Genomic DNA, 144,179 nt, shown 5'->3' on the forward strand with positions numbered 1-144,179 from the left:
CAAAGCCCCGGGAGCTGCGGCGGCGGCGCCGGCGCCGTGAGGAGCAGCCCGGGAGGCAGCTGCGGCTCATCGGTGAGTATCTGAGAAGCGCCACCATGGCTTTTCGTAAGAAGAGCACCAAGAACCCCCCAGTCCTGAGCCACGAATTCATCCTGCAGAATCATGCGGACCTCGTCGCCTGCGTGGGGATGTTCTTCGTGCTGGGGCTTATGTTCGAGGGAACAGCAGAAGCCTCTATCGTTTTTATTACCCTCCAGCACGGTGTTACCTTTCCTGCAGCAGACGAACAAGCCACGGAATCAAAGTTCCTTTATTATTATGGCATCAAAGATTTGGCCACGGTTTTCTTCTACATGCTAGTGGCAATAATCATTCACGCCACAATTCAGGAGTATGTGTTGGATAAAATTAACAGGCGAATGCAGTTCCCTAAAGCGAAACAAAGCAAATTCAATGAATCTGGTCAGTTTAGTGTATTCTACCTCGTTTCTTGTATCTGGGGCACATTCATTCTAATCTCTGAAAACTGCCTGTCAGACCCAACTCTCTTATGGAGGACTCATCCCCATAATATGATGACATTTCAAATGAAGTTTTTCTACATATCACAGTTGGCTTACTGGTTTCATGCCTTTCCTGAACTCTACTTCCAGAGGACCAAAAAACAAGATATCCCTCGTCAACTTGTCTACATGGGATTGCACCTCTTTCACATTGCTGGCGCTTATCTCTTGTACTTGAATCACCTGGGACTTCTTCTTTTGATGATGCATTACTTTGTTGAATTACTTTCCCACATTTGCGACCTGTTTTATTTTAGTGATGAGAAGTACCAGAAAGAAATTTCTCTGTGGGCAGTTGTTTTTATTTTGGGTAGACTTGTGACTTTAATTGTTTCAGTGCTCACTGTTGGCTTTCACCTGGCCGGAGGGCAGAATCGGAATCCGGATGCCATTACTGGAAATGTCAACGTGTTGGCAGCTAAAATTGCTGTTCTGTCATCCAGTTGCACTATCCAAGCATACATCACATGGAATTTATTTAATGTCCAGCTTCAGAGATGGATGGAAGAAGATGCTACTCTTCAGGCTCCAAGTGTGAAAAAGAAAAGGACTAAAGGCAGATCTTCTAGAAAAGGAACAGAAAATGGTGTGGCAACTTCAAATAGAGTAGACTCTCCCTATAAGAGGAAAGAGAAGTCTTCATAACAACGAATTGCGAACTAATTGGTTTATGTTCACGAAGAAGTCTGCTCTCTGCTATAAGACACTTTCTGTGCTAGAGAATTCTCTGTTCTAGAAAATAGTTTGTGCTGTCTTTGATTTTTGCTATTGTACTGTGTAACATTTCTTTCAAAGACATTTGCAGGGAGGATGATGATTATGAGTGGAAAAAATTTGGTTTAGACTAAGCTACTCCTCATCAAAATGGTTTAGGGATCACCACCATATTTTGTTTTGATTTTTAACTTTGAACATTTTCCCAATGATCTGTAGAGATGATTACAAAATTCCACATATCAGTGACATAATTTCTTGCCCCCACCAATCTTTTACAATATTAACAAGTTGGTCTATTAGAGCAGTCATAGTTTTCATGTTGTCCTTCAGGGATAAAATGGAAATATAAAGGTAAAAGTCAACTTCATTAAGTTTCCAGTATCCTCTAATTCTTAGATTTTTTGGGGGGTGGGGGAAGGGATTTACAACTGGAGAAAAGATTTGTAAAACCACCAAAATAATGATGTGTTTTATAGGCAGTCATTGTTGCTGTTAACATCTCTATTAAAAAAACAAAATAGTAATGGATAACATGTGATTTATTGCCATTTAGTGAATCAAAATATCTCGAATTAATAAAAACATAGTACTGAAGAGGTAAAATTATTCTTGTCCATTTAAACACTTGTAAACTGGAAATCAGAAAATTAAATATTTACTGAAAAAGAAAATCAGACTTAGCTTTTTTTTGATATGTTTATTAAGAATTATCCTTAATGAGACTTTTAATTTTGGTATACACAGCATCTTAGAAAAGTATTGTTAAACTTGATAATGCTTACTTGATCTGTATCTATGAAAGGAATATCTGCTCATATCTGGAAAGCATTTAATACACTAACCTTAAGTAGTTTTGAAAATTAGGTGGATAAATAGTCTTTTGAAAAAATTATGTTGTAGCATCTTTAATTGGGAAAATTTATCCTTATGAGACATATTTTAGAGATATATATTTTTTTATTTATTTACTATATGTATATATAAATTATATCTTTACAGAAGCCAAGAGAAACAATGGGCTGTAGTGGGTGAGTATTTATTATATTTATCTTCTCTCAACTTCCATTTTGATTCCATTTCCATAAGGTGAGTGTTTATGTTTTTTTCAGGTGACTGTCCTTTAAAAATATGCTAAGAGAAGGCTATATATTTCCTGTTCCTCTTTTCTCCTATGTCTCTCATCTCTCTGTCTTTGATAGTCTTCTGTTTGTTTGTCGTGGATAATTCAAATTTTCATATCATGGTTGGGGTTGGAGAGGAGACCCTGAAAATTAAACTTGGTATTCTTGTAGTGCCGAAGACAGAGAGCTAGCCTTGGCAAAGCGGTCTTTTCTATCCTGTCCACTTTAAGAAGTATCTAATTAAGCAAGATTATTTCTTTTAGGCTGTAGAGTCCATAATCCTACTGTTTTTTAAAATTTTTTTCTCTTTTGCCTTCTACTGTAGTCTCAGTAGTACATGCTCTGAGGCCCAAAATACAATTGCTCCACTTTAACTAACCATTGTGCAATTGTAAAATAAAGATTTTCAGTTTTTCATAGGAGAGAGTGTCTCTTCTCACTTTTCTTGCTTTTAAAGAATTCCACATTGTTACGTGTAACCCCACTCCTAGTAACATCTTTCTTACCTATTTGCAAATAAATGCAGGCATGATTCAAACTGACAAGTGATTGCAAGAAAATTATCTCAAGTGACTAACAGGGCCAAGAGTTAACTTGGGCTTGATGTTAAATATAATTAGGGTACAGATTGATTTCTCTAGGATTTTCTTGCCCCCACCAATCTTTACAACATTAACAAGTTGGTCTATTAGAGCAGTCATAGTTTTCATGTTGTCCTTCAGGGATAAAATGGAAATATAAAGGTAAAAGTCAACTTCATTAAGTTTCCAGTATCCTCTAATTCTTAGATTTTCTAAGAATCTTCAGAATAACTTCAGAATAACTTTCCGACTGGCAGCAGATGACTACAGTTGTACTAGATTTAATATCTGCATACCACATGGTAGAGAAGAAGAGAGAAAACCAGATTTCTAGAATTTCTAAAACACTGAGAGTTACTTTTAGTGAACTCATTTGATAAAAAGATGTACTACTGGGTTGATAGGTTAAGTTAGGTTATATGCTTCATCTGTAGAAAAAGGCAAAGTCTTTATTTTGTAAAACATAGGTTCACAAGATGTAGCAAGGTTATTAAAAAGGAAGAAATGGGGGAAGGATGCTGGGTACAACTATTCAGGAAAGTTCAATAAATGCTGCTGGAAAACAAATGTTTGCCAAATACCTTATGAGAGTAATGCTATAAATGAAATTCAGTGCAATACAAATTGCTAAGTTTCTCTGCCTTTAAAATTACCTCCTAACAGAGCTCATGCTGTAGTTCTTTTAGTGTGATGTTGGTTTGGTTTCTGTCAAAATGGAATCATTTTGGAAACAAAAATTTCCATATGATTATTCAAGATATTTTTAAAGCAGGCATTTGTTAAGCCAATGAAAGCTCAAATTACTGATTGATCACCACAAGTTGCAAGAGTCCTAAAGATATGCCTGATATTAGGATTTAAAGGTTTTGCTCTGATTTATTCGCTTCAGTTGGCCTGCCAAACTTTTTTCCTTAAATAAGTCTACAGGTGCAGATTTCCTAGGATGGATTCAAAATGAATTTTTTTTAAAAAAATTATTCTACTAGCATATACTTAAAAGCATGTTCCTTTTTTCTTAAATAGTATAAATGTGTTTTTCAGCCTACCTATTTCTTAAAGGACAATAAAGTTTAACACCCTCTTATTTTCCTAGAGTTCAGTATAATTCTCTATTTCATTTCAGTAGGAAAACAATAACCTTATAAATATTTCTTCACTTATCTCTCATCAATATTTGTTTATCTGTGGAGTAAAAATGTATAGCCAATAGTGTATTAACTTGGAATAGATTCAAGAAGATTAGAGTTCAAACATTAATGATTTAAAGCTTTCTTGAGGACAGAATCATCTGATATTATTTTAATTCAGAGTATCACAAGGGTATTTAGAAAGATATTGAAGGTATTGGAAGGGTATTTAATTTGAAAAAATAAGGGTAAAGTTTTAAGTTTTGATTCAATTTAAGTAAATTTGAATTATTTATTAAAAGTTAAAAAAAATAATTATTACTGATGCTTTATACAGTAATGAAAAATTGGAGCAGTTCATGAGAGGAAGTTCTGGAGGGGAAAGTATGCTTGAGAATGTGGCATGTGGAGCAGACTAGGACTTCGCTACTTATATTATGGCAGGCAAAAATAACCTATGTTAAATAAAAGGAAAGTGAATCCCCCAATTAAAAGCAAAAAATACTTTATTTCAACACCACCACCACCATTCAGCAAATCAAGTCATGTCAATGCAGAGAATTTCATGGCTTGAGGAAAATTTGAGAAAACAGATAACTTTTCCTCTTGCCCAATTGTGCTTTCACCTAAGCCATCATAACACTGAAAGTATTTACATCCCAACATAGACTTAAGGTTCCCACCTCTGCAGCCCTTACTGTTTAATTAAATTTTGAAAAGCTGTCCCTCATGAATAAAGTGATAAATACCAAGTTGCCAAAAAATATTAAAATATAATTTATAAACTTTAATATGTTGTTTTTTTAAAAAGATGTTCTGAGTTGTATTGATATAAATTACAATTTACATCAACAGTTTACATACCTTACAGCAAAAGAAGGTAATAATATGATCATGAATAATGGTTAACAGAATAAGTTAGAGTTAAGCCATTAGCTCTTAGAACTGTGTGAACTTTGTAAGACATCTAAACGTTGCATTTCTTGGATTGCATGTCTTTAAGTGAGAAAGATATTTATTTCAAAAAGCTGCTATGAAGATTAAAAATCTATGTATGTATAGTGTTACAGTTTCTTTGTGTGTAGATACTTGCTCATGTATTGCCTATAGCTATTATGTATACAGTCTAATTAAACATACATATGTATGTGTATTTATGTATATATATATGCACATATGTATACACATAAATAAATTTTTCCCTATACATTTAATTATTTTTTTATAAGTTTTACGGAAGTTTTTTGTAGAGAAGTTTTTATGTTTTGTGTTTTAGACAAGTTTTAGGTTCACAGGAAAACTGAGCAGAAAGTATAGGAAGTCCCTTATATACCCTGAATCCATTCCCACAATCCCAGCCTTCCCCTTTATGAACATCCAGTATCAGAGTGGTACATTGTTACAGTCAATAAACCTACATTCATACATCTTGATCTCCCAAAGTCCACAGTTTACATTAGAGTTCACTCTTGGGGTCAAACATTCTATGGGTTTTGACAAACACATAATGACATAGATCTACTATTATAATATCATACAGAATAGTTTCACTGCCTAAAAATCCTCTGTGCTTCACCTATTCATCCTTCCCTCCCCTATACATTTATAAGTGCTGCACAAATGGCACCATTGAGTATTCCCTTATGTCTGAGTAGGAGGCAATAGAAAGGTATAGCAATCAAGTATAGCAATAGTTCCGCCTATGTATCTGGTTGATATTTTATACTAGTATGAATGACTATTGAGTAATGTACATTACAAATACATGTATATAAAATGTATAGAAATTCTCTTCTGAGTAAATGCACACTCATTTTCAAGTTATTAAATTAAGAGTAATTATAGACTATATTTTACATAAATGACAGAAAATACAAGTGATATCATGTGAAAACCTCTAATATATGCTATTTTGAATATGGGCCCTTATACTGTAAGGTTAAATTATGTTAAGAATAAAAATTCAGTTCTTAACATATTCAAAATTAAATTTCAGACTAAGTAAATGAACTGTGCATTTATTTAGGAAAAGCAAAGAGCACCAACAAACCTCATTAGTAGATATGAGTACTAGAGAGCAAAGTCCTTGGTATTCTGTAATATACATTTTTCATCATTGCCGTCTCACTAACATAGGGTCTCCTAGATAGAAATTTCTCAGAATTTGTTGAATTCAGCTGAATTAACCTTTTATTTTATTATTAAAATAAATAAACAAAATTTAGTATAACTTTCCTTTGCTACCTTTTCTAATATTTGACTTCCTCTACTTTTTATACCCTTTTCTAGTTTTAAGTGTTAATTATTGATTTATTGCCTGTCTCATATACCAGTCTGAGGTCTAGGATCATGAATCTTAAAATCACTAAAGTAACCTTAGCATATAGCACAATGTCTAGTATAGTGGAAAAGTACACACTAGAAATATGTTGACTGACAATGAATTTGATTTGGGGGCAGAATATACATTATGTATGAGCCCACACATACCTTACGAAAACAAAGATAGGTGAACCTTAATAATTTGTTCTTAAGCCACTTCAGCGAAAATCTTGGTTCCAAACATTAGGCTTTTGTTTGGAAATGGCTTCATGTCACATATCATCCTAACAGCATTTGTGATTTGCCATACTTTGAAACTTGAGAGCCTTTTCTGTTATCGTGTCTTCTAACAGGAAGCTACTGTAAGAATCCTCAGCATATGAGTCAGAATGCCATTTCCAAAGTGCATATGAATATAAGATGCTTCACATCCTGAACAGTATACTCTGTAATGCTGAAGAAGAAGATAAGTGCTCTTTGAAAAGATGAATATTACTAAGGCAGGGACCCATTGCAGGACCAAAAATTGAGTGATAACTGTTGAGATAGGGAAAAAACAAGGGTAAAGGGTTTCCTAACCCAAAAGAAAAGTGTAGTAAGAGGAAGTAGATAGCAATTCCATCCAATACTATTGAGAATTCAAGTTCCTTAAGATTAGAAATAAAGAAAAGCCTACACTTGGCAACGTTAGGTAAGTGGAGACATTGACCAGGTGAGTTTCAGTAGAGTTGGGAGGATGACAGACAGCACTACTGGAACGGACAGAGGAGAGATGGGCGGTGAGGATTGTGATATGGTATTACAGACACTTTTCCAATAAATGTCTCTGTGAAGAGAAACGGACAAGAGGAGTACATCCCCTCATGAGACACATGAAGAAGGACATGAACAGAACAACAATGGTTCTGTTGTTATTGGTGTAACTGTGTTGAGCATAGGAGATAGTAAGAATATTTGTGTATTTGTATACTGAAATAGATGAGGTGGCAGAGGGGAGAAGGATGACATGCACAAGCAGTCAAATTATGAGTCCACTGAAGAAATGCATATACAACATGGATTCCTGATTTTAAAGAGCACATTTAAAGTAAGTCTCCAGTTTGCATATTCTGGGACAACCTTTGGAACATCTGCATATAATAGATACATACAAGGAGATACATATACACATATATGTCTATTACATCTATATACATATATAGATGTAATATACATACCATATATAATATATATACCTTATATAATATATAACCAATATATACTTACATATGTTACATATATTTTAAATATACACAAACCTTACCTTTATTCTATGTTATTACATTATAGTAGGTTTAATTAGACTTATTGCTGCCATTAAATCCAAGCAGAAAAATAGTATAAAATATTTGAAAGGATGGCATTATCTGATTCTTGTTCTTTATTCCCCAATATGTGCTATTCTAACTTAAGCAATTTTTTTTCCTCTCAGAAAAGAAAAATAAAAAATAAAACGTTTCAGACAGGAAAGATACTGAACTAAGCATTTACCGTTGTCCTCTCTTAGGCTAACATGTTGACAAACAGTTCATATACTCTTGTAGGAGGTGGGTGGATAGTCTATCTCGGTCGGTCAGTTAAAGAGCTTGTCAGCCCCAACAGAGAGTGATTGTTTCAAAAGAACATCAAGTCGCCATCAGAAAGGTTGAAAAATGTGTGGAAATGTAATGTGTTCAATTAAGCAAAACTTACTACTTCTAGTAGCATATATTCTACACTTCTCAAATCCTAGGAGCACTTTAGTTGCTTTGGAGTTTGTTTAAATTCTCTCAAATAATGCATCACACAATCATTACTCATAACAGTACATATGTGTCACATTATACAATTTTAAAGTTTTATTTTTTTAAAATATAATTCTAGGATTCACCAGGTTCAACCATCTTACCTTGTCATTAATTAGATAGGCCATTTAATCAGAGAAATTCTTAAAACCAACCATCAAAAATCTTTAAATTCTTACCAGAAAATAACTCAAGAAAGCATGCCTTATTGAAAACCCACATCAAGAAAACAAAAGCCTGCTGATGTTTTTAATCAACTTAATTATAATGTCAATGCTAATTCATAATAAAACGCCCAAACAATTCTAGATTCATTAGCATGACCTAAATGTTAGTTTACTACATTTTGGACACTGAATTTTTAATATTATTATGTGTTAACAAAAATAAAATAATTTGGATGTGATTTCTCCCATTTTAAAATAACTCACAAGTAACTCTGTCACACACATACATACATATGTATTAATAAAATAAGAACACAAACTTTATGAGTAGCTAAGCTTTGGATTTACCCAGCAAGTCTGATAAAATCATGTGATTGGGTGGATAGCAATAGAAAGAGGCCTGAAAGATGACAAGAAAATAGTCATCAAGGAAAGGCTTTAGTGCACTTTGGGAAGGTCGAGTAACAGCACACAGGTGTCACAGGAAACAGTCACTCAGGTAGAACGGCATGGCTGTTTTGAGCCAACTTTGGCTATACCTTTTTAGGCCTAAATTCTGTTGTCTCTGTAAAAGAGTGGAGACAATCCAATAAAGATTGGGAAATGATTTCCTCAACTTCAGAAAAAAAGTGAGTGTCAATAAATAACCAATTCATTAAATGGTCAGTAGTAAGTAATTAAGTTCCATTCCTCAAATATTTATTGAATGCTTAGTATATTCCAGACTTGGTGGTCATCAGTGGGGATGCAATGATAAATAATATGCCCCCGGGGCATGTTGTAGTCAAGCAGCATTAGCACTTGAGAATCAGCAATAGTGTGATATCTGGAAGCTGTCTAGAAGAGCAGTGTCAAGTGACCTCGGAAAGAAAAATACGGTGGTGGAGTGTGCATTGGGCTCATATGGCTGTGCAGAGGTGAGTGGCCCTAGTGTCAGGAACAGGCATCCTGACTCCAGCAGAACTGTGCCTGGTTGTTCAGAAAAATGAAGCCTGTTGCTCAGCATTGCCACCACGTGAGTCCCCAGCAGCAGTATGGACAAGAGGGGAGGTGCTGAGGGGAGTGGGACAGCTGGTGAAAGGGTAGCAGTGGAGAAAGCACAGATCCCTGCTCCAGGGCTTGTCATGTTCTGACCTGTAGCAAAGTGAATGGCGGAGGACAGGACAACTGGAATTGACTTGGGAGGGTTGGTGAAATTAGATACTAGAGAGAGGAGGGCAACCTCAAAGGAATCAGTAACTTCTGAAGTTACGGTTGTTGGAGTTAAGTCACTAATGAAATCCCTGTGAGGATGATGAGGTTGGTGAGGCTTAGAGAAAGCAACAAGCCTGCTAAAATATGTCATCATAAAGACAATTCCATGTGATGTATCACATAGAAACTATTTTGAAAAATACGAAAAGCAAATTTAATTTACCAAAATGTGCAGACCTACAGCTTAATGTGTGCTAGTGTGAGAATAGTTAACGTGAGAGTATTTGTAAATTAGAAATGGAGTCACGATATCCACTTCATACTTTGTATGAAATTCTGTGACAGCTGTTTGAATAAATCCTTGGTGCCCTGATGGGAATATATCTTTATTATATTACTTACTATTTTCCTGAGTGATGGTCGTGATGTAAGTAACTAAGCCCTCAATAGTCCCCTCATTGGAGTCACTCTTTTGAGTGTGACATTATTAAAGAAATGTACTAGACCCCAGTTTTCAACCTTGGAGAGAAGAAACCAAGCCCTGGGTCAAATGAAATGTCAAACAGGAATAGGCTCTGGCAGGGAAATCTATAGTGAAGTGCCAGCGCATTCTCCATGGACGCAGTGTTATCGGAATGACCTCTAACTCATCCAGCAGCCTTTTAAATGTGCAGCGCTGCTGGCCAGCAATGTGTATCTTGTGAAGTTCTCAGAAGCTGATTTTGCTTCCTGGGGAAATGCTATTTATTCGCATCTGTTTTCAAGGTTGTTAAGAAGAAAAGCACTTGCCTTCCCACCGGCTACAGGCAGGCTTGGAGAATAACATTACATTACCATGCCTTTTTAAAATATTGACATTAGTTGTGTGATAATGTTTTCTTTTGAGTTATTCTAAAAGAAAGATAGTTACCATGTATTGGGGAATGTTTCCATAAAAAAGCAAATTCAGGATTGACTGAAATAATTTAAACCAGTTCTAGTTTCAAACAAATTCTAAGGAGGCATAAAAACTTTGTCTTTTTAGCTATTCCCATGCATTTGCTTATGAAATACTTTACCAAATTTGAAAATTTGTAAGAAAGAATCCTTAAAAATACTGAGCAGCATTCCTAGGAATGGACAGATAGTGGTCAATGCTTAAGTAAAGCAATAAAACAAACAGAATCTCTTCCTCGGTGCTCTTTTTTTTCTGTGCTTCAACAAAATACACATCCTGAGATCAGAACTGGAGACATTAAATTGGTTAAATTATTTAGTGAAAAGAACTTTCATTTGGTTTTCCAGAAAATTGTTTAGATCTCTGCCAAAAATTATTTTACAAAGAAGTAAACATCTCACAGAAAATCAAATAATAATTAAGCACACAAAAAGCAAGACATCATGAACATATGATAAGTGGCAGAAAAAGACTTCTATATAGCAATGTTAACAGACTTCTTGTACTAAATGTAATACCAGAGATTGAAAAATTAGTATGCTAAAAGAACACAAGGTTAAACATATTTCCAGAAAACAGAGAACTCTAAAATAATGTAAGTGACTTAGATACAAAATAGAAGTTTATGAAAAATGTGTATTAAGGAAAATTTAAAACTTACTGAAATCGTTAAAAAATTAGAAACATTTGAAGCTTAGGAGATGTCAGAAAGACTTATGCCAAAATGGAACAAAGAAATAGGGATCATGAAGACTAGAATGACAAGGTCCAATATGTGTTTTACTGGAGTTCCAGAAATAGAGACAAGAGAGGGGAATATTTTAAATGGTTATAGCTGGAAAATTTTCAAAACTGTTAATACCAATCCTCACATCCAACAAGCCTAATAAATCTCAAACACAATGAAAACACATCTGGACTCTGATGGGCATACACCCAATGCCCTACAGATCTGCAAGCCTATCAGTCAGTGTGAAACTAAGGAAGGGTCAGAAAGGAAACCCTCAAGCCAAGGGCCAGGGGAGGAGCCACAGCTGACTAAGAGTGGTCTAAGAGTAGTACTATTTCTCCATGAAATTATTTTCACTGGATATAGACTCCTAGCTTAACAATTTCTCTCAGAAGCGATTTATATTACACAGCCTTGTTACCACATCATCCCTGTGGAAAATCAGTTCTCTCACTGTTCATCTTCCATTAATTTCCTTTTGTTCTAGCAAGTTTTAAGACCATCTCTCTGCATTTAGTTTTCTGAAGTGACACGATGATATTGCTAGGTGCACGCATGCATGCGTGAGTCCAGATCCTGCTTCCTTCTGAATTATGTTCCATGGATCTAGAATTCCAGACTTCTGTGTTGCAATAGCCTCGTTACTTTTTTTTTAGATTGAGATGCATACTATAAAATGCATATATCTTACTGTACTGCTCAGTGAATTTTGACATGTGTACACAATCATGTAACCATCACCCGTCAAGACATTAAACATTCTCACTAATTTTTCCCTCTTCACCTATTTCATTTGTCTCCTCAATCCACTCCCCTGGTAATCATCAGTCTTTTTTATGTTATCTATGAGTCTATTTCTGTTTTTTTTGTTGTTGTTATTCATTTGGTTTGTTATTTAGATTTGACATGAAAGTGAAATTTTGGTATTTGTCTTTTCTCTGTCTGACTTATTTCACTTGGCATACTACTCTCTAAGTCCATCTCTATTGAACCATATGGCAAGATTTCATTCTTTATTATGGCTGAGTAATTTCCCATTGTATATATGTACCACTTCTTTATCCATTCATCTATTGATGGACATTTAGGTTGCTTTCATATTTTGGCTATTGTCAATAATGGTAAACATAAGAGTGCTATCTTTTCAAATTAGTAATTTTGTTTTCTTCAGGTAAATTTCCAGAAGTGGAATTGCTGGGTCATATCGTATTTATATTTAGTTTTATGACAAACCTCTATACTGCTTTCCATAGTGGCTACACCATATTATAATCCCACCAGCAGTGTATAAAGGTTTCCTTTTCTCGACATCTTTCTCAACCCTTTTCACTAGCAGTTATTTCTTGTCTTATTAATATTAGCACTCTCACTGGAATGAGGTGATATCTCGTGGTTTTGATGTTCATTTCCCTGACCATTAGCGATGTGGAGTATCTTTTCATATGTCTGTTGGCCATCTGTTTTCTTCTTTGGAAAAATGTGTATTCAGTTACTCTGCCCATTTTGTTAATCACATTATTTGTTTTCTTGGTGTTGAGTTATATGAGTTCTTTATATATTTTAGATATTAGCTCCTTATTGGGCTATTGGGCTATTGATACATCATTTACATATATATTCTTCCATTTGGTAGATCATGTTTTCATTTTGATGATTGTTTCCTTTGCTGTGCAGAAGTTTTTGGTTTGATGGAATCCCACTTGTTTACTTTTACTTTTGTCCTCTTTGCCTGGAGAGATATCTAGAAAAAAAATACTAATGGTGCTGTTCAAGAGTATACTGCCCATGTTTACTTCTCAGAGTTTTATGGTTTCAGGTCTTATGTTTAGGTCTTTAATCCATTTTTAGCTTTTTTTGTGTATGGTGTAAGAAAGTGGTACAGTTTTATTCTTTTGCATTAGCTGTCCAGTTTTCCCAATACCACTTATTGAAGAGACTGTCTTTTATCCATTGTATATTCTTGACTCCTTTGTCATATATTAATTGATCATATAGGCATGGGTTAAGTTACTTTTTAAGCATGTGCAGGACACTTCCCCAGGCTTATCTGCCATGGGCTGCACAAAAACTTTACTAACTCCTGTTGTTCTCTCAGGCTTGAGGTGTAGTCAGAGGGTGACTGTGTGAAGAGAAGGGTGGGATTTTGGACAGAGCATGATCATGTGAATTAGTTGTCTATACTCAGGTACTCAGGAGCCCAGGAGGTCAGAAGTGTAGGTGGGAAGAGAAGTGCTGAGTATCTCAAGATATACTCTTGCTCTGGGCTTTAAAAATTTAAAGGAGACTTTCACAGAACTTGTTAACAGTAGAACTTTCCTAATTAATTCTAAAGGCAGTGTTTCACTCAGAAAGAAAATAAAAGAGGAATTAAAAATATTCAAATATTCAAAAAGAACAATAGAAAAATAGAAATAAGACCAATAAAAAAATTAAATAGGGCTATAAATAAAAAATAATCAGTGATCAGCTAAAATCTAAATGGTGTTAATCATCCAGCCAAAGATAAAGATTATAAGACTAGATAGAAAAAAGTACCTACCTTTACATTGTTTAAAAGAAACAAATGTAAAATATAAGGAAGGAAAAATGTTGAAATCCAGGAAAACACATACACATACATAGAAACCCTTATGTCTGCTCAGGCTTAAAAAGTAAATTGAGGCCTTTGCATATATCCATATATGTGTGTGTAGTGGAAAGCTTCAAACACTTAGGTAATTGCCTTTGTTTTCTGTGCTACTAAGTATTATGTGATTTCCTAAGAAATATGTGACCACCTAGAATGAGTTTGTGTCTGTATGTGTTTGTTTTTTTTTTAACAATGGAAAGTGAAAAAGCATCCTGACTACCAATTCCTTTCTGTTCTGGCTACATGAACACCTACTCCCTCACCTTAACTAGCCATGGGATTAAGTACAAATAAACTGAAACAAAATGAAAAACTAAGACATGCTAAGATAGACTATTGCCCTTGCAAATAGCAAAATAAAAGCTCCACTGAAAACTATAGCCTAAGGTTCAAAGATTCAATTTTTCATGGAAATTACTACTCAGAAGAAATTCAGCTTGCTTTTTCATGCCTAACTCTGAGTGGAATTTCTTAAGTATTGATTCATCTACAAGAAATTTTCGTAAAATAACTTTAATAATTAAGAGGATGAAATTCAGTTTCTCAGCAGAAAATAGCTTGTCTCACATCCACTGCATGTACATACACACGCACACACATGTGCATGCAAACACACACACACATACACACACAGGCCATATACAGCACTCTGTGTATGGAGCTCACCTACTCAATCACATGGCCTCCACTGGTCCTGAAGAAACAGCTGGTGGTTTGACAGGGAGAGGCAAGTTGACAGCCTCTCATCAAATTTCCAGCACTGCTATGTTTTCAATGTCCATCTGGATTTGACACAATATGAAAAGTATTCTAACATAGGTATACACACAATAAAACAGGCAGCAGCTACAAACTGATTTTGTCTTATTTAATGCTGAAAAAGCCTGATACCCAGAAGGAATAATTTTAAGAAAAGCATCGCTGCTCTACCTCTGGGAATATTGATAATACTAAGAATAAAGCATTTTCAGTAGTTCAAGGAATTGAATTTGGCTCAGAAAGAGAAGATAATGTTGTTTAATAAGGAAATTGGGTTGCTGGGAACATAGGATTTCTATTGATATGTTTAGGTACCAACTTGGATAAAAGTGTACTCAAGCAGTGAGTGTGTGTGGGTATATGAGCACTCATGCATATACATGTGTATTCCTAACCATAAACATATAAGCATTGGCTTTGCATTATATAGATTGTTTCATCTTTTGAAAAACAGGGCTTTAATCAGCTAATGAAAAATACTTAGAGAATAGAAATGGCAATGTATTTTGATTTCACAGAAAAACAAGTACATTCTTTTTTTTTTTTTTTTAGGAGAGCCAGGGAGACTTTTATTGAGAGATACAATGAGAGGACAGACAGAGCTCCTGGCGTGAGCCAGGAGGGGACAAGAGAACCAAACAGAACATAATTAGTGATAGAATCAGTATTTTTTCACCACATTATCAACCTAATGAACAATGTTTTGACACTATTTAAGTGTGACAAACTGATGAAAAACAGATTTTTGTAAATAATGGATTTCAGTATACTATGTTCAGTATATTAGATTGTATAAGGAAATGAAAGCTTAATATCCTTCATTATCTCTTAAATTTCAAATTAATCAGATTATAAACCACTATACTAAATTTAGCATAATCAAAATTATAATCAAATCACTTATTTATTACCATAAAAAACTTGGGGTAGCAATGTCTTCGGGTAGCAAATATAAAGTCCTGTTTAAAATACTAGATCCTTCCTGGGCTAATAGCAAATACTGCATTACTACAATGTCAAGTGCTACATTTCTTAGAACCCCCTTCTCTTTGGCTCCGGACTAGTATGTCCTCATGAATGGTCCTCACATTGGACATGAAAAACAGAAGAAAGGAGTAGTCATATTCTCAGGACATACTGATGGCCAAATACAGTGGCTACTAGATTTCTCTGCAATTTCTAGCTTTTCTGTTGCAAGTTGAGGTAATAGGTAGGGTCATATCCAGATAATTGAGAGCTGTGGTATTTTTCCTACTAACTTCTTTTTTTAATTGTAGTTGGCATATAATATTATATTGGTTTTGAGTATATAACACAGTGATTCAGCAGTTAATTACACATTATTAAATCCTTACCCCAACTAGTACAGTTAGTGTCTGTCAACAAAAGATGTTACAGAACCATTGGCTGTGTTCTCCATGCTGCACTTCCATCTCCATGACCAACTTATATTGTGATTGAGATTGTTGTGCCTGTCTATCTCCCTCACCTACCCCAGCCACCCACCCAACACCTCCTTCATGGTAGTAAACACCAGGCACTTTTGAAAACCATTTTCTTCGGTTGTCCAGGCTGATGTCTTTTGTGATTGTTTCCCTGACCTTCCAGCAGCAGCCTCATGATATGTGCAGCCAATGCTCTTTCTACCTGTGTGGAACCCTAACACCTTTACTAAACCCTTTTATTTCATAATACTTAGTGTGGCTCTGCTTACTTTACAAAATCCTGAATGAAGATATTTGCTAAAAGATATAATGCTTAAACCTATTAAAGATCTATAACTATGATGGGAAAAGGAGCTGCATAGCTTGTAGGTACTACCTTTCTTTATATATCATCTCAGTGGGCTGGCCCATTATCCAAGTAAACAGCAATCAAAAATATCAAAAAACAATTACCAAACACCAAGAAACCCTCCTTCCAAGTGAAGGTTAATGACATAAATTTTATTCCTTTGTAGCACTTCTCAATAAGTTTTTATTTCCTCTTACATAGGAAAGCTTGAAGTGATATACCCTAAATGGCAGAATTCATATATATATATCTTAGTGTGTGAATAACAAATACAGGGCTGCATTCTCTTAACAAACCATGCCATTCTAATGTGCTTTATTATATTCACTTCTATCTGGTTTCAACTACTCTCGTCAAGCAGAGAATGATTATCATCTTTTGGCTGAGATAAGACAAGTAGTCTTTAAAAAAAACATCAGTGTTCCTTTTTTGAAAAAGACAAATACAGGAATTCTGTTTCACATCTAGTAGCTGTCCTTTCCTTCTTGGTGTAAACTGCTTTGTGGGCAAAGACCAAGCTTTGGCTATCAATATACACACCTTTTGCCTCCTCAACTACAGCACATAGGACAGTACCTTGTGCTTAAGTAAGGTGCTTTCTAAATGTTTGTAATTACAATAATAAAGTTAAAGTTGTGAGAGACAGGGAGGTTGGGTGAGCTATACTGGGTGAACCAGAAAAACTATGATCAGATTATACTTAACTGGATAAATGTAGTAGGACCAGCCCATGGTGTGGTAAGAACGGAATGACAAAGACATTCCATCTTTGATTACATCTACACAACTGTATAGAAAAAAAGGGGCCATTATATTTTCCTTTCTTGAGCTTGTCAAAGTGACTCTATAAGTTTCATAAACTTTGCTGCTGCAATGATCTTATATATAGGAAAGAAAGCCACTACTTATGTAGTCAAATTCAAATTGCTCATATATCATTCTCTCTAAGCAGCTTTTATTTTCCATCTCAAATCGAATTATTCACTCCACTCTTTGTGACCCCATTTTATATTACACCAAATTTTATTATTGTGATTCAGCATTTTATTGTGCTTATTTCTCTACTAGACTGCTGCACCCCTATGTTGTAACTACCCTGGAGACAGAAAGGGAGTATTACAAACATTTGCTTCTACATCAACCAATATAGTACCAAGAAAATTACTTGTTTAATGAATGGACAAATGTTTCTTGAATGAATTATGGAGAAAACTATTTTTTCTTACACGTTTGTACATCAAAAATTCTGTTTTGAAGCCTTGACTAGAATGTTCTTCATTCATAAATCAGTCAAGGAAAAGGAGAGCACAGGTGAGGATAGTAAAGTGTATTTGGTCCATTACTCACCAAGCAAATTAGGCAGCATCTACCTCTGCACATCCCATATCTGTTTGGTCACATTGTCTGTTTTCTGTCTAGTAGCAGAGATATTTTCATTGGAGAAAGAGCTGGAGGGGAAAAGAGAATACAGGGTAGAGGATGATGTGTCTGTTTCTTTATGATACCAGGAAAGAGACGTGACCAACATGATTAAGGGATGGAGGCCAGATGTTCTCAGGAAACTGTGCAAGTCTCTGCCAAGAGCCCAGCTGCTTTGGTGTTCAGGTGATCGCAAGTGATATTAGGGTGAAAAGAAATTTTTTGTCTGCAGCCAGGCTAAATTCTGCATCACTCTGACTCTCCAAGGGAGAGCGGTACTGAGAACACTGCAGTGACGCTGGCATCTCAGATTTGATGGCAGTGCGAGGCTTCCACGGTGGCTGTGTGCAAGGCAGGTGGGGGTGCACAGAAGCTGGGGTAGGAGCGCAAGACTGGGATAACACAGTGCAGGGACTACAGTTCGTAAAGTCACAAATGGGTGTGTGCGGACAACTCCTCTGAGATGCCCAGGAGTAAGTACAAGGCACTGTGACCGGGAGCACTGTGCTCACACCATCACAGGGGTCAGGGCTGTCAAACTCAAAGATTTTTGAGTGAAAAGATTTGAGGTAAAGGATTTTGAGGGTTCAACTGAAATTGGAAACTATAAATCTGCCCCACCTGACAGTTATTTGATTTTCTCAAGGAAAGCTCAGCATCTTAGAAGATGGAAAATGTTTGTGATTAGAGACCCAGGTTCAGAGCATGTTTAGATGGAAGTAGAAAAAAGGCAGTATAACCAGGGGATTTAAGATAAGAGACAGTAATAGACAAACATGATAATGAAGCTCATTAGGAATATAAAGCCAAGAAGAATGATATGGAGAAAAAAACATATCTATATTGAGAGATTTAAAGGCCTAAGTGAATGCATAAATATACTTAATGAGGACAAGCATTTGTTATCAGAGAGAGGGATTTAAGATGTAGTTCAATTTAGGGGATTATAAATCTTTCCTTTGGCCCTACGAGTAATTTACTGAAGAAAAGTGACATGGTATTATTTTCATATAAATGTTAAGAGATTCAGCATGCAATGAAGTTACTCAGGATAATAAAAATTGTGGAAATGGAAAGACACAAATGAATAGGATATAACATTCTTCTTGGAATGAAAGGCTACAGCTTGATATTTAGAAGAGATGTATTAAGAAAATTAACAATGGTTATTCTTAAGTCCTCAAATTTCATTCATTAAAACAAGAAAACTCTTTTTCATCCACAGTGTCATATTGAAGAGTGTGTGGCAAGGTGATACAGGCACCCGGGTTTCTTCCATGTCCTCGGGCCTTTGGCAGGATTTACTTCATCTGGTTGGGAGATGAGGGAAGGAAGAGAGTGAGGAAGCCCCAGGGAGGTGTCTTAGAGGTCAGCCGTGGAGGCGGTACCCTTCAGGTCCACTTACCTTCCCTTGGCTGGAGCTCAGAAGGTACCATATAATTGCAAGAGGCCAGAGAAATATGTTTGGCTGTGTGCATAGAAAAAAAAGGAGAGATATGAATATTGGTAAACCTCAGTATTCTGTGCCACAGCAGGTGATGGTGAAAACATTGCTATGGAATTGATTTTGCAATGAAGAGCTTAGGCTGTAGTCTGGAAGGATAACATAGATCTAGTAAATTTATTAGCATGTTCCCAGACAAGGATTTTGTGAAAAAATAAGCCACTGTGAGAATGTTGTTCAAGACCAAAAATTATTGAACCTGAGGGTTCCAAATATAATCTGCAAAAGCAATGGGAATAGACTCGGGTTTTATAGGTCCTAGTGTCAGAGTAAGGATTTGTGCAAAGTGACTAGGGATCACGTCTTATGAAGGCAACTAGATAAAAAACCGGCATCAACATTCCCGGCAATATATTTTTGTGTCAAGAGAATAAAATAATACTTTACTTATTTCCAGGAAATATGTAGCTATGACATACTGTGATAAACCTTCAGTTATTAAATTTTTAAAATTCTCTATAGTTTTGCTCATCCTTTCAAACAATACATGTTTATGGTCTCTTGCTGTATGCTTGACCCTGCTGGAGAAAAAACAAAGGGACAGTTGGCCCTCAGAGTGCTTAAAATGTAGTGTAAATAATCATGGTTATGTAGGTGAAATGAAAAAAGTACACACAAAGAAATACTCATAGAAATGTGACTAAAATAAGAGAAATGCAACTTAGGTGGATAACACATACACACATACACATGCATATACACATTAGGGAGCTTGTTTTGCTATCCAAGAAATACGTACGTAGTTGTGAAATAGACAATAGAGGAAAGAGCAGTGCAGAATAACATGCTTCCCTAGTAGCAGTCCTTCCCAGGGAAGTATGCATTTCATGTAGATAAGGAAGAAGGAATACCTAAGGAGTTGGCAGGAGACAAAACTATAGAAAATAGAGAAATGAGTTTACTAAGGAGTGTTATGGGAAGACCGCCCTGGTGTTGTGTGGAGAGTGGAGAGGAAAATAGGAATGAATGTGTAGTTTAATAGGAAGTTACTCCAGTTGTTCATTTGGTAAATCCTAAACTAGAGCAACGACAGATGAAAATGAGAAAAGAGAATGGATATAAGAGATATTAAGATGATAGATTCTGTAACCCTTCATGGCTGACTGGAAGTGGAGGACTGAGATCAGAGAGATTAGGAGTGGTGCTTGTCTGAGTGCTTGTCTGAGACACCTCCCTGGGGCTTCCTCACTCTCTTCCTTCCCTCATCTCCCAACCAGATGAAGTAAATCCTGTCTGAGTTCAGGACAGGAGTGGTGCCTGTCCTGAGTAAACAGGAGGAATATATTATAAATATCTGGCTATGTGATAGCTGTGTGAAGATGCTTGTATGTGATTTGAACTATAGGCATGGCACTCAACAAAGAAAATTTGGTTGTAGATCTTACTCTGAGATTTGTCAGCATCTACATGGCACTGAAAGTCTTATTGTGTGTGGGATCATTAAGGAAGATGCATTTAACAAGAACAAATACCTAGGGCAAGGACTTGGGAACAGAAACTGTAAGGGGTGATTGGAGGAAGAAAGTAGTGAGAAGGAATGAAATAAATGTAGGAGGAAATTCAGACATCATAAACTTAATAGAAATAAGGAGAAGAGAGTTTCAGGAAAAAGAGAATGTTCAACATTGCAAGTAATACAGAAAGCATCAAGAGGCAGGAATTTGTTGAATCAACTTTATGAGCCGAGTGACAAAAATATTATCTTAATAATACAAATTGCAGAGACATTACAGAGGTTACAGTGATGAATTTTTAAAAGGAATGCTTCCCTTTGGCAATCCCTTGCTTTAGTAATACATAAAACATTAGTGTCCAAAATTCAATCTCATATTTCTTTTGTAAAAGTCATTTGAACTTGCTCCACATGTATGTATATTTACTGCATAAAGAGCAAAAATAACGCTCAGGCTCCTTGTTAAAAAATATTATCAGCAACAATAAAACAGATACAATTGAAGGTGTGATTGGAGCAGTAGAGTATATCAAGGAGCTACTCAGTTTAAATTAAATCTAGAACCCAAGAGTGAAATACAGTAAAGAGTATTGGAGTTCCATGTGAGGGTAATTTTATTTATGTCATCTGCCTCACATTACCTCCCATAGTTGTTTTAATGTTTAGAGTTGATTCAGTGAAGAGATCAAAGTAAGTGATTGTATTGTGGATATAGATTTTAAACAACTGAACCTTAAAGAGGATATGGCTAATACTTAACTAGATGACAAACCTGACTCCAAGGCAAGCCACTGTGTTTATGAGGAAACTTTATCCACCCAGAAATTGCTTGAGAGGTCCTATTTTGCTAAAACTAGATCATCTAATTTTTTATATTGCTATAAGTTTTATTTTTCTGAGTAGCAAATATGACTACAACAGTATTCCAAACCCTGAAAAATAGCACAAAGCTCATCCAAGTAGTATTGAAAGTGATTTATTTTAAATTTTAACTTGCTTAATAACAGTCATACATTTTCTGAAGATTAAGACAAGGTCATGCAATCTATTATTTTACTGTGTAAGAGAAAATATTGAAACTCATCGATTCTAATGCAGAAACTAGAATGTGTCTTTTGGTGAAAAGATTTTTCAAGTAATCTCAAGGAATAAACAAGAAGGAAATAATTGGTTAAGAAGGAATAGATGGTAACTTGGGGAGAGAGTAATAATCATGCTATCTTCATATTTATGGTAGTCATGTAAATGAAAACAGATCATAATTGCCCATGGACCCTAGAGTTTAGAAAAAACAGGCTTTTAAATTTAGATTTAAATAAATTCAAATACATATATTTATTTCATCTCTCTGAGATGGACAAAATTTCAAGAAGTCTTGAAAGTACTAAAATAAAAAAAACTCTCTCTCTATGCAACTATATATGACCTTACTGTGGAAAATGAAATGGGAGTGTATCTTAAAAGTTAGTACAGCTGCACCTGAGCTCCAAGGAAATTAAAGGGTGAGAGAATATTTACCTAAAATGGAAATAAGGAACATAAAGCATATGAGGAATTTAAGAGTACCACAGAATTTTAAGAAGAATAGCAGGTCTATAGCTTCAATAGAGTTGATTTTATTATATTACCTTTAATAACTGCTAATAATTGTAATGATTGCTTTATTAATGCATTCAGGACTAAGTGATGAAAGAATAGTTGGATAACTGCTTAAAACTGATTGCATAATGCTTATGAATAATATTGCAGTAGTAGAATCTATCAGTTTCTATTTGCTTCAAGTTTATTTTAGGAAAAAAAAAAAGAGTCTTTGAAGTGACAAGGATATAGGAAGAATTTATAAGAATGAATTGAAGTCTAAGATGAAATAAGTGATCCTAAGATCACCCGAGCTTCTTTATATAAGTTCAAATCTCATTACACTGAAAGTAGCCACAAATTAATTGCCTGACCATGGCAAATATTCACTGAGTAATGATGAACAAAGTAAAAGTTACCAGAACACTGAGAACAAGCAAATGTGATTATTTTAATCTACTGATATTTATGTTGCTTTAGACATATGATTAATGAATACATTAATAAAAGGTAACATAACCACTGTCAGTCTAGATAGATTCATATTTTTAAAATATCCTATATTTTATTCTTAATCTTGCTCTATTAAACAACTGTGGCAGTGATATCATCAGAGAAACAGGAAGCAAGATTAACAATTATTTTGTACAAGTCTATGTATAGGTTAAGAATATCTCAAGAGAAAGGAAAACAAAAAGAAGGTAATTTAAATCTTAAGATTTTATTCAGTGGCACTTAATAATCTTCTTTAATCTAACACTCAAATCAACCCTAAGCTAGATAATGTTGTGCATAGTGTCATGGTTAATTATGTGTTAATTTGATTGGGCCACGGAGACCCAATATTTAAACATTATTCTGGGCATGTCTGTGATGGTGTTTTTAGATGATTTTAATATTTGAATCAATAGATAGACTAAAGAAGATTGTTCTTCCCAATGCAGATGGGCCTCATTCATTGATTGAAAGCCTGAATGGTTGAATTTCTCCCAATACAAGGGGATTCCTTCTACTTAACCATCTTCAAGCTGGGTCATTGATTTTTTCCTGGCTTCAGACTCTACTAAAGCATTTGCTCTCTCTGGATCTTGAGCCTGCCAGCTTTCAGACTGGAATCATACCACCAGCTCTCTTGGGTCTCCAATCTACCACTTGTATATCTTGGTATCTTGAGCCAATTCTTTATCATTTCTCTCTCTTTCTCTCTGCTCTCTCTCTTTTTCTCTGTCTCTCTATATAATTTATAATTATTAAATCATGTATAAATCATATGTGTGAATATATATCCATATGTATATATCCTATTGGTTTTGTTATTGAGAGAACCCTAATACTGTATTTACAGTTGAGGTAACAGAGTTCCAGAGGAAATTACTAAAGTAACTGTAACTCACACAACTGCATCAGTCAACTGAGATTCAGATCTGTTATCTTAGTGATTCTAAAACCTCAACTCACTTAACTAATGACCATGTAGTACAGTCTAGAAGATAAACTTACATTCTCAGAAAATGTAGATGAATGGGTAAAATAAAAATGCATGTCCTCTAGGACACATATGAAGTGATCTGACTGAATAGAGATGATGGCAGTACATAGAAAAATTATATAAAAGGTTCATTCATTTATTTATTTAATAAATATCCATTGACAGTACTTTCTCAGTGTCAGGCTTTTTTTTTAAGAACTGGGGTTGCAAAAGTTGAAAAAAAATCTCTCATTTTATAGAGGTAGACACATTGTACCTGTACTATTTCTAGTAGAGGAAGATAGTCAATAAAGAGATAAATAAAAATAATACATTAGTTGTGATAAATGCTATGGGGAAAAATAAAACCAGGAAGAAAGATGAGAAGTATTAATTGGAGGGTGGCAATTTCAGATAGATTACTTAGGGAAAACCTCATTTCTATAATGAGTTGATGGAGGTGAGGAAAATAGCAATGAAAATATCCGGTGGATAAGACTTTAAGAAGTCTTCATTTAAATTTTTCTTTTCTTTTTATTTTATGGGATAAAATTCAAATAATATAAAAGTAACCTACTTATAGTGTACAGTGCAGTGACATTTAGTATATTCATAGTTTGTGCAAGCATTGTTTCTATTAGGTTTCAAAAAATGTCATTATCCCTGAAGGAAGCGCTGTATACACGAAGCAGTCACTCCGCATTCCTCCAGCCTCTAACAACCACTGATCTGCTTTCTGTCTCTCTGGATTGACCCATTCTTGATACTTCGTATAATGGAATCATATTAAGTCTGACCTTCCGTGTCTAGCTTGTTTCACTGAGCTTAGTGTTTTCAAAGTTTATGCTTGTAAGAGAGAATAGCCAGTGAAAATGCCTATGCAAAATGGTTCATTAGATGTTTGAGAAAAGCAAGATGATCGGTGTGACTGTAATGAAAACAGGAGTGGTGGAGAAAGTAACAGAAGATGCATTCTGACAAGTAATGGGCTGGTTATGCAGGAGATTGGGTATTAAGTATGAACAATGTGCAGGGAAATTTAATCCCAGCAACAGTATTAGGTGAAGGAGGATTGAGAGATAAAGGACTGCCCTATACTTGGAGGAGAAAGAGGTTTTTTCACTAAGGTCATGGAAAATGTTTCCTACAGAAACGTGAGCATCCTTGTCTGAAAGACCAGGAAGGGCTAATGCATGTTTTACAACATGATGAAGTCCAGAATGAAGTATTGAAGCTCCAGTAAAAAGCCCATAATCCAGGGCCAGAGTCAGCAAAACATGACTTTTTTTGCAATGGACTAAGGGATAAATTTCAATACAATTAGCAAGATAATCATGTCTGTGGCCTGCTTATGAGCCAGAGTATGGTTTATACCTTGATCAGGGCAATAAAGATCAAAAGACAACTTACATCATCTCCCTTCCCTTTACATCTCTCCACTTCGGGGTCTGTTGAAGTTGAGGCTCAGGCTTTACCACGGTGGAAAGTTCAGAGAAGTTGTTTTAACACGGAAGATGGCTTCCTATGGTCAGTTTCCAGTCGAGGAGTGTCTCTGACCTTGGATAGTCCCAGGGAGATATTCTCTGGTTTGGGGTATGGTCAGGAGGATTGTGTGTTTATGACAGGAGAGGGACCAGATAGCATCTCACAGAATATCTCCCACAGTGCCCAGACATGGCTGGCACAGGCTCCAAACTGCTACTAACTACTCCAAACAAGCTACTAACAGAGAGGAGCTTGAAATATCTGTAGCTTTACTGAGCTTTGCAGAACATAACCCATAGGTTTGGAACTGGCGAAGAGTCTGGCCTGAGTTCAGAACTGCTCTCATTGTTTTATTTCTACCTAAACATTCAGTCATTTTCAGCGAGACTCTGGAGCACCACACAGGAAGCTAAGGATAATTTATTTATTCATTTTTTTGTTATTAAACAGATACTTGGTGGACCTGTGAAACAAGGAAAAGATTTTTAAAAATCATTATGTAAACATAGTTCAGAGTAAGAAAGAAATCTTTTTCTCATATTCAGGGCTTTGCATTGATTAAATGTAAACCTTAGAGGAATTAAGAATTTTATCAATAAATTCTTTAAGCATGGCCAAAAATCTTTGGTAGGAAAGATGTATAAGGATTAAAATGGTATTATTTGGTCCACTTCACTTATGTAACAATATCCCCAAGTTAAATAATGACTCAAGCTCCCCAATGCCTGCCCATATGCCTTCTTAATCTCTAAGAGCACATGCTTCACGTTGGCAGATGACTGTCCTCAAAGGGGTGGTTTAGACACAGGCTACATCCGTGATGTGGTTCTGCAATTCCTTCCCAGAGCTAAAGGAGAGAATAGGACATACTCACTTCTTGAAAGATTTGGCTCCTATATAGCAGACATCAGTTCTATTCATGTTTCCCAGGTTAGATCTCAGTTATCTGGCATTGTTTAACCTGCAAGGTACATTGTAAAATGAGGTTAGTTATAGTTAAGAAGAAGGGGAAGCATATATTTTGGTAAATAGTAGCATCTGCCACACCAACCACAGATCATTCATTGCCTGGGTGACCATAGAAATTACCTTATTTGAGTCCATGTGCCATATTTAATTCAATGATTATAAGTCCATTGGCCTTCAGTTATTGATAGGTTATAATTATAGATTTATTATGAATAAGGATTAGTCCTGTGAAATTGATCTTTTACTGCAGAAAAGCAATAATAAAAGGATCTAAGTACTTTTTATAATAAAGTTTTAGATTAGCTTAATGGGTAGCATCATGTAAATATTGTAAATCCATTTTTCGCAGAGGTTTGGCAAAGTTTCTCAAGTAATTACTTTGGCTATGAAGTGGATTTTAGCTGAATTAGCTAAATTAACACCTGTTAGAATAACCATTATCGAAAGTATGCCAATAAATACACCAATGTTGGCTTCTTGGAGCATCTCCAGTGATATGGCTTAGGACTGAGACTTGATCCTATATTTAATGAGTATGTATATAAAAATATAAAAACATTTTAAAGGCCAAAATATTTGTTTTATCATTCTTTTCCACAAAGTAAAGCAAAGAGTATGGTTATTGAAGCATTAGTTTTAAAAGTTCTGTTCACTCTATAACCTGGTGCATCACAAAATAATGGTACTGTGTATGTACAACTAGAAACTGCTATCCTAGTCCATTTGCACAGCAACTGAAGAGAACTGTCCTTGAGGAAACTGGTGTAATTTTAGATCATGTAGAAAATAAATAAGTTCAATAAATCATCAGTATTTCATAACTGAAAAAAAAAAGGAAAGAGTTCCCTTGGAATTCTGTTCATATATGTCAGGACATATTTGGAGTGACTTTTCTTCTGGACACCACATTTTAAGAGATAGTGGCAGATATCTTGTGTCTGGAAAATAAACAGGTAGGAAAATAAATATTATAAAGAAAAATGGAATAAACAGAAGTTTTATTCATAGGGGAAAAAAAGATAATGAAATGAATGTCAGAAATCTTTTCAAGTGACAGAGGGATTGGGTATAGGATATCTGACCAGGGACTAGTGAGTGAATGTTATTTTAGAATAATTGTATACAAACAACAATTGCTAATAGGGATTTTTGTAATCCTGACATTGTGCTTAAGGCTGGAGGTGGGGTATCCCAGTTGAAAGGGGATGAATACAAGACACTTCATTCACAAGTTTCTCTCAATTCTGAAATCTCACTGGGCAAATGTCAGATCCCCCTATCTGCAGGTGCTAAGTCTTCATTAGGATTCAGTTCTGCTGTCTGGAGTTGTACCGAAGTTCGTTTCATTCTCCATAGTTGTGCTGATCATTGCTAGATTACACTGGCCTCAGGTCAACTTTCTTCCTGTGGTTTGGCCTGGTGAGTGTGGCCTGGTTGGAATGACATGGCTTAGCTTTCCATGGTCTCCCATCATCTGGGCCAGGTCTGTTCACATGGTGGTGACCATGCCTTTTGATGGCTGGATGACAAATTAGGATCCTATCACTTCCTCAATCTTCTGTAGGCCAAGCCAGTAAAAAGGTCAGTTCAGATTCAAGAAAAGTGACATTGTAAAATACATAATAACAGGGAAGGGGGGAGAATGAATACATTTTACAATGTATATGCAACAAGAAGTATAAGAAAATTACTATAGCTAAGAGAAATATATTTTAATTGTCATATGCTACTGAATTATTTTGTGGCCTGAATGTCCAAATGTAGGTTTCAGTATTTCTTATTAATTTGGAAAGCTGATAAAACTAAAATAGTTTAATCTCTAAAATGAGCACTTCTTATGAGAAACATTTTTGAAAAATCAGTGGTTACTAGGGGGCCACATGAACCTTAATGAAAGGGAAGAAAGAGTTTAGAGATATTGAATAAAAGGGACTAAAAGGAGGTTTTCATACAAAGTATTTTAGTAGTAATGAATTGTATAAAATCTATGGTATATTTCGTATGGGTAAAACTTAAAACATTCTCTCTTTCTGACCTATGAAAAATCCAACTTCAAGATAAATCTTATACAGTTTAAAAGGAAATAGCTTGTACCAGGCAGTAAATTACCAATGTCAAACTTGTTGTACATAAAATGACTTTTGTATAAATTCAGAGGTGGCTGATTTAACTAGTCTGTCTGGGTGATGTTGTCAGATGAATAGCATAAGCCAAGACTTAGAGACTAAATGTGCATGTCATGGTCAGAGGTTACTGAGAAATGTAGTTGCAGTGTAGGAAGACTGCAGAAAAGCAATGAAGATTAGCTGAAATTTAGATTAGTCACATTTGAGAGACTCAAAATGAGAGTTAGAATTGTTAGGCATTTATATTACCAAAATGTGAAACAAAAACAATTTTCAGGAAAATTACATAATAAAAATATGTATTTTAAGAATGTTTAAGTGGGGTTGTCTTGCCAATGGGGTTGAGACCTGGGCAAGTTCACTATGGATTCAGTGAGACTGAGAAATGATAATGGAACATTCTTGGGGTGAAAGGGTTTATTACCCTGCTGTTCTCCTGGTGATAGGTCGAGCACTAAAAATGCATCCACATCTAATAGTCTGCAGGTCTGTAATCCTCCTTCATCTCTGCCTCCTCCCAGAGCACTGGGCAGAGCTCTTTATATGGTGACTAAGTCAATGATAGCTTATTGCCTACAGGTATGGAAGCAGTAGCCTAGCAGCAGGCCAATTACATCACTGAGTAGTTTAGGTTCAGGTGAGGATCCTGGCCATAGGAACCTTCATTTTCCCCACTCCTCCACCCCTCCAGGATTTTTGCCTCACAATCTACATGCTCTCAATATTCCACTCTGGTCCCTGTGTGAGAAAGCTAGAGCATTATAAACAGATTCCACAACAGCAACAGAGGATAACAACAACAGAGATAATAACAAAAATTAAGATACAACAGAATTTTAGTACAGGTAACAAAAATTCAAGCCTGAGAAGGTTATTTCAGCTATAATCAAAATCAGTTCTAATCAGATGAGTTCATGATTTACACTTAGTAGTGGTATGGATAGGGAGCTCCATGCATCCCAGTGAGTAGAATTTTTTTACTAAAGTATGTGCTCAATCCACAAAGACCTGAAAGGCCATAAGACACATGTTTTAATGCATAGGCAAATCTTGTCCATCAGGTAGAATACATGAATGAGAGTGATCTTGTGATAGGACTGTAGCAGGAAGGGGGTCCCATCCAGGTTTAGTATATCATACCTTGACCCCTCTCCCTGTAGGGGTTACTGAGGGTTTTATATATAGTGCTACTTGAGGTGCATGCACTGGCAATAATAATAAAACAAAACTCCCCAGTAAGATGCTCCTACCTTCTGGCTATTCAGGATAAGCTTCTTTGATCTTTGGGGGCCACTCTGCTGTTACTCCAGGAATACATTGGAGACCAGCTTCCAGGCCTTGTCCCCAAGGTGCCAGGAGGGCCAGCCATTGTTGGTCCATTTGTCAAAATGCCTAAGGCCACATCCACTCAATGGAGTCTCCAGGATTTAGTGCAGTTGATGCTGGCAGCAAGATATTCTGGTGGCCAAACCTCAGCTTCAACAATTCTTCCTTGGTTTGTACTTGTATAGGGGAAGTAGCCATATGCATTAGCATGTCTGCAGGGCTCAGTGCTCCCTTTTGGGGTTTCTCATTCAAAAACCATAGCACTGTCCATAAGTGGACTGACCATCCCCACAGACTATTGGTGTCTGACTTCAGTCTGGATTTTAACAAGCCATTGTACCTCTTTATCATGCCTGCTGTGGTAGGATTGTATGGCACATGAAACTTCCATTTGATTCCCAACTACTGCACCCATTCTTGTAGTGCCTGTCCAGTAAAATGGGTGCCTTCATTACTATGAATCACCTGTGGTTGGCCATAGGCTACAAAGAGACAATCCAGGCCTCTTCTGGTCATCTGCTGGACTGCACACTGAGTAGGAAAAGCAACCAGAAGTCCAGTAGCTGTGTCCATACAAGTCATGACATACTGATATCCTTCTGACACAGGAAGAGGCCCAATACAGTCTATCTGCCACCTGACAAGGGGTATAGGCCCCTTAGCTATTGTCCCATGTTGCTGTGGAACTCGGTGTTAAGTCCCTTTTGGAGCAAGTGACATACTCCTGCTGGGCTCTATTAACTTCTTTTTTTTTTGAAAGGGCATCTCTCATATTTATTGATCATATGGTTGTTAACAACAATAAAATTCTGTAGAGGGGACTCAATGCACAATCATTAATCAACCGCAAGCCTAATTCTCAACAGTCTCCAATCTTCTGAAGCATAACAAACAAGTTCTTACATGGTGAACAAATTCTTACATAGTGAATAAGTTCTTACATGGTGAACAGTGCAAGGGCAGTCATTACAGAAACTTTCGGTTTTAATCATGCATCATGAACTATAAACAATCAGGTCAAATATGAATATTTGATTTTTATACTTGATTTATATGTGGATTTCACATTTCTCCCTTTATTATTATTATTATTTTTTTAAATAAAATACTAAAGTGGTAGGTATATGCAAGATAAAGGTAGAAAACATAGTTTAGTGTTGTAAGAGAGCAATTGTAGATGATCAGGTGTGTGCCTGTAGACTATGTGTTGATCCAAGCTAAACAAGGGCAATAAAACATCCACAGATGCAGAAAATTTCTCTCAAAGCAGGGGGGTGAGGTTCTAAGGCTAACCTCTGTTCATCCCCAATTTCTCACCTGATGGCCCCCCTGTGACTGTGCCTGTCTTAGGTTGTTACTCCCTTGAGGAATCTTACCTGTCTTTGGCTAAACAGTCATCTTCTGGGGCCATACAGGGAAATGTAAAATTGGTAAGTGAGAGAGAAGCCATATTGTTTGAAAAGGTTAACTTTTTACTTCTTTGCAGATGTATGCCCTGTGGCTTCTATGCCCAGTATTTGTCTTTAAGTATCTTTACCACTTGGAAGAATTATGATACTTGGTAATTTCGATATGAGGCACAAATTCTACTTAAGGGTTGTAATTAGGAAGGAAGAAGAAAAGCTATAGAAGTAGCAGACAGAAGAAAACATGGGAAGATTGATTATTTCTTTGACATATCTTCTTGTAGTGTAACAAACTACTAATTAAATTGCGTGCACACATTAACATAATAGGAATACAGCTACATAACCAAAGCAGACCTACAATTACCAGCCATATCCAGTGAAACCAAGAAAACCAGTTAGGCACCCTAGGCATTTGTGAAAACTTATCAATGATATGATGGATATTGTCTAACTGAATTTGAATAGTTTGAGAAAAATCAGACAAATTTAAACAACACATTCCTGGCAACTGTTCACGTCCCATATGTTCTTTTAACAGTAGATAGTCTATAGTTGCAACATTTTGGAGCACTGCAACTTGTACTTCTCCTAATTCTTCATTGAGTCCCAACTGTATAGATCCAGTCAAATTTGTTGTTTTACTGTATGCACAGGCCAGCTTAGATATCTCCTTCTTCATTCCAATGGCAAGTCAAGGAACCGGTGGGATGAATGCAGCTACAACTGCAACAGCAGCAGGATCTTTGTTGAAGTTTTTTGATGATCATCTTCTGGAGTGAATCTTCCAGAGAATGTTGATGTTGGAAGTTCTTCTTCATATCGTATCTAAATTCTTCTTGTATGTAGTCAAATTAGGCTTTGATCTTCTGTATAAACACAAACAAACCCTTTGCCCACACTTTGATATGCTCTTTATACCATTGTGAAGAACTTATCGGAGATCACCACACAGGAACTGCTTTTTTTTTTTTTAAGACAAAGGAATATTATCAGAAAAATGTACTTCAATAGCTGATCATCTGACACCCTTTAACTGATCAAAATTAAGGATTTTTAAAGCATGCATTAATCGGTGATTTGCAGTTAGTTTTATCCTATAAGGGTGTAATCTCCCTTTACGTTCTCTCTTTTTTTTGTTGTCATTAATCTATAATTACATAAAGAATATTATGTTTACTAGGCTCTCCCCTATACCAGGACCCCCTCACAAGCCCTTTTACAGTCACTGTCCATCAGCATACCAAAATGTTGTAGAATCACTACTTGTCTTCTCTGTGTTGTACAGACCTCCACTTTCTCCCACCCCCTCATAATGCATGCTAATCATAATACCCTCTTTCTTCTTCCCCCGATTATCCCTCCCTACCCACCCATCCTCCCCAGACCCTTTCCCTTTCGTACCTGTTAGTCAATTCTTGGGTTCTGTGATTCTGCTGCTGTTTTGTTCCTTCATTTTTTCCTTTGTTCTTATACTCCACAGATGAGTGAGATCATTTGGTATATCTCTTTCTCTACTTGGCTTATTTCACTGAGCATAATACCCTCTAGGTCCATCCATGTTGTTGCAAGTAGCAGGATTTGTTTTCTTCTTATGGCTGAATAATATTCCATTGTGTATGTGAACCACATCTTCTTTATCCATTCATCTACTGATGGACACTTAGGTTGCTTCCAATTCTTGGCTATTGTAAATAGTGCAGCGATAAACATAGGGGTGCATCTGTCTTTTTCAAACTTGATTGCTGCATTCTTAGGGTAAATTCCTAGGAGTGGAATTCCTGGGTCAACTGGTAAGTCTGTTTTGAGCATTTTGAAGAACCTCCATACTGCTTTCCACAATGGTTGAACTAATTTAAATTTCCACCAGCAGTGTAGAAGGGTTCCCCTTTCTCTACAGTCTTGCCAACATTTGTTGTTGTTTGTCTTTTGGGTGGTAGCCATCCTTTCTGGTGTGAGGTGATACCACAGTGTAGTTTTAATTTGCATTTCTCTGATAATTAGAGATGTGGAGCATCTTTTCATGTGTCTGTTGGCCATCTGTATTTCTTTTTTGGAGAACTGTCTGTTCAGTTCCTCTGCCCATTTTTTAATTGAATTATTTGTTTTTTGTTTGTTGAGGTGGGTGAGCCCTTTATATATTTTGGACATCAAGCCTTTATCGGATCGGTCATTTACAAATATATTCTCCCATACTATAGGGTACCTTTTTGTTCTATTGATGGTGTCTTTTGCTGTACAGAAGATATTCAGCTTAATATAGTCCAACTTGTTCGTTATTGCTCTTTTTTTCCTTGCCCAGGGAGATATGTTCAAGAAGAGGTCACTCATGTTTATGTCTAAGAGGTTTTTGCCTATGTTTTTTTCTAAGAGTTTTATAGTTTCATGACTTACATTCAGGTCTTTGATCCATTTTGAATTTACTTTTGTGTATGGGGTTAGACAATGGTCCATTTTCATTCTCCTACATGTAGCTGTCCAGTTTTGCCAGCACCATCTGTTGAAGAGACTGTCATTTCGCCATTGTATGTCCATGGCTCCTTTATCAAATATTAATTGACTATATATGTTTGGGTTAATGTCTGGAGTCTCTAAACTGTTCCACTGGTCTGTTGCTCTGTTCTTGTGCCAGTACCAAATTGTCTTGATTACTGTGGCTTTGTAGTACAGCTTGAAGTTGGTGAGTGAGATTCCCCCTAGTTTATTCTTCTTTCTCAGGATTGCTTTGGCTATTTGGGGTCTTTGGTGCTTCCATATGTATTTTTGAACTATTTGTTCCAGTTCATTGAAGAATGTTGCTGGTATTTTGATAGGGATTGCATCAAATCTGTATATTGCTTTGGGCAGGATCACCCTTTTTGATGATATTAATTCTTCCTAGACAAGAGCATAGGATGAGTTCCCATTTCTTAGTGTCCCCTTTAATTTCTCTTAAGAGTGACTTGTAGTTTTCAGGGTATAGGTCTTTCACTTCTTTGGTTAGGTTTATTCCTAGGTATTTTATTCTTTTTGATACAATTGTGAATGGAGTTGTTTTCCTGATTTCTCTTTCTATTGGTTCATTATTAGTGTATAGGGAAGCCACAGATTTCTGTGTGTAAATTTTTTTATCCTGCAACTTTGCTGTATTCCAGTATCAGTTCTAGTAGTTTTGAAGTGGAGTCTTTATGATTTTTTATGTACAATATCATGTCATCTGCAAATAGTGACAGTTTAACTTCTTTAACAATCTGAATTCCTTGTTTTTCTTTGTTTTGTCTGATTGCCGTGGGTAGGACCTCCAGTACTATGTTAAATAACAGTGGTGAGAGTGGGCATCCCTGTCCAGTACCCGATCTCAGAGGAAAAGCTTTCAGTTTCTCGCTGTTTAGTATGATGTTGACTGTGGGTTTATCATATATGGCCTTTATTATGTTGAGGTACTTTCACTCTATACCCATTTTGCTGAAAGTTTTTATCATGGATGGATGTTGAATTTTGTCAAATGCTTTTCCAGCATCTATGGAGATGATCATGTGGTTTTTGTCTTTCTTTTTGTTGATGTGTTGATGGATTTTCAAATGTTGTACCTTCCTTGCATCCCTGGCATGGGTCCCCCTTGGTCATGGTGTATGATCGTCTTAATGTAGTTTGAATTCGGTTTGCTAATATTTTGTTGAGTATTTTTACATCTACATTCATCAGGGATATTGGTCTGTAGTTTTGTTTTTTGGTGGGTTCTTTGCCTGGTTTTGGTATTAGGGTGATGTTGGCTTCATAGAATGAGTTTGGGAGTATTCCCTCCTCTTCTACTTTTGGGAATACTTTAAGGATATTAGGTATTATGTCTTCTCTGTATGTCTGATAAAATTACGAGGTAAATCCGTTTGGCCCGGGGTTTTTATTCTTGGGTAGTTTTTTGATTACCATTTCAACTTCTTTGCTCGTAATTGGTTTGTTTAACTTTTGTGTTTCTTCCTTGGTCAGTCTTGGAAGGTTGTATTTTTCTAGGAAGTTGTCCATTTCTTCTAGGTTTTCCAGCTTCTTAGCATATAGGTTTTCATAGTAGTTTCTAATAATTCTTTGTATTTCTGTGGAGTCTGTCATGATTTTTCCATTCTCATTTCTGATTCTGTTGATTTGGGTTGGGTTTTTTTTTTCTTAATAAGTTTGGCCAGAGGCTTATCTATTTTGTTTATTTTCTCAAAGAACCAGATCTTGGTTTCATTGATTTTTGCTATTTTTTTATTCTTCTCAATTTTGTTTATTTCTTCTCTGATCTTTATTATGTCTCTCCTTCTGCTGACTTTAGCCCTCATTTGTTCTTCCTTTTCCAGTTCCGATAGTTGTGATGTTAGACTATTCATTTGGGATTGTTCTTCCTTCTTCAGGTGTGCCTGGATCGCTATACACTTTCCTCTTACGACTGCTTTCACTACATCCCACAGAAGTTGAGGCTTTGTGTAGTTGTCATTTGTTTCCATATATTCCTTGATCTCTATTTTAGTTTGTTTGTTGATCCATTGATTATTCAGGAGCATTTTCTTTAGCCTCCTTGTGTTTGTTAGCCTTTTTGTTTTCTTTGTAGAATTTATTTAGTTTTATACCTTTGTGGCCTGAAAATTTGGTTCGTAGAATTTCAATATTTTGGAATATACTGAGGCTCTTTTTGTGAGCTAGTATGTGGTCTATTCTGGAGAATGTTCCATTTGTACTTGAGAAGAATGTATATCCTGTTGCTTTTGGATGTAGAGTTTTAGAGATGTCTATTTATTCCATCTGTTCTAGTGTGTTGTTCAGTGCCTCCGTGTCCTTACTTATTTTCTGTGCAGTGGATCTATTCTTCGGGGTGAGTGGCATATTGAAGTCTCCTAAAATGAATCCATTTCATTCTATTTCCCCCTTTAGTTCTGTTAGTATTTGTTTCACATATGCTGGTGCTCCTGTGTTGGGTGCATATATATTTAGAATGGTTATATCCTCTTGTTGGACTGAGCCCTTTATCGTTATGTAATGTCCTTCTTAATCTCTTGTTACTTTCTTTGTTTTGAAGTCTATTTTGTCTGATATTAGTACTGCAACCCCTGCTTTCTTCTCACTGTTGTTTGCCTGAAATATGTTTTTCCTTCCCTTTACTTTTAGTCTGTGCATATGTTTGGGTTTGAGGTGAGTTTCTTGTAAGCAGCATATAGATGGGTTTCGCTTTTTTATCTATTCTATTACTCTGTGTCTTTTGATTGATGCATTCAGTCCATTTACATTTAGTGTGACTATTGAAAGATATGTACTTATTGCCATTGCAGGCTTTAAATTCGTGGTTACCAAAGGTTCAAGTTTAGCCTCTTTAGTAACTTACTACCTAACTTAGCTCGCTTATTGAGCTGTTATATACACTGTCTGGAGATTCTTTTATTCTCTCCCTTCTTATTCCTCCTCCTCCATTCTTTATATGTTGGTTGTTTTATTCTGTGCTCTTTCTAGTGGGTAGTTGATTTTATATTTTGCCTTTAGTTAGTATTTGGTTGGTCTGCTTTCTTTGCTGTGATTTTATTTTCTCTGGTGACATCTGTTTATTTTTAGGAGTGCTCCCTTCTAGAACAGTCCCTCTAAAATACCCTGTAGAGGTGGTTTGTGGGAGGTAAATTCCCTCAACTTTTGCTTGTCTTGGAATTGTTTAATCCCTCCATCATATTTAAATGATAATCATGCTGGATACAGTATCCTTGGTTCAAGGCCCTTCTATTTCATTGCATTAAATATATCATGCCATTCTCTTCTTGCCTGTAAGGTTTCTGTTGAGAAGTCTGATGATAGCCTGATGGGTTTTCCTTTATAGGTGACCTTTTTCTCTCTAGCTACCTTTAAAACTCTTTCCTTGTCCTTGATCTTTGTCATTTTAAGTATTATGTGTCTTGGTGTTGTCCTCCTTGGGTCCTTTCTGTTGGGAGGTCTGTGTATTTCCGAGGTCTGTTCAATTATTTCCTCCACCAGTTTGGGGAAGTTCTCAGCATTATTTCTTCAAAAACACTTTCTATCCCTTTTTCTCTCTCTTCTTCTTCTGGTACCCCTATAATATGGATATTGTTCCTTTTGGATTGGTCACACAGTTCTCTTAGTATTGTTTCATTACTGGAGAACCTTTTATCTCTCTCTGCATCAGCTTCTATGCATTCCTGTTCTGTTTTTTCTGTTCCATCAATGGCCTCTTGCATCTTATCCATTCTGCTCATAAATCTTTCCAGAGTTTGTTTCACTTCTGAAATCTTCCGGGCATCTGTGATCTCCCTCCAGACTTCATTCCTTAGCTCTTGTATATTTCTCTGCATCTCTGTCAGCATGTTTATGATTTTTATTTTGAATTCTTTTTCAGGAAGACTGGTTAGGTCTGTCTACTTCTCAGGTGTTGACTCTGTTATCTTTGTCTGCCTGTAATTTTGCCTTTTCATGGTGATAGAGATAGTTTGCAGAGCTGGAAGCAGTGAAGGCTGGAAGAACTTTCCTTGTTGTTGGTTTGTGGCCTTCCTCTCCTGGTAGAACAGTGACCTCTAGTGGCTTGTGCTGGGCAGCTGCACGCAGACAGGGCTTCTGATTTCTGCCTGGCTGCTATGGAGTTTATCTCTGCTGTTGCTGTGAGTGTGGCTTGCCTCTGGCCGCTGCTCCGACATGGTGGAGCCATGTTGGAGGGGGAGCGGCCGGGAGGCTATTTATCTCTGTGAGGGGCCTCCATGCTCTGTGCTGCCCAGGGATTAGAGTGCCCAGAGATCCCCAGATTCCCTGCTGCTGGACTAAGTGTCCCAGGATGCTTCTGTCTGGTTTTGGGGTCCCTGTCCCTTTAAGACTTCCAAAAAGCACTCCGAAAAAAAAAATTGAAATAAATAAATACAATTTTTAAAAAAGCCACTTGCTTTTCTTTGTCCCCGATCGCTGGCCTCAGAGACCCGCTCACAGGTCTTGTTCTCCTGTTTCCCTAGTATCCAGGACCCCACCCATGCACTGTGTCTGTGCTCTGGTCCGGATGGCTGTGGCTGGGTGTTTAGCAGTACTGGGCTCCCTTTCTCTCCCTGCTCCCACTCCTCTCCTCCCACCAGGAGCTGGGTGAGGGACACTCAGGTCCCGCTGGTTTGGGGCTTGTATCTTACCCCCTTCGTGAGGCGCTGGGTTCTCGCTGGTGTGGATGTGGTCTGGATGTTTTCCTGTGTCCTCTGGTCTCTATTCTAGGAAGAGTTATCTTTGTTATATTTTCATAAATATATGTGGCTTTGGGAGGAGATTTCTGCTGCTCTACCCATGCCGCCATCTTGGCTCCACCTCTACTAACTTCTTAAAAGGTCAAAGGCAAGCCCCACTGATGGGCTACAGCCCATATTGTCTTTTGCCCTGTGTGCAATAAAAGCTATTGTAACCATTGTGCTACATTAGAGGCAGGCTTTCCTTCTAACCAGCGTATCTGGGCCAGTTTATCTGCTTCATCATTTTCTGGGGATGCCAGTGGCAAATGACCTGTCATATGATATACTGTAATTACTTTAGTCTGACCACAGGCCCATAAGTCTTGCCACAATTCTTGCCCCCAAAGGGGTCAGTGACCAACCACCCAGTTGGCATGGTACCATGTTGGTATCCACAGTGTCAAGCCGTAATAGATAGACCATCTCTCAGTGAAGACAATTATTGGGTAGGGCTCCTGGCTGATCACAAGCCACACTGCCCACAACTCTGCCCACTGACTTCTCTTCCCCTCACCATCTTCCATCCATATGATCTCAGTCTAAGGGTAGTAAGCTACAGCCCTCCATTTTGGGGGCTGCCCACACTGGAGCCGTCTATGTACCATGCGTCTTTTGGTATAGCGTCTCTTCCCTCCTGATAAGGACTCTCTGCTATTAATGGTTCTAATGTAAATTCTTCCTGCTTTTCACTAGTATATGTCACTGGCCTCAATAAGCATTGGAGTTCTTCCCTCTAGGGGCTACTAGCGAGGGCACTATGCTACTGTAGGTATGCACCCCACTTGGCTAGTGTGGGTGTTTGTGCCACACCACTTCTTAGCTTTTGGGTCCAGTCTCATACCCACCCCAAGATGGGATAGTTGGTTATTACCTTTATTGGGAGTATTCCAGTGATGGGTTCTGTAGCCAGCAAGGTGTGATACATGGTAGCCAATTTTTTTTTCTATCAGTGTGTATCATACCTCTGCCCCTTCCCAGGGTTGTGACCATAATCCAATAGGTTGGTGAGTTCATTCAAACCACTGCCAGAGACCCAGCCATAACCGTCTTCAGTCACATGAGCATCCAGCTCACAGGGCCTTGATTGGTCTATCACACTCAAGGCCTTGCATGGCCTCAAATGCCTGTTTTGCTGTAGTAAAGGCAGATGCACATGTCTCATCCCAGTCCCACCTGACACCCTTTTGTATCAATCTGTATAAGGGCTTCAGAATTTTTGCCAAGTGCAGGGTAAACACTCTGCAGTAGCCTAGAGGACCCCAAAACTCCTGTAACAATGCTACAGTTGTAAGGGTAGAAAAGGTTTGGACTTTATCTATAACTGCTTCTGGTTTGACTTCAGTCTTACCCACCCAGATGACCCCCAAGAATTTGACAAACCTGGTCCCTGAATCTTGGTGTTGTTCACAGCCTATCCTTCCTCCTGTAGATGTTTTAGCATTCTAGGTGCTGTACCTTCTAGATCTGAAAGAGAATCAAACATGAGCATGACATCATAAAAAGAGAATAGGTAAATACTGGTAGGTACTATAATCAGAGTTACTCCCCCACCTGTGTTTGACGGATGCACACCTGCTGAGAAGGCAGGAGGAGGAGAGCTGTGCAGGTGTGACCTGTCCAGGGTGGATGCCCCAGCAGGAAGGCATCAGGCTAGTCGCCTTCACAGAGAGCTAGAAATATTGTCTATTCTTCTGATTTGAAACCATACATTATATTGAGAAAACCCCAGAGAATTAAAACTAATTTCCCTGATAAATCTGTCGACCTGCTGAAGAGCAAACTGCCTTTCTTGCAGCTTTCAGCCAATTCTTCCAGAAACAAAATATAAGACTCCCTTCTCCACTGACTCAATATTGCCTTTATAAATATTACATTTGCCTATGTTTACAGATACAAACTATAAGTGATTGATATCGTTGGTATGTGAGAATATGCGGCCGAGTTCTAACTTACCATCTTTGAATTACTCTTTGATGTTGCTGATTTAAATATGGCCAGTTAAGGTTTCCATGTGAGATACTACCTAGTGTTACTTTTATTCTCAAATCCCAGTTAACTTTTTGTACTAGGGTTAATTCACATTTCCATATAGAAATTCAGATTCTGAGTGGCTGGGTGGCAGTGGAGATTTTTCAAAATAGAATTCACTACATGAAGACAGGTACCAGTTATATTCAAATTATACACAGTATATCCCCAAATAAGTATTCCCAGGGATGGTGAAATATTTATCTATCAATGATACTTTTATTGCATTTATAAGTGTTATTCAAGCTATATCTAACTATGTATTAAACCGTTTAACACCGACATTTTCTCTCTTCTTTGTTATAACTAGAACAGTAAAATACTGATTACGAGGGTGTTTAAATATTTAATATTTTTATAGCATTAAAAATAATTTTACTAAGTAGAAAAAGTCAGGTACTATTCTAAGTGATGTGGCCATAAAGATGACAAAGCTCCTTCCTGTAAGCCCTGGTGGTAATCCTACACCAAAGACCTGCTGGGACTTTCCTGAGTGGAAATTAGGGGAGTAGGCACATACTATGCATGCACAGGGAAGAGAGGCTTCCCAGAAAAAGTGACGTTTCAGTTGAGTTTTAAAGAATAACTACTTTCTCTAAGCAACACTAGGAAAATAATCCTGGATGGAGGGAATATCATACTGTATATTCCATAAAGCAAGCAATATTCTTTTTGGAGATAATGTGGATGTTCGGTCAAATCTGGCAGTGGGAAATTATTAACTGGCTTGGTAGAAGAGTATGTGCATTAAGAGAGGGAACATAGGTTTTAGGTGTGTGTTGGAGAAAAGGGAAGGAATAGATTACTATGGTGAGTTTATAGAAACAGTGTGCAGAAGTTTTCCAGATATTTAAACCTCAGAACATATCTTTTTTTTAATGGCCTATAAAAATGAGAATATCGAAACTTTCTTGTATGAACTAATGTATGTTTTTCATGGTAAACCTAAGTATAGATACATTAAGTTTAAATGAACTGATCGTTCAATTGCCAAATATCCCTTTATTAATCATGTTTCTTTTCATTTAAGCTCTTTTTATATAAAATACCATACATTTGAGAGCTTCTTATTGATTTCCTTTTCTTATTGGAGATTTAAAGCACATAAAAACAATTTAGGGCATACGTGAAATCTCTACACCAGCCCCTCATTTTAGTTTTAAATTTAGGAATTCCTGACCCAGAAAATGGCAGCTATGAGAAATGTCTACATGATCTACTTTTAAAGTAGTAAACCAGCAATTCAGAAGTTTAAATTTATTTTTTTATAAATTTCATTGAAATGCTTAGATTTATAAAATGTAAGTATGAACAGTATTACTTGATTTGTCTCCATGTTTTAAAAAATATATTTGATTGATCTCTTACTAAATAAATTTATTTTACCACTTCTGGATTGCTGTTAGATTTTAGAAAGCACACAGTTAATTCTTGGAGTTTTCTATAATAAAACAGATTCAATCACAAATAAGAATATCTACTAAAATGTTACAAACATAATAAAGAATACCTCAAACTTTCTGATATGTCAAGAAAAAAATAAAACAAATAGCGTCAATAGCATTTATTATTTTATAAAATTTACCAAGATTTCTGTATTTCCTAAGTATATGAATAATATATTAAAATCATTGTGTTTACCTTAGACTAAGGAAAATTAAAACTGACCCAAAAAACTCCACTGGGAATTTTTATTTCATAGAAAAACTCTTTATTCCTAAATTTTATTATTCCCAACCTAACAACTAATTTTTGGTCCTTACTTTGTAAATTTATACTGGTAATTATACGTGCCTAAACAATCCAATATAATACATATCAAAGTAATAGGTACAACCAAATTGTGTCGTATAAATGAAATGTATTCTGTGTATCATTACCATATTACCAATAATATTCCTTTTTATTTTTTAGTGGCCCTCTTAAAATGAAAATGTTTCCTAATTATACCCTAATGTTTTTTCATCCTAGTAATTCCTTTGTTAAGGCATGGCTAAAAATGACAGGGGAGACATTGCAAATCTCATTAGTTTTTATATCACTGAAATTGTTTCATAAGAGAACTCCTGTGTTTTGGGATGCATCCTTAAGTTTATTTCCTTAGCTGATTTTAAATATATAATCACTCATTTGGGAGAATAAATATTTACAGTTTGAGTCTAGAATCTCTTTACCTTTTGGTGTATTTTCAGTCTGCAGAGATTAAAGTAGAGTGATGGTAATGTGAATTTTTAGAAGGTAATTGGAATAGTTAATGAAAAAAATTTACTTCAATACTGGGACAATAGTAATGAAGTGGTGAAGTCGCATGATTTTTAAGGTTTGTTTTCATTGCTGAATTATTCTGTGCCTATTGCACACCAGGAACTGTTGTTTAGGTCTAGTAAAAGATTAATCATTTTAATAAATTGTTAATTTTATTTATGTGGTCAGAGCTATGGAGAGGGGAACCACATTTTGCAAAACATAGCTCTCATAAACTTGGGAAAGGTTTCTTGGTCATCAGTTATGAGCTGGGCAATCTGAAACCTCTGGGGAGTCCAGCAAAGATGAATCATCCAGAGTTTCTTCACTTTGAGAAGCTGAGTTACCAGATAGTGATGATTTTTTTCCCCATGGGCATTTTCTATACAGTGAAAGTATCAGGTTCTATCTAAATAGGGCAATGATTAATTCTGATGTGGAGAAAACTTCAGTACTATACAGGCCAACTGTGTGTAGCACACATCTCTGCTTGCTGTTTCAACCTACTCACCCTTTACTTAATTAACAGAGGCTGTGACATTGAGTGTTTTAGCGAGGAATGAAAACAATAAAATTAACAATAAAGCAAGAGTTTTTGTTTATGTATAGATGTATAGGAATCTCCACAGTAGAACAGAGGTCAATAGTTCACCTAGTCAGATATATTTTTTCTAAGTATTTATTTTCCAAAATAACTAAGACTAGATATTTTAGAGAAAAGCATAGCATTGACATAATATAACCTAATTTATAATACTCTCCTACAGGGAAAATCTCTTCTTTCTTATTCTAAAGAAAAGTGATATACTCAAAGTCATGGTAAAAATTGTTATTCTAGCTGAACGATGAACAAAAATACTTTTTTAATTCAAAATATACAGTCCTTTTAATCAACTCTTGAAGAATAAAAACATTTGTCATTAGGCATGTGAATATACCTGATAGAATTTAAAAGTTTAAGCAGTGCAGAAATTATTCAAAAGCAGACCTGTATATATTTATTAAAGTAATAAACCTGAAGCTTCCAACCATATGCTGTATGATTTAAGTATGTAATAGAAATCCTCTGAGCATTATTTTGTTCCTTTGTTATTTATGTATGCTGAAGTTTTTCTTAGAAAAAGTAGGTAGAGGCACTTTCAAACTAAAGAATAAAATTTAAATAAAAATTAAATAAAATTTAAATTTAAAATTTAAAATTTAAATTGAAAAATAACTATATACTATGTAAAATAGAACAAATCTATCTTTTTCATTTCCTCAATAAGAAATGAATAGTGTCCTAATGCTAACAGAAGCTGGATTCTGAAGAAGAAAAAAAATTTAAATTTGAATATGCTTTTGTATAGTGGAAATAGATTTAGTTTTCCAAAGCCATAGATATTTGGGATAAATACAGTGTATCCTGTGAGTCTGAACCCCAGTCTTTCAATGTGTCATGTAACAGAAATATAATAGGCAGTGGATGAAGTCAAGGTTCCTATGGCCAGGATTATCACCTGGTCCTGGTTGGCTAGCTCATTACCCACGTGTGGGCAATACTTTGTTACTGACTCTATATAAAGAGCTCTGCCCAGTGCTTTGGGTGACATGGTGGCACAGCTGTAGGGCTGCAGAGCTGCAGCTGAAGACAGAGACTGAGACGGCTGTGGGGCAGAGAGGCCCAGAGGCAGAGACCAGCTTGCTGCATGCAGACTTCTTCTGAGTGGATGGGATTCTAGTGACTGACCTGCCACCATGGAAATAAAGTTGGGTATAAACCCTTTCACCCCAAGAAAGTCCTACTGTCATTTCTTTGGTAACATTGAATCCATAGTGAACTTGTTTGGGGCTGAAACCCATTGGCAAGACAATTGGCGGTAGTTGGCAGGATTTATTGTTGACCAAGGAAAAGAACAGGCTGCCCTCATAGAAGGAGTGTTTCAGCGGGCTGCACCTATGGATGGGGAGACATTCGAGTGCCTCACTGTGGACATGTGGTACTGGGAAGCAGTGGAGGACTGCACTTCACACCAAGAGAAAGAAAATTTGTTGCTGACTGAAATGGCGTCACTACAAGGTGCTGTGGAAATGGTAAAGGATGTTGTCATATCCTGAGAGGAAGCAGCATAAGAGTGCAGACTGCCAGATGCCATGGGGCAAGTGAAGGATGTAGTGGAGCCCTCAGCCCCAGAAACGGAGGAGCAGAGGTTTGACGAACAGGTGGGGGTGGAGGTCCTGCCCGTGCTGGAGGTATCAGTCCCTCCTCGATTGAGACCCCGCCTGTTTGAAAGCTGGTGTAAAGCCCAAAGAACTCGGCAACTGCGGGTCCTTCCAGGAGACGTGCAGCCTCCTCCCCAAGTCATGCAGCATTGCATGCTCTGCTTCCATCCTCAGCCTCAAGCGCAAAAGGAAATATGGCCTGCTTCTCAAAGGAAGAATTTAAAGGGCCCTGTGAAGGTCACGAGGACCCAGGTGTGGGTTGATTTGAAAAGGCAGAAGCAGACAGAAAGAATTTGGATGACTGGAGCTGTGGCATCAACTGAGATCAGAGCAGCCGTTTCAGCCACTGAGGAAGAAGCAGAAGTCAGTGATAAAGCAACAAGATTGGCCTGTGTGTCTGCAAGACTTTCTGCTGGAGGAGCTGGAGAAGGTGGGTATTGTAAGGCCCACCCATGGTTCTTTTACAGTGTTCCAGCTTCCTTGCACAGGGGCCACTGCAGAACTTGAGGGCACATAGGTGGAGAAGCAAGAAACCTGGAGTCATGGGGTGTGGATAAAGTGTAGGTTCCTATGACCAGGATTCTTACCTGGCCCTGGTTGGCTAGCTCTCTACACACATCTGGGCAATACATTCTTATTGTTTCTATATAAAGTACTCTGGGTGACATGGTGGCATGGCTGCAAGGCTGTAGGAGAGCAGAGACTGGAGTGGTGGCAGCTCCAAGGACAGCTGTGTGGGCTGAGAGGCCCAAAGGCAGAGACCAGCTTGCTGCATGTAGACTTGCTCTGAGTAGACAGGATTCTGGTGATTGACCTGCCACTGTGGGAATAAAGTTGGGTATAAGCCCTTTCACCCCAAGAATGTTCTGCTGTCATTTCTTTGGTAACATTGAATCCATAGTGAACTTGTCTGGGGTTGAAACCCATTGGCATGATATAGGCCATGTCACCATTTCAAGCCAGCTATTTCTTGGTGGAGAATATGTGGCTCTACTGGTGAATTCTGTGAGATTAAGACCATTACCTGAATGTTGATGCAAACTAACTTTCTCTTTCAGAAGCATTTCTTAATCAGAATCAGTGTTGGTTAACATGATAATCAAAAATTAGGTCCATGGGTAGAGGCACTAGGAGAAGCATTATGACAGGAAAGGGAAATATATACTTAAGTGGTATGTGATCAGCTCTTACAAAATAAATACACTCTAGCCTTCCTACCTACCTAGGCCTTTGTATTCCTTCTATAGTACAACAAGGAAGTTCTGTCATACTAACTTATTTTGGTAAAAGTCCCTTTTTGAGACATATGCACCCCTATGTTTATCGCAGCACTTTTTACAATAGCCAAGATATGGAAGCAACTTAAGTGTCCATCAGTAGATGAATGGATAAAGAAGATGTGGTACATATACACAATGGGATACTATTCATCCATAAGAAAGAAACAAATCCTCCCATTTGCAACAACATGGAAGGACCAGGAGGACCTTATGCTCAGTGAAATAAGCCAGGCAGAGAAAGACAAATGCCAAATGATTTCTGTCATTTGTGGAGTATAACAATGAAGCAAAGCTGACAGAACAAAATGGCAGCAGACTCAGAGACTCCAAGAAGGAACTAGTGGTTACCAAAGGGGAGGGGTGTGGGAGGGCATGTGGGGAGGGAGGGAGAAGGGGATTGAAGGGTATTATGTTTCGTACACATGGTGTGTTGGATCACGGGGAAAACAGTGTAGCATAGAGAAGGCATGTAGCGGATCAGTGGCATCTTCCTGCACTGATGGACAATGACTGCATAGGGGTATGGGTGGAGACTTGATAATATGGGTAAATGTAGTAGCTACATTGTTTTTTCATGTGAAACCTTCATAAGAGTGTATATCAATCACACCTTAATAATAAAAAAAAAGGCCCTTTTTGGTCCCAGGATTCAGTCAACCAACCAGTCAAAGTGACATAGGCATTTCTGATTCTAATACATGGAATACACAACTTCTTTTTAGAACAAGATGTCAGCAAATTTAGATTGATCCAAGGTTATATTTTTTTCACCTTGACTCAATGTGCTAGGAATCCATCCCATACGTGCCTAATAATTTTCAGCATTATTTTGCTAACTCTTAAAATTATTTTGATGGGTACAGTCCTTCTGGGTGAATCAGTCTTTGTACATGAATTGCTTGGGCCTGACTAGTCCAGAAGGGTTGAATCAGCTGGCTTGTGTCTGAAAACTACCTCAGAGGAAGCTATTACCCTTTGTTAAGGCAAGAGTAAACTAAAAACCTTAGACAAGGGTGGAAAAGCTGCCTCAAATGGCAAAGAAACCTTGGTAGAACTGAAAGATTCAGGTCTTTAGCTTCATCAGAATCTATGCATATGTAGCAATCTTAATTTTTAGACTCTTTCTTCTTCTCAATCTATGTCTTCACAGTAGTGACATATTAGTGCTCAGCACTTTTCTATCTTGCTAATTACTAATAACTGGTGTTAGTCAGATCAAACTAGTTGAAAGGGAGCCCATGTTGTTGAACCCATGCATGATCTTCACTTTCTAATATCACAGTCTTTTTGATTGGGAGCCCAGTAAGTAATTTGAGATGGCTCAGGGAAGAGGCTGGTGGATATCCATAGTTTAGGTTACCATATCTACCTGGTTTTTGATAGCCTTCTGTCCTTTGGTGAGCATTCATATGCAACAGACTCAAAGTTTATTCTAAGAGGTTCATGTGTGTAACATTCCTTCATTTATTATTATCAATTTTCTATTCTTATTAAATCTGTAAATATCTGTGCAACCCAATAGTCTGAACTAAGAATACGTATATTGGATTCAGGCTATATATTTTCTCAAAGGCAGAAAAAAACAAACAAACAGATATGCCATCCCATGTTCTGCCCCCTGAAGAGTTTTCTTTCCTAACATCTGTTGAGGATACCCCAAATGGGGCTATAGCAGTTTATTTCAAAGAGGTTTCATTGCATCATGAAACACATCTATAAAACCATTAAAAACTGTCATATTGAAGTCTCTTTAAAGATTCATGAGGTCTAGGAAAGAGTTAATGGCATAGAAGAAAAACCCTGAGAGTATATATCATTTATTAAGCAACTTATTTGTGCTTCTAGGACTTACTTGAATTTATATTGGGTGTGGTTGGCTTTAGGTGCCAAGTAGGACATCAACTATTTTCCCAGCCTGGATCAGCCATAAGCACTTTTTCTTTCTCTGTGTACCACTCAAAGATGTTGATAAATACGTCATAAAACACTATTTATATTCTCTCCTCCCTCATTTAGTAGCATCAAAGTCTGTTCCCCATGCCAGGATCACCAGTATAAATAAGCACAATCTTATAATCCCTTTGTCATGTAATCCTTTTGTTCTTAGATTGAATTTACTAATTGACTTGCTGAGGCATAATTAGTTGTAATTCTAGTTAGTGGCCAAGAGTCATAAAGAAAATTGGTATTATATTGCAAAGACACTACCTCATGTAATATGACAGTGAGATCCTTACCGAAGAAAGGACCAGCCTCATGGGGCAGGGAAGTAACACTGCTTCTGCTAGCCAGGAGCATCCCACTTTCCCTATCCAACTCCCTTACTTCCCCATAATGGATCTGGCAAGGCTAGGAATTCAATCTATTTTGTGACTGAGCAATCTACAAGATTAAATCCTGTATCTGATTTTGGTATGTCAGTTACGTGACTTCAATGAACTATTTTTGAAGTAGTCATATCCACCATGCTCTGAAGCAGGCAGATGTTGTTCTTTGTAAAGGCTCCACTGTGCTTAGAGAAAACATTTAACCACATAGTATTCTTATTTTGCTATTTGCTATCATACAGTGTACTAAATCCATCCCTTAAAAGGCACTTTCTCCACATGAACATAGGTAATGATTTAAGTAAGGTTTTCTCACCTATTATTCACTCTCTGGGCATCACTTACTAATGATAACTACATAGCTTCACTACTTCCAAATTTTACTTGAATATGTAAATTCTAATGTCAGATAAAGGCCCATTGCCCAAACCCCTTCTGATAGCAGATATTGTGTTAAAATATAGTTGGTAGTAAATTAGTAAAAATCCTTTATAGGTATTTTAAAGGGAATATTTTTGAACAAATAATTTCGTATTTGGGCAGTCAGGAAGGCACTGGCTCGAAGAGTAACTCCAAGAATACAATAGCTGTGAAACAGAGACCAGCACATTTCCTTGAGAAGTGTTGTCTCCAATTTTCTGAGAGAATTCTGATTAGAGATTTTAATAGCCAATATAAATTGAAATCATAAGTTTATTTTCTCTTCATCTCTTTACAACAGATTTTTGTAATTTGTGGAGTAAGATTAGAGAATTTGTGTGTGAATCTATTTTTTAACAATAATGGAATGTTAAATTAGGAAAACTCAGAAACTGTAGAATAAAACACTGGTCTCACTGGACTATGTATAAATCTATAAGGAGCTGCAAGTTAAAAACTGAGTACAGATACACTATTTTTATGTGATGGGGAACAACGACCTTGCTTAAAGCTAAAGAAAAAATATGTTCAAATGCAAAGGTCCAGTTTCATGAGATGCCTAAGTTCAAATACAGAAGTACTGTGTCAACAGGGAAGATGTTGATCAACACATACAGTGAAAATCATGGAGAAGCTTGGGATATTGAGACAAGGTTCAATCCTTACTTTTTATTTTATAACTTACTTCTTTTGATTCCAGTAAGATATTATATAGCAATATTTGTCCAAGAGGATTGCTAATCTTGAAACATTGTATTTCTTACAAGAAAAGAAAGGAACAAAACCAGCTATCAGAATCATATATTGTTCTTTCAAAGAAAATAGCAGTAAGTGATTAATCGTATAATCCTACTTTTAGATTATTTCTTACATTTATGGAATTAAGAAAGAACATAAAGAGGAAAAAAGAGGAGGAGGTGAAAAAGGAGGAAGAGAGAAGGGAAAGGGGAGAGGGAGTGAGAGAAGGTGAAGAGAGGAAAAACAGGAGAGGAATGTACCCTCTGTGGCTGTTCGGAAGAGGCTATATTTTTGGAAGTAGAATGTGTTTTTTATCTGAATATGTTAAACACAATCTTATAAACACAGTCTTACTCTTATGGAAGGTGAGAAGATTGCCTCTGTCTCACATGGCTGATAACTATAGCTTCATGTTCTCTCGGGGTGATTTTTCATTGGAATTCCCACCATCCTGAATTGTCCAGGCAACATTTTGAGGTCACCTTTGCCAGAGTCTGAAGGTTTCATTTGTCCTGGACTGACATTATGTTAATTTCTTGAATTCCTGTTCTAACGTGATGTTGGTAGAGGTTTATTAGTGTCCTCCAAAAGATACGCCCAAGTCCTCACTCCTGGTACTTGTGAATGTCACCTTAGTTGAAAATAGGGTCTTTGCAAGTGTAATGAAATATCTTAAAATGATGTCATCTTGGATTTCAGGTGGACCCTAGATCTTAGACAGATTCCAGATACAGAGAAGATGATGTGAGGACAGAGACAGATTGGAGCAATGTGTCTACAAGCCAAGAATTGTCAGGCAGCCACCAGAAACTGGGAGAAAGGCATGGAATAGATTCTCCCTCAGAAACTGCAGAAGTAACAAAACCGGTCAACACCCTCATTTCAGATTTCTGGTTTCCAGAACTGTGTAAGAATAAATTTCCGTTGTAAGCTACCAAATGTGTAGTATTGTATTACCACAGCCCTAAGAAACTGATATAGTAACATTATTTAATATCTTATAAGATATATGGGGCAAGCTTAAATTTTAGATGGTTCCTCTGTAATTATTCATCTACACCCGTTAGACTGTTATCTCTCTGTCACTTCACAGTGATGAGAGTTAGAATTTATCTAATTCTGTGTTGTCATTAAAACTGGTTTTTGTGGCCTATGTTTGGTTTTTAGAATAATACGTTTCAACTTCAACTCTTTGACATCCTTTGGTTTTCTGAGTTTTTATTTTGTTTAAGTTGTAAATTACCTTACCTTATTTTAAAGCTCAGCAGTGAAGTTTTTTAAGTTACTCTTTTTCATATATATGTTTGTGTATATATATGTATGTATATGTAACTATGTGAAAATACATATAGAAAATATAGTACATGTGTGTGTATATGTGTATATGTAGGTATATGTGTATACATACAGAGAGAGAAAGAGGCAAAAGAGAGAGACCGACTTGTGTGTCTGTTGGGATTTTTTTCACATTAGTTTTGCTTACCATGCAGAAAATCCTTTAAAAACTGAAATTAGTTAAAATGGATTCATATTTTATAGAGGAAACTGGACTGACTTATGAAAGTTATCATTACTTAGCCAAATATAATTTGAGTTCTATATAAGCATGAAAAAAATTATGAAAACTTTGGGAATAGTCCTAGGAATATTTAAAGAGTTACCCTTGTAACCCATTTTGTAGTCTGTATAGAATATGTTAAAAATTCTGGATACTTTGGCTATTTTTATGGCTGTGTTAATATTGCTAAAATATTCGTTCTACCCAAACAATTCACAGATTTAGTGTAATCCCTATAAAACTTCCAATGGAGTTTCTTTACAGAAATAGAAAAAAAACCCTAAAATTCATATGGAATTTCAAGGGACTCCATACAGCCAAAAAAAAAAATCTTGAAAAAGAAGAACAAAGTTGGAGACCTCACATTTCCTATTCTAATACATATTATAAAGCTATCTTAGTCAAAACATGTGGTACTTGGATAAGACAGACACATAAACCAATGGAACAGAATAGAGAGGCTAGAAATAAACCCTCATATATATATATATGGTCAAAAGATCTTTTGCAAGGGTCCCAAGGCCACACAATGGGGAAAGGACCCTCTCCTCAACAAACGGTGCTGGGGCAGAAACAAGGAAACACACATGGAAAAGAAGGAAGTTGCACCCTTTCCTTACACCATAATAAAAAATAACTAAGAAATGGATTAAAGACCACAATATAAGACCTAAAACTATAAAACTCCTAGAAGAAAACATAGGAGAAAGTCTTCATGACATTGGATTTGGCAATGATTTCTTCTCTGTGACATCAAAGCACAAGCAACAAAAGCAAAAATAGGCAAATGGGACACTGAACTAAAAAATGTCTGTGATTAAAAAAAAAGGCAAGAGAATGAAGAGGCAATCTACAGAATGGGAGAAAATATTTGCAAATTATTTTTAGGAGTTAATATCCAGAATATGTAAGTAACTTCTGCAACTCAACATCAAAAACTAAATAATCCAATTAAAAAATGGTCAAAGGACTTGAATAGATATTTCACGAAAGCAGACATGAAATAGCTGAGAAGTGTATGAAAAGATATTCAGTATCACTAATCATTAGAGAAACACAAGTAAAAATCACAGTGTGACGTCATTGCAATCCATTAGAATGGCCACTATCAGAAACAAAAACAAAAACATAAAATAAAAAGTACTGATGAGGATGTGGAGAAATTGGAACCCTTGTGTACTTCAGGTGGGAATGTAAAATGGTGCAGCAGCTAAGGAAAACATTACAGAAGTTACTCAAAAACTTAAAAATAGAATTACCATATTACCTAGCAATCACACTTCTGGGTGCATATCTAAAAGAATTGAAAACAGTATCTCAAACAGATATTTGCACACACATGTTCATTGCAGTATTTTTCACTATGGCCAAAGGGTAGAGGCAATCCAAAGGTCCGTTGATGTATGAATGAGTGAAGAAAATGTGGAACATACATACAGTGGGATATTACACATCCTTATGAAAAAGTAAAGACCGTCACATGCTATAACATAGGAAAGTTTGAAGACATTATGCTAAGTGAAATAAGCCAGTCATAAAAGGTGAAATAACATATGGTTCCAGTATGTGAATCAAACTCATAAAAGCAGAAAGTAGATTATTGATTGCCAGGGGAGTAAGGGGTGAAGGATGGGAAAGAAATGGAGAGTTGTTCAACAGATATAGGGTTTCAGTTTTGCAAGATGAAAAGTTTTAGAGATCTGTTGCATGACAATGTAAACAGAACTAACACTACTAAACTGTACAATTAAAAATGTCAAATAGATAGAAAGATAGATAGATATAGAGGTCCTATAAGGACTCTAATACAAACAGAGCAAGAAAAAGAAAGAATTCTGGATACTTTGGACAGTGTATTAGTTAAATCCAACTAAATTACTTGTAATTGTACAGGTCATTAGCTAATCTAAAGAAAACTAAGGGCATACACTGAAGCAACACAAACAGGTTGATTTAAAACCTTTCATTTCTTCTATCAGTACTTGATAACTTCACTAGATGTAGAAGCAGAATCTATTTACTCTGCAGCCAGCCCATAAACTCAGCATCTGCTGCAATATTTTATAAGAACTATGGCCGCCTACTGCCACATCCAGCCTTCTTCCTCTGAGGTGTGCCAGCATCAGTGCCCTGAGCTGCCTCTGCAGAGCTGTGCTCTTCTGACAGGTCTCTAAGTCACAACACTCCGCCATGCAGCCAAGCTTACTGCTTATGCATCATGCAGTGTATGCTGGCAGCTTGCCCAACACATGCCCTATCATTGCTCTTTTTTACGACATAACACAGAAAAGCATATCCTTTTCCTGATAAACATCACTCATGGTATTCTATGTATCTCTTCTCTCCCAACCTTGTAAAGTTTATCTGCCATAATAACAGGGAACCTCTGATTAGGATTACGATCATGCCATCCTCTGATGGCAGACGGTGGCAGTGCAAAAATAATGACTAGAATTCAACCCTAGTTAAAATTCAGAACAGAATTTTGGGCTCAGGGAGGCATTTCACTGGCCAGGGTCTGTGGGCACAGAGTGTGAGGCTCTGAACAAGTATTGCTGTCACCTTCCTCAGAATGAACAGGAATCCAGAATGTGCATTTCTTACATTTTGCTGACTCCACTGGCCAGAGTGTTCTGCCAGCGTGTGATGAACAGCATTTATGTGAGAAATGGCTGCTCCAGTTCCTGTAATAACTGGTTTAATATATTTTTTAAGGATTTTTATACTGGTCAAATTTGTTTCAGAAACATTTTAAAAGTGAAAGACTTTATTATTCATTACATGTAAAAGGTAATACTGCAGCATATCATTTAGAGCATCTTAAATGTTATCATTTTGATAAAAAGCAATTTTATATATGGCAGTATTGTCTCTATCAAGGGATAGGTCTAATTTTTAGTATCTGTTTATGTTGCTACTGAGAATTATATAGATGAGATTTTCACAATTTATTGTCAATGAGAAATCATCATATATGTTCTTGGATTCCACACATAAACCAGAATACAGCACACTCCCCCTAACTCCCAATCTGGCCCCGGCCTACCCCTAATTCTCTATTTTACCTGACTTCAAGTGAGATTGAACATTTCAGAACATATGAAGCCCAGAAAGAAGGACAACTTACATCTTCAGTAGGCCTCAGGGAAGCTATTTTAAACAGCTTCAGTTTCCAAAGTTAAGGACATGTTTAATTATTAAACAACAGCTTTTGAGAATGGTTTTCTACTTTCTGGTATTGTCTAAGTTGGCTTTTATCAGAATCCTAACCTAATACAAAATGCAGTATTAGGAGGAGCAAAACATCCCAGGAAAAAGCAGATTTCAAACAGCGAATGCTTCCAGGGCCGGCAGCATCATTTGTGGGGCTCAGTGAGAAATGGAAACGTGGGGTGCCTTGTTCAAGTGCGAGACAAAGGGGATGTTAAAGGTACTAACAAGGAGAAGGTTTCCCATTTTTTTCAGCAGTTTCTTTCTGACTTCTTGTGGTGTTTTTATTTGCCATTTAATATTCATCTAAGTAAAGAAAAGTTAATATTTTGCATTAGTAACATGAATTTTACTATTCATTTTTATCTTGTATAATGGAAATTTTAAATGCAAATATAAGAACATTTTACTCAAATGCAGAACCACCAGAATTATACATCCTGTATTTCCTAGCTTAGATGTGCATATGTATTCCATTCTTACAGGAAGAGTAGAAACACTGTACAAAACTAGCTCACATGTTTTTATTTTAGTTCTTTATACATGCACAGTCAGCCAGTACCTGCAAACTTTGGCTTACTGATGAGTCCAGAACAACTGAAAGGAAAAGGAGTTATGGGTTACCCTATCTTTTCCTTTCCTTCTGTACCATCATTTCAGGGCAAATGGTTGGTAAATACAGGGAAGTAATAGATGAGTAAGAACACTATAGGGTTCCTGGGTTGTTGGCATTTGCTAGAACACCATTGCCTTCTTCATGTGTTCAAATCAATCAAGTTCTGCTTCAGGAGGAAGGCTTGGCCTCTGTGTGCTGTCAGTACCCACACTCACTCTGTCGGAGACCTCACACACTTACCTTGGGCTCACTTGGAGTCTTGCTGACCTTCTTCCCTCTGTATTACTGGTTCATTGAAATCCTGTGCTCATAGGGCCTCCTGAGCACACATATAAATGACATGGCGAGGAATGTCTGACACATGCATGGTCCAAGCCATTCTACCTTTCTGCAGCCACTACATTTTGGCACTGGGTATTTTTCAAGGTTCTTCTCTTTCAGAGTTCCAACTAGGAAGCAGATTCTTCCTCATTATAATTCTCCTGAAGGCTGTCAAACTTTCTCAATTTTGGCAGAAAAGTGGGGAGCTCATTCAAAGGGAAAGACCTTTCTAGTTGTATCCCTGGAATACTTAATTTCTCCTTGGAAGTCTACTTCCTGAAAAGAGGAAGGACTTTTAACTCTTTATATGAGAAAAAGAATACTATGGTATTTTGGTCATTTATCTTATTTTATGGCATTTAAGAAAAACATGAAGTTAAGAAAAAAACCCTTTCTCCTCCCAAGTGAATATTTGCAATGGAAAACCATAGTATGGTGCCTGAAGTTTTTTTTATAAGATTCTATTTTGAAAGACAAATAAAAAAAAAACATCTCTTTTGTTAGGTTCTCCCATCTCCATAAGGAATTTGATGCCTCTGGTTTTGAACTGTAAGGAACTAAAAATAATGAACTCCTTTTACAAGTGTGAATTCATTACACTTTTTGAGCATTGATCAAGACAGCCTTAATTTCCTCAGCTAAATTAAACTTTAGACAGGTTTGTTCTTAACTATAGACTTCCCTTTTTGTAGAGCATTTACCTTTATAAATTCTTTTTCTTTTGTAATTGTTAATTCTTTTGATTGTTGACACTTTGGATTGTTATGACCAGGAGAGATAAGGTTACTGGTATCAGTGAATACAGTCAGGTATGCAGTTCAACATTCTACACCTGCGCAGGACCCTCTCACACTAAAGAATTACCCGGTGCAAAATGTCAGTAATAACAAGGTTGAGAAACTCTGGCTTCGAAAGTAGAAATGGCTTGATTTTTGTCAACACTTAACACATCTTAATGAAATGAGTAAATTAGTTATTTTACCAGGCACATTAATGCTTTGAAACCAGTATAAGATTAGTGGCTTTCTTTAGAGGATTTGCATATTAATGGAAAGTTCCATTATAACCATTTAGATTGCAGTTTGCATGTTGAGCTAGGTCAGGGTTATGAAGTTTCTGATAGCTGTCAAGTGGGCTCTATATATGGTAAGTGGAAAGGCTAACATAAACTCTGCACCAATTTTATCCAAATATTCGTATGTTGTTTTCTGTGAACAGAAATATTTCACCAGCAGTGGAGCTCAGGATCACCCAGTAAAAAAAAAAAAAAAAAAATTAATAGTAAATTCAAATATAAAATTATCCCATTCCTTTTTTTATTGAAAAAATTCTTTCACATTGATATAAGTTTTAAATAGACATAAATCTCCCAAGAAAAAGTTTTCAGCATTGAACATTCCATACACTACTAGATTTATCCTATGATAATGTCATATTTTAACTTAACTTCCATAATTTCAGTTTCCATTTCATAAAAGAGACTTTTCTCTATTGGAAATCTCCTTTTTCATCCCACAAGAAAGTCACAGTGTTACATTGCCTTTAAAAGATATTTTCCTCAGTAGATTGAGGATTTATTAACACCTGAGAGTTGAATGTAATAGTAGGTGAATAGGGGAAAAAGTTGGAATTTAAGAGGTAAACAAACATATTTTATTACTAACATGGGACCACTACTCTAAGATTCACTGGCCAAGTGCATTCAATTTCCCTTAAGCTTTCTGTAGTTTGTAGGTTATTTCTGAATGTCAGTTTGGCTTATTGGAGTAAAAGGACCATTATTAGGGAGCTCTGCCTTTCTGTGTTTATCTACCTTGAGTGGAAAAGTTTGAATAAAGTGGATGATTTAGTTAAAAGTAAAGAAGAATATGTGTTTATTTTTTATATCTGGGGTGTTCTAAGTAATATATTTTTTGAGGAGATGATATTTACTATTGATGAATGCCTAATATTTGCATTCCATTTATTAGAAAGATTTCAAAATAATATTTAAAGTAGACTCTTTTTCCTAAAGTTCTCTAATGTTTTAAGAAAAAACTTCATTTTCCCTAAAATTGAAAGGTTTATAACTTTTGTGAACTAACATTCTTGGAATTATACTGTGCCTTAATGGCAATACCAGTCACAGTAGTTCTATTGTTTGTCTTAATGTCAGCAATCAGACATCAGAAAGAATAATAAGCACAAAGGTAGATAATAGGAGCTTCTGCAGCAGCAAGTTCTCAGAAATAGAGAAGACATGTACAATTAGCCTGTTTATTGGGGTTTGAAGTCATGATAAATTTCAAAGGCTTAAATTTAACCTATCTATCCATGAGTAAAATGTATTTAAAGTTATTGTATAAGCCCTGTCTGTTAAAAAAGATTTGTTTTCATTTTTGCATTATGGTCAGATATGAAAAGATGGCAAAGTTATCCTGGGGACATTTGAATTTAGTCATTTTTATGGATATGGTGAGGACCCAAATATTGTGAGAAAATAACCAAAGAGAGTTAAAATATTTATATTTGGTCACTGCAGGGTCAAAAAAACTTCACTGAAATTACAAATGCATTTTCCGTCACTAATTGTTTTCATTTGTATGAGTTATCTGCATCTTGGGGACGGTTTTATAACATTTTGATTTTTTGTTTCTTTTTCTGATATTTTTCTATTTAATTTTCAGTGAGTTATTTTTGCTCTACCAGTTTTTATGCATGTGAAATTTTGTCCTTACTCTGAGAGAATTGTCTGAAAGCAAAAATCCATTAATGATTATTTTGAAATTGTTCAAAAAAATATTTTAATGAAAATGGATTATTAAGAAATTTAAAAACCATTTGAAAAAATTTTTATATTTTCTCAAGTGTTTTTATTTTAAAAATATAATTTATAGTTCATCAATGTTGGCTATATTGCCTAATTATGTTTTCAGCATTTTTCTTGCATTTTTAATTCTATTAAAGGATTTTCAGTAACATTTAAATACAGTTTCTACCATTCAATGTAGTTATATTTCTCTAATGTGAAGCAATTTCTCCTTTCAAGGTTAAAGCTTTAGAAGGAATCATGTACAGTCTCAATCACATTCAGTGACATGTTTAGACAGAAAATTAGACTAAGATACTAAGGATCATGTATAAGGTTTCCAAACCATGTCAGAGCTTGCAAAAATTTCCCCCAGATTTAGATAAAAGAATGAAAATTCTTAAAGGTGCAATGAAATTACAAAACACATCCAAGATTATAAACTACTGAAAATAAATGGCTGGAAATAATCATTATTGACAAATCAGTATTTGTCTTTTTGAACAGTGTGTCATTATGATCAATTTTTTAATAAACCAGTTCTTTTTTACCTGTTTCATTTTTAGTTGAATAAAATACATCTATGTTTGCCAGTGTCAGCCCTGGAATTCCAGAGCCACTAGGAGAGAAAATTCTGTCTGAGGTGACTAGTAAAAAAAAAAAATTCTCCCAAGGGAGTTACCTTTTATGTATAGACAAATGATGTAACATAACTTAGAGCTCAGAAGGAAGCCCATGTGTATATAGCTAATCTTACCTTCCACAAGAGGGTCAAGACTACACTATGCAGAAAGGAGAATGTCTCCAACAAATGGTGCTGAGAAAAGTGGATATACACATGCAAATGAATAATAACAGACCCTTATCTTACACAATATAGAAAAGTCAACTTAAAATGAACAAATTAAAAAGGTTTTAATTGAATAAATTAGTATTAGATAATTAAATATAAAAATTGCTGAAATAATTTTGTGGCAGTAGTTTTGAAGATCTGCTTTTGTTGAATAAGAAAACCCTGGTCACTCAAAATAGAAAGAATGTGGTGTAAGATAACACCACTTGCCTCTTGTCTAGGAAGAAAGAGGGGAGTCCTTCCAGATGGCAGGACTGGGACTGGAGTGTGCAGAGAATTGATCCAGAAGGAGGCATGAGCAAGGACCTAGCACAGCCTACCTAGGAGTGGTATGGGGATAGAGACAGGGAGGAGGTAACAGAGGCTAAGGAATACCTGCACAACTTCCCTCCCTTCCTGCTGACTGCAGTGTGGTGTAGGAAAGGGTAACAGAAAGTGGAGGGAAGTGTCTACTCAGATGGCCAGGACATGTCTCTTTAGTTTCTCTTGCTCACTAGTGGCAGAAAGTCTGCAGAAGTCCCATATGCTGTGAGGAACCTCATAGAAGCCAGCTGACTCAACTGGTGAGATGCCAGGAGGTCCTGTCATCAAAGGGCTGAAGAGTACTTCGATTAAATCCTTTAAGTAGGCTTTTCAAACCAGGGGTCTGTAGTCATGGTAGCCAGATCTTGGGGGATCTTCAGGCCAGAGAGAGGCTGAGTGGTGCCAACGCAGGAAGGGGCAAAAGCTCAGGTCCCTGGAAGCTCTCACTCAGCCCAGAGAACAGAGTTGCTTTTACTGTAAGCTCCCAGGCTCTGCTTCAGAACAGAGGGCTTGACCCACACAGGAGCTTACAGAGGCCAAACACACTGGGCGGTCAGTGGCAACTTACATCAAGTGGTTGGGCCCTCTTTTTGAAAAAAAGTAAGTGTTAATCTGTCCTCATATACATAAGGAAATGAGGAGGGTGTGGGAGTATTTCCAGGGACAGACTGAAGAGGGAGTTTAAACATTGAATTGACTGAATAAATTGTCCAAAAATAACTCATTTAGATGGGAAAAATGGTAGTGGTGGGGGGAATAATAATGTATTTAATCCTCTGGGTTTTTTTTTCTCTTCCATCAGTGGAAATCAGAAATTGTGAGCAAGATGATATTTATGATAGAAAATAAGCTCCCCTACAGTTATTTTGCATGTATGGATTCTGCTGTGTAAATATTAATCTCATTAAAATTTATCAGTGAATTTTTATTACTTTTATTTGACATTTTACCATGTGTGGAATCTGAATGAAAACTATTAGAAATCAAAGATATATAAAGGCATCTTACATATCAAATATGATTTTTAGTCCTAATCATACTCAATGTGCAAAATTTAATGACAAAATGTATTTGTTTATTTGTTAATTTCTAGTTTTATAGCAACTGTCAAATGTATGCCATCATTTTAAATGAGAAATATGTAAGAAAGGAAGAAAAATAAATATTACATATTAGAAGGAAAGAAAAATTTTGGTTTTCAGTGAAATTTTAAAAATGATTGAAAGTCATACAGAAAATCTTTGTCAAATTTATTGGATACTTTCTGCACTTTTGCTCTTTTCTTGGTCCTTTATATTGCACCCTCTTCAATATTTGTGTCTGTATGTGTGCGATAGAGGTGGGGGGATCATCTTGTCATTCTTTCTGTTACTTTTATGTTTTTTTATTTCTGATTGGTCCTTACATGTTATTATTCCTAGAGGCCCCTATAAATTGAAAAATGTAGTTAGAAAAAGGCAAAGCTTGGATGGGTCATTTGATGTTGTAAGATAGCAGGCTTGAAAATATTTGTTTGCTCATGTAGACAGTAGTATGCAAATAATTGAAAAATCATACAAGAAGAGATGAGTTGGAAAAATAAAAAACAAAACACATCATAAGAAAGATATGGAAGTACATGGGTCCCAAACCCTGGGTGAGAGGAATCTGGAGGAGAGATTGCTCACATCTTTCTCTAACCTGAGGAAGGAAAGAAATGGAACTTCTATTAGGTAGTGTGCTGATGACAATTATGTGCTTGACTCACATTTAGCAAATACCTAGAGACAGCATTAAAAATGACCTGATGACTTATATTTTAGCTAAAATCTAGACCCTTTAATGTGCCATAATAAAGAATTTGTGTATTTCATATAATTAAATAAAGAGATAATTTTGAACAAGAGAACAAAAGTAGATAAATAGCAGCTCCTAAAATATTTAGTGTCTGAGGTTCCTGAACCATTACCTAATCTTGAAATAAGTTACTCAAGGATCTAGGCCCATAATATCTATATTCTGAAAAAAAATCTATTTCAAGTCCTAAACACAAATTTGAAAAAGAAGCCCATTATTTGCCAAATCCCTATTTCTTTGTTGATTTATTTATTGCTCACACAAATTCTGCAGGGTAAAAATCATCATCTGGTTTTACACATCATAAATTTGAGGACCAGAGCATTTAATAAGCTATCCAAGGTCACACATCTAGTATTTAATAGAAAAGGAATTAGGTGTCTATGATTTTCCTAGGTCACAGTGTGCTTTGGGATATAAACTTTACTCTTTAAAGAAATAATATATCACTTATAATTCAGAAAAAGACTTTGCATGTTAAGTTAATGATTTCTTGATATACTCAAAGTTAGATTTTCTTTGATATTTTAATTCCGCACTTTAAAAATTATACTAAATGTATTTACTATTTTCACAATTTACCAAGTGTTTGAATAATAATAAACGAACAATACTTAATAAATAATTACTTAGCTTCCCCAAATAAGTTGGTTAATTTGTATTTAAGATACCTGAAATATTGGTTCTACTTATTGGCATTTATTAACATTTTTTCCTAACCAGCTCCTTTATTTCTTTCACTTTCATGTTTGGCTATAGAGTGCTAGTCAGGGGAGAAATTACCCTGCTGTAATTGAAGCCTTGCTGTCCATCCTGTCCTTCCCTTCTTGGTACAATAGATACAGTTTTGGAGAATCACCTCAGATATTGGAGTGGGCTCTGATTAGTTTAGACAAATTCCCTTGTCAGTATTTGGTTCCCTGGTCAAAAAAAAGGGTTAATTCAGCAGACCTGGGTTGCTCACACCCTGCACATTGCAGAGAAAGGCCTTTGTGGAGCTCCTCGGAGACAACCTCTGAGCCTTTGGATTATTCTGCCTCTGATGTTTGCCTGAGGTCCTGAGCCATGCTGTAAGAATAGATAAGTACACCCTGAGGTGTGATAGACCCTGAATGCCTATGCTGGTGAGTGGGGGATGGAGTCTGGTAGCTGAGGTTAGTCATGTGGGTGTGACAGCTGTTAACACCAGCTTGGGTGACCTTCCCAGTTTGGCAGCATTCTGCTTGTGTTACACATTGTTGCTGGGAGAATTAAGCACATCCCCATGTAACTTCAACGGTAGGTAGTAACTGGAAGCTTTTGCCTGATTTTTCCTGGGCTGTGACCCATGAACCCTCTTCCTTTGCTGATTTTGAATGGCATCCTTTTGCTGTAATAAATCTTAATCATGAGGAAAAAACACCTTTTGAGTTCTGTGAGTCCTATTGAATCATCAAACCTGAGGGTGGTCATATGGACTTCCAACACATACAGGAAGCTAAATTAAGCTAATCATTGCAGTACTTTCTCCTTAGAAATAAATAGACATGTAAATTTCTGGCCCAGTTAGAAAAAACTAAACTTAAATATCAGATTACTGCTGTATTTTTATTTCCAGAACAAAGCCTGTAAGTTTCAGTTTGTTGTTTGTTATTTCTTATAGCCAGAAAATATTTTGAGTAAACACAAGATGTTATGTCCATACAAAAAGTGGTTCCTTTTGGTCTCAATCTTATTTCAGATGAAGGATCTGTGTAACCTTTACTATGAAAGCTTCTACCAGATTTTAAGAGGCTATTGGGATATTTAAAAAATACCGTGCTGATAATTGGACTGTTTCTCTAATTAGGGATTAACATTCTGCAGCTATTATGGAGAGTATCAAAATTATACATGAACATATATATAGGCGGAGCCAAGATGGCAGCATGAGTAGGACAGTGGGAATCTGCTCCCAAAACATATATATTTTTGAAAATACAACAAATACAACTATCCCTAAAAGAGAGACAAGAAGACACAGGACAACAGCAAGACTACATCCACACCTGCGAGAACCCAGCACCTGGTGAAAGGGGTAAGATACAAGCTGCAGCCCAGTGGGACCCAAGGCCCCTCACCCCAGCTCCCGGCGGGAGGAGACGACATGGAGCAGGGAGGGAGAGGGAGCCCAGGACTGCTAAACACCCAGCCCTAGCCATCCGCACCAGAGCGCAGACACAGGGCATGCGTGGGGTGCTGGAAACTAGGGAAGCAGGACAGTAAGACATGTGAGCAGGTCCCACAGCCGGCGCCGCTGGGACAAAGAAAAGCGAGTGCTTTTTGAAAGTCTTAAAGGGACAGGGACCCCACAGCTGGATGGAAGCATCCCGGGTTACAGTCCAGCAGCTGGAAATTCCAGGGAACTCCGGATGCACTAACCCCCTGAGCAACAGCTCTGAGACCTCTATTCGAGGTAAACAGCCAAACAGTCCCCCGTCCATTACCCCTCCAGGGCCCCGACATAGCAGAGCAGCAGCCTGAGGCTGGCCATGCCCACAGCAAGGGAGCTTCCTCCATACCAGCCAGGCAAGATACAGAGACCCAGTCTACACGCAATTGCCCAACAGAAGCTACTATGGGTCGCAGTTGTCCCAGTAAAGTAAGGCCAGGAGCAAGTGGAAAGAGTCTTGACTCTCCCAGCTGACAGAAGAGTCAATAGCACACCACTGCACCTATCAACATGAAAAGGCAAAACAATTTGATCCAGACAAGATTAACCCAGACATCTTTGACATCTTCTACATCTTCCCCTGAGAAGGAACCTAGGGAGATAGATTTAACCAATCTTCCTGAAAAAGAATTCAAAACAAAACTCATAACCATGCTGAAGGACTTGCAGAGACATATGCAAGAAATAAGGAAGGAGAATAAAGAAATAAAACAATTTCTGGAAGGACTTCAAAGCAGAATGGACGAGATGCAAGAGACCACTAATGCACTAGAAAGCAGAGAACAGGAACACAGAGAAGCTGATGCAGAGAGAGATAAAAGGAACTCCAGGAATGAAAGAATATTAAGAGAACTGTGTGACCAATCAAAATGGAACAATGTCTGCATTATAAGGGTACCAGAAGAAGAAGAGAGAGAAAAAAGGATAGAAAGTGTCTTTGAAGAAATAATTGCTGAAAACTTCCCCAAACTAGGGGAGGAAATGGCCTCTCAGACCACAGAGGTACACAGAACTCCCATGAGAAGGGATCCAAGGAGGGCAACACCAAGACACATCATAATTAAAATGGCAACGATCAAAGACAAGGACAGAGTATTAAAGGCAGCCAGAGAGAAAAAAAAGGTCACCTACAAAGGAAAACCCATCAGGCTATCATCAGACTTCTCAACAGAAACCTTACAGGCCAGAAGAGAATGGCAGATATACTTAATGCAATGAAACAGAAGGGCCTTGAACAAAGGATACTGTATCCAGAACGATTATCATTTAAATATGAAGGAGGGATTAAACAATTCCCAGACAAGCAAAAGTTGAGGGAATTTGCCTCCCACAAACCACCTCTACAGGGCATCTTACAGGGACTGCTCTAGATAGGAGCCTCCAAAAAGAACACAGAACAAAACACCCAATATATGAAGAAGGGAGGAGGAGGAATAAGAAGGGAGAGAAATAAAGAATCATCATACCATGTTTATAATAGCTCAGCATGCGAGTTAAGTTAGACAGTACAATAGTAAAGAAGCTAACCTTGAACCTTTGGTAACCACAAACTGAAGCCTGCAATGGCAATAAGTACATATCTTTCAATAGTCACCCTAAATGTATATGGACTGAATGCACCAATCAAAAGACACAGAGTAATAGAATGGATAAAAAAGCAAGACCCATCCATATGCTGCTTACAAGAGACTCACCTCAAACCCGCAGACATGCACAGACTTAAACTCAAGGGATGGAAAAACGTATTTCATGCAAACAACAGAGAGAAAAAAGCAGGTGTTGCAATACTAGTATCAGGCAAAATAGACTTCAAAATAAAGAAAGTAACAAAAGATAAAGAACGACATTACATAATGATAAAGGGCTGAGTACAACACAAGGATATAACCATTATAAATATATATGCACCCAATACAGGTGCACAACATAAGTGAAACAAATACTAACAGAATTAAAGGAGAAAATAGAATGCAATGCATTCATTTTGGGAGACTTCAACACACCACTCACTCAAAAGGACAGATCCACCAGACAGAAAATAAGTAAGGACACAGAGGTACTGAACAACACATGAGAACAGATGGAACTAATAGACATCTACAGAACTCTACATCCAAAAGCAACAGGATACACATTCTTCTAAAGTGCACATGGAACATCCTCCAGAATAGACCACATACAAGGCCACAAAAAGAGCCTCAGTAAATTCCAAAAGATTGAAATCCTTCCAACCAACTTTTCAGACCACAAAGGCATAAAGCTAGAAATAAATAGTACAAAGAAAGCAAAAAGGCTCACAAACACATGGAGGCTTAACAACATGCTCCTAAATAATCAATGGATCAATGACCAAATCAAAATGGAGATCCAGTAATATATGGAAACAAACGACAACAACAACACAAAACCCCAACTTCTGTGGGACACAGTGAAAGCAGTCTTAAGAGGAAAGTATATAGCAATCCAGGCATATTTAAAGAAGGAAGAACAATCCCAAATGAATGGTCTAATGTCACAACTATCAAAATTGGAAAAAGAAGAACAAATGAGGCTTAAGGTCAGCAGAAGGAGGGACATAATAAAGATCAGAGAAGAAATAAATAAACTTGAGAAGAATAAACAATAGCAAAAATCAATGAAACCAAGAGCTGGTTCTTCAAGAAAATTAACAAAATAGATAAGCCTCTAGCCAGACTTATTAAGAGGAAAAGAGAGTCAACACACATCAACAGAATCAGAAATGGAAAGGAAAAACCATGATGGACCCCACAGAAATACAAAGAATTATTAGAGTACTATGAAAAACTATATGCTAATAAGCTAGGAAACCTAGGAGAAATGGACAACTTCCTAGAAAAATACAACCTTCCAAGACTGACCCAGAAAGAAACAGAATATCTAAACAGACCAATTAACAGCAACGAAATGGAAGTGATAATCATAAAACTACCAAAGAACAAAACCCCCGGGCCAGATGGATTTACCTCGGAATTTTATCAGACATACAGAGAAGACATAATACCCATTCTCCTTAAAGTTTTCCAAAAAGTAGAAGAGGAGGGAATACTCCCAAATGCATTGTATGAAGCCAAATTCACCCTAATACCAAAACCAGGCAAAGACCCCACCAGAAAAGAAAACTACAGACCAATATACCTGGTGAACGTAGATGCAAAAATACACAACAAAATATTAGCAAACTGAATTCAAATATACATCAAAAGGATCATATACCATGACCAAGCTGGCTTCATCCCAGGATTGCAAGGATGGTACAACATTCGAAAATCCATCAACATCATCCACCACATCAACAAAAAGAAGGACAAAAACCACATGATCATCTCCATAGATGCTGAAAAAGCATTTGACAAAATTCAACATCCATTCATGATAAAAACTCTCAATGAAATGGGTATAGAGGGCAAGTACCTCAACATAATAAAGGCCATATATGACAAACCCACAGCCAACATCATACTGAACAGTAGGAAGAGGAAAGCTTTTCCTCTGAGATCAGGAACTAGACAGGGATGCCCACTCTCCCCACTGTTATTCAACATAGTACTGGAGGCCCTAGCCATGGCAATCAGACAAAACAAAGAAATACAAGGAATCCAGATTGGTAAAGATGTCAAACTGTCACTAATTGCAGTTGACATGATACTGTACATAAAAAACCCTAAAGACTCCATTCCAAAACTACTAGAACTAATGCTGGAATTCAGTAAAGTTGCAGGATACAAAATTAACACACAGAACTCTGTGATTTTCCTATACACTAACAGTGAACTAATAGAAAGAGAAATCAGGAAAGCAATTCCATTCACAATAGCATCAAAAAGAATAAAATACCTAGAAATAAACCTAACCAAGGAAGTGAAAGACCTATACCCTGACACTCTTAAGAGAAATTAAAGAGGTCACTAACAAATGGAAACTCATACCATGCTCCAGGCTAGGAAGAATTAATATCATCAAAACGGCCATCCTTCCCAAAGCAATATACAGATTCGATGCAATCCCTATCAAATCACCAACAGCATTCTTCAATGAACTGAAACAAATAGTTCAAAAATTCATATGGAAACAGCAAAGACCCCGAGCAGCTAAAGCAATCCTGAGAAGGAAGAATAAAGTGGGGGGGATCTCACTCCCCAACTTCAGGCTCTACTACAAAGCCACAGTAATCAAGACAATTTTGTACTGGCACAAGAACAGAGCCACAGACCAATGGAACAGAATAGAGACTCCAAACATTAACCTAAACATATATGGTCAACTAATATTTGATAAAGGGGCCATGGACATAAAATGGGGAAACGACAGTCTCTTCAACAGATGGTGCTGGCAAACCTGGACAGCTAAATGTAAGAGAATGAAACTGGATTACTATCTTACCCCATACTCAAAAGTAAATTCAAAATGGATCAAAGACTTGAATGTAAGTCATGAAACCATAAAGCTCTTAGAAAAAAACATAGGCAAAAATCTCTTAGACATAAACATGAGTGACCTCTTCTTGAACATATCTCCCCAGGCAAGGGAAACAAATGCAAAAATGAACAAATGGGACTATATCAAGCTAAAAAGCTTCTGTACAGCAAAGGACACCATCAATAGAACAAAAAGGTATCCTACAGTATGGAAGAATATACTCGAAAATGACAGATCCGATAAAGGCTTGACGTCCAAAATATATAAAGAGCTCACCCACCTCAACAAACAAAAAACAAATAATCCAATTAAAAAATGGGCAGAGGAACTGAACAGACAGTTCTCCAAAAAAGAAATGCAGATGGCCAATAGACACATGAAAAGATGCTCCACATTGGTAATTATCAGAGAAATGCAAATTAAAACCACAATGAGATATCATCTCACACCAGTAAGAATGGCTACCATCCAAAAGACAAACAACAACAAATGTTGGTGAGGTTGTGGAGAAAGGGGAACCCTCCTACACTGCTGGTGGGAATGTAAATTAGTTCAACCATTGTGGAAAGCAGTATGGAGGTTCCTCAAATTACTCAAAATAAACTTATCATTTGACCCAGGAATTCCAGTTCTAGGAATTTACCCTAATAATGCAGCACTCCAGTTTGAAAAAGACAGATGCTCCCCTATGTTTATCGCTGCACTATTTACTATAGCCAAGATATGGAAGCAACCTAAATGTCCATCAGTGGATGAATGGCTAAAGAAGATGTGGTACATATACACAATGGAATATTACTCAGCTATAAGAAAAAAACAGATCCTACCGTTTGCACCAACATGGACGGAGCTAGAGGCTATTATGCTCAGTGAAATAAGCCAAGCGTAGATAGACAAGTACCAAATGATTTCACTCATCTGTGGAGTATAAGAACAAAAGAAAACTGAAGGACAAAACAGCAGCAGAAGCACAGAACCCAAGAATGGACTAACAGTTACCAAAGGGAAAGGGACTGGGGAGGACGGGTGGGAAGGGAGGGATAAGGGTGGGAAAAAAGAAAGGGGGCATTATGATTCACATGTATAGTGTGGTGGGGGGCACAGGAGGGCTGTGCAACACAGAGAAGAAAAGTAGTGATTTTACAGCATCTAACTATATTGATGGACAGTGACTGTGAACGGGTATGTTGGGGGGACTTGGTGAAGGGGAGGGCCTATTGAACATAATGTCCTTCATGTAATTGTAGATTAATGATACCAAAATAAAATTTAAAAAAACATATATATATATATATACACACACTCATACAAATATATATAAATATATATAAATATATAAATATGTATATATTGTAATAAATAAATATGTATGTATATATCCCAAATGGGGAGTTGTAGCATAGAGAAGCTATCTTCTATATACTGAAAATCTTCAAATCCCTGTTTCAGCTATAATACTTTAGAGAATAAAAATAGTTATTGCTTATTAATGAAATTACTCTGTCATTTGCATTCCCACTGCCAAAAAAAACAACAAATGTTTTATATCAACCAACAGTTCTTTATGGCATTCAATTTTAATAAACAAACTGAAGAGAAACAATTCTGTGGGCAAACTTACAAGAAGAATGTAAGGAATATTTTACAAGAATACAATGTATTTAATATTTTGTAGAAAATACACATTTTATCATTTGTAAAAGGTTAGTTTCCTTTTGTGAGGAAGGATAGAATGATTCAAGTTTTCTTTCCCCTGTACCAGCACAGGAAATAATCCAATATATGTTAACTGAAATATTCTTTTATGTTAAACTATTTTGTCCTTTGATCTTTAATACTGAATTTTTAAAAACAACCCCAAAGGACATGTATTAACTTGCTGGTAATTATTTGTATGTTACATCATATAACACATAATGCATTGTGACCCTTGTAAAGTGTTGTATTGGATAGTAAATTAAAATGGACATATTTCAAAGAATATTTTATTAAATTTTCTTGCTAACTTACATCACTTTGACAGGAAGTATTTAAAGATAATGGAGTTTGGTGTGTACAGAATCCAACTAAAAGACCAAAATTTTTGCCTCTATTGTATATTCTTCTTTCTCCTCACCATTTTCCTTCTTTTTCTTCCTCTTTCTTTGCTTATATTTAAATAAACTGTGTGCCCTAACAGCATAGCTACAAAGCCAAAGAAAAATCTTAGTTACAAGATTTTTATCTTAATTTCTAAGAGTTCCCAAATGTTCTTTTAATACCAACTTCAGTACTTCACATTCAGTCAATGGTTTCTTGATATCATTTTGAGGTTGAAGGAAGTGATGTCGGGGTTCTTGTTCACGCAGCCAAAGAATGAGCTTTGCAAACACTCATGGTAGGAGAGCCAGGGAGAGGTTTTTATTTAGAGATACCATGAGAGGACAGAGCTCCTGGCTCATGCCAGGAAGAGACAAGAGAGCCCAGAGTGGTGCGTTTGTCTAGGGGATTTACAGGCAGCTGAGGATTTGGGGGAACTGATAAAGGGCTTAGTGTGTGGATTTCTTAAAAGTGGTCTTAGGATGTTTGTCCTTGATGAGACATTAAGTCCCTTTTAGCATGCTAAAGTGAATCTTACACATGATTACAAACAACTAGCATAATAAAAACCTGGGCTGCTTTCCTTTATCTGGGGAGTATCAACTGATCTCACTGAAGAATAACTCTAGAGCTGAAAGTTTAACACAGAGTTTTAGGAAGGGGTTTCCTTGTATGTAATGACATTGCTCTGACTAAATATCCTGCCTTGCTGTTTCTAGAGTCCCTCGACCTACTCTGACTACACCCATGGTCCCTGTCTCAGAAGTATTGTTTCATTACTGCCTGGTAGAATAAACACTATTAAAATATACCCCTGTAACTCTAGGGGGTCAAATCCTGGGGCAAAATACCTTTGAAACCAAAATCAGTCAAAGGAAGAAATAAAGTTTAAGAAACCCATTTATTTCTTACAAGCACTCATCCTGTCTCTCTCTGGACCCTGCTGCAGCAGAAAAGTGCTCCATCCAACCTCTCCAGACCAGATAAACGCTCACTCACCCATGTAATTACCTACTGATATGGAGATGGACTACTTTTTTCCACCCCTTGGAAACACCTATTGATATACAGATACACTAAAGCCAGGTGAGAGATTCTGGAAATATTGCAGATTTACCCACAACCCGTATTGAAAAAGGAAAGTTTATGCTATTCGAAAAATAACAGTATCTACACATCAGAAAAACAGAAAACATTTATAAAGCAAACTCACTAGAACATGTGAATATAGTATCAAGTACAGGAACTTAATTCTACTCTGGGGTTTATTAAGAAGTTGTTAGTGTAGTTATATGCTTAAGTCTATAAAAAGAAGATATTGACTACAAGGCTTTTCTACATGTGAAGTTTCATACAGATATGGTTACATTATTCTGATACTATATAAATATAATAAAAGTATACTAACACTTACATAGAAGAGAGTGGTGACAAAGATTTTCCTTGACCAAACTTTAGTCAAAGTCCTTAGAACACTCTTTTTCTCTGGGCTTTGACCTCAGCTCCCTGTCCCGTCTTTGGGCTGTGCATCTCAGTGTCAGCAAAGAACTCTGCTAAGTCATCCCCTCACCCTTGATATCTCATGAAGTTCCTTATCTCCCACCTTTGATGTATAAATCCTTGGTCTGCCTTTAGCAGGACTCCTAATTAGCTAATTTAGTAAGAATCCCCTTTCCTTGATTTTCCTCTTAGTAACTACTTTCCATCCACTGACTCCCCTCCCTCTGTTCACTGAATATAAATCTCCAGCTGTTTTTGTTGTATTTAGAGTTAAGCAAAATACCTTTCCCCTATTTCAGTAGTCATGATCCCCATTGAAATTATCTTAAGTAAAGTCCTCCTTACCATCTAACAAGTACCAGAATAATTTTTTTTCTTTAACTGTAGGTAGTGTTGAGATGGGTCAGTGAGAGGGTAACAAGTAAGAATTTCTGATATTTATGCCAAGTGTTTTCCATATTCTAAAATTCACATTCTTCTCCTAACACTTACTTTAATATCTTCAATATATATCATTGGATTTTCTTCATTGGTTTCTTTATAAAATGGAAAATCCAATGTCACATCACATTTTGTCTATAAAGTATCTCAAATTAAATTTTCCATTGCCTTAATATTTTCTAAAATGTTGCCTTTAAAATATTTCAGGTAACTTTAGTAATAATTATAGTTTAACCACTGGATAGGCTAAGATTTTCAATACTTATGTAATCTGGCTGGTCACCTTCTGGATCTGAGCTTCCATTTGTCATCAGTGAAATGATAAAGTAAAGGGCTTAGATTAAATTATCCCTATAATTTCTTTGACCTTGAAACTTAGTGACTTTATAAACAAATAAGCAAATACTACTAAAAAGGATGTTTCCTCTAGGGAGAGGTATGGAGGCAGGAGATATAAAATCCTTGTTCAGCTTAACCTATGAGTTGGCAGAGAAAAAGGAGTATATATTTTTATAAGTGAATTTTTTTTTATAAACAAATGGGACTATGTTCAAAGTAACTGAGTTTTTTTCACAGATCACTTGAAAATTGGGAAAATTTTGAGCTAATTGAGCAATCAGCTTATGACTAGATTTTTTTTCTGACTTCATAAAAATAAGAGGGCCCTGGAAGTAGGGGTGGATTAGTAGGTGAGACAAAATGTTAATTGTGCCTCTGGAACTCAAAGCTAATTCCTTCTAGGTTCTAGGTGAATCACTATCTAGAAAGGGGCCATTTGTCTTGTCATAAAATATCAAAGTAGTACAAGAAGTAAAATCAAGGAAGAATATAATTTTTTACATGCTAATAGGGTTATATTATTTATTCTACTTAAAATAATAGCATGTTATTGAAAGTACAATTACAAGTGACATGTAGTCAGTAATAAGAATGACAATTTGACATTTATCTGAAGTTATACAGCTTCTGCTTATTGTACACTTCCTAGCAGTCGGTTTTCAGGTCTGCTATTTTATCCATAAGGTATGTAATTGAGATACTTTTAGGCTGTGAGTAATGGTATCTATACCAACAGTAGTACCTTACTATACCTTTTTTTAGTTGTTGTTGAACAAAAAAGGACATTGACCAGCATGATCAACTGCCTAATCCTCTAACATGACTTCCAGTGACTTTTGCTTATTAAATACACATAGGCACATGGATACAGACAGACACAGGCATGCAACACACACCCCCCTCAAACCTAGTGTCAAAGAATTGGTGACATTAATAAGGGCATGCAGAAAATGCATTATGGTTTTTGAGTGGAATGCAAAAAAAGCATGAAGCAATTTCAAGCATTTAAGTCATGTTGAAAAAAATTTAAAACTCACTAGATATCTGTTTCAAAATAATCTACATTTATTTGAATAAATAACAGATAATTATCTAACAAAGATGATACATGATATACTTTTGGGAATAATGAACACAAAATTTTCATTTAATGTATATTCCTTCTTAAGAATATATGTTCAATTCTAAAGGTTAAGTTTTTCATTTTTTAAGATTTGTCTTTATGTAAAATAATTCAGATATTTAGACAATGGAGCTTGGTTATTTCCTACAAGACAGCGCAAAAAGACAAGTTTGCATGTATGATGCTATTAACATAAATACTTGATGTCTTAGACCTTTTGGGATGCAATAACAGAATACCATAGACTGGGTGGCTTATAAACCACCAGAGATTTATTTCTCATGGTTCTGGGGGCTGGAAGGCCAAGATCAGGGCACCAACAGATTCAGTGGCTGGGGAGATCCGTCTTCCTAGTTCATAGGTGGCTGCTTCTGGCTGTGCCCTTACATAACTGAGGCTGGAGGAGCTCCCTGGGATCTCTTTTATAAGGGTACTAATCTTATTCATGAGTGTTTGGTTTCACAAGGCACAAGATTTTAATGAGATCATCCTAAATTTGAACAACTATTGCCTTTGTTACACATGCTCCTGACATAATCAGATATTTGAAAGTACTTACTGTTTTTAGATTGAAGTTCCTCAAACAGTACAGTCCCTCTGATCCTAGGTAACAAAAAACATAGTCTACAAAACAATTCCTAAACTGAACAGTTTAGGGAAAGAGTATGGCTGAAGCTCAGCAACAGTGACTACTGTTACCAAATCCACCCATTGAAAAAAAGAAAATAAAATATATTTCTCATGATAATTTCACTCCTTTTTCTCTCTTAAAGTTTGTATCTGAGATTTTGTAGTTGGTCTGTTGTTGTATAATATAAGGCATTCCTGTTTCACTGCTCTCACAGCACTTTAAAAACTGAATTATTTCATTGAGTATTATAGTTCAAATGTATGAGTTTATTTAGTCTAAAAATTTTGTAGTTTTCCTCAGTTGCACTTTATGTTATTTAAATCCAAATTACATTTAAATAATGACTTTCTCTGGAAAGTTGAAATTCCTATGAATTTCTGAATATTAGAAATTACTTAAAAATACTGAGGCATTCCCATAATTGATTTTGCAATTTGAAAGACCATAAAAAATCCTAGAGTAACTGCTGACTAATATGTTTTATCCTATGTTTTCATTAATTTATGTATTCAAATTTTTATTATGTAATTTTTGGCATTCAAATTCTTGAAATGGAGTCATTCATATAAAGTCTGTATGTTAAATTATTAAGTCTTTGTATTAGTTAAGAAAGATAATTATTTTCTAACAATATTACAAATTGATAGCTTATACAAACAGTCTCAGGCTTATTGTCAATCAGTGATATCAATGTCATAAATCCAGTTCTGAATCCAGCAGAAAGTATTTTCATCTTTACACCATGTACTCTAAATATTAGAGTCCAGTGAATAACCAACTACTTGGTTAAAGATCTCTTTCTATATAAGACAATATGAAGTAATTCAAAATATTGTTCATCAGGTTTATAATTTCTTGATAATTATTATTAACATGTCTTCTATTCCTATTCAACATAAGGATTCTAAGGCCAGTTGTCTTATCTGTCTTGACATTCTTTCAGACTTTCCTTTAACACCCTTCTAACACATGTCACCATGAATTGAACTGATACTACAAAATGATTTCTCACCAGCTATTAAAAAGCCTTCAAAGGGCAGCAATTGCTAGTCACTATCAAACTTGGCAGATTTGGAGTGGCATACTAGTAATAACAGTGAAAAACATACCCATATTCCATTATTTGCCCTTGATGGTAACTATGGCTCTACTCTGAATACAAGTTCCACACAAATATCTCATTTTCTTTTATGCTTTTTATTGATATCAGTGGGTTAACCACTAATACAAAATTAAAATCTGTGACAGTTTCTTCAACTGTGACATCATTGTGCACACATCTGTAAGACATGCCACTGTTCTGCAGTTTACTGCAAATGTTGTCAGCTGGAGTCTCTGAATGTGAAATGGTATGAAAATGTTTGCTATCTCTGGTTTTTATTATTATTCTAAATCACTTTTCTGATTACAAATATATACTTTTAAATGCTTTGCAAGACCTAACTTTACATGGAAAGAGAGAAAAAGAGAGCAAAAAAAAAAAGAAACTATAAGAATTTATCCAATCACTTATTTAATTACCTCCAGCCCCCTTCACTGTCCAGAAGAAAGGTTATCTTGAAGGTATTTTTATGTTGCAGTCATTTTACTGACAGTGTCATTAAATACGCTGAAGGTGTAATGCATGAAAAGTCAAGTAGGTGATCTATGCACAATATATGTGTCTGTAAAATGGTCAGAGTTCTCCATTTCATTTTGATTGTCTTTTATTACCACATAAATTGAAAGTTTATTTATTTGTGTAATATATAAGATAGTTGTGTTATTTTCCTTCAACAAAATCTGTTTCCCAGCAATTAATTTTTACATCATTATCCAAACACTATATTTTCTCAACAGATATATGTTTTCATATAATGACTTGATGTAGGTATCATGATTTATATAATAAAAATTGTGACAGGAAAGAAAATTTCTCTGAAGGAAAGATAATGAAAAAGGGTCTGGGGGAGTTATTGTCTTTAGCATCATTCTATGGAGTCACATTCTAACAGCCACTTAGAGAGGAAATAAAATTTATTAACATTTCATACCATCTCTTGGAGTGAAAATAATTTTGTTCTGTTTTCAAGAAGCTTTTACTTTTACTTTGACTTAGAAGAACAAAGTTCTTCCTATTTTATGTGAATTAATTTTAATTGAAGAACAATCTATGGTTCAGATTTCTAGTGTATTGCTCTAATGTACATAATATTATTAAATCAGTACAAATTTTTTTTTAGTGGTTTAAAACTGTCTTGGTATTGCAACATAGATTTAACATTTTTATTTTTAGTCTGGAAAGAAATTTTTCTATCAACAAATTTAGATTCATTTGAAATAATCCCCAAATCTACAAAATTGTGGACAATTATTTAGTGCTATAATACCCCTAGTTCACAAAACAGAGGTCATAAAACAATTTTCAAGCTGTGTTACTATTCCATCATAAGTATTTATTGGTAATTTTAAAAAAGTTACATTTTATTAGTGCTAGATTTTAAATTAGTATACAGATATCCTTTTCTTAAACTCAGTTGGGAGTCTTAAAAGATATAATTCATAAGACTGTCCTATAACAGAATTGCAAAAACTGAAACAACAAATAAATGAAGACCGAAGTTTGATCAGAAAATCTTTTGTGAAGTAAAATCTTTCTACACTATGTTGGAAAACAAAGGTTCTAAAATAGACTTTGATTTTTCTTTAATCACACCAGAAATCTAGGGACCCTATGTCTAAATCAGGGAATGCCTTGTACTTCTCCAGGCAAAGAATAAATTGAGCCCTGCATTAGGTCCTTAACAGATAGATGAGGACTAGCACACATTACAACAGAATCAATGCCATTCGGCTCTGGCACTTTCCAGGCAAATATTTCTTTTGCAAGTGGTGTTTGTTTTATCTAGGATATTTTATTCTTTCACTTACAAGTGGATACCAACCTATTAAATACTTCTTTTATAAGTTACAAAATAGGTTGTTTGAAAGTGCTAATGTAAAAGAAACAAACAAACAAATAAAAAACCTGGCCTTCCAAGCAACAATATATTCACATTTTATTTTATTTCACTCAGAAATAAGAAAACATCCTTGCTCAGGTTCCTCAGGGATTCAACCTAGATTGCTGCAGGAAAGTTCCTAATAAAGTATCTATGTAATGACAACTAAAAATGCTCCAGACAAAATCTCTTCTAATAAGCAATCCATCTGGTACTTGCCTAGAAGGAAATTATAAAAATGAGAAACAGAATATAGCCCCAGTGTTCTCTGAAGTCACATCTAAAGGGTTTTGCAAACTCATTTGCTCTATCTGTGTTTGAGTGAACCTTTTATTTAGGTTGGTATCTGTTGGAATGAGATTTTTCTTTCTTTTAGATAATATGTTCTATTTATGGTATTTTAGCCTATAATCTCATCTATTTTTCCATTAAATTTTAGCTTCTGTTCTTCACTGGACGATAATAATTTATTTCTTTGCAGTAAACACACAAGGGAGAAATGTTTGCCGTAGGCAAAGAGGAGGATTCATACAGCGTTTTTTCAAGACTTTAATTCTGTCATGTACCTGTTTCGAGATGATGCAGCTGTCACTGGAGAGCCCCTGCTGCCTTGCCGTTCCACTCCCTTGGCCACCTAACTTTGAATCATTGTAGGAATGGGATATGGTGGTATTGGGAAACTTTGTTTCTTCTTCCTATTTCCTAAAGCCATGAAACGAATCGCATGCTTAGGGGAATACAAAAGACTTTTAACCAACTTACACTTTACTGGATTTAATTGTCAATCTAAAACTTGTATAATTTGGAAGCTTAGACCTGAAAATCTTACATCACAAAGACTGCTTAAAAGTAAAGCAGAATCACACCATCTGGGCTTCTGACAATCACAAATTGCAAATTGTGAATTTATATAAAGTATTGTCACCATGCTGAGAGTCATAAATACGACAATACATTTCACTTTATAATAAGTCACTTATTGAGCACTAATGAGGCTTTTTCTAAACTCCTTATATGGATTCTTTCCTTAATTATATCAAAACAACTTGAAACCAGTACTGTTATTCTCAATGTATATATAGTGAAATGGAAGCACTAGGGTTTTATAATCTGCCCAAGTCCATATTCATATAATTTGGAAGTTGTAGAATTGATATCCAATCTGAAGAGTCAGTTACATAGTCATGAGTCATGAAAACCATCCTCTAGGATTAAAAATTCTCTCTCCAAATTATTCATATGAATGTGAAATAATCACATCATTAATATCTTAGACTGAAAAAGATTTTATGAAGTACATACTTTGATGTTGAAATCCCCTCAATAATTGTTTTTGCATTTTATGCTGTTTATTTCCACAAAGTTCATATTCATACATTCTCCTTTAACCTATATCTATTTATCTTTCTAAATATTTATACCTTAATACCATTTCAATTTGAAACTACTAAACTACTCGATTTTTACTTTTGTTATGGAGAGATATATTCCAGAGACAGAGCACAGTAACACCTGCCTTTGAAATCATTAATTTCTGTGATGACAGAGGGCACTTAATGTGCCCAGAAGAAAATGTCAAGTCCCACTTTGAGTTAAAGAGAAATATTTTTCCAGCCATGATTTTACAGACACACATACACACATCGAGGGGTGGGGAGGGTAGTCCCTGTTATAAAGAGTGCAGTTACTCCCACTAGAGGGAGAAAACCTAATAGATTTCTGAATGCATTGGGCAGGTATTACTGAACAAAATATTATGACTGATCAAATCTAGGACTCAAAAATCTCTGTCCAAAAAACAAAAAATAGATTAAATATGTCTGGGTGCTTTAAATGTGGTCGATACCTCTCTCTTTAAAGAGAATTTCTTTTTGGATTCTGTCATTCTGTAATTTAGGGCAATTTACAATCAGGTAACCAGGATGAGACTTGTTTGTTCCAATCATGATAAGGATCCTGAACTCAACTGTTTGTTTGGAGGGCTAACAGGATCTTGGTAGCAATACTAAATAAAATGAACTTGACTTTTAATGTTAGCTAGCTAAGGTGGCATCTTCCAGTTAGCTTACACTAACACAGTATAGAGTTATTTTTTACAAGATGTTTTTTTTCCTTTGGATGCCCTTAATTCATTCATTGTTTCTCAATATTTTCAAATAAGCATTTGTAATATTTTATTACCTTGCATGTTCTTAAAAAGCTGTTTGTAAGACACCAGGAAACTTTGAGTAAATATCATTACTTTTAAAGTGTGGAAAAGAGACTGGGTTAGAAGCAATGATATTACTTATTGATGTGGATCCAAAGAACATTTCAGCTTATTCATATTTACACAGGTTACATCAGTGAGTTCAAATTTAAGGTTTACTGTCTGGGCACACACACTCACATACACACAGGCATGCACACATGTGCTGGTAGAAGTTGGAAATTTTGACATCCCTCTCTGTCTCCATCCATAGTTTCATCCTTTGGTAGATGTGAGGCTCTGTTTAAATTTGCCTGTATGGGGGTCAGGTATGTTTCTAGATTTATAGCAAAAATCTGGAGATTTCAAAGGACACATTGAAAATCCAGTATTAAGGAGGTTTTGAGGCTAAGAAAAAAAAGTAAAAAGTAATAATGGCTGCAGTTGTATTGTATATACCTAGAACAACTGAGAAAATATGGTAGATTCTACAGAAGAACCTGGAAAATATCTTCACTGGTCACACCCAGGTTTACTCACGGGCAATATGCAACTGCTTTCAAATTGGAACTTATCTGGAATGCTATGTAAGATTGGGAACAGAAGTGTTGATGGATCTGGAAAAGTGTTCAATCTTGAACTTATCAAGAGGAAGATAAAAGATTTGAAAAATGTGTTGAGGAATCTGAACTTTTAATACCAAAAAGGAAACAATTTAGTGGGCACATGACATTAGGAATGAACATTTTCATTCAGAAGAATACACTAGTAAATGAAAATGATTCAAATGGGCTACACTGTAAGAAAAAAATGTGCCAATTGTTATAATTCTTTATAGTTTCAATGTCTTTTTACATTAACTGTTTCATTGCACACTTAGAATTTTATTGAACTAATGCAATCAGACATTTTTTATTTCACAGATGAGGAAATTGAGAATAGGAAAGATCAGAAAGTTCTGATCAAATTTGATATATTTGATATATATCATATATCATAAATGATATATTTGATAACGGGTTAAAATCTAAAATACATAAAGAACTCACACAATTCAACACCAAAAAAATAAATAAAACCCAATTAAAAAATCAGCAGAAGACCTGAATAGGCATTTTTAGAAAAGATACAGATGGCCCATAGTTACATGAAAAGATGCTCAATGTCACTAATCATCGGGGAAATGAAAATCAAAACCGCAATGATCTATCATCTCTTACCAGTCAGAATGGCTAGTAATCAAATAGAGGAGACACAGGCATTAGTGAGAATGAAGAAAAAGGGAACCCTTATGAGTTGGTGGTGAGAATGTAAAATGGTGCTGCCACGATGGAAAACAGTAAGAAGCTTCCTCAAAAAATTAAAGATAGAAATAGCATACCCTCCATAATACCCTTCAGCAGTTCTACTCTGGATATTCACCTGAAGAAAATGAAAACACTATTGAAAAGACATATGCACCCCTATGATCACTGCAGCATTATTAACAGTAACCAAGATATGGAGGCAACCTAAAGGTCCATCGACAGATGTACGGATAAAGAAGATGTACATATACACAATGGAATATTACTCAGCCATAAAAAAGAAAGAAATCTTGCCATTTGCAACAACATAGACAGACCTAGAGGGTATTTTGCTATGTGAAATAAACCAGGTGCAGAAAGACAAATACTGTATGATTTCATTTTTATGTGGAATCTAAGTAACAAAACAAATGAAAAACAAACCAAAACCCGGAATCAAACTTTTAAATACAGAGAACAAATTGGTATTGCCAGAGGGCAGGGGGAGGGGAGGATGCCTGAAATAATGAAGAGGATTAAGAGGTACAAATTTCTAGTTATAAAGGAAATAAGTCATGGGAATATAAAGTGTAGCATAGGAAATACAGATAATACTATTGTAATAAGTTTGTATGGTGACAGATAGCAATAAACTTGCCATGGTGATCATTTTATAGGAAAAAAAAAGGTAAATTGTGGTGTATTCCAACACAGAATGTAATATGCACAGTTATGAGAGTGAATGGACTAAAACTACACAACAGTATGGCTGAATCTCACCAAAAAATTATTGAACAAAAGAAACAAAACAGTATATACTGTATGATTCCCTCTATTAAAAAAAAAACAAAAAACAGTTGTTGCTATTAAGGATCAAAAGAATGGTTATTGTTAAGGAAACTGTTGATGGGGAAGAACACAAGGGTGGCTTTGGGCATGCTGGTTGTGTTTTGTTTCTTGATTTGGGTGTTGGTTACACAAATTCATTCCATTTTTGAAAATTTACCCAGATTTTTAGTTTTTATTTGTGCACTTCTCTGTATATATATTATATACCTATTTTTTTAAATGTGGTAAAAAACACATACTGTACATCAATTGTAAACAAGCAGTACGGTACTAGAACATGAATAGAGAAGAGATCAATTGGAACATGAAAAATTCAGAAATAGATCCAAATGTGTAAGCCATTTGGGCCTTATGAAGGTAGCACTCAAAAACAACAAAACAAAGCAAACCAAACCAAAAAGCTAGTACACGCTCATATCTCAAATACTGATTTTATTATTCTAATATTCATGTTTTCTATTCCCTATAACACGGTGGGCTCTAGTGAGTCCAATGCATTTTTTTCCTACAGATGGTGGAGCAAAGGTAAGCTGTGAAATAATCACAACTCAAATTAAAAGGGAATGTCAGTCTGTTAGGATGTTATGAATTGTGAACTGATGCATACACTATATGTGTAATGACATCTTTGTTTTTCAAATGTGTGAATTCTCTGATAGCTCCTTAGTTTCATCTATGCTACAAATTTATCTCAATATTACCAGGAAATGGTTAGACTGAATAGAATACTTCCATTCAATGTAAGTTATCACCCAATGTCCATTTCAATATTTGTATTTGAACTGTGTCTGTAGTTCTGTTGAACAAAGAAGGTGATGTTTTATCTAACACAGAAAAAAAAATCCTTTTGAAATAATGATAATAAATGGATATGTAGTACCCAGTATGGGCCCTTCTCTTAGAGAAATGGAAGTCCACTAATATGAATGGACAAAAAAAAATTCCATGTAAAAAACTGATAGGATGGTACAGAGACTTCAGTGGAAAAATAAAAGTAAAGAAGACTGATTTAATAATCACTATTGTTGGGGAGTTAACATTTTTCCTCTGCCCTCTTAGCTTCTCTGGCAGGGACTGACATAAGACAGATTAAGAGAAGAAAAGCAGACCAATTTTTGGTAATTTTATATGTATACAAGAGCCCCCAGAAGAAAAATAAAGACCTCTACAGAAGCAGTTAAAGCTGAACATTTATACACTAAGTTGCACAAAGAGTAGTAAATTGTGAAAACATGGCAAGACAAGGGGTTTTAGGCAGGGAAGTCAATGGAGGAAAAATGACCAGGAAGGATGAGGGCTAGTTTAAAAGTTTGTACAGATTTGCTCAGCCTCGACTCCCTTTCTCTGGTTCTAAGAATATCTTCCTTCCTCCTGGCACAGCGAGGGCACCTTTCACGTTGGAATTTATCTCCTGCTTTCAGGAAGAAAAAGTTGGAGTGCCCTTCTTCCATCTGCTGTGTATCAAGTGCTTTTTGCACAAAATATTCAATCTGTTAAAATGGTGTCTTTTGGGGGTACGTGCTCTGAACGTGTATACTTTCAACAGAAAACAATAAAAGTGCTATCCAGGGTGAGACCTGTCATTTTAATAATAATAATCGAATTAAAAAACAGCAAGAATAATGGTAAAGTGATAAAATGGTGTACTTTTCAAATAAAAATACATTTTCATAAGTTCACTGTAAATAATATTTTAGTTAACTACTCAGACTACAATAAGGGTGCAAAGTAAAATTAGACTTGCTTTATATGAGAATTAAAACTTCTGCTAATTTTATGGTTTTCATTCAGTTTGCTACCAGTAAATTGTGATAATACATCAGATGATTAAGTATCCAGTGATAAGTTCTAGAAGAAAAGTGATGGTCTAAAAATATTGACATGGCATACTATTCTCACATTTGGCATCTGGATGGCTGTTTAGTTTTTCACTATTCACTCAGGTGTGTATAAAGTATTGGTAGGAATTTTTTCATTATAAAAATTAGAGTTTACTTATGTGGTAGTGCTTCATTTTTCTGATGGTGGAAAATTTAAACCAAATCTTTAAAAATGGTACATTGTGGATATGAATTTGTCAGTTTTGCCTGCATTTTAAAAATAATGTAATTTACATTTAACTCCTGTGCCAAGGGAACTTTGGAAACAGAAGTAACAGAAGTGAGCTAGTTAGGCAGAAAAATAGGTATGAGCGGCTGGAGGGAGAATAGGCCAGTAAAACCCACTAAAAGGGATTCAAAAAGTTAACCAGATAAAACTAGAGAGCCAGGAAAGACTCACAGAGTTAATGATTTAATCAGCTGAAGTTCCAAAGGCCAAGAGTAACTTGGAATGTCTGGATATTCCCCAGATAAAGAAAAGTATCTGAGCACAGTCCATGTCTTCATTTTATCAATTAGATCATGCCATTGTAAAATATACTTTAGCCTGCTAAAAGGCCCAGCTTATTCTTCGACTTAACCTATATGCTGTTTTTCTCTCTTTGTCCAGCCCCTTAATCAAGTAACTTTGTAAGCAGGGCAGGAGACAGACCTTGAAAGTGTAAATAAACCTAATGTGGACAAAGAATGCTAAAATCCCAAACCAGCAGTCACCTAAATAACCCTATTGTTAAGACAGAACTTCAAAGGAATTATGAATCACCTGTATATATCATGCCTTATGCTGACCCTAACCCAAAAAGGCCCTGTAACTCCAGATCCCAAATCCTTAAGCGCCTCCTCTCTGAGGTTGCCCACACTGGCCTTTCTTTGAGTGTGTCACTGTAGTTAAGTGGAAACACACAGGACATTAAACTTCATAGACCAGTGATGGAGAAACCATTTAAAAGGCATGCATCTGGTCCACAGTAGTTTTCTCTAAGAAGGCAGTTAATGGATTCTTTTCTTTCTAAATACATTTTCAAGCAGTCCTATTTAAATAAGTAGTACATTAAGAAAATACACATGTTCAACAGAATGATTAAAATATATATAAAAATGTTTAACAAAATTCAGGTTAGTGTTTTTTCCCTCTGGGGAGAGAGGTGGGGAAACAGGATAAGAAAGGAATGGCCCAGGTTACATGCAAAAGTATTGGTAATGCTTAGTGGCCAGGTGAAGTTCTGGATTCAGGCCATCTGTTTTAATTGTTGAATTTCATTACACACAGATATTCTTTTTTTTGAGCAAACATTACTAAAATTTTTAAAAGAAAATGTCTGATTCAGTAAATAAGAAGTAATACTATCAAAATCCCAATTTTAGAGAAAAAGGTATTTTATATAGATATTCTCATAAATCTTAAATTGATAATCTGTTGTGATCTTTTATTATGTCCTTGCTCCCTATTTCTTAACCCTTACTTGTTATTATTTTATGAGTAATGTATTAGTGTAGTAATAGTATTTTGTTGGTATTATTATTTTTCAATGAACTATCACTGAATTTTCTCACAAATTACCCTAAACAGACTTTTCTATTCTTAGAAATGCCTACACAAGGGGATTCTACAATCTTCTAACATACATATCCATGAAGATTTTTTGCATTCATGAGCTTCTTCCTTATATCAAACCTGAATTGCTTCTGTTACAAATTATACCCACTTCCTGTGTCACTGAAGATAGATGCAATAGATGATTGACATTTTCCATGTATTGACATTAAGGATGAAACTTGTTAGGGATCCATGTAGTGTGACAAATGGAGCAGAATCTGAAAAAAAGATGAAGTTCATTGATATTTTTCAGCTCAATATCAAATCACTTCAAAATAATTCACAGGAATTTTCAGGAATGATACCCTCAAACTTCAGCAATTTATTACAACTCTTATTAGAAAATTATGATAAACTTAATAGAATAGAGAATGTAATAGTTCATTACACTATCTAGGCATCTTATGTTTTAAAGGATTAGCATTTTAATTTATTCATCTGTCTATTCACTGACTTGGTAACATTTTCCCTATACAAAACATAACTCAGAAACAAATCACTTAGAATGTTATTTACAATTACTCCATATTTTTGAATGACATGCCTTATGTAGAAGTATATGAAGTGACTGGAATTAATTGAAACCATCTTTAGTTTATTTAATAAACAGATACAGTATTTGCCAAATTTCTGTGCTCAGTTTAATTAGTGAGGTAATATTAATAGCATTTTTGAAACTACACATATTTCATAATAAAAATATTTTTTTAGCCAAAAGATGCAGTAATGGCAGAACTGATAAATAATCAAATATTTGGAATTCCATAATATTTAGTAAAATTTGATAATGCTACCACATATTCTTTTTTTAAAATAAACACCATTTTTGTCTTTGTTAGCTGAATTTGTCCAGGTGTAATTGTAATCCAGTAATAATAGCCATACCTTGTGTTTGAATTGTAGTATCTAAATTCTATTCCAGGCTGAGGATGAAAAACATGGAAGATTGAGGGATCCAGAAAACAATGAAAATATCAGAAAATGATGAACATTAATGGACTTGTGCCAAAGGAAACAGGGACCTGCACTGATGTCCCCAGTGCCAAAGATAAGTCAGTTAAGCAGCAAAAAGAATCATGAATGTAATGAATAGAAATACATTGCATACATAAAAATCTGGGAGTTTACATGGATAGTCACATATAAAAAGAGGCAGTCATTTTATTTATTAGTTTTATTTTGGTATCATTAATCTACAATTACATGAAGGACATTATGTTTACTAGGCGCCCCCCTTCACCAAGTCCCCCACACATCCCCGTTCACAGACACTGTCTCTCAACATAGTAAGATGCTGCAAAATCACAACTTGTCTTCTCTGTGTTGCACAGCCCTCCCCGTGCCCTGCCCCACACCATACATGCTAATTGTAATGCCCCCTTTCTTTTTTTCCCGCCCTTATCCCTCCCTTCCCACCCCTCCTCCCCAGTCCCTTTCCCTTTGGTAACTATTAGTCCATTCTTCGGTTCTGTGCTTCTGCTGCTGTTTTGTTCCTTCAGTTTTTTCTTTGTTCTTATATTCCACCTATGAGTGAAATTATTTGGTACTTGTCATTCTCTGCCTGGCTTATTTCACTGAGCATAATACCCTCCAGCTCCATCCACGTTGTTGCAAATGGTAGGATTTCTTTTCTTCTTATGGCTGAGTAATATTCCATTGTGTATATGTACCACATCTTCTTTATCCATTCATCTACTGATGGACATTTAGGTTGCTTCCATATCTTGGTTATTGTAAATAGTGCAGCGATAAACATAGGGGTGCATCTGTCTTTTTCAAACTGGAGTGCTGCATTATTGGGGTAAATTCCTAGAAGTGGAATTCCTGGGTCAAATGGTAAGTCTCTTTTGAGCATTTTGAGGAACCTCCATACTGCTTTCCACAATGGTTGAACTAATTTACATTCCCACCAGCAGTGTAGGAGGGTTCCCCTTTCTCCACAACCTCACCAACATTTGTTGTTGTTTGTCTTTTGGATGGTAGCCATCCTTACTGGTGTGAGATGATATCTCATTGTGGTTTTAATTTGCACTGCTCTGATGACAAACGATGTAGAGCATCTTTTCATGTGTCTGTTGGCCATCTGAATTTCTTCTTTAGAGAACTGTCTATTCAGCTCCTCTGCCCATTTTTTAATTGGATTATTTGCTTTTTGTTTGTTGAGGTGTGTGAGCTCTTTATATATTTTGGATGTCAACCCTTTATCGGATCTGTCATTTTCGAGTATATTCTCCCATACTGTAGGATATCTTTTTGTTCTATTGATGGTGTCTTTTGCTGTACAGAAGCTTTTCAGCTTGATATAGTCCCATTTGTTCATTTTTGCATTTGTTTCCCTTGCCTGGGTAGATATGTTCAAGAAGAGGTCATTCATGTTTATGTCTAAGAGATTTTTGCCTATGTTTTTTTCTAAGAGTTTTATGGTTTCATGACTTACATTCAAGTCTTTGATCCATTTCGAATTTACTTTTGTGTATGGCGTTAAACAGTGATCCTGTTTCATTCTCTTACATGTAGCTGTCCAGTTTTGCCAGCACCATCTGTTGAAGAGACTGTAATTTCCCCATTGTATGTCCATGGCTCCTCTATTGAATGTTGGTTGACCACATATGCTTGGGTTAATGTTTGGAGTGTCTATTCTGTTCCATTGGTTGTGGCTCTGTTCTTGTGCCAGTACCAAATTGTCTTGATTACTGTGGCTTTGTAGTAGAGCTTGAAGTTGGGGAGTGAGATCCCCCCCCACTTTATTCTTCCTTCTCAGGATTGCTTTAGCTGTTCGGGGTCTTTGGTGTTTCCATATGAATTTTTGAACAATTTGTTCCAGTTCATTGAAGAATGCTGTTGGTCATTTGATAGGGATTGCATCGAATCTGTATATTGCTTTGGGCAGGATGGCCATTTTGATTATATTAATTCTTCCTAGCCAGGCGCATGGTATGAGTTTCCATTTATTAGTGACCTCTTTAACATCTCATAAGAGTGTCTTGTAGTTTTCAGGGTATAGGTCTTTCACTTCTTTAGTTAGGTTTATTCCAAGGTATTTTATTCTTTTTGATGCTATTGTAAATGGAATTGTCTTCCTGATTTCTCTTTCTATTAGTTTATTGTTAGTGTACAGGAAAGCCACAGATTTCTGTGTGTTAATTTTGTATCCTGCAACTTTGCTGTATTCCGATATCAGTTCTAGTAGTTTTGGAGTGGAGTCCTTAGGGATTTTTATGTACAATATCATGTCATCTGCAAATAGTGACAGTTTAACTTCTTTACCAATCTGGATTCCTTGTATTTCTTTGTTTTGTCTAATTGCCATGGCTAGGACCTCCAGTACTATGTTGAGTAACAGTGGGGAGAGTGGGCATCCCTGTCTAGTTCCCAATCTCAGAGGAAAAGCTTTCAGCTTCTCGCTGTTCAGTATAATGTTGGCTGTGCGTTTATCATTTATGGCCTTTATTATGTTGAGGTACTTGCCCTCTATACCCATTTTGTTGAGAGTTTTAATCATGAATTGATGTTGAATTTTATCGAATGCTTTTTCAGCATCTATGGAGATGATCATGTGGTTTTTGTCTTTCTTTTTGTTGATGTGGTGGATGATGTTGATGGATTTTCAAATGTTGTACCATCCTTGCATCCCTGGGATGAATCCCACTTGGTCATGGTGTATGATCCTTTTGATGTATATTTGAATTCAGTTTGCTAATATTTTGTTGAGTATTTTTGCATCTACGTTCACCAGGGATATTGGTCTGTAGTTTTCTTTTTTGGTGGTGTCTTTGCCTGGTTTTGGTATTAGGGTGATGTTGGCTTCATAGAATGAGTTTGGGAGTATTCCCTCCTCTCTATTTTTTGGAAAACTTTAAGGAGAATGGGTATTACTTCTTCTCTGTATGTCTGATAAAATTTTGAGGTAAATCCATCTGTCCCGGGGGTTTTGTACTTTGGTAGTTTTTTCATTACCGCTTCCATTTTGTTGCTGGTAAATGGTCTGTTTAGATTTTTTGTTTCTTTCTGGGTCAGTCTTGGAAGGTTGTATTTTTAAAGGAAGTTGTCCATTTTTCCTAGGTTTCCCAGCTTGTTAGCATATAGGTTTTTATAGTATTCTCTAATAATTCTTTGTATTTCTGTGGGGTCCGTCGTAATTTTTCCTTTCTCGTTTCTGATTCTGTTGATGTGTGTTGACTCTCTTTTCCTCTTAGTAAGTCTGGCTAGAGGCTTGTCTATTTTTTTCATTTTCTCAAAGTACCAGCTCTTGGTTTCATTAATTTTTTCTATTGTTTTATGCTTCTCAATTTTATTTATTTCTTCTCTGATCTTTATTGTGTCCCTCCTTCTGCTGACCTTAGGCCTCATTTGTTCTTCTTTTTCCAATTTCAATAGTTGTGACATTAGACCATTCATTTGGGATTGTTCTTCCTTCTTTAAATATGTCTGGATTGCTATATACTTTCCTCTTAAGACTGCAATTGCTGTATCCACAGTATTTGGGGCTTTGGGTGTTGTTGTCGTTTGTTTCCATGTATTGCTGGATCTCCATTTTAATTTGGTCATTGATCCATTGATTATTTAGGAGCATGTTGTTAAGCCTCCATGTGTTTGTGAGCCTTTTGCTTTCTTTGTACAATTTATTTCTAGTTTTATGCCTTTGTGGTCTGAAAAGTTGGTTGGTAGGATTTGGAATTTACTGAGGCTCTTTTCGTGAGCTAGTATGTGGTCTATTCTGGACAATATTTCATGTGCACTTGAGAAGAATGTGTATCCTGTTGCTTTTGGATATAGAGTTCTGTAGATGTCTATTAGGTCCATCTGTTCTAGTGTGTTGTTCAGTGCCTCTGTGTCCTTACTTATTTTCTGTCCGGTAGATCTGTGCTTTGGAGTGAGTGGTGTGTTGAAGTCTCCCAAAATGAATGCATTGCATTGTATTTCCTCATTTAATTCTGTTAGTATTTGTTTCACATATGTTGGTGCTCCTGTATTGGGTGCATATATTTATAATGGTTATATCCTCTTGTTGGACTGAGCCTTTTATCATTATGTAATGTCCTTCTTTATCTTTTGTTACTTTCTTTATTTTGAGGTCTATTTTGCCTGATACTAGTATTGCAACACCTGCTTTTTTCTCTCTGTTGTTTTCATGAAATATCTTTTTCCATCTGTTGACGTTAAGGCTGTGCATGTCTTTGGGTTTCAGGTGATTCCCTTGTAAGCAGCATATGGATGGGTCTTGCTTTTTTATCATTCTATTACTCTGTGTCTTTTGATCGGTGCATTCAGTCCATTTACATTTAGGGTGATTATGGAAAGTTATGTACTTATTGCCATTGCAGGCTTTAAGTTTGTGGTTACCAAAGGTTCAAGGTTAGCTTCTTTACTATATTACTGTGTAACTTAACTCACTTATTCAGCTATTGTAAACATGGTCTGACGATACTTTATTTCTCTTCCTTCTTATTCCTCCTCCTCCCTTCTTCATATGTTGGGTGTTTTGTTCTCTGCTCTTTTTAAGAGTGCTCCCATCTAGGGCAGTCCCTGTAAGATGCCCTGTAGAAGTGGTTTTTGGTAGGCAAATTCCCTCAAGTTTTGCTTGTGTGGGAATTGTTTAGTCCCTCCTTCATATTTAAATGAATCATGCTGGATACAGTATTCTTGGTTGGAGGCCCTTCTCTTTCTTTGCATTAAGTATATCATGCCATTCTCTTTTGGCCTGTAGGGTTTCTGTTGAGAAGTCTGATGATAGCCTGATGGGTTTTCCTTTGTAGGTGACCTTTTTTCTCTCTTTGGATTCCTTTAGTACTCTGTCCTTATCTTTGATCTTTGCTATTTTAATTATTATGTGTCTTGTTTTTGCCATTCTTGGTTCTCTTGTCCTGGAAGTTCTGTGTACCTGTGTGGTTTGAGAGGCCATTTCCTCCCCTAGTTTGGGAAGTTTTCAGCAATTATTTCTTCAAAGACACTTTCTATCTCTTTTTCTCTCTTCTTCTTCTTCTGGTACCCCTATAATGCAGATATTGTTCTGTTTCGATCGTTCACACAGTTCTCTTAAAATTCTTTCATTCCTGGAGATCCTTTTATCTCTCTCTGCATCAGCTTCTTTGCATTCCTGTTCTCTGTTTTCTAGTCCATTTATGGTCTCTTGCATCTCGTCCGTTCTATTTTGAAGTCCTTCCAGAGATTGTTTTATTTCTGTGTTCTCCCTCCTTAGTTCTTGCATATTTCTCTGCAAGTCCATCAGCATGGTTAAGACTTTTGTTTTGAATTCTTTTATGGAAGATTGGTTAAATCTATCTCCCCCGGTTCCCTCTCAGGGGTACATGTAGAAGATGTCAAAGCGGTCTGGATTAGTCTTGTCTGGATCAAATTTTTTGCCTTTTCATGTTGATAGGTGCAGTGGTGTGCTATTGACTCTTTTGTCAGCTGGGAGAGTCAAGACTCTTTCCACTTGCTTCCTGGCCTTTCTTTACTGGGACAACTGCGACCCCTAGTGGCTTATGTTGGGAAAGTGCATGTAGATTGGGTCTCTGTATCTTGCCCAGCCAGTATGGAGGAAGCTCCCTTACTGTCGGTGTGGCCACCCTCAGCCTGCAGCTCTGCTATCACAGGGCCCCGGAGGGGTAATGGACAGTGGACTGCTTGGCTGTTTACCTCCATGAGGGGTCTCAGAGCTGTTGCCCAGGGGGTTAGTGCACCCGGAGCTCCCTGGAATTTCCAGCTCCTGGACTGTGACCCGGGATGCTTCTATCCAGCTGTGAGGTCCCTGACCCTTTAAGACTTTCAAAAAGCACTCACTTTTCTTTGTGACAGGGGTGCTGGCTGCGGGACCAGCTCACAGGTCTTACTGTCCTGCTTCCCTACTTTACAGCACCCCACACGTGCCCTGTGTGTCTGTACTCTGGTGCAGATTGCTGGGGCTGGGTGTTTAGCAGTCCTGGGCTCCCTCCCCCTCCCTGCTCTGACTCCTCTCCTCCCGCCGGGAGCTGGGGTGAGGGGCAAGAGGCAGTTATTTTAAGCCATTTAATTAGAACATGAATATTTTATTCTAAAAATTTGCTCTTTAGGAGGAAAAACTAGGCTATAGCTAATTCTATTCTACATTTTCTGTGTTAATAGTTTGTTAACTTTGGTGATGAAAAGTTCTTTTTAGAAGTTTTTCAGTAAGTAAATATAGACAAAATGATAGAAACAAAAAAAACCTGACCTATGTGCACCTTTTATGAAATAATTGTCCCAAAGGTTATCTATGGATAACATAAGTAGATAACAGATTAATGAAGATTCCACAATGGCCATTCCAGGGGTCACAGCTGACCCTCCTCATCAAAATAAGTATGGTTATAGAAAGTTAAATTTTAACTGTCAGATAAATTTACTGAGTAGTTTTTAAATTTTATCTTTGATATTTTTACCTACTTTTTATAACTTACAAATACAATTTATTATTTTTGAATTAGTAGATGTCCTAGATTGAAAATTCAAGGTAGAACTGAATTGACTTCCTAATTGAAGTGATTAGGAGAGATTATGTGACATATATTTCATAACTCAGAGGGAACAGAGTTGGTCTTATGTACTAGTTAATCTTTGGATATTTTATCCTTCATTCATTTTTAATGTCTTTTTTCTTAAACTATTTTTCATACAATTCTTTAAACAGAAATGGTGTGTCCTCAGAAACTTACCATATATATATATATCAATTTAACGATTAAAGTAATTCAACCTTTCATGATAAGTAAACAGGGACAATATGTTGTCATATTTTCAGAATTTCTCCTTTCTCCTCCTATTTGCAAAACAGATGTCATAGAGATTTGAGAACAGAAAGGCCACATGCCAGCAGTGTTAATTTGTTTTCTACCTGTAATCTCTAAAGCTAAGTCAAATTTACTCTGACTTTATAAGACAGCTGCAGAAAAGACACTTTTCAAGTAGCACTTTCATTTTAGCTGAATTCGTAAATTTTTCACCTACAAAAGTCGCTGTGCATTTGTATGCAAATAGCATTTTCCTTGACGTCTCCCTTTCTGAACACCAAAGGGCATTGTTTTGCCATAGGCCTTTCATTTTCACAAAAAGCCATATGGAACCAGAAAATAAATAATACATTCTATTACTCTAAAACAATCCATCTAGTTGGAGTAAAATTAAAGTTAACCACCTTGTAAGCTTGCTCCCACTTTTGCTACTGTGGGGTGTGAAAGCATGTTTTAAAAAGATTCTTACTAAGAAAGTTAATTTGAAATACGTTTAGGGGTGTTTGTTTTTAGAAGCAAAAATGTTAAAATTTTGAGAAACATTTATTAATAAATAAGACAGTGTAGAATATTTATATTTATATTTATAAGAGTTTCTACTAAATGGGAAAATTTATTTCACACATTAATAAAGGGAATAGTAGATTTGGAATGATTTTCATGATATATTTATACAAAATATACAAATGAGCATATACATTCATTACAGTTTATAAAATACGCATTAAAATAAATTACTTAAGTTGAATTGACTATCCTCATATAAATTGATTTGCATTGCCCACAACTTTATTTTTATTTAATACACACACATGTGTATATAAGTCATATGCACATATATCTACTTAATATGAATGGAAAAGTAAAATAAAAAGGAAGTCAATGAAGTTAACATGAAAAAATATATTTGTAGAGGCAGTGAAGGTAATACATTCTTTTAATCCAATGTCATAAACATTTATGGAGATATCAAAGAAAAAAAGTATTTCAGGAAAATTAAGCAGAACAAAGATAATAATTTAATCTTAGAAATAATATTTTCAATAGATAGCATTTAATATTTTACACTGACAGAGAAAAAGTAAGAGACAAAATGGTGAAAGGTGTGTGTATCCATCTGTATGTAACAGCTCCTAGAATTATAGAGTATGCATTTCTCACCTATAATGTCTTTTTATTTTGTGTGTCTGTTTAAAAGCCTCTGAAATAACCATCTGCCTTTATCCAACCAATAATGTCTTATGTGCATTTCCATAATAGGATGCTAGAGGTACACACTACTGATTTAGCACAACAGCAACAAAAAAACACAAATCACTGAGGGGAGGGAAAATGAGGAAAACCTTCACATGCCAGAAATTACTAAAATATATTCAGAGAGGTAAATACTGCTGAAGGCATATTTAAACTTGCAGGCACTAGTCTGTTCTAGTGGGCTGGATTTGGTGTTTATTGGACAATGCATGTGCTTGTTCATTTTGGTGATAGTAGATAAAAATATCTGTGGTTCATGCAGAGCCTGTTTCTATGCAAATGGAAAGTGAAATTACAGATACCAGAATAAAGCTAGGACAAAAGCAGGCATAGAGTATCAGTGATAAACAAGAAACAGAGCCATCTAACAGAAATAGGATCCTTGATTTCTTGCCTGAACTTTACTTCTGGCTTGTTAGGAATAAGCAAATGTATCCCTTGTGATTCTTTACCACAACTCTGCTTTTCTGTGAGTTTGGAACAGATCCACATTATCTCAGAGCACATCAAGCATAAATTTGTATCCTCAAAACAAAAACATGCTCAAGACAAGAGTTTCTGGATGAATGTGCCCTAAATCCTGGCCTCCAGGAATCTTCAAAATACATTTCCAAAGATCATTTGCTCACAATAAAAGACAGAAGACTACAGTCCACCATGAGCAAACAATAGCAGTTAATGAAATGAGATCTGAAATGCATGACAATATTAGAATTTTAATGCCCAGTATATGTACTATTTATATTCTGTTTAAAAATTATAAGAATATAAAATGTATGACTAAAAAGCAGGAGGTTATCAAAATTGACCAGGCAGTTTTGGAAAGTACTAAATAGAACTTGTAAAATTAAATATATAAATACCTACATTAAAAAATATTAGGTGTTATTTATAGCAAACTGTATTTAGCTATAAAAGGAGGTAGTGTATAGAGTCAAATTTGTATACAGTACCTAGAATAATCTTGAAAAGTTAAAGAAATGAAGACAATGAAAGAAAGATTGAGACATTAAGGATAGAACAAAAGGTCTGACATGCTTTTAAATGGAGTTCCAGAAAGAGCAAACAAAACATGCAAAAGCAGAAAAATTGTCCAGAATGGTACAAAATACTGATTTACAGATTAAAAATTCTCTGCAAAGTTTTAGTCCAGAATAGTAGACCCAATGAAACTGTATTTCCAAAATAAGTATAAATATGACATTTTTGAAACAAATGTATGCTGATTTTGTCACCAACCTTGTATAGACTAATTTCCACAGTATTTATTATGAGAAAAAGCAAAATGAATATTAGATCACAAATGATTCTTAGAAACAGAGTGAAAATTCATATTGAGCAAAAAGTGATTACACAAAAAATGTATGCCATATTGTTTCCTTTAGTTAAGTTTTAGAAGAGCCAAAATTAATCTGTGATGAAAAAGTAAGACTTTTAGCCTCTGAGGTTTGGGAACAGATATTACCTATGGATTGCAAACAGGATTGGCAGAGTCTGAGGAAATTTTGGGGGTGATATTTTTTCTCTTCATAGATGTTTGCGTTACACATGGCTATGCACTTGTTATAGTACACTGAAAGGTACAGTTAAGATTTGTGCATTTCATTATATATGAATTTAACCTCGACTAAAATACAAACAGAATGATACCAAATAATGATATATATGCTACAGTTTTTAGGATTGAAATGTAGTGATAAATGAAACTCACTTTTGGAGGTATTACAATATGATGAATGATGCATAGATGGGTGGGTAAAATAATATGTGGCTATTTATGTCTTAGAGCAAATATAATGGTAAATATATAGGTGTTCACTGTGTATCCTTTGACTTTTTTAACATACCCTGGGTAGGAAAAACAAATAATCTATCTTAAGAATCAAATTTGTAAATATTAATAACTACAATGAAGGTTTTTTCCAAATATCAAAAGTACGTAGGATGTTGTAAATATTTACTGTTTTAGGCTGTGTAATTAGATGTTTTAAAAAATTACATTAGTATTCTAATAAGTAAAATAAAAAACACTTTTTTTTTTCAAATGGAATAATGGTAATAGCGAGTTCAATTTAGAGATACTGACTTTATCTAAATTTGACTCAGCAAAATTTCTGAAGAAGTTCTGACTTATTAGGATTGCAATCCAAATCTAATCATCTTCCCTATCCAAGTGATTATCATTTGGTGTATAAAAAATATACTTACTGTTAGGAAATTAAAGAGAACATACAAATTTTTTTTTAAATTACCAACATGAAAAACTTAATGTGGGTTGCATGTATGATATAATTAGGCTAATATTTTTCTCTTTAACATGTTACTATGTACCCTTTGCTATTCAAGTCTAAGTAATATTTGTTTTATTTAATAATGTTCACTGAGTATATTTTATGCAGTAAAATTCCATTTTAGTATTACTTAAGAATTATTTTGGGTGTATGAAGTTATAAAAAATACAAAAACAGAAACAGAAATATCATACACACACATAAAGCCAAAGAGACTTCATCCTATAAAGAATAAATATAAGTGACAAAAGTAGAATATATAAAGAGCACTAGAGACTTTCAGATAAAGGAAAGAGAGAATTTTGACTGCCAAAGATGGTCTTCAAACTCTGAAAAATTTTAGCTTTGAATAATCATAATACATTGTTTTCTTTTGTGTTTGAGCAATAGGTAAAAATATGCATTAATGTTAAAGCATTGAAAAGTCATTCAGTAGAAAACAATAGAATAAAACAAAAAAATATGTTGAGGATTTTACATCATATTGTTTTCTAACAAGTTGTGTTTATTATCTATTAATATATAAGAAATCACACTCAACTCTAGTGGCTTAAACAATAAAAATATATTGTCAACAGTTTCTGAGAATCAGGAATCACAGAGCGGTTTACCTGGATGTCTCTGGTTCAAGGTTTCCCGTGGAACTATAGTCAAGCTATTGATTGGGGCTACATAATCCGAAGACCTTACTAGGGTGGAAGAATTCCCTTCTAAGCTCACTCTTATGGTCATTGACAGGAGTATTCAGCTCCTTGCCGGCTGTCGGCTGGAGTATTAGTTCTTTGTCACAGTGGGACTTTCTGCAGGGTTTCCCCAGTGTCTGCACGACATGGCAGCTAGAATCCCTCAGGACAAGTGATACAGAGACTGAGAGATCAAAACAGAAGTAGTACATGCCCTATAAAGTAATCTTGGAAGTAATATTTCATAACTTTGCTCCTTTCTATTTGTAAGGAGTGAATCATTAAGTCCAACCCATACACAAGGGGGATGATCACACAAAATGTACCAAGAGGCAGGCATCACTAGAGGCCATCTTAGAGATTGTTCACAATAGTTTATTAGTATTTCAACTAAGAAATATATCCTTAAACTAGATTTATAAGAAAACCCTGGATAGTATGCCTCTATGCCTATTTTACCATGTCAATTATATGGTATTTTCACCTTCTATGATAACGATATGTATATGTCATTTATTACAAATCTACTCTTCAAATATTGCTTGTTTTTATTAATTAATTAGAAATGTGTAAGTCAGTGCATTTGTATTTGGAGGAAAATGCTTGCAAACTCAACTTTGTTGCTTGCAAATAGGACTTAACATCTTGAGCATGTTAATTTTACTTTTAAATTTCTAACGGGTGTAGGTGGATGCAGTATTTCCAATTTTATTCAACCACTCACTGTGTTTTACTTTAGCTTTCAGGTCCATTGTGCATCTTTCCTAATTTCACTCTTTGTCTCAAGGGACAAGTTCAGCCAATAGCAGATGGCAACAGGTTGTCAGAGTATGTAAGGGAAAGCAAGGTCAGAGTGTGCCTGACTCTGAGGGGATGCAGGCCCCCTCATTCAAAAGATAGGAAAAAGTGCCATCAAAAATACTAAAATAATAGATTTTTCCTTTAAAAATGCTTTATGGCATAAAATGTAGTAGGGTTAACAGAGTAACAACTGCAAGAGTAACTAACCATTACAAGAATAAAAATTTAAAAAATAAAAAATATATATTTAAAAATATTTAAATAATATAAAATATTATTTAATATAAAATGTTAAAATAATAAAAATACAAAAAAATAAAAATAAAGTATTTTAGCACCATAAATTTACATAATACAGTACATGATTTTATTAATGTGGTACCTTAACTGATCATAAGATATTGTTGGCTCACTTTTATGCAAATATTTGTATTACATTGTCAACATTTTTACTTTTAACAATTTCACTTTCAATTGATATACTTGAGAGTGATGGCATATGCTTTTGGCAAATGCAAGATTGCAAGTAATTTTTGAGAATTTTTCATTCTGAGTAGGAGCTTTCTGTTGAGCAACTGCCACTGAAGCTGTTAGGAGCATTTTAAAGGCTGTGATAGCATTGGGGTAGATACTGATACTTTTTTTAAATATGTATTTCAGTACATCCAGAGCTGATGACTCTTGTGAGAGAATATTTCTGAAAAAGAATTTTTCATACAAATCGGTTTTGTGTAAGTCTGAATCTAATTTTCAATGTAAATTTATAAAATGCCACTTCTGTTTCTTTTGACATATCCTGTAACTTGCAGAAGTCATATAATAAACCAAAAGAGGCATCATGATTGGTATTTAATTCAGAAATGCCTCTTTATCCATTCTATTGCTGTATCTTCAATTATGAAACAATTTAAACCTTTCTTCATCATTAATAATTGATTCACTTAAAACTTCATGAGTTTTTTTCTTTCAAACATGATAATTTTACATATCTGTTTCTAAGCTTTTGAATATTTATTATGCAATATTGCAACAGTTTTTAAAACCAGAAATTCTAAGCTCTTTAAGGAATTCTAATAACTCCCTGGTATGCTCTTTTTTTTTATACAATGTCCATTTGTACATCTTTTATTTTGTAATAATACATGAGTGCTCAGTCCAAAGTGAGTATGTGTGCAGATGATGCAGGGATGGGTTCCAGAAAAGGACAGGCAGTTAGGCTTCTAGAATAGCCAGCACTGCTCCCAAGCAGGGGCCCTTCCCTTTGGGACCGTGACCAGTGCCACCACCTCTACTACTCCTGCTGACACTGTGACCCCATCAGTTTGCTCCCAGGCGTCCTCCTCGGAGCGCTCCGGCATCCCACACTGCCCTAGGCAAGACTGTGCCTGCAGGGTGGCCAAGGTAACTGGCATGCAGGGACCTCTGTCCACTGGTCCTGTAACCATATGTCTGAATCCAAGTGAACATTGCCAGCAGGTAGATGATATCCGCTCAGTGTATGCCCATTTGTCCCATCAACTACACTTACAAAATGCTAGTTTAAAGATAAATTATGAGCAATTTCATGGCTGCTGCTCCAGAGCACTGAGCCAAGCATGGGTGTCCTTCTGAGACTGAGGCTTTGTGCAGCTGCACGAGGTGCCAAGCCCTGAAGATGTTCATCCTTCTGTGGCCACAGTCCCTTTGTGGGAACTCTGACATAGTTCCAGACCTCTCCAGGCTCTGTTAACACTTATTCCTTGCTTAGCTGACAAAACTTTCTACTCTTCCTAGTTACTAGGCTTTTATTATCCTTTACTTCTCTAAATAGTTTTTACTAATTTTGAATGTGCTTCTTCTACTTGGCTAATGTAAATCTGGAATAATGAAACCCTGTTTTGGTGGACCATCTCAGAACTAACAGTTGTAGCATGCTCTTTAGGAACACGTGGTAGAAGTAAAGGGTTGTCATTTGTTCTATAACCTTTCTTCTAGCCTCAGGGTGTAAGGTTTTAACTCTTAGTTAACCCTCTCTCAGAACCTTAATTCACAAAATTCACTGGAGTGCAAGAGAAATGAGACTCTTGTTGAAGACAATTTTCTGGAGCAAGTAGCTGTACTTCACTGTTGAGGCGGTTACCAAATAACGGGTAACTGGTATTGATGATAGGCAGCTGCATCAGAAAATGGAATCTATTCCTCTTCCTTGAGAAAGCCTTATGACTACCCACGTTTCAAGTGAGAATATATATTTTAAGCTTCCAGAAAGATGGGGTAAATGTATGTCTTTGTATTCTTCCCACTAAATAAAACTAAAAATCCTTGATATTATGTAAAGAATAAACATAAGGAAATTCTGAGAAGTGGGGATAAGAAGGCAGATAGGCTAGGACCTTGGGACCCATCGAACACGGTAACAGCGGGTTTGCAGAGTTTTCTTTTTGCCTCACCTATCCCAGGGTTGGAGGTGAAGACAGCCAGAAATGTCAAGAGGTACAGACAAACAACCCCTAACAAAAGCCTGCTGTCTGGCCAAGGAAACCAGAAAGGGGTTCTAGAAAGGTAAAGCTTTTACACATTAGCAGGTCTACTCGAACTAAAAACTACACACACACACACACACACACACACACACACACACACACACACATACATGCACAATGTCTGGCAAAAGACAAGTTTCTAAAGTCCTAGAGCAAGTGAATGGTAGAGTCATATGTAGATTTCAGGTCTCCTGTGATGATGTTTTTTTTAATATCCTATCAAAATGATGTTTTGATTTATTTAGTATTTTACTTATGTAAAAAGATAATCTTTTGATTTCTAAGCTCTTTGTTTAAGACACTATCATACATATGTAGGATATCATTAAAATCCATATTATATATTTGTATTACATTTAATAAAATTGAAAATCTTAACAAGAGATGTCAATAAAAACATTTTTGAATTCTTCAGTAATTTCTTTACCTAAAAATAAGTTTAATGTATAAACTCCATTATTTCTCTCTTGCTATTGCTCTCTCTCTCTAGCTTACTGTTGCTTTTTATTCCTCTCTCTCTAAGGTTCCTTTCACTGTATTGATACCCTTATTGGTGTCTCCCTCTGCATCCCAATAGGTGCATCCCATCAGCCAAAAATAAACTTTACATATGTGCTCCTTTGGGGTATGACTTCCACTTTTCTTTCAGTTCCTGGAAAGGTGCACAAAATTATTTCAACTCAAAATGCCTTCCAAGGTTAGAGTTTCCTGTTTATTCTCTTCCTATATTTCCTACTGAACTTATTTTCCACTCTGTTTGATAATCATGTTGTATTTCTCTGTGTTACAAGGTTATTAGCATTTGTGTGTGTATTTGTATATATATATATATATACATATATATATATATATACATGTATTCATATGTGTGTATGTTTATTTTATCACTTCATTTGGGTAATAAAACTATTCACTTTAATCTTCCTACATATTCACATATCAACTAATTTGTGACTAAGATATTTTTGTGCATAAGTGCTTCAATTTAGCAGATGCCATTTCATTTATCGAATCCCCAAATCTGTATTATATGCCTACTTTCTACTGGGAATTGCTCTGTATGCCAGGGAAGCAGAGTGTGGTTAGAACCCAGTGAGCAAGGGGAAAAGAGCCCAATATGAGGTTGAAAGGCTAGGCTAGTGCAAGACCATAAAGAGCGATAAAGAACTCAGTAAGACATTGGAATTTTATTACAACATGAAGCAATTTCAAACAAGGAAATGAAATGACCTAACCTGCATTTCCAAAGATCATTCGGGCTTTTGTGTAGAGAATGTCTCAGGGTTATAAATAGAAGCCTGTTTGGAGGCTGCTGTAACAGTCCAGGTACCCCTTATGTTGTCCTGAGCTAAGGCAGAGACAGTGGAGAAAGGGATTGAGAGAGAGAGAGAGAAAGAGAGGGAGGGAGAGAGGGAAGAAGGAAGAGAAGAAGGGAGTGAGAGAGACAGGAATGTAGTCGGGGATCAATTGGGAGTGAGAGCTGCTGATGCAGAATGAGGGCTTCCTGGAAGGATTGAAGCGAAAAGTGGGTGCTCGCTAGTAATGAAGACTCATGACTGACTTCTCAATTTTTGGCTTGGGAACCTGCATGGTTTTAATAATACTTTATATTTGAATAGCATTTCAGAGTTTGTATGATATGTAATTCATTTTATATACAGTGTTTGATTATATGTTAATATTTCTGTGCAGATAAGAAACTGAAGTTCTGAAAAGTAGAGTGTTTGTCAAAGTTACACAGATAGTAAACAGCAAAAGCAAAACCTGTGTGTGATTCAAAGCCCACTGTCCCTATTCCCACTAGTAAGGTTAAGAGCTACTTTTCAACAATCCCAACTATTTTTTCTTCAGCAACAGGAAAATAGCCTTCAGTCTGACTTTATGGGGAACTGGTAGGGAGTGAAAAATATACGGTAGCTCAAGCAGGTCACTGAAGAACAAGGGCAGTAAGCTAAGTCAGTTGAGTTACAAAACTTTTTTGAGTTATTTATTGATTATATTTTCTGTAAAAGCACACTGCCTAAAGCACAAATCGGTCTATGAACAATTTCAGGAAACATCAAGGCTACTAGAAGACAGTTTAGTTGTTAAGATCCATTTCTGTGTCCTCCTTGACTTTTTATCTTCTGTAAGCATTTTAGGACTCCCCACTGGAATAATAATACAGTAAAATAATAAATCTAAACATATCTGTTACTAGAACATTTTACCAGAGGTGGATTTTTTTTAACAAGGCAATTTTTTTTCTTCTTTCAACACATAAACTGAACATGTTATTACATAAAGGAGAATTCAAAAGCACATATTAAATGAAATGATCAAAAGAGAATAACATTTTAAAAATAAAATGTCTTTGATCTCTTAAGTCTCAACAAAAAGAGAGAGAGAGAAAGGAAACCATTTCTTGAATCATCTAGAACTGAAATTGGCTTCACACTACCAAGATATCAGAGAGAACCTATATCAAGAACTTTTATTTTGAAGAGCAAGATTTCATCACCGTTTATCTTAATTCCACAGGAATAAATTTATACTCCTAAATAATTTAATCGGTTTGGATGAAATAAATAATAGATATAGAAACAGCAATGATATGATACCAAATACACTGTTAGAAAAAATATTAAATATTGTGAATGTAAACATTCAGAAACCTAAGTAAAATGACTGGAGTTTGAAAATTATAATAGATGAAAATATTTTGAATATGTTATGACTAAAGTCAAATGTTATTATTCTTACTGATGAAAGTAGACTTACATGCCTCAAAATTAGAAAATAGGAGAATAGACTAAGAAGATTAATTAAAAATTGATGAACAGTGTTCGGCATTACCCTCTCTTCTAGATTCCAGTTTCTTTCTATTTTTTAAAAATTGTGTATACACAGCATTTGACTTTCCTTTCCCAGTCCCTTTATCTGTTCCACACCTAATTCTATTTTTACCTAGGGTTAAAGACAGTGAGAGATTCCCAGTCCTTAATGAGTATTGAAGTCACTCGGGATCACTTACAAATTGCGATTCCTAAATTCCATTAGAGAATTAAGGAAGCAAGGGTAGGACTTAGTAATTTTAAAAATTAATCTGGTGATTTTGGCCCAAGCCTAACTCTTGGAAATCACTTGTTATAAAGACAATGTGTGAAGATTTCTATTTCTCCATAACACCAACATCGGTGTTAACCAACTTTAAAATTTTGCCAACTTGAGTACAAACAACTATCCTACTGTTGTTGTACTTGGTATTTCTAATATTAACAATGAATATGTATATAAATATCTTCTCTTCATATTCGTGTTAGCAATCTGAGTTTCTTCTGCCAATTGCAATTAATTTATGCCTTGATAATTTTTCTCTGGTTTTCTTTCTTTTTCTCTTTGATTTGTGAGATTTCCTTTTTTATTGAAGAATAGCTGAGAACACAATCTTATATTAGTTTCAAGTATACAACATAGTGGCTCCTCATATTATTAAATCCTCACATGAACTAGTGCAGTTACTATCTGTCAACTAATAAAGATGTTATAGAATCATTGGCTATATTCTCCATACTGTACTACCATCCCTGTGACCAACTTATATTGTGACTGATAATTTTTGTGCCCCTTTTTCCCCCTCACCCTCCCCATTCACCCCAACCCCTCCCCCATGGTAACTACCAGTCACTTCTCAGTGTGTACGAGTCTACTACTATTTTGTTCATTTTGTTTTGTTTTTGTTTTTTGTTTCAACAAAAAAGTGAAATCATATGGTATTTGTCTTTCTCCACATGGCTTATTTCACAGAGCATAATATTCTCTAGGTACATCTGTGTTGTCAAAAATGGCAGGATTTCTTTCTTTTTTATGGCTGAGTAATATTTCATTGTGTATATGTACCACTTCTTCTTTATCTATTCATCAACTGATGGACATTAGATAGTTTCCGTATCTTGGCTATGGTAAATAATGCAACAATAAACATAGGGGTGCATTTATCTTTTTGAACCAGGAATTTTGTTTTCTTTGAGTAAATTATTATAAGTGAAATTACTAGGTTGTATGGTATTTCTATGTTTAGTTTTTTGTGGAATCTTTGTACTGCTTTCCACAGTAGCTACAACAATTTACATTCCCACCAACAATGTAGAAGGGTTCCCTTTTCTCTACATCCTTGCCAACACTTGTTATTTCCTGTCTTTTGGATAGTGGCCATTCTGACTGGTGTGAGGTGATGTCTCACTGTGGTTTTGATTTGCATTTCCCTAATGATCGGTGTAATGTGGAGCATCTTTTCATGTGCAGCAAGGTTTCTTTTAATAGTATAGATACTTATCCTTTTCATTTATATTCATGTTTTCATATTTCATATTTATATGAAATGGGGCTCATTTTTCTTTATGACTTGAAGATGACACCATAGGAATTCTATTACTACACATCACTAGAAACTGTTATAGTTTCTCCACGTTTGTAACAGAAAGTTAAAAAAATCAGTGACAGTGTGATAACACTTTTGATTCAAATCTGCTTGTTTATATAGAGATTTTCTATAAACTGATATTTAAAAAATGAAAAATTATAATAGGATTATGTACTTATATGTTTAGGTTTAGAAACTTTTGATCCAAATCTGCTTGTTTATATAGAGATTTTCTATAAACTGATATTTAAAAAATGAAAAATTATAATAGGATTATGTACTTATATTTTTAGGTTTAGAAAGGTAAATCCCAGTACATGAGCTATCTACACCTACTGGAAACATCATTGATTCTAAAAACACTATGGTGTATTAGAGGATTACATTTCTTAAAAAGCTTGTTCACATTTTATTAGTGTCATGTTATTCAGCTATTTGAGGATATTTAGCTTTTTAGGATGACAGAAATAAATTCCACCTGAAATGTTTATTGGCTGTATGGTCTTTTCTAAAGTAAAACAAAAGATTGAAAATAAAAATGAATAAACATCCTGCTGGGTAACTGGCATATTTCTAATGCAGTTTATGCATTAAATCATGTAATAAATTCAAGAGGAAATACTTATTACTGATATACATGTAAACTCCACTTGCAATTTGTTTTTGAGCCCAAATTTTCCAACATGCTAACCTCAACTTATTTCCAAAGGAGTGTTAAAATTTATACTAGTCACTGAAGAAGCACAGTGATGCTCTTCACACTCGCTATAGCCACACGCACAATCAGAGGCTTTCCAGAAGTCATCACACTTTGAAAACATTAGAAAACAGAAGAGGTATGGGGTGAAAGAAAAGTAGGAACAACCCAATTTAGGAAATGTACTCAGCCTGCAGTGCCAGAGGGCCACAGGTGTGTCTTACAGCTAATGTGACACTGCTTCTATGTGGCCCAACTCAGTCTTATTTGCTATAAAGATTCTGGTCTTTCTAGCTCACTTCTTAAGTCTTTTGCAGTCTTCTGGACAGCGGGAGACAGTTGAGTGCAGTTCTTATGATCACAAATACCAAAGTCAGTCTCCCCAGGTGTGCATCTTGGGATTGACTGTTTAGTACATATTTCCTGGGGCAGATTGCTTATCTGCTGTACCTCAGTTTCTTCATCTGCAAGACGGGGCTAATAGCACCTAACACAGGATTGTTGTGAGTCTTAAATGTGTAATCTTGTTTTTGTTATAGTAAGCATTCAATAATTAATTTATATTTATCACTGCAATGCTAAAACAATCAGTAGACTTATTATAGTAATTCAAAGAGATATTTTCTCTGTTCCTCCTTAAGAATTATGGAAACATACAATAGACTCCAAGTACAGGCAGAACAAGTGCTCATATAGTCATGAATTTAGTAATGTTCAGTAATGTGTCAGAAATGTCACTAAAATTGCATTAAACTCCAGCAATACATACATTTGCACTCATACATACACATACACACCATAAAAATAATGTGCTAACTATTTAACCACTGAATTTGTTTTAGTATTCCTATTAGAATCAATTGAAAGAAAGTTGATTAAGTGATGAGGTACAGATGTCTAAAAGGCTATTAAGGTATTTATTTCAATGAGATAGACTGAGCATTATGATTAGCATATTTCTAGAGCATATATGCATTTCTTATTAGATTCAGTGTAAGGTAGAAAGTCACCAAAAGGTAATAGTTTCGTGGAAAATTTATATATACAAAAATTAAGCTCCAAATTTGTTTTGATATTTAAATCATAGAATACCCTTAACAGTAAAAACATTTTAAAATAAAAAAGCTCTTATTCAACCTAAGATTTATATACATCTGTATATAGTTAAAATGTGACATAAATCATATTATCACAATTTTTTACAATGGTGAGAAAAGTATTAATAAAAATCATAAATGAGTTTAGAATATTCCATTGTATAATGTGTAAATATGTATAAATGATTCATAAACACTTAAAGGGAATTTAAAATTATAATATTTAAGAGAATTGTTTTTAAATAACAGCTAATAGGGATTTTATGCTCTTTCATTTACTTGATTTCAATAATTGATACACCTATCCTTTTAGAAATTAATTATCTAATTAACAGAAATGCTGTTATCTTAAATAGACACATCTGTATGCAAAATAAAGTGCTTCCCAACACCTTATTTTGTTATGCATCTGGTTGCATTTTGATATATGTTTTGGTTAAAGCTATTGTTGAAAGCTGATCTTTTGATTGGATTGGGTGACATCAGTGCTAATAAGCTAGAGGATGAGATGTCTAATGAACCTGTAAATAAAACTAATGATAAACAGTTTATTTGGAGTTCTAAAAATACAACACAGTCATCTGCTGAGGAGTATTTTGACCCCAACTTATATTAAAGAGAAGTTTTATTGATTACAAAGAAATGGGGCACATTTTAATAGTTTTTATATCACAGAAATGCCCCAGGCATCAAAATCCATTAAATGAGGATTATAAACATTGTGTTCAACTGGATCCTAAATTGATTCTTGATGTACTGTCAACAGAAGCTCTGGAAGAACAATCAGAAATACTAAGCCATAGTAAAACTCACTTATTTATTTTTAATTGTTCATATCATAGTTCTCAGAGATGCTGCTGTTCATGAATCTATATCACTTTTTACTTGGTTTCCATTTTTATATATGTTGCAATAAATTTTCCCCTCATACCTACTGATGAGCTCTATCCTTTACACTTTTTTCTTATAATACCTTCCTACCAAACCCCCTAGAAATGTTCATTCTATTCTTCCTGAAATCTTATTAGTTAATGAACATTATAAAGAAACCCTTATAATTGAGTTAGAACATATTGTGTGTACAAACACACAAATATTTTATGTAGATATATCCTTGCAGAATCTTAATTGGTTTTATTATGTGAGTGTGTAAACAAGGAAAATATGTTCATTGTGTTCTAATGAAATGCATATTTTAAAGAATAACACAAATGTGTTATGTAAATAAGTAAAAATATGTTCTGTATATTTAGCTTTATTATAATTTGAAAGATTCTGAATCTATTCCTTTATATCAGAGAATAATCTGTGAGAGACTATAAAAGAGGATAACAAATGAACATGAATGATACAGTCATCTGTGTATAATATGCTTTTTGGAATCAGAAGACCTGGATCCCAAACCATGATCTTCCATTAACTAGTTATATCTTTTAGTTTCTTAATTTCTCTGGGCCCCACAGTCTGTACATCCCCCTCTAATGTAAATTGAACCACTGTGTCTTGTAGAAACTTGTGTTATATATGAACACACACATACCACACATATATATAAATGCATATGTATTTAATTTGGGTAGAAGTTACTTTCAAGAAGTGACTGTCCACAGATTTTAGTTATATGATTAAACGTAGCTGATGGCTGCCATTTTTGCACTCCTAGCATCTATCTACAGCTTCTTCTGAAAGAAAAAAAACAAGCATGACTAACTCATCCTCAAGAAGTATGGTTTTAGTGCTGTTGACCTCACTCTAATACCTTATTTTCTTTACCATAGTGATAGGATCAGGAATAAACACATGAACAAACTGGTGCAATTAGAGAGTGTAGCCTAGGACATTGTAAGCTGTTTCTTTACTGCTGGGTTTTTTGTGGGGTAGAAATGACCCAGGAGCTACTGAAATCCCCCTTTGAAGCACAAATGGAGGACCTCACTATGAATGAAAGGCCACAATGAAGAGCAAAGATGGAGCAGAACGGCCTCTGGAAATTGTCTGAGCTGCTGAATCCAACATTCCTAAAACATGTGTCTCCCATTAAATTTTAAGCTACTTTTACAATAATTTACTTTTCATTTGATTTAAGTTAAGAAGGAAATTGGATATAAATGAAAAAATTGAAATGCAAAAATGAATGTTGAGCAAGGAATGGAAAACGTGCATAAATCTAAATAAGTTATAACTGTAAAACAAAACAGTAAGAGCTGATTTGAGGGTGACTATAAATGGTAAATGATTCTATGATCCTGGTTTGTTTGCATAGGTTACAAATAAGGATTGCTTGAGAATTTGTTAGAGAAAGAAAACAAACTAAGAATGCATGTATCAGCTACCACTAAAAAGATTTAGAATTCATCTGTTTCAGATCAGTAGAGAGAAAAATTGGGAATAATATAAAATGTGTTTAATACAACAGAAGGCTCGTTCCAAATGGTGGTGTAGATTCACAGTTTGAACCCTACCACCATTGCTTGTAGCACGTCGATGATAGATAAAAATAAAATGTTGTCAAAATTTAAAAAGACGTATCCATTCGCCAGAATAGAATAAATATCTTTGTGTACAGAAAAACAAAATGAGGATAGGGAGCGTTGCCGGGGATTGTTATCTAGAAATCAGGCTGATTGCGACCTGGACTAACTTTTCCAGCTTAAATGAGGGACTAGAGCTAAGTGCACTGCTTACTGTGGGGGTTGGGGTTGCCTTTCTCTTTACTCTTGAGAGAAGATTTAATGGGAATTGTTGCCAGGTTTTACTTGCAGTTTGAGAGTTCAAAGCCAGTTATCTATGAAAGCCGGAGAAAATAACATGCTTTCTTGTGTCAGGAACTGTCCCAGCTGTTCACTTGTCCAGTTACTACATATGTGATGCTCACAACATCTCTAGTGAGCAGGAAGCTGGAACGACAGTGTAAAATTTGGCCATGGTTGGTCATGGTAGATAGGGAGCAGAAGGAGGAACAATATCAAGATTGCAAGACATTGATAAATAAAGATAAAGAAATTGAAACAGACAATTATATATTAAAATACACCAACTTTTATGCAGATAATCAAATTGTCTCATATAAAATGTGTGTTTGTGTATATACACACACAAACATAAATAATATAATTAAAAAGAGTGACAGAATGATTAAGTTTACACATGGGAGAATTTTTTACCTTTCTGAAACTAATCTGTCTAACATGCAATACAATTATAAATAAACTATTGCTCTGATGGATTTTTGATGTGTTGACTTGACTAAACTCCCAGAATTTTCTTTCTAGTATGTTTCAGGTCAGGAATACCTATGAGAGCCAGTCTTTTAATAGGAGTTGGAAAATGAAAGTGAAGGGGTACCCATTTTTGTGGCATATACAGGTCATATACCAGTGATTCAATCAAACAATAATCTAGGTGCTGCCATGAAGGGATTTTTTCAGATTTGAGTAAAGTTACTAATGAATTAGAGTTAAATTCTTCAAAAATGAGATTATGCTGGATAAACCTAACTTAATTAATTTGTAAGTCCATTAAAAGAGGGTCTAAGCCTTCTTTGAGCTCGGAGTCCATCCAGCAGACGGTCTGCAATTACTCTGTTTGCCCCGGGTCTTCCCTTACTGACTGCACATGGACAATAAGATTCAGCACAGATTCAGCATGTGCCCACGGGGCTCCAGCTTGCTCATGCTCTGCTCTTTCTGATTGTCTGCCCTGTGGACGTTGAGCTTAGCCAGCATTCAAATTGATTGATGATCTCCTACTAGTACTAATTCTGCTTTTCTGGTTGAACTTAGACAGATACAATTGCCTAAAATACCTCCAAGGATTTGGAAATAAAATAGAATATAAAATTTATCCTTGGTCAAAGAGAAATTACAATGGAAATTGTAAAGTATTTGTTTCAAATTATAATGAAATCACTACACATCCAAACTAGTATTATTAGATAGTTAAGCATTATAAATTATATAAAGTGGGATATAGTTTTTAGTGAGAGACAGTGAATTTAATTTTGAACAGGTTGAATTTCAGGAAATTGCTGAGATCCTGCTGGGGATAGGCATTAAGAAATAATGAGTGCCACTTTTAGACAAATGATCAGTTTTGAGGTTAAAAGTTGGTATTATGGAAGAGTATTATAGTAAGTGCAGAGAGGCAATCAAATGGAACTTGGGAACATGTCTGTATTAAAAATGACAGAAAACATAATAAAAGCATATGAAAGAAATTGCATAAGACTGACCAGCACACAATAAAAAGCAGGGAAAACAAAACAAAACAAAACAAACATTAAGCAAATAAACAGAATCCTCGAAGTTGGAGGGCAGAAGAGTGTTTGGAATTACAAATGACAACTTGTACATGGAGGTCACTTAATTACATAACTAGTGATTATTGGTAACCACAAAAACATAAAAAGTTCACATTCATCAGATAGCCAGATATATTAGTCAGGACTCACCAGAGAAATAAACAGAACATAGGAGATATAGATATAGATATAGATGATATAGATATAGATATATAGATATAGATATAGATATAGATAGATATTGATATATAGATATAGATAGATCTATAGGTATAGATAGATATAGAGAGATATAAAGGGACTTAATTTAATTAATTGGCTGTCAAGATTGTGAAGACTATGAAGTCCCATAATCTACAGGCTACAAACTGGAGACCAGGGAAAACCTGTGATATAGTCCCAATCTAAGTTCAGAGGCCTGAGCCAGGAGAACTGAACTGCTGGTGTAAGTTCCAGAAAAGCAGGAAACTACTAATGTTCCAGCTCAAGCCATCAGGCAGAGTCAGTCCTCTCACCCTCTGCTTTTTGTTCTGAATGGATTGGATGATGCTTACCCACACTGGGGAAGACAACCTGCTTTTTACTCAGTTGACTCAAATGCTAACCTTCTCTGGACACACCCTCACAGATACAGCTAAAAATAATGTGTATCCGAACATTGGGCATCCTATAACCCAGTCAAATTGACACTTCAAGTTAACCCTCATACCAGGCTAGAGAATAATGCATTGAATAAGCAAAGAGTGGTAGGAGCAGTCAATAACCTTCAGCCTAGGATTCCTGGGAACACATCTACTAGGAGAATGGGGGGAAAGTGTATGGCAGGCGAAAGAAACCCTGGGGCACCTCAGTAAGGTGGTTTTAGAAAGGGCTTAATATGAGATTTGTTCTTGTGCTAGGTGATGGCAGCAGGGTACAGGGGGAAGTCAAGAAAGAGAAACTTTCCTCTGGATTTTATATTGTTAGACATCTTCTATGGTCAGGAATCTTTACAATTCTTATCTAGAAGGAAAGAAAAACAGAAAAGGACAAAGTTAAAATTCAGTTCCTAAAGAAGCAGAAGTCACTCATCTTTGCCAGAATAAAGGGGTATGTGGCTATTTTTGTGTTGTGGACATCATTCTTGATTTTGTCCCTGTTCAGATGTGATTACAGAATGGCCTTGTTTGGGGATCCATCATGATCCACGGAATGGCCTTGTCTTAGGTTGTGCTTCGTGAAATTACTTATGTTCAAGAGGACACCACTAGATGAGTGCAAAGCCAGCTCCTACAAAAATTGACCCTGAGCTCCTAATTACAGAGTAAGAGACCAGCTCCTAATTGGCGCTCTATCTATTAGGGGTAAGGTTGGAGCAATGTAATCCATTCATTTATTCAACACATAGTCATTAATTTCTATTCTGTGATAAGCAGGGGGCTTTTTCATCATTTCTATATTTGTTTTAAATGAATCAATTTTATTAAAAAATATTTACACTTCAGAGTTTTTCTGGGTTTTTTTTTTTTTGGTACATTGTAGCATACTTACAAACAAGTTAGTCTGTTTATGTCCACTTTATTTTTTTCTATTAAAAATAAGTAACTCCATTTCTTTAGGAATTATGTTCCTAGGAGTTAGTGTCCAACATGATATAAGTTAAAAAAAATGAGTATAAAAAACCTTTTGTTATTTAATCTCCCTAAAAGTCAATTGCCACAGTTAAAGTAATATCTACTCTGTACACCTAATAGAATCATTAGAGAAGGAAATAAAGCTAACATCTGGAAAAACCCTTTATAAACTAAAAAACATTTTCTCATATTTAACTTGAGATATTAAAATGATCACGAGAAGAGAGTATGTAAAAGGATAATCTTTAAGGGCCATTCTGAGATATTATTCTATGAGTGGGACATAATTTTCCAATAGAAAATTATTTTAAGAGTTTTAGCCATTCTAAATAGCTTTAATGATATGCTCTTGAACATATCTATCATTCTGTCAAGCCCCTTTTCAATAATAAATACCTAATTATATTATACCAAATGAAAAATAGGGTATGTTTTAATATGATTTGATTTATGACAAAGTTTTAGGGAACCCATTTTGTAGAAAAGCAAGGATTACCTATTTTTTTCTAGATTAAGGGAAATAATGGGATTTTTTTTGTAATGGAGAATAGCAATGTGAATACATTTTAAATATCATATTCCCTATACTATCTCTAAAAATTACTGTATTAAAATTCTTCTTTTATATCCATAGCCCTCACTTGAGACATTGACCTAGACAGGAAATATCTTTTTTCTCCCTTAGTATCCCCAGCACTCAGCAGATTTCCTGGAAAACTGTGAGCATTAAATACATGAACTGAATCAGTATCATGCATATTTTGGAAAAATTAATCTGATGTATAGGTAGATTAAAATGAACTGTTATTAGGCTTTGATTTAGGAGACTGCTGCGCATGTCCAGGTATGCAAGAAAAGCAGCCAGCAAGAGGGTTGTAGAAGTGCCAATAAAATGAAAGATAGGTAAAAGAGACAGACTGAGACAAATAGAAACTCTCTCATGTCCCTTTTTGGACTTTTGCCTAGATTGATATCTAAATCTAGCAAGCACATTCTTTTCCTCAACTGTAATTATCTCTAGTCTAAGAAAGAGATTATTAAAGCTGCTTATTCCTTAAATTTTTTTCTGAATATTACAGTCCAAATTTCCTTCTCTGGATAGCTAAAAAAAATTAAATTGATGCAGTAGAAAGGCCATTAACTTTGAATTAGATTAAAGGGCTGGCTAAATTAAAGGCCTAAGTTAAAATTCAGCTCTGCTGATAACTAGGCATTAATACAGATGGCTCTAAGTAAATTACTTAATCTTCCTGGCACTGTCATCATATCCTATAGGGCTGTCAATTAAATTAAATTAAATTAAATTAAATTAAATTAAATGGCACATAAAATATTTTTATATAAAAGTTGGTCTTAGTATCTTAATCTCTACTGTACTTAAATTGGCATTGATAGTAAACTTTTCTTAAATATTTTAGTTTTGTCACTCAACTAAAATGTATTACATAATGGCCTTAAAGGTCTTTATAATTTCCATGGCACTGAATGTATGATTAATACATTTTTGTTCACTATTTGAAATTTTTGCAATTAGTTCTGCACATTTATATCAGTTCTTGTTCTCCGACTATTGGCAAATTAGCTGAAAAGTGTCTAAAATAATGCCACAGATGTGAGTATTTAAAGCTTAGAGATGGAGAAAATGATGAATTATCTGAGTCTACTGAAACATTAACTTTAAAATTAGATATATTAATACTAACTGGGAATATTAGTGCCTAATCACGAGCAACTAATTTGAAATGACAAATAAATAATGATAAAATCTTTGAGGATTATTTTTTCAGGGCTTTTTCATTGAGGGATAAGTAAAAGATTAAAAACAATCACCAAATGTTAATGTACTTAATTTTTGCATAGACCCTTTTTGACCTGTTATTTTGCAACTGAACTTAGTCAACCAACAAAATTTAAACTTTCAATCAAATGCTATTTTTGGCTTGAATCATTGATAAAAGGTAGAATGACAAAACAAGAAGTATTTTTCTAAGTTCCTGTCAATTCAATGTTCTTGTAAAAGAATATATTTAGATAGTATGTCAAATAATTCAAGTAAATAACAACAAAACTATTAATAGAAACTATTATAAAGTGCATTTGTTTGTAGTTTACCACAATTTTTGCACTGTCTTTAGAAAGTTTCTGCATTATCCTTTGAGCATGTTTAAAAATATGTTAATTTTTATTCATTTCCAAAATGTTACATTCATTTAAGATAATAGTAAAAGCACACAACTCAGAGTTGTGAGAAGTTAATGTCAGATTTACATCAATTATTCATTTTGCTTCATGCTCTCATTCAGCTCTCTCCTGCCTTAAGAGGCAGGTAGGCAGAAGTGTTAGAGCTCTAGTGAGTTGGAACCTCATGTTTCCACTAGAATTACCATAGAGAAAATTTTAGTTGACAAAGAATCTATACTGAAGAAAGTTAATAACTGAAAATGAGATATAGAATTGATCTATCATAGTAAACATGTTTTTGAACAAATGTAAGACTTCCATTCAATAATTCTCTACACCATTGGGATTTTTCAAGTCAGGAAATTAAAAATAACTTGAGAGAAGCTGTGTATCTCTGTAATTCAGTGCTCAAAATTTGTAAGAAGTATCAACCAAGTGAAAAATTAACCCAAGTTGTTATTATTATATGCCTTCCTATTAGTAAGTCACCCACATCCCTTTAAATGCAATAATGCAACAATAATGTTCAGCTTTTTTTTTTCTTTTGGTAGGGGTGAAGACATTTAAGTTAGCTCTCTTAGCAAAGATCTGTTATGCAATATAGTGTTTTACCAACTATAGTCCACATGTACAGCATTTGATCATCAGGTCTTATTCCTCTTGTAACTGCATTTGCACTCTTTTACCAGTCTCTATTTCACCCACCTGCTACATACTTATGGGCACTTTTCTACTTTATGTTTCTATGAGTTTGACATTTTTTTCCTTTTCTTTTTTTTTCTCTTCTCCCTCTTTCTCTCTAAATCTCATATATAACTGATATCGTGCAGTATCTTTCTCTGTCTGGCCTATTTTACTAGCATAATGCCCTCCAGTTTCATTGATACTACTACAAATGGCAGGATCTCCTTCCTCATTGTTGAATAATGTTCTTTTGTATATGTAATACAATATTTTTATCCATTCATTCTTTTGGTGGACATAGGTTATTTCCATGGCTTGGCCATAGTACATAATACTGCAATGCACATAGGAGTACAGATATCTCTTTGAGGTAGTGATTTCATTTTCTTGGATATATACCCCAAAGTGAGATTGCTAGATCAATAAGTAGCTCTATTTTGAATTTCTTGAGGAGACTTCATGCTGTTTTCCATAATGGCAGTGCCAGTTTACATTCCCATCAAAATTGTATAAGAGTTCCCTTTTCTCCACATCCTCACCAACTCTTATTATTTCTTGTCTTTGACACTAGACCTTCTGAGAGGTGTGAGATGATAGCTTATTGTGGTTTTGATTTGAATTTCCCTAACTACTGGTGATGTTGAACCTTTCCATTTACCTTAGAGCCATTTGTCTTGTGTTCTTTGGGAAAATGACTATTCAGGTGCTTTTCCCATTTTTCAATTGTGTTGTTTTTCTGCTGTTGAGATGTATGAGTCTTTTTGTATATGTTGGATTAACTCCATATCAAATATGTAATTTTCAAAAACCGTCTCTCATTTCATGGGTTGCCTTTTCATTTTGTTGATGTTTCCTTTGCTGTTCAGAAGCTTTTCAGTTTAATATAGTTCAACTTGTTTATTTTTGCTTTTGTTGCCTTTGCTTTTGGTGTCAGATCCAAAAAATCATTGCCAAGACCAATCAGTGTCAAGGGGCTTGCCACCTATGTTCTCTTCTAGGAGTTTTTTTTTTTTATTGAAGTATCATTGATATATAATTTTATATTGGATTCAAATATACAACATAGTGGCTCAACAGTTATCCATATTATTAAATCCTCACCCCCTGTAGTGTAATTGCTCTCAGTCAACACAGGAAGATGTCATTGACTATATTCCCCATGCTGTGCTGTATATGGCTCTAGGACTTAGATCCAAGTCTCTAATCCATTTAGAGTTGCTTTTTGTTTATAAGATGGGGATCTAGTTTCTCCTCCTTTTGCATATGGCTATCTTCCCAACACCATTTATGGAACAGATTCCCCTTTCCCTATTGTATATCTATGGCTCCTTTGTTGAAAATTAATTGACCCTATATACATGGGTTTATTTCCAGGTTCTCTATTCTGTTGAATTTATCTATGTGTCTATTTCTGTACCAGTGCTACATTGTTTTGATTAGTGTATCTTTGTAATATAGTTTGAAATCAGGAGGTGTTATGTTTCCAATTTTGTTCTTTTTCACAAATGCTTTGGCTATTTGGGGTCTTTTGTGGTTCTGCCTTTGTTTGTCTAGAAAACTCTTTATCTCTCCTTCAATTCTGACTGGCAGCTTCGCTAGGCAGAGTATTCTTTGTTGCTATATGGAGTCCTAGTAATTGTATCCTGTTAAAGAAAAGTCATGTTTATTTTAAATATCCTTGAAACATTTTCGCAAACCCAGAAAGTTAAAACAAAAAAAATATTTAAAACAGTCTGCAGAGAAATATAATTAAGAAATCAATAGCTGAAGTCTTAAAAATGGTTGACCTTTCTGGAAAATAGATATTAGTCTCAAAAATCAGTCATAACATTTCTGTTACTGAGATAATGACAATAACAGGACACAGCATATCCAAATGAGTTTCAACTAAATTTGTGTTCATGAGTTTCTGGTTTTCAATATTAATCACAAGAAAATAAAAATGTATGAATTTGATATTCAAATCAAGAATTATAAAGAAAATATTAAAAATAACCAGGGAAAGGAAAGAAAATACTAGATAATAAAGCTGAAATCCATAAAAAAAGTGATACAGCAATACAGTATAACTAATAAATCTGGAACTGATCCAGTGGTGAGAAACGGTGGAATAAAGGAAGAATCCTGGAGTTTCTCGTGTTGCTGTCATTTAGCAGACATGATTTTCATGAAGATTTTTTAACTTTTGGGAGGTTTCCTTATGTGTGAAAAGTTAATAATGATATTTGCTTCTGTGCACTTGATGACTATTTGAGTTTTAACAGACTGAAAAGTACAGATTATGGTTAGACAACATCTTATTTGGTCACTGATTTACTTGCTTATTCATCCTTCCTTTATTCATTTAAGAAATACTTTCTGAGATTCTCTAACATCAGGCTCGATCTGGGGTCTTGGAATACAGTAGTGAACAAAGAGGCAAAAGGCTCTGAGCTCCTGCTGCTTATGCTCTGGTGATTACATGATTGCAATATGATTGATATAAACAGATAAATTTATAGACTTAAAGGGTGCTCATGTGTAAATGCATGAACATTTAAAAACATTTCTAGGTCAGAATCCATTGCAACTGATATAAAGGTTGATTGGATGATTGATGTACTCTATTTTAATTTATGTTCCATTTTCAAAATTCAGAATCTTTTTTTTAACTTATTCTCCATATTAGAACTTGTTTTTTTGTCTCTCTTTGATTGCATTATTATCTTCTTTATTTTTATCTGTTTCCTGGACATTGATCATGATTAATGTCAGTTTACAAAGTGATTATTGTTTTAAAGATTGTTTTGAAAATCTACATTGGCTGAAAATTTGTTTCTTCTAAAGAAATTGGATATTTGTGTTTTTCTTACAATTTTCATATCTTGGGTTAAAATGAAAGCAAAGGGGAAATACGTGACTGTTAAGTCCTGATGATCTGCTTGATTAATTGTTGCACTGAAATGCTCATAGTACTTATGCGACGTATTATTAGCGCTGTTTAAAGATAAGAGAATGAAGACTCATTAAGTATGTGGTGGAATGAAAATTTCAACCTTACTTTGTATGATTCCATAGCCCATTTATTTTTTTCCACCAAACTGACAATGAAGAAAATCAATATCTTATATGGATGCATAAGCCCCCCAAAAGAAAAGGAAGACATAGCAAAAAGATAACTGATAGGAAACTACTAGTAATTGAAGTTTATATAAACTTAAATCTAACTCTGTGGCAAATATGGAACAACAGGTCTATAGGAATAACATTGGTCCTTGATGAGACCTTTGTTCATGTAATCTTTAAATGTCTGGACTTAGCATAAAGCTATGACCCAGCATAAAGCAGTCAAGCCAATGCCAATTCAAACTTAGTGTTTTCTGCTAAAAGTTACTTTCAACTAATACTTCATTTACTAAATACTTTATACAGATTTTAGTGTTTTTGACCCACCAGGATTATAGCATAGTCAAGGTCACAAGCCTTTTCATTACTGTCTTGTTCACAAACCCATGGACCCAACCTCCTAAATATTTTTCAAGCAACAACTTCATCAATCACTTTGAAAGCCACTGGGATAGACCAAAATCCATAAAAGATGGAATTACCAGTGATAAAACAACATGATAGAAAAGTGCTATGGATGAGAACTTGTCATCATCTCTATATACAACCTACTTGAATTTTCATACATTAGTAGAAAAGAGGATAAAATCAGCCAGTGCAATAACAGATAAGGACTGAAAATGTAACAATATTTTTAACTTTTAAACCTAAAAATCTGTCTTTCTGAAACACATCTTTCATGATATTTAATTGCTCATTATTATTTGGATGTTTATATAATTTATTCCTAAAATTGTTCTAAAAGAGTTATTAATTATTATTCAAAAATAATAATTTTAATAATTACTCCAACATAGAAAATAACGCAGTGAAGAAAAATATTGAATACTAATTGAAGAACAATACCGTTCATAAGTGCTAAACTCATGTATGAGTTTTAATAGACAGTTTTATAGAAAGTAGTCTTAATACTTATTTACAAAAAATCACCATCTCCTGAGTTTCTAGGCTTACAGTCATTGGTTGGAGGCTTTATCTAGTCTTAGTGTCACTTCAGTTACTCCCATTAAGCCTTCGCAAGTTTTGACCCTGCCAGTACATATTGATATGCAAATGAACTGCCCAAGGAGTTGTTAAGTGATCTGCAAACAATTAGAAACCTTTTCACTTTTACACAAATGGATGGTCAGAGCTCTCAGCCTCATCACGTAGTGGTGTGGAATCCTTAGAAATGTTCTTTATATCTATCCTTTTCCCACTCCTCACGGTAAATACATGTCATGCCTTATATTTCTATAGTCTTCTTTTCTAGGAGATCTTTTATCAGGGTTCTTTGTGTATCTATGAAAGCAAGACTAATGTTGGCTCACAACAGTTTTTTAGCCAGTGCTCAGTGAAAATTCAGGCTCAAAGCAAAAATAATAAACATGAAAAAAAGAATCAAATGCATATGTAAGTTAAAAATATATTGTAGTACAAAACACACAAATAGCAAAAATTCATGCTTAGGTATGATTAGCAATTCTGATATCCGAACTAAATAGAATTCACCTTCTAGAAACATCCCAACATAACAGTTCTCATCTTGGCTCAAATCTGAGGCTTGGAAACTAAAAACATAACCTCTATTAAAGATTCGGATAATTGCAAAGCATTTTCGTACCTTCTACCTCTGTAATTAAGAAAGATAGAATGACTTGCATTGACTTTAGTGCCAGCCATAGTAGTTTTCCTTCTTATCTGTGAGGTGGATTAAAATACTCAAGAATATAAACAGCAAAATGGTCCCTTTGATTTACATGATTAAAATTTTAAGCAGAGTTCAGATTTGGAGACTAGTATGGGGTCTTGTCCTCAAGCTTGATTAAGCCAACTTTTAGCAAACTATTAAAAATTGGCCTATTTTTAACCCTTGTATTATCATTTTATTATTTAATTTTTTAATATATATTATTTTTATCTCACCAAGAAAACAATAACATCACAGAGGGATGATGTTTCTGTGTACTAACATACAGAACAATGAATTATTCCACAAAGCCTAGTCAAATATAGACACCTGGTTCATTAATTCATTTAATAATCCAAGAAATATTTATCTTGCACATATTTAAAGCCAAGTACCCTGCAAATTATAGAGATGCTCGTGGAGAATAAAATAATGAGAACTCACCCTGATTTTTCCAATTAATTTGAAAGAATGTGTGTACTTAGGCATTTATGGCAGGTCGAGCAGAGATGTTCCTTTATCCATTCTACACTGATTTGTGAAACAAAATTGTGGAGGACAGTTTAGCATAGTAAGAGTAAAGAACAGACCATGGTTTGGGAAATGTGGTTACAGGAAAACTTGTGTTCCTACCCTGACAATGATGAGTTATGTGAACATGAGAAACTTATTTAAAGTTTCCTTATGTGTTTCTGATGTGTCTCTTCCTCTATTCTCCAGCTCTCTCTCATCATCATCCCCCAGATCCTAAGCTTCTTAAAGAGGGAAGGTCTGGATTATGTCTTGCTTTTGTTTTTCTTCCCTGATCCTTGGCTAAATTTAGTATCTGTGGACTAGTAAGAGTCCAAGTGAAGAATCTTTCAACTAAACTGAATTTGGAGAAAAAAGAAATCTGAACCAAATATCCCCTATGAATCTCACAAACCAAAAGCATAGCTATAGTTAATATTTATCTTAAGCCACCATTCTAGGAAGTAATATATATGAAGTTCTTACATATGTTGTTCACTGTTCTACTGACTTTTTAAGTATTCTTTTTACTTAGTATTTTCATATGATAATCTGAAAGAGTGTACCATTTTACAGATGAGAAAATTGAAGTAGCATGCGCAGGAATACTCAATACAAGAATGAGAATTCCTTATTCTTCACATTAATATAAACTTTTCCCTTTCATAGGAGTTCACTTCTAATTACAAAGTGTGTTTTCCTTTGTCCCATCTTTCTTTCTTCAACTTATTACTTTGGAAATTTATAAATATATACAAGCATAATTCACATTCAAACATTCTTGTTTCATGTATACTCCTAACCCACTTACCCCATACAGATTATTTTAAAAGTCTCAAATATTATATAAGTTCATTGTGAGTAAATATCACTAAAATATGATCATTACATTTAAACAAAGGTAAAGTAATTAATAAAATCAATATCTACTTGTTCAATTTTAATATCCCTCACTGTGTAATAGTTATTTTATAGAGTTGATTTTTAAAACCAGGAACCTAGCCAGATAAATTCATTTTTGATATCCTTCTTTTAAGAGTCTTTAATAGCCTACTATCCTCAGTCCTTACCTCTCCTACCTTTATCTTCATAAAACACGGTTTACAGCATTCCTCATTTTACTCTTCTACCATTTTTCAAATCTCATTTTAACACACCATTCAACCTACAAAAATACTGATGAATTCACCTTTGATGATCTTACTAAATTGCTATATAATTGACACCCCAATACTGAGGCTGGAATTATATGATGTCATGTACTAGGGAATAAGGTCCTGAGGGAAAAACAATGTGCAATTTGGAGACAATTTTTAACTGTCACTAAATGGAGTATAAGTTCCAGTGATCTTTTTCATAGCAGTAAAACCATTAATTTCTTTAATCAATCCCAACATTATATTCAATGGAATTTAAGGTATTTACCTACTGTAAAATATTGTAGAAAATAGTTTAAATGCAGTAAAGATAGACAGAAATTATAAAGATAATCTTTCATCAATTCAGTCAGATCAGAGATAACTACAATTAATATTTTGATATATTCTGGAGGTGGAGAAAAGATGGCAGTGTGAGTGGTGTGGCAGAAATCTCCCCCCTAAATCACATATATTTTGAAAATACAGCAAATACAACTATTCCTAAAAGAGTGGCCAGAAGTAACAGTACACCAGCCAGTCTACATCTGGGAGAAGTAAACATCTCATGGAAAAGGGTAAAGTAAAAAGCTGTGACCTGGAGGGACCTGAGCATTCACCCAACCCCAGCTCACCAGCAAGAGGGAAAGAATCAGAGTGGGAAGGGAATGGAAGCACCTGACTGCTAAATACTCAGCCCTAGAAATCTACCTCTGGAGCACAGACCCACATGGCATGGTGCTCTGGAGATTAGAGAGGCTGAAAAGCAAAGTCTGAGACTAAGATAGTGAACAGGTTCCCAAAACCAGCTGCCCTGGGAAAAAAGAAAAGCAGGTGCTTTAAAACATTTCTCAACAGTCAGACAGTGGCTGAAGGAACCAGGTGGACAAAATAATCCTGGCACACTCAGCCCAGGAGGCTGGGAACTTTAAGGAGCTTCAGGTGCCCTATTGCCCTGGTTGGCAATGCAACCCCAAGGCCCCTCACCACTCTTGTGGTGCTGCTGCTCCTTCCTCACTGCTGGCACCCGTGTGCAAACTTGCTGTCCCTGACGTTGCTGAAGACCAGCTGGAGGTTTACAGCAACTACACAGCTTAATGCAGAGGCTTCTCCCTGCACGCAGCTAACTGGACCAGACCCAGAAGCTGCTCTCTGTGTGCAGTTAACTGACACAGACGTCTGAGATAAGTGCTGAGACCAGGAAATACCAAAGGGCTTTGTTCTTGTGGCAGAACCTGTGCTGCTCACCTGCAATCCCTGCCATTGCCCTAGGACATCCCGAGGGTCACACCGCCCATGGAAGTTTAGGGGATTAACCCAGAGGGAGCTCCTTGCACATGGTTAACAGGCACTAACAGCAGAGACAAGCATGGTGACTGGCAAGCAGGAAGGGACTTTGTCCTCCCACCTGACACTGGCCCCACTCGTCTGTGACCACTCCCATCACTCTAGGACTATGAAAAGGTGTAAGAACCTGATTCAACCCAAAATCCCTTAAACACCAGAAAGAGGGCTCAGTGAGGCTGAAATCACAAATCTTCCTGAAAAAGAATTCAAAATAAAAGTCATAAGCATGCTAATGGAGGTACAAAAAAATATTCAAGAACTAAGGGCCAAAATCAGGAGGGAGATAACTGAAATGATACAAACAATGGAGAGATTTAAAAGCAGATTAGGTGATGTAGAGGAGACAATAATTGAAATAGAAATCAGAGAACAGGAATACAGAGAAGCAGAGGCAGAGAGAGAAAAAAGGATCTCTAGGAATGAAAGAATATTAAGAGAACTCTTTGACCAATCCAAACAGAACAATATTTACATTATAAGGGTACCAGAAGAAAAAGAGAGAGAAAAAGAGATAGAAAGTATCTTTGAAGAAATAATTGCTGAAAATTTCCCAAATCTGGGAAGAGAAACAGTCTCTCAGGCCATAGAAGTTCATAGATCTCTCAACACAAGGGACCCAAGGAGAACAACACCAAGGTATATAATAATTAACATGGCAAAGATCAAAGACTAGGACACAGTATTAAAAGCAGCCAGAGAGAGAAAAAAGATCACCTACAAAGGAAAACCCATCAGGCTATCATCAACTTCTCAACAGAAACCTTACATGCCAGAAGCAAGTGGCATGATATATTCAATGCAATGAAACAGAAGGGCCTCAAACCAAGAATACTCTACCCACAAAAATTATAATTTAAATATGAAGGAGGGATTAAACAATTCCTAGATAAGCAAAAGTTGAGGGAATTTTTCTCCCAAAAACCATCTCTACATTGAATTTTGGAGGAACTTCTCTAAATGCAAGTGTGCATAAGACTAAATATCTGTCACTAGAGAAAATAAAACCACAGCAAAGGAAGTAGACCAACTAAATAACAACCAAATGCTAAATTAAATCAGCTACCAACAAAGTCAGTCAAGGGATACAGAAAGTACAGAATATGACACCTAACATATCAAGAATGGAGGAGGAAGAAAAAGAAGGTAGAGGAAAAGGATCATCAGACTGTTTATTATAGCATAATAAGTGAGTTAAGGTAGACTGATAGATAGGAAAGAAGCTGCCCTTGAACCTTTGGTAACCATGAATCCAAAACCTAAAATGGCAATAAGTACATACTATTAATTATCACCTTAAATGTAAATGGACTGAATGCACCAATCAAAAGACAGAGTTACAGAATGGATTAAAAAGAAAAACCCATCTATATACAGCCTACAAGAGACTCACTTCAAACCCAAAGATATACACAGACTGAAAGTGAAGGGATGGAAAAAGATATTTCATGCAAACAGTAGGAAGAAAAAAGCAGGTGTTGTAGTACTTGTATCAGACAAAATAGATTTAAAAACAAAGAAAATCACAAGAGACAAAGAAGGACATTACATAATGATAAAGGGGTCAGTCCAACAAGAGGATATAACCATTATAAATATCTATGCACCCAGCACAGGAGCACTGACATATGTGAAACAAATACTAACAGAATTAAAGGAGGAAATACAATGCAATGCATTCATTTTAGGAGACTTTAACACACCACTCACCCCAAAGGACAGATCAACCAGACAGAAAATAAGTAAGGACACTGAGGCAATGAACAACACATTAGAACAGATGGACTTAATAGACATATACAGAACATTCTACCTAAAAGCAACAGGAAACATATTCTTTTCAAGTACAGATGGAACATTTTCCAGAATACACCACATACTAGGCCACAAAAAGAGCCTCAGCAAATTCAAAAACATTGAAATTGTACCAATCATCTTCTCAGATCACAAAGGTATGAAACTAAAAATAAATTGTACAAAGTAAACAAAAGATGCACAAATATATGGTAGCTTAACAACATGCTCCAGAATAATCAAGGGATCAATTACCAAATTAAAACAGACATCAAGAAATATATGGAGACAAATGAAAACAAAAGCACAATGCCCAAACTTCTGTGGTATGCAGTGAAGGGAGTTCTAAGAGGAAAGTATATAGCAATCCAGGCCTATTTAAGAAGAACAATCCCAAACAAAGAGTCTAAATTCACAATTATTGAAACTGGACAAAGAAGAACTAACGAGGCCCAAACTTAGTAGAAGGAGGTAAATAATAAAGATCAGAGAACAAATAAATAAAATTGAGAAGAGTAAAACAATAGAAAAAAATAATGAAACCAAGAGCTGGTTCTTTGAGACAATAAACAAAATAGATAAACCACAGCCAGACTTATCAAGAAAAAAAAGAGAGTCTACACACATAAACAGAATCAGAAATGAGAAAGGAAAAATCACTAAGGACACCACAGAAATACAAAGAATTATGAGAGAATATTATGAAAAATTATATGCTAACAAACTGGATAACCTAGAAGAAATGGACAACTGCAGGTGTTGCAGTACTTGTATCAGACAAAATAGACTTCAAAACAAAGAAAGTCACGAGAGACAAAACAGGACATTACATAATGATAAAGGGGTCAGTCCAACAAGAGGATATAACACTAGAAAATTACAACCTTCCAAGACTGACCAAGGAAGAAACAGAAAATCTGAACTTACAAATTACCAGCAATGAAATTGAATCAGTAATAAAAAACTATCCAAGAACAAAACCTCCAGGACCAGGTGGCTTCACCACTGAATTTTATCAGACATTTAGAGAAGACATAAGCCCATTCTCCTTTAAGTTTTCCAAAAAGTAGAAGAGGAGGGAATACTTCCAAACTCATTCTATGAAGCCAGCATCACTCCAATACTAAACCCAGGCAAAGACACCACACACACACACACACACAAAAACTACAGATCAATATCCCAGATGAACATAGGTACAAAAATCCTCAACAATATATTAGCAAGCCAAATTCAAAAATACATCAAGAGGATCATCCATCATGATCAAGTGGGGTTCATCCCAGGGATTCAAGGATGGTACAACATTATAAAATCCATCAACATCATACACTATATCAATAAAAAATACAAAAATCACATGATCGTCTCTGTAGATGCTAAAAAAGCACTTGACAGAATTCAACACCCATTCATGATAAAAACTCTCAACAAAATAGTTATAGAGGGCAAGTAAATCAACATAATAAAGGCCATATATGACAAACCCACAGTCAACATCATACTTAACAGTGAGAAGCTGAAAATTTTTCCTTTAAGATTTGGGACAAGACAGAGATGCCCACTCTCCCCACTTTAATTAAACATAGTACTGGAGGTCCTAGACACAGCAATCAGACAACAGAAAGAAATAAAAGGCATCCAGATTTTTATGGAAGAATTTAAACTGTCCCTATTTGCAGATGACATGACATTGTACATAAGAAACCCTAAACAATCCACTCCAAATCTACTAGAACTAATATCTGAATTCAGCAAAGTTTCAGGATACAAAATTAATACACAGAAATTTGTGGCATTCCTATGCACTAATGATGAAGTAGAAGAAAGAGAAATCAGGAAAACAGTTCCATTCACAACTGCATAAAAAAAAACCCTAGTAATAAACCTAACCAAGGAAGTGAAAGACCTATACCCTGAAAACTACAAGACACTCTTGAGCAAAATTAAAGAGGACATTAATAAATGGAATTTCATTCCATGCTCTTTGGTAGGAGGAAGTAATATTGTCAAAATGGTCATCCTGCCTAAAGTGATATCGAGATTCAGTGCAATTTCTATCAAAATACAGAGAGCATTCTTCAACAAACTAGAACAAATAGTTCTAAAATTCATATGGAACCAAAAAAGACCCTGAATAGCCAAGGAAATCTTGAGAAGGAAGACTAAAGTGGGGGGGGATTGTGCTGCCTGACTTCAAGCTGTACTACAAAGCCGCAGTAATCAATACAATTTGTTACTGGCACAAGGAGAGACCCATACACCAATGGAACAGACTGGAGAGACCATATATTAACCCAAGCATATATGGTCAATTCATATACCATAAAGGAGCCATGGATATACAATGGGGGAAATGATAGCCTCTTCAACAACTTGTGTTGGCAAAACTGTACAGCTGCATGTCAGAGAATGAAACTGGATTATTGTCTAACTCCATACACAAAAGTAAACTCAAAATGCATCAAAGACCTGAATGTAAGTCATGAAACTGTAAAACTCTTAGAAGAAAACATAGGCAAAACTCTCTTGAATATAATAATCATGAGCAACTTTTTCATGAACATATCTCCCTGGGCAAGGAAACAAAAGCAAAAATGAACAAGTGGGACTATATCAAACTAAAAAGCTTCTGTACAGCAAAGGACACCATCAATAGAACAAAAAGGCACCCTACAGTATGGGAGAATATGTTCATAAATGACATATTCGATAAGGGGTTGACATCCAAAATATTAAGAGCTCATGTGACTCTACAACCAAAAAAGCAAATAACCTGATTAAAATATGTTCAGAGGACCTGAACACTTTTCCAAAGAAGAAATTCAGATGACCAACAGGCACATGAAAAGATGCTCCATGTTGCTTATTTTCAGAGAACTGCAAATTAAAACCACAATGAGCTATCACCTCATACCAATTAGGATGGCCAACATCCAAAAGACAAATAACAACAAATACTGGCAAGGATGCGGAGAAAGGGGAACCCTCCTACACTGCTGGTGGCAATGTAAATTAGTTCAACCATTGTGGAAAGCGGTATGGAGGTTCCTCAAAACACTAAAAATAGAAATACTATTTGATCCAGGAATTCCACTCCTAGTAATTTACTCTAAGAATGAAGGATCCCAGTTTCAAAAAGACATATGCACCCCTATGTTTAATTGCAGCACTATGTACAATAGCCAAGACATGGAAGTAACCTAAGGGAACATCACTAGATGAATGGATAAAGAAGATGTGGTACATACATACAATGGAATATTATTCAGCCATAAAAAGAACATAAATCCTACCATTTGCAACAACATGGATGGACCTAGAGGGTGTTATGCTCAGTGAAATAAGCCAGGCAGAGAAAGACAAATACCAAATGATTTCACTCATCTGTGGAGTATAACAAATCAAAAAGTGAAGGAACAAAACAGCAGTAGATTCACAGAACACAAGTATGGACTAACAGTTACCAAAGGGAAAGGGACTGGGGAGGGACAAGGGGATTAATGGGCTTTATGATTAGCACATATAATGTGGGGGGGGGGGTTCATGGGGAAGGCAGTATAGCACAGAGAAGACAACTAGTGACTATAGCATCTTACTATGTTGATGGACAGTGACTATAATGGGGTATGTGGTGGGGACTTGATAATAGGGGGAATGTGTTAAACACAACGTTGTTCATGTGATTGTATATCAATGATACCTTAACAAAAATATTTTGATATATTCTATTTTCTCTCTTAAAAATTGTGTGGAAAATTAATTAGTCAAACTTATTTTCTTGAGATTAAATGAGATACTATATGAAAGTGCTTAGAACAGAGTCTGACAGTTGGTTCTGAGAAACGTCATTTTTACCAGGATCACGATTTTGCAAATGTTAATTCTGCTCTACAGAGAGCCTAAAAACTCCCCAGTTCTTTCTTTTATACAGGGCTTCTGCTAAGGGGTTATCATATCCTGGCTCTACAAGTCTTTTTACAGTTTTCTGAATAAATGCAGTAATGGAAAACTGTAAACGCTAGTCTGCTCAGTTACCATGTTACTTTCTATTATCCTATCCATATGTTTGTCAAAAATCCATTCAGTGTTCCATTTATGGCAAAAGATTTTACAGGGGAAAACTCCTTCCAGGTATTGAAATAATAGAGAAGAAATAATTGAGAGGTGAGAACAAGGACTTCAGCAATACTGATTGGATAGTGAAGTTTGGTAAAGATCTCAAATCGTCTCACAATAGAAACACTGGAACGTATAATGGATGAGACATGAAAAGTTCTCCAGCCTTCCATCAGTCTCTTACTTGCTCTCTTTTGGTGGCATCACATGTGAGGGCCAAGGATTTCGCTTGTCAATAAAATTTAATTGCACTCACATAAGGAATAATAGTCCAAGATTATAGCAATATACTGATTATTAGTCCTTTTTAAAAAATACATTTTCTGTATCTGTATTTTTTTTTGTTTCCCCATCCTCAAGGTTATTTTATTAAGAATTTGAGAATGGCCATGAGAATCATAAAAACTATTACTTAAAAGCCTTTATGTTAAAAACTTTAATCCAGCTTTTGTCACCAAATTTAAAGCATTTTAGGGACCTAAGCTTACATATTTATAAAGAAGATATAATCATATAAATATATTCATATATTTGAAGATATAATCATATAAAGAAATAACAAATATAGCAGCTAAGACTATCTCCTTTTGCTAATCTATTCATGTCATAACATGTTGCATTATTTTTTATACAAACTTGCAACAAGGTTAACCTTTTAAAATATAAGTTGGCAAACTTCATCAATCACGGAGAGATTACAGTCCATCAGTGTTAAGAATGTATTCTGCTGGGATCTCGGGTGGTAATTCACCAGTCTTGTAACAACCTAAAAATAAAGAAAATATATGCCTTTATATTCACTTCCACTCACTTTCATACCTACTGGATACAAAGTATATCAGTAGCCAAAACACCTACAAAATAAGCAGATGTTGGTTTATATTTTCAATTTCTATTAAATATCCAATTTAAACATAACTAAAAAATAAGTGTGGAACCAAAAATTATTTATTTCAAATTCCACAAAAATATTTTTCTTTAAAATGTAATTGCTTTGACTTTTTAGACAAAAATAAATTCAAGTTTGGAGGAAAACACCGATATTTATTTTTGGAATTCAGGATTTTCAAATTATATAGCTATCTTTTGCATTATACTTTCCCTTGTTATCCTGGCAGGATAATATAAAATAATCCTGAAAATATCTACAAATGCTTCAAAAATTTTGAGTTCTATCTAGACTCAAGGAGCAAAATGATTGATTTTAACAAGAGTAAAAAATGCAGGACTTTAAATGCAATGGAGATTTTTAAAAATCCATCCCAAAGAAACATGAGAGAAAAAAATTATAGCACCAATAGAGAAGGCCCAGATACAACATTTCTTGTCTACATCTCAAAGTTCCATTAACCACTGGAAATGTGAGCTTCCACAGAGACTACAGGCACTGTTCTGTTTCTTTGACTTTCTGCGTGACAGATACCCCTTGGAATTTAAGGCCTGCCTGTGTCTAAACTATAACATATTAACTCTGGTAAATTCAAGAATGTGCTTTAAATTAACCAAACTGTAATATAGTTGGGCAAATACAGCATGTCCTTAAAAATTACAGAAAATAATTTAAAATTGCTAAATTCAACCGTCCCCAGTTAAAGCAGGTTTTGTCCCATGAAATATGTAAGTGTATTTGACTGAACTGGGCAAGTGGCTCACGTGGAAGTTTGAATCTGGTAGGTATGACAGATGAGGTAAAGAGGAGAAACTGTCAGCTGGATCATGCAGAGGTACAAAAGTAAGCAGATGGTCCTCCCAGTGATGCAGCTATGATCATAATCATCCCCCAAAACCTGAGGAACAACGAATTAAATAACATGTCCAAGGTCACACAGCTAGTGAGTGACCTAATACTGGAATGTGATTGATAAATACTCTGACTCATGTCTTATGCTATCAGCAACCAGACTGTAACACACACATTTAATGGCAATTACTCAGCATAGTCTCCTCATTTTTACCCTTATTAGCTGAGGAGAGAAAAAGACAGAAAAAGCATTTCTGGATTATCTTTCCTCATAGTCTTTTTTTTAAACTCAACAGACTGTACAAAATATTCAGGCTTTACACATAAAGATAATGTTAAATATGACACTCAGAAGCTTTAAATATTGAATTTTATAGGTAAACTATAATTTACTTAGAAGCAATAATTTTAGAAACATATTTTCTCCTGTAAGGAATACCAAAGTTATTTGATACAAGAAAATAATTAGTAATTAAAACTTTTCTCAATAGAGAATGATAATATTAAAAAAGGCTATGGTGATGATTGGTGTTTAAGTCCCAACATTTAAAAAGCTTGGATGTCACCACTCTTGTCCTTACAAAAAGAGACAGGCTGAGAAAACTAAAAATCAATAACATTTGTTAGACCCATCAGAGAACTGAGTTTACTCCCAAACCTGGGGAGCTGGACATATGCAGATATGCAGCAACTGAGATCTGTTTACCTGGAACCAAAATTCCTGGAGCCATAAATAGGTAGAAGCAAATGATTATTTTGAAGGCTGGCCAGAGACTTTGTAGAGACTAGCATGAATGTGAGAAACTCCTGGGGAGTGATTCATAGTGGGAGCAAGGCTGCAAAACGATCTTGGGTTTTCTCCCCAGGAGCCCTGCAACATTTTCAGTGTGGATACAATGAAGATTTCCTTAAAGTCCCCTTAAAGGCAAGCGGCCGTTGTTTCATATGTTATGTGTGATGCTTTACTGGGAGAGTAAATATTTTCCTACCTATACTATGTTGTCTGGAATTGGACACTTCATTGCATTCTAACAAACTGCTATTGAAACTTTGTTATTATCTCTTTTCACCATAAAGTAAATGTTTCAGACTAGATTGCTTGGAAAGTAAACTCTGATATGTAGTTTAGTGTACTGGAGGTTTACTGTGATAACACTGTTAGAAAAGGAAGAAACTGGATTGAACAAAGGGAGAATTTGGGTTACGTTGTAATCTGAACAAAAACCTCACCAACCTCAAGGAGAGAGCCATGAATCTGGAATAGCTAGAGTTCTCCCTACTTGAGGGAGGGGCCAGGATTTATACTCATGAATTGGTCAGTCACCAAAATCAGGCTGCCTCTGGCGTGCATGCTTGACAAAATAGACTCTGTGACCAACAACAGTCCATGTGCGGCTTGATAGCTGAGCGCTGTCAGTTTGCATGACTCCCCCAATAAGGGGGCTCTGGAAGGGACAGCAGCAGTGCCACTTCAAAGGAGTAGATTATAATTTATTTAGAATGAAACAATGGTCTTCAGTGCCTGGAAAACATGAAGACAAATTATCACAATTATTATATTACAAATTCATACTATAAATAAGATGAAAACCTGCAGCTTCATAACTACAAACTTCCAAAATGTAAAATTGTTCAAGTTCTTATTTCAAATGTGTCTTCCAAATCCTGACTACTTGAAATATTTTATGGTAAGAATAGATAATTACTTTTTAAAATAAAAATTTCCAAACAAGGTTTAACCTCAATGTTTTTAAAATATCAGCAATTTTTCAAAACTGTGATATCAACAATGGTTTGATTGGAGTAATATGACATCCATAGAAACTGACTAGTTTTTAACTGGAAAAAAATGTTTAAAATTATTCTAGTACTCAAAATGCTGACTGTGCTCAGGAAGGAGAGGATAATCTGATTCAAATAGCTTTTAATATATTCATATCCATCATCAATTCTATAGTGGGAAGAAGTTCTGATAGGAGAGGCAGATAAGATATTCCTTCAACAGTCAACAAATGCATCCTGTTTACAAGAAGTAACAAGTGTTGGCAAGGATGTGGAGAAAATGGAACCTTCATGCACTGTTGGTGGGAATATAAATTGGTACAGCCACTATGGAAAGCAGTATGGAGGTTCCTCAAAAAACTAAAACTAAAAAGACCATATGACCCATAAATTTCACTTCTGGGTATATAACCAAAGAAAACAAAATCACTGATTCAAAAGGATATATGCACCCCTATGTTTATTGCTGCATTATTTACAATAACCAATATATGGAAACAACCAAAGTACCCATCAAAAATGAATGGATAAAGAAGAAGTAGTACATATATGCAATGGAATATTATTCAGCCATAAAAAAGAAAGAAATCTTGCCATTTGAAACAACATGGATGTACCTAGAGTGTATTAATGCTAAGTGAAATAAGCCAGGCAGAAAAAGATAAGTGCCACATGATTTCACTTATATGTAGAATCTCAAAAAACAAATAAAACAAATGAATAAAACAGAAGTAGACCTAAAGACACTGAGAAGGAACTGGTGGTTACCATGGTTGGGGGAGGGTTATGTAGGTAAAATAGGTGAAGGGGATAAAGAAAAACACATGCCAATCATAATAAAATTTAGTCATGAAGATGAAAGTAGAACATACAAAATATAGTCAGGAATTCTAAAACATCATTCTATGTGGACAGATAGTAGATAGATTAGTTGGGTGTGAGCATTTAATAATGTAGTTAACTGTTGAATCACTATTTTTATATATAAAACCAATATAATATTGTATATCAACTATATTTCTTTTTTTAAATAAGGTATCATTGATATACAATCTTATGAAGGTGTCACATCAGCCACATTGTGGTTTCACCATTGATCCATATTATCAAGTACTCCCCTGACTCCATTGCAGTCACTGACCATCAGCATAGTAAGATCCTGTAGAGTCATTAGTTGTCTTCTCTGTGCTGTACTGCCTCCCCCATGACCTACCTATATTGTGAGTGCTAATTATACTACCCCTTAATCCCCTTCTCCCTCCTTTCTCACCCACCCTTCCCAGCCTCTTCCCTTTGGTAACTGACAGTCTCTTCTTGGAGTCTGTGAGTCTGCTACTGTTTTTCTCCTTCAGTTTTGCTTCATTGTTATACTCTACAAATGAGTGAAATCATTTGGTACTTGTCTTTCTCTGCCTGGCTTATTTCACTGAGCATAATACCCTCTAAGTCCATCTATGTTGTTGCAAATGTTAGGATTTATTTCTCTTTATGGCTGAATAATATTCCATTGTGTATATGTACCACATCTTCTTTATTCATTCATCTACTGATGGACACTTAAGTTGCTTCCATGTCTTGGCTATTGTAAATAGTGCTGCGATAAACATAGGGGTGCATATGTCCTTTTGAATTAGGGATCTTGTTTTCTTTTGGGTATATTCCTAGGAGTGGAATTCCTGGGTCAAATGGAATTTTTCTATTTTTAGTTTATTGAGGAACTTCCATATTGCTTTCCACAATGGTTGAACTAATTTACAGTCCCACCACAGTGTAGGAGAGTTCCTCTTTCTCCATATCCTCACCATCATTTGTTGCTGTTTGCCTTTTGGATGTGGGTGTTCAGATCCTCCACCCATGTTTTAATTGGGTAATTGTTTTTGGGTGTTGAGGCCTGTGAGTTCTTTCTATACTTTCAATGTTAACCCCTATATCAGATATATCTTTTATGAATATATTCTCCCATAGTATACATTGCCCTTTTGTTCTGCTGATGGTGTCCTTTGCTGTACAGAAGCTTTTTAGTTTGATGTAGTCCCACTTGTTCATTTTTGCTTTTCTTTCCCTTGCCTGAGGAGAGGTGCTCAGGAAAAAGTTCCTCATGTTTATATTCAATAAATTTTTGCCTATGTTTTCTTCTATGAGTCTATGGTTTCATGACTTACATTCAGGTCTTTGATCCATTTTGAGTTTACTTTTGTGTATGCAGTTAGACAATAATCCAGTTTCATTCTCTTACATGTAGCTGCCCAGTTTTGCCAACACCAGCTGTTGAAGAAGCTGTCATTTCCCCATTGTATATCCATGGCTCCTTTATGGTATATTACTTGACCATATATGCTTGGGTTTATAGCTGGGCTCTCTATTCTATTCCATTTATCTATGAGTCTGTTGTTGTGCCAGTACCAAATTATTTTGATTACCAGGGCTTTGTAGTAGAGCTTGAAGTTGGGAAGCGAGATCCCCCCTTCTTTACTCTTCCTTCTCAGGATTGCTTTGGATATTTGGGGTCTTTTGTGGTTCCATATGAATTTTAGAACTATTTGTTCTACTCCACTGAAGGATGCTGTTGGTATTTTGATAGGGATTACATTGAATCTGTGGATTGCTTTAGGCAGGATGGCCATTTTGTTAATATTAAATCTTCCTATCCAAGAGCACAGAATGTATTTCCACTTAAAGGTGTCTTTTTTAATTTCTCTCATGAGTGTCTTGTAGTTTTTATAGTATATCAACTATATTTCAATCAAATACAATAGTAATAAAAAAAATCCTGTTTACTGTCAATGACACAGTTAGAGATCACACCATGGCTTTTAATACCACATGCCCTGCCAGATTTAGGTGTTCTTTAATTCATCAGAATGAAAGTGGGGTCAGCATTAGCAGCATCCACAAATTAATACAGAGAAAATGTAGAAGCAAAGCAGGATCATTCTGTATACCGTATATCTGTATTCTATATGAGTGTCTTAATAATTTTTATTTTCATTTTTTGAATCTTCTGTCCTTACAGGGTATATACACATCGTCTAGAAATCACATAGGTATCAAGAAATTTAAATACTACCACAAATGATGTGCTTATTATTTCCATGACTCAGCAAATTGTTTTGACCTTATAAACAAAAATGGATTAATACTTACAGTAGTCACATTTTATAGACTAATTATTACATGATGCTTTCTTAATACCAAGATATTTGTTACCTCATAGGCATTTTAGAAACTCAGTCTCTTAAAAAATATCATTTCTTATTTCTTTTCCTATTAAAGCTCAGCTCAGTTAATGTAATTTTTTCTTTTCTATGGGTGGAAAATTTATCTTTAGGTGGTGGAGGGAAAAAAAATCCAAAATTTTGGACAGGTTTTATCCAGAAATGTAACCAAATTAGTTGACTTTTGTAGTGAGTTTGAGATGAAAGTAAGCGCAATTAAATTGAAGGCCAATTTAGTTTGTATGTGTGTTTATGGCACAAAAAATTTAATGGCAATGGATAATTCCATATTAATACAGGTTTTGCAATAAATGGTATTTTTAAGATTTACTTGTGTGAAAATAACTAGGTGATTGCTGGGATTTGAGATACCCTGTGCAATTGATTTTTACCTTACAGTATTCTTACTCCCTTTGAGTGAAGGTGCTCAGATTGCATGTGGCAACATTTCCTCAGGCTCCAAGAGCAAAAGCACCTACAGTAGTTTATGGAATTAGGCAACATGTCTCACTAGAGTTCTTCCCAGTGGGCCAGGAATGTAGAAATTTAAGAAACATCTCACAAACCACAGATTGTTCAGAATCACTTAAAATGTTAGTCTGGGCATGGATTCCAGAAACTCTATGGCAGAATTTAAATTTAGTCTCACTTTGTTTCAAACATGTACCTGTCTGAATGCCAAGGGGGTGAGAGATGGGGAAGGGCTCTGGGGAAAGTTGTACTGGAAGGAGGAATGATAGCCCCTGGAGAAACTATTATGAGAGAAGAAATTCAGCAGAAAAGACCTAACTGACAATAAGAGACTATAATGCAAAATGGAGCATTGCTTCTGTGGGCTGTGTGAGAGTGGGACGTACTGAGGAGTAGAGGGCTGCATTTAAAGGAAAGAGGCACGTCAATGAGGATCTAATGGTAAGAGGAGCCGCTAATCAGGGAACTGTGCTTTAGAAGTCCTTCACCTCTCTCTCTCTCTCTCTTTTTTATTTTTCTCACACACACATTAAAAACATTTAATGAAGAACTTTCAGGTATTTTTGTAACTCAGGATCTGGTGTTCAAATCTAGCACAACAAAACCTGTTACCATCATTATCTACTTTAGAACTTATGGCATTCCACTATCAGGGACTTGTATCTTCTCATATCCTGTTCTGACATGAAAACAGACAGTTTTCATGTCAGTATTAAATACTGACAGTTTTGTCGTTTGTGCCATGGGGTCAACATCACAAATAGGCACTGTGTTGGAGATCAGGGAGAATTTGAGCAGTGAAGGTGCTTAGAAAACCTTCCTCTTAGGTCACATTAAAGCCAAAGACTCACGAATGCTAAAGCATCCTTTTTGAGTAGTATCAAGGGCCTCTTTTCAAGATGATAAGAAAAGGGAGGGCTCAGTTAGGTTGTCTTCTTATAGTCAAATGATTACTTTTTTGAAGCCCAAAACACACATATGCTTTCTGCCATTAAATTGGCATTTCCAGTAGAAATTCTATCACTCTGATAGTGTCAAATAACTAAAATAAAAGGAATCTGTTAACTACTAGAGTTTTGTTTTGCTTTGCCATTCTTACTACTTACAGACTGTGCCTATCAAAAGACCCAACAATTACTATGTACAGACCTAAATTTTGCCTTTGGGACAGAAGAAATTTACAAAATGTGTGGTAAAAAGTAAATGTAAAATCACCCCTAATGACAGTAGCTAACACAGGTACAGCTATCAGCTTAATTGGTATTAACACCTTTCTCAGTGTGAGATTTAATTTTCTTTTATATGCTAGCTATGTCTAGGAACAAACATTTTTTATAAGCTGATTTGTCAGAATTTGGCACTGAACATGGTGATAGCAAGCTGATATTTACCATGGGAAGAAAAAGTATGCCACTTCCAAACAGTCCAACCAGGAGACCTTATTCTCTGCTGTCAGTAAGTCTACATAAAGTTAAGTAGATATAGAAATCATATCCATTTAATCATGAGCACCACCCTTAATTTTCTGATGCAAAGAAGAAAGCATTTGTTGAAATTGATGAAGTTAAGAAATAATGGAATGCAAAGTATCTCATATGATTATGTACGTAAATTTTACCTAAATGCGATATGATTAGAATTAATATAACCATAAACAGGCCTAATATGTACCATCTTCTAAACACCATTCAATAACAAGCCCCTCCCAATATTCCACCAAAAGATAAACTCCATGACAGAAGGAAATGTTGATTTTTTTTTCACTGCTGAATTCTCAGCAAATGGAATAGTGGCTGACTATAGATAGTAGGTGTAAGAAATGATCGATTGAATGCACGAATGTACAAACAACATGGTATCAGTCAGAAACCAATTGTGAAGATGTTCCTAATTAAACAGCAGCAAAAAATTTGAAAGACTAAGCATCTTTATTAAAAGCATCATAAATATATTTTTCTTCTTTTATTAAAGTACTAATATACAGTCTTTGTTGTTTTCAGATGTACATCACAGTGGTTCAACAGTCCCCATGATCAACTTATACTGTGATTGCGAATTATTGTGCCCTTTTATCCTCTCCTCCACCCCTCTTCTGCCCCCCACCCCCAGCCTCTCCTCCTTGGTAACCACTAGTCACTTCTCAGTGTCTGTGAGTCTACTGCTGTTTTGTTCCTTTCATCATAAATATATTTTAATCCTATTTTTAATCTCTTCTCCATCTCTGCTGCTTTTCCTAGGGTTTTGTTATTTTTCATCATGGAGCCTACAATGCCTTCATGTATCCCCACAATTCATCCTCCACATGGCAACTAAAATCGTATTTTTAAAATGTGCATATTGTGATGCTTTTTCCTCTTTATGAAGTTCTATTTACAAAAAAATTAAGATGAAATTCCTTATCATGGCATAAAATGCCCCAATTACCTGGCCCCAGCTTAGCTTTCAAGTTCACTACAGCCATAGTGTCATTTCCAAAATATCCAATGCTCTTTCATATTTCCATACTTTTCCATGAGCCATTTCCTCCCCTAAAAAATTTCCCCCCTTATGTCAAAATAGCTATTATATTTATCATTTAAGCTTAGTTCAAATAATCCCTCCTCTGGGAAATAGTCCTGATAATATTTCCCCCTTCCCTTCAGAGAAATATAATGTCTTCGCTCTCTGGTTCCAAAGTAATTTGTATAAATATTCAACACACAGTCTGTTAAACAGAAGGTATATTAGTATGCAAGCACAATGCAATGTGAAATACTAGAAGATTTAAGACATATCTTACTCAGTTATCTATCCCCAGGAACGCTTCTATGTAGAGAATACAGCTGCTCAAAAACTATTAACTGAAATAAATAATAAATTTATACATTCATATAGTATTTTAAGTTTTTACACTATTACACACTTGTTAAATATGTCAGATATAAAAATGAAAACACACAGACCCTATCCTCAAATAATTTAGAATGCAGGAGGAAGATACATTTGCAAACTATTGTAACACCACATTATATTTGCAGAAATACAGAGAGGTAGTAAATTCAGTAGAAAATAAGGCAAATAGTATTTTACAACTATCTTGAGAGAGAAAGGAAAGCTTCACACTGTTGATAGCATTGAAGCTGAGACTTGAAGATAAAAGAATTTACCTATACAGCAAGAAAAAAATTCCAAGAATTAACACCCGAAAGACTCCATCCTTCAGTGGAGAAAGGTGAGCTAGAGACGCTTCTAGTTAGTCACACCCTGTTTGAATTACGTTCCTTTTCCAGGAGTCCACTAAACTTAATTAGCAAAATTTAACAAAACTACAAACTGCCATGCATAAGCCTAAACTTTGTATTTGGGCCAGGAGACTTTTAAGGGGGAATTCTCTCTGGAGGAAGATAAACAGGAGCCTCAAAATGTCACTAACATTTTTTGTAAACTGTCCAAAATGCAATGAGAAATTACATGGAAGACCAGGAGAAAAGAACCAATGATTGAAACAAGAGGAAGAAAGAGAGTAGAAACAGACTCTAAAGATCCATGTATTCAAGTTATTAAGTATTACACTTTATGATAACTGTAATTTATAGGCTCAAGAATTATAAACAAAATTAAGCAGAGACAGGGAAGGCAGTATAGCGCAGAGAAGACAAATAGTGACTCCATAGCGTCTTACTATGCTGATGGACAGTGACTGTCATGGGGTATGTGGGGGTACTTTATAATAGGGGGAATGTAGTAACCACAGTGTTGCTCATGTGAAACCTAAGCATAAGATTTTGTATCAATGATACCTTAATAAAAAAAAAATTAAGCAGAGAACTACAAATTATAAAAGACTAACTTGAAATTCTAGAGATGAGGTACAAAATAATTAGCAACTCAGTGAATGACTGTAAGAGCTGATTCAGCAGAAAATATATTAATGAATTAGAAGACAGAAATAACTAGACAAAATCTTAAATAGATACACAAAGGAAAATTTCAAAATAATAGAAAAACTGCTAAAACCAAAATATGAGAGAAGTTCCTAAAATAAATCATAGAAAAAGGACACACTATACTCACAGAAACAACAATAAAATTGACAGATGATGCATCAACATAAAAAATGGAAGGAAACAATGAAAAGTTGTCCTGAAAGTGCTGAAGATAAAGAACTGAACAGGTAGAATACTTTGTGTCAACATGTTCAAAAATAATGCCAAGCTATAAAATCTCTGAAAGAAATCATAGGAGAAAATCTTCATGTATGCAAATATTTTATAGGTAGAACACAAAACAACAAACTGTAGCAGAAAAGCAAATAGTAAAATAAGTATAGTAACAATCACAAAAAAACTTCTGCTCTTCAAAAACCCATCAATGATAAATAAATGATATTTAAAAATAAATATACAAAGACCAGACACAGAATCAAAGAAGATATTCATAATATATTTATCTGACAAAAAATTTACCTTCAAAATATATAAGAACTTAATATATATTTAAGTTAATGTTATAACTTAGTAAGTGGAAAAAATAATCCAAAAAAATAGTCAACTACTTTGAACAGAAGCTTCATAAAAGATAATGTGCACATAATATCTTCCATAATGAATGGCCAATGTGCAAATAAAAATATTTTCAACAATATTAACCATCAGGGAAATGCTAATAACCACAATAGAAACCACTATACACCACTTAGAAAAATTAAAATTAAAAAGTCCGATTATAGCAAGTTCTATATTTTATAGACGTTTGCCTCATACACATATGTTGCTACAGATTAATTAGTGTACATCTGTAACTCTCACAGAAAGTCCGAATTGTTATTTCTATGGACCACAATTTTCAAGGTGTAGTTCATATACCAAAAGACATTCCATTGTTATTTAAATGACCATAGCCCAGTCATAGTTTTCATTAACTTAAAGGTTCCTGTTTTATTTTTTTACTTACTAGTTTTCTGCTTAATAAAAATGCAATGACAAAATAATCCTTTATTTTTCCACAAAAGTGGAATAATCTTGGCATATTTTCTTTAATAACTTTTTTTATGTCTGCAATTCTTATTTCAGTATAAGGGGATGGACAAGTTATTTGAGATGGTGGTTTTACAATGGTATCCTTACCCTCCAAATTATTTCAGAATAAGCTTAAGTCAGAGATCATCATTTAGAATACAGTGAGTTTCAATGCAGCCACTTACGATATAAATTGCTAATGTGATGGTAAAAGCATTCAGGCACTATGAATTAGTTTCTTGAGCTTTTAGGTTTCATTCATTAAAATAATTCATTTTTTGTAGGTACAGATTAACTTGGTATGACCTAGAAATTTGAATGTTAAAACTTAAGTGTATTTGATATTTATTTTTCAGATAACCATGTATTATGAACATAAATCAACTAACAAATTTAGACTTAATATTTTAATTTTGCATCAAAATTATCAAGTCAGAAAAATTAATGTCATACTGCAAAGTAATCTCAATCAAATGCTTGATATGTTTTATATCTAAGATGAATTTAGATTTGTTTTATGTCATATTCTTAGTCATTCAATTTTCTGAAAATTATGGCATTTGAAAATATGTTTTAAAGCAAATAGCTCCAAAAGTTTTTTCTATGACATGTTAATTTTAAAATTGAGTAGGAATCCAAATTTTTCATTACTCTTCAAAGCATATTTCCTTTCTTTCCTTAATAGCCTGCATTTCCCCTTGCTGGATCAAGCATTTTGGAATTATTGCCTCCTAAAATAAAATGAAAAAGCACCTATTCTGTCTTTTTTTTTCACTCCATTTAGTCAATTGCTGAAATAGTCTATTTTCTTTATGTCAAGAATACTATGAAAGAGAGAGTTTCTTGGAATCAAAGCGACAAGAGAATCAGAAACATTTATCACACAGATTCCTTTATATTTTACCTGGGGAAGCCGAGGCAAGGATTCCTGCAGAGCAATAACTCCATTCCCTTAGAGCATTGGGCTCCTGTGGAAGAGAAGCAGTGCCATAATCTCACTGAGTTTTACAGAAAAAAAAATGTATCATAGAAATGCTAGGCAGAAAAATATGCCCATCTCCCATTTTTGCTATGTCAACAGAAAGTTAAGAAGCAGTCAGATAAAACACAGTAGTGAATTGAGACTAAAAGTGGTAATGATAGAAGTTTGAGGCAAAGTTAGATAGCAGGGTTATATAACTCATGTGCAAAATGTTTTTTAAAAAAATATCTCTTTAAGGAAAAAAAGGATTAGCGAGTAATATTCAATCAAGGAGGAAAAAATAAGACTAATCATTAGATTTAGTCATGGATAACCTTGTGTGTGAGGGCAAAGGGGAAAGGGAGATTTCACATAGGTGAAAGGAGAAGAATGGAGAATTGAACACATATGCTTTACTCTTCCTCCCAGAACCTGAAATTCATTTCCATTTGTCTATTTCTTTCTCTCCTCTCTCTTCCTTTCTTTTCTTCCTTTCTTCCCTCCTTCCCTCCCTCTCTCCCTCCCTTTCGTCTCTCATCAAATCTATCCATCTGTCTGTCATCTATCACTATCTATCTGTAGAGGGACAGAGACAAAGTCAGAAAGAACACTAGAGAGATGAGAGCAGGGGATAGGTGAGGTGTTAGCATATTTTTAGGATGTGGGAAGCAGATGGATGAGCAACAGTAAATGACTTATAACACAAAGAAAGCTGGAAACCAAGTATCTGTAGAGCAGGATATCAGGATGAAACAAGCTCCATGCAGCAGAAAGAACCCTTGGAAAAATTCCTGAAATGGATGCATTGTGGGAAGGGTGAGGGGTGGGCCTAGTTAATAGTCTACATCAAGGAGGAGGTAAATGCCCAGATTTGCCTTCACACCCACCCTGGGCAGACAGGTGAATATGTCTATGTGACTAGGCAGGAGATGAATGACGTATCTTCAGAAAAAAATTGAGTGAGGGCAAAGCAAGGTTCAGGAATGCCAAGGATCTTGAGGGTGAGGGTGAACAACTCTCCTGACGCCAAAGGAATTAAATGAAATTCTGAATTAGCTCTGTGATTCCAGTCTTGGTTCTCTATCCAACTACATTGTGAGGGCTTTCAGGCTATAGCCCAAAGGACAGAGTAGAAAATTTATCTCTGAAAAAACTGACAAGCCTAAAGGATAAAAAACAAAACCTACTGGTACGTACAGTTTGAAGTCCAAAAAGAACCTCGCTGTAGAGTAAAGCTATCCTTCAATGAGCATGCAGAATTTCAATCAGCTGTTTTATTGTGTTTTAATTGCCTTTTTGAGATATCATTTGCCCATTTACAATGTACAATTCAATGATTTTTAGTGTATTCATAGTTATGAAGCCTCATCAATTTTTTAAATATTTTCTGTACCCCAAAGGGAACCCTATACTCATGAGCTTTCATTCCCCTTCTCCCCAGGCTTCAGTTGTTACAAACGATTGTTAATATTTGTCCCTTTATATTTGCCTATTCTGGACATTTGATATAAATAGAATTGCATATTGTGTGGCCTTTTGTGACTAGCATCTTTAACTTAGTATAATGTTTTCAAGGTTCACAAAGAAGTTTTTAAAAATATACTAACAGTTTATTGAGATATGTTTCACACATCATACAATTTATACTTTTAAAGTATACAATTCAATACTTTTTAGTATATTCACTGTTTTATAAACCACAATCAATTTTAGAAAATTTTAGTATTCTAAAAAGAAATCCTGTTTTCCATTAGCAGCCATACCCATATTTTTCTGACATCCCAGACTTAGGCAACCCTAATATAATATCTGTCTTTATAGCTTTGCCTGTTCTTAACATTTCATATTGAAGCATGCAATATAAGGTCCTTTATGACTGGCTTCTTTCACTTAGCATGTTTTCAAACTTCATGTTGTGTCAACACTAGAATCCTTTTTATTTTCATTAGTAAGCTTTTTAATACTTCACTCTTAATTATAATTCAGTAGCCAAAGATCAATAAATATTTGATGAAATCTTATAACATGATAATGTTGAAAAAATTTCCCAGAAAGTAAAACACAAAGGCAAATATGAAAATAGAAAAGAATAAAGTATTATATAAAGTGCCCAGTATACAACTAACAGGAATGAATATTGAACCAACAAGAAATGGGAGGAAATTATTGAACAGGGATTCAAAAGGAATCACGTAAAGATAATTCAATTCATATCCATATTAATAGATCATAATAACTGCCCAATTATGACAATTAGAAAAATGACCTTTCCAGGGATGAACATCCAGTAATTCAAAAACAGAGATATAAAAAAAAAATTCTATGGTGAAAAAATAAAGCCTGTCATATAAAATGCAACATAAATTAAAAGTCATTAGACTATTAGTAGCAATCCTGAGAGACTAAATAC

The 144,179-nt window shown here is 35.3% G+C and overlaps 1 protein-coding gene across 1 annotated transcript; it reads left to right on the forward strand.

The window, feature by feature from the left end:
• The first annotated feature begins 66 nt into the window (after positions 1-66).
• TRAM1L1 (translocation associated membrane protein 1 like 1) lies at positions 67-1,923 on the forward strand. Its single transcript, XM_017643596.3, has one exon. It carries the CDS (start codon positions 96-98, stop codon positions 1,206-1,208), a length of 1,113 nt encoding a protein of 370 aa, XP_017499085.1. The 5' UTR covers positions 67-95; the 3' UTR covers positions 1,209-1,923.
• The last annotated feature ends 142,256 nt before the right edge of the window (positions 1,924-144,179 follow it).

Source organism: Manis javanica, chromosome 5 (assembly GCF_040802235.1).
Source record: "Manis javanica isolate MJ-LG chromosome 5, MJ_LKY, whole genome shotgun sequence".
In the NCBI taxonomy this organism is placed as follows: Eukaryota; Metazoa; Chordata; class Mammalia; order Pholidota; family Manidae; genus Manis; species Manis javanica.

What these genes read in the sequence shown, in the direction of transcription:
- TRAM1L1 (XM_017643596.3), top strand. Translation starts at nt 96, where the DNA reads ATGGCTTTTCGTAAGAAGAGCACCAAGAACCCCCCAGTCCTGAGCCAC.